The 136,215-nt window shown below is 40.9% G+C and overlaps 1 protein-coding gene across 1 annotated transcript; it reads left to right on the top strand.

The window, feature by feature from the left end:
• The first annotated feature begins 21,554 nt into the window (after positions 1 to 21,554).
• Positions 21,555 to 101,423, top strand: Foxo1 (forkhead box O1). The gene is made up of 3 exons (XM_027394946.2): positions 21,555 to 22,586; positions 96,385 to 97,736; positions 98,329 to 101,423. The coding sequence occupies exons 1-2, from the start codon at positions 21,972 to 21,974 to the stop codon at positions 97,720 to 97,722; spliced, it is 1,953 nt and encodes a 650-aa protein (XP_027250747.1). The 5' UTR covers positions 21,555 to 21,971; the 3' UTR covers positions 97,723 to 97,736; positions 98,329 to 101,423.
• Positions 101,424 to 136,215: the final 34,792 nt, after the last annotated feature.

Here is a 136,215-nt window from a genome sequence, read left to right as displayed (position 1 = left end):
CATGGCAGTGAGCAGGCAGACATGGTGCTGGAGAAGGAGCTGAGAGGTCTACATCTGGATCCACAGGCAGCAGGAAGACAGTGACACTACTGGGCTTCAGCATTTGAAACTCAAAGTGTCCCTACCCCAAGTGACACACTTGCTTCAACAAAGCAACACCCACTCTAACAAAGCCACGCCTCCTAACCCCTGTCAAGTTGCATCACTCCTTAATGATCAAGCATTCAGACATATGAACCTATGTTCATTTATATTTATATTCAAAGAACCACACCAACCAAGGCTACATAGAAAGAAGAAAAAGATATTTAAGCCAGGAATGGTAGAAGGTAAAAGCAGGAGAATTAGGAATACAAAATACCTCAGCTGCACAGTGAGTATGAGGCTAAGCTGATCTGTAAATGGAGAACTTGCCTTAGAAAAACAAAATAAATTGATGAGAAAACAAATCAATAATAGATGATAGGCAGACAAATTATGGACAGATGATGGATGGATAGATAAATCAATAGATTGATCAACAATAAATACATAATACGCAATCAGATAAATGATAGACAATAGATGATAGAAAGATGATCGGTAGATCGATAGATGATAGACAGAAGATAGATAGATTAGATAGATAGATAGATAGATAGATAGATAGATAGATAGATAGATAGATAGATCTGGGCCTCAATATAAAGAATAAAGAATAAAAAGAGAGCAACTGTCATGCAGAGAGGCTCATCAGATTCCCAGTCACCTCACTGAAGCTGGTCCTTTCCTGATTGTTCTGGTTGCTGTTCACCCACTCTGGTCTAGTCCTAGGCAAAGGCTACTGGATGTGTCTCTCAATACTGGATTTCAGTTCGACATTGTGCTGCCCTGGGGATATGTTCTCCTTGAGTTCTGTGTCACAGGTGTGGGCAGATTTTATGGCTTTCTAGAATATTGACAGTATCTGAGTCCAGTCTGTGGTCTTTTCTTTAGTTGCTTTGAGTGGGACTTGGATTTTATATGTGTTGCCCATTTATTTTTTCTTTTAGGGTGTGTGTGTGTGTGTGTGTGTGTGTGTGTGTGTGTGTGTGTGTGTGTATGTTTTCCCTTGGTGGGAGGTGAACCTAGAGCTTCCTACCTCCATACCTACTCGCCATGATTTGCACTTTAAGGACCTTGGTTCTGATAATATTTATAGTGGTGAGTTCCAGGTCAATCAGGTCTACATAGTAAGTTGCCCCCTCTCTCCCACACGCACATATACAAAAACATATAAATACACACTAAATACATAAGAAGTTTTAACAAATCAGAAATAAATGACTAAAGAATAAAACAGAGAAAAATCCAAAATTGAAGTTAGAACAACTACAGTTAAGATTTTGGCAGAACACATTGACACAATCCAGTTTTGGGCTTCTCAGGTATGTGCCTTGTTTAAACGTACACTTCTCACTTAGCGGATCTTTAAAGTAATAGGTATGAATGAGTGACAGAATGAAAGTTTACCATGAATGGATTTCAACTACCTCTCAATGGATCTGAAAAGTAAAATTAGGGTAAGGATGAGTGAAAGACTAACCCTCAAGCTGAAGCCAGCCTAGAAAATCCTTGAGTTGCTGAGAGGAGAGTGTCTGAGGCCATGTGCATGTCCCTGGCCGCTGTGCCGATCATGAGGACAGATACCATGAGCATCTGCACCATCTGGTCTCAGCCTTCAAATCTGACACAAGGTTCTGAGGGAAAAGATTTCACATGGCTCATTTCTTTCAAGGGTTTATTTTATTTCTAGTCATGTGTATGTGTACATTAGGTGCAGAGGTGTGTGGTATATTCACCTGTGAGGGCAGTTGCCCTTTAGAGTCCAGAAAGGGGGGAGGGGGAGCTGGAGAGATGGCTCAGTGGTTAAGAGCACTGGCTACACATTCAATTCTCAGCACCCACATGATGGCTCACAACCGTCTGTAATTCCAGTTCCAGAGGATCTGAAGCCCTGTTCTGGCCTCCTCTAGCACCTGGTATGCAAGTGGTGCATGGACATACATACACCCATACATATAAAACAAAAATAAGTATGTGTTTTAAGCTGGTGGTGGTGTTGCATGCCTTTAATTCCAGCACTCGAGAGGCAGAGGCAGGTGGATTTCTGGGAGCTCGAGGCCAGCCTGGTCTACAGAGCTACACAGAGAAACCTTGTCTTAAAAAATAAATAAATAAAATAAATAAATAAATAAATAAATAATAAAAAGGGTCCAGAAGAGGTTGTTGAACCCCCCTGGAACTGGAGTTACAGGTGGTTGTGAGCCACCTTACATGGCTACTGGGAACAGAACTAGGTGAGCATTCTCAACTACTGAATCTTGTTGCCATCTCTCACTTAGCACATTTTCTACATGAATCCATATATCTAGTTTCCTCTACTTTTTGTACCAAAACAGGCACACCTGATTCTGACTGAATTGGAGGTTACCAAACTACTGAGCCTCCTTGTGTCCCGTTCTGGGTCCTGTGACCTCTGACCTCTCTCTTCAAACGTGCTTCCCTTGGCTGCAGGATGTTGCTTCCAAGTTTGCTGACATTCTTTGCTTTAACTGGCTGAGACTGGACAAAGCACTTAAATCATATAGGTCCCTTTGTCGTGGTTAGCTCTGCATTTTGCCCCACCCCAAAAAAAAAAACAGAAAAAAATTATTGCCTTGTGAAAATTGTTGTTGCCATATTAATTTACCATTACAAGTGGGACTTACTTTATTAGCGACAAAGTGTGTCTCTCTGTCTCTCTTTCTCTGTCTGTCTTTTTTTTCTCTGTTTCTGTCTCTCTCTTTCTTTTTGGGGCTTTAATCTAGGGTATAGTTGGTGTAAGGATTCAGGCATTATGCTGGCCTGCTCCTGTCACCTGGCGGAATGCACTCAGGCAGTACCCTGGTCAGCCCAGGTGCAAAGGACCCGTTTAAAAGAAAGACTAATGCCCACTTGTGCCCTTTTTCTGGTCCTGGTTTTCCCTCTCTGTTTCCTGCTTTTCCCCTGGGGCAGAGGACTTTTCCTGTCTCCCTCTTCTCTTCTGCGCTGTCTCTGTCTCTGTGTCTCTACCTCTTTTTTCTTTCTTTCCCTCCCTCCCCTTTCTAATAAAACTTGTCACTTAAGCTCCATCTGCCTGGCATGTTTGTCCCTCTGCCTTGGTCAGCCTCGCCTGCCATGGAATCCGTCGAGGTCCCTCATGTTTATTCCTAACAGCTGGGGCAAGACAAGCATATAAGACTAAGTTATGTTCCCAGCCCTTTTATCTGAGTGTAAGCCCTTCTTGTGCCCTTGCCCATCAGTTGCCTTTTCCATCCGCTCCTGTTCTGCTCAGATGCCCTTCCATCCACCAGACTCGTGACTACATGGTTTATCATCTGTAAACGAGTTTGGAGCTGCATCATAATTCTTGTCCATCAATTGACTTCAGTGTTATTACGATGGTTCATGAAAATCCAAGGCAGGGCTTTTGTTTAAAGATTGATTCAACAGTCTCCACATGTGGGCAGTGCAGGCCGGAAAACCAGAAAGTCAAGGTCATCTGGGTCACTTGGAAGTCTGTCTCAAAAAAAAAAAAAAAAAAAAAAAAAAAAATCCAAGCAAACAAACTATAGGCATGCCTGGATGTATATGGTTAAATATCCCTTAATAATGAGTAACTGTAAAATGCCAAAGCATCTGTTGCTCTCCAGACAGTATGCAATGCAATTATTTTATTTTTTACTAATTAATTAATTAATTAATTAATTAAATTCATTTCTGTTTTTTGAGACAGGGTCTCGCTGTGCATCTCTGGCTGGCCCTATGTTCACCAGGCTGGTCTTCAGCTTACAGAGACTGCCTACTTCTGCTTCCCAAGTACTGGAGTTATAGGTATGCCCACTATTTCTGGTTTAAAGTGAAACAGACAGCCAGGCGGTAGTGGCACGTGCCTTTAATCCCAGTACTCCAGAGGCAGAAGCAGGTGGATCTCTGAGTTCTAGGCCAGTCTGGTCTGCAGAGTAAATTCTAGGACAGCCAGGGCTACACAAAGAAATCTTGTCTTGAAAAGAACAAAATAAATAAACAAAACAGACTTTTATTTTAATTTTAAAAAACATCCTATGAAACGTATTAACTATTCTTAAAAAAAAAAGGAATACTATCATAGTGCCAGTAGAGGGTGATAATACACTACTTTTTAACATTAAAGAAAAAAATCTAAAAAAACATTTTTAAAGCAAAAATTCTTTTTGCCAAAGAGATTGACTAGGGCATTGAGAGGGAAAACTAACAATAGGCTAGGGGGGAGTGGCACGTACCCTTAGCCCCAAGATTTGGTAGGTAGAGGCAGGTGGATGAATCTCTGAGTTTGGGGCCAGCCTGGTTTACATAGTGAGTTCCAGGCCATCACAAGCTACACAGTGAGTCTTTGCCTCAAATAAATAAATAAACAAATAAATAAATAAATAAATAAATAAACCAAATAACCCCCCCTCAAAAAAAATAACCTCAGAGCCAGGGGTGGTCTCACAGCTGCAGTCCTAGCTTTGGGATGGGGCTGCAGTGGGATGGCTGCAGTGGGATGGCTGCAGAGGGATGGCTGCAGTGAGATGGTTGCAGTTCCTGGCTCTGTTGATTTCTCAGCAAAATCATATCTCAAAAACAAAACAAGTTACTGTGAACTAAATTTGCAAAAGAATCATGTTTTCTTTTTTTTAGTTATTTATTTTTATTTTACATATATGGGTATTTTGCCTGTGTATATGTCTCTGTACCACATGTATGAAGTATCTATGGAAGCCAAAGGAGGCCATAATATACCCTGAAAGTGGAATTATAGACAGCTAGGATGTGGATCCTGGTACTCAAGCCTGGCTCTGACAGAGGAACCAGCAAAACCACTAAACCGTCTCTCTAGCCCCAAAATCATTTTCTTTATAAAAAACCAAGTGGGGCAGCAATGGTCAGAATGGGCGAGTGTCTCATGAACACTCACAAGCACCTTTGTACGGTAATACCTTTATGGCCATTTATACCTCAAAAGGTATTCCAACTTCAAACAAAAGACAAATCACACGTGTCTGGCTACACATTTAAAATTCATAAGAGATCTAGATTGAAATAGATTCCAGATAGGTTGGGGTTAGGTAAGATGCACTTAGTAGTCTTCTTGTAATGAGGTCAGAGGAGACAGTGATGGGTGATCAGGTGAGGCTGTGTTGTGTTTACTTGGACAGATTGAGATTGGAAGCCCTGCTTATCAGCTGGAGATCCGATAAACCCCAGGAGTCAATGCATGTCCGCTCCTTTAAAAATGAGTATTTGGTGGTGGCTCACAACCATCCATTATAAGACCTGGTGCCCTGTACTGGTGTGCAGATATACATGGAAGCAGAATGTTGTATACATAATAAATAAATAAAATCTTAAAAAAAATGAGTATTTGGAGCTTAAGTTGATGGCTTAGTAGATAACGTGCCTGCTACTTAAACATAAGGGTCTGAATTGGGGAAGGGTGTGGTGGCACAAATCTTTAATCCCAGCACTCAGGTGGCAGAGGCAGGCAGGTCTCAGTGAATTTGAGGCCAGTCTAGTCTACAAAGCGAGGTCCAGGACAGCCAGTTTGTTATACAGAGAAACTCCGTCTCAAAAAAAAAAGAAAGAAAGAAAGAAAGAAAGAAAGAAAGAAAGAAAGAAAGAAAGAAAGGAAAGGAAAGGAAAAGAAAAGAAAAGAAAAGAAAAGAAAAGAAAAGAAAAAGAAAAAAGGTCTGAATTGGAATCCCCAATACCCATGTAAAAACCAAGTGTGAGAGGCCAGTGTGAGGGGTTAGTTTACCAAAGCTGAGAATATCATGGGTATTCTAGAGCTTCATAGGTATCCTAGAGCTAGATAAATCACAGGGGCTCGCTGGCCCTGCAGTGTAGCCAATCTGTGAGATTCAAGTTCTGTTAAAAGACTCACTAAAAAAAATAAGGCAAGCCAGGCCGTAGTGTCAAATGCCTTTAATCCCAGTACTTGGGAGGCAGAGGCAGGCAAACATCTGTGAGTTCTAGGCCAGCCTGGTTTCTATGAATTCCAGGCCAGCCTGATCTACAAAGAGAGTTCCAGGACAGCCAGGACTGTTACACAGAGAAAACCTGTCTTGAAAAAAAAAAAAATGCTAGAAGAAGAAGCCCTATACTTGACATGGAGCTCTGTCATCCACACGTGCAAAGACTGGCAATACAGCCCCATAAACAGATGCACAAATACTGTCCACACACATAAACATAAAGAAAAATACTGTGGAATATAATGCAGGTGTGTCCTAGGGCTTGCCTGGCACGCCTGAGGTCCTGGTATCAATCCCTGCCTACCACAAAATGGTGACACAGCCTGTAGTCTGATGGAAAAGCACTTGCCTACTTAACATGCAGACAACTCTGGTCATCAACCCCAGTACCACAAAACCAAAAAAAAAAAAAAAAAAGTTAAAAACAACAAAAGTTTACAGTCTAAAGGTATGAGAAGCCCAAATAAGCTACAGAGGCCACTAGATGGCAGTCAAGCTCTTCTGACCCATCTGGTTTGGCATTAGCTTGCCTTACTGCAAATGTCATAGTGGGTGAGGTTTCGGGGCGGGGTGTTGCACTTTGGTGAACTGAGTGTGGGGAGCAGTCTGGAGGTATGGAGGCCCTGCAGTGACTTTGCTGTGGTGGTTTGAGTCTGTTCTGTACCCTTTCTGCCTTTCAGCTAGGTGTCCTCCCAGCTTTCCCTGTAGGGCAGCTCCCTTCCAGTGGGCAGGATGGTTTCCCAGGGGCAAAGAACCTGCAGGGATAGAGAGACCTGAGGTAGGGCTGCACCTTGGGGTACCGGGGCTTCAAGGCCAGCTCTAGGTGGGCTGAGGCCATCTGAGTCACCTCTTAGTAGCTCTTCTATCATTTAAAGGAATTTCAGATTTAAGACAAAAGGACCGGTAACCAGGCATGCTAATTAACCGGGGCTAATCCTATAGACAGGCACCTGTTAAGCCATTATCTGAGCTGACCCCTACAGCCAGTGGCTATTGTCATGGCAGTTATTCACTGAGAGAACTTCCTGGGGGATCAGGGTAGAGTTTAAATGTGAATTTAAGGCTCTTGGCTGCAGATCTAGGACATCCCCCTACCTTGATGAACTGCCAAGTGTCTAGCAGGTGTGTCTATAGAGTAAAGCCTAATAATTAAAGAGGTAGCCTGGAGCGTTAGCTGTCAACAAAGATGCCGTGGTTTTGAATCAGAGTTCTAAGTTGTTACATGGCTTTGTGAGAGAAAGTCAAACAGTTTATGTCTTAATGACTCTGAAAATAACATTCTTAGTCTCTCACCATTTGGTTAATCCGTCTAGTTAGCAAATCCCTGGGGACCTTCTGTGTCTGCCCTACGGGGGTTATAGGCACGTGCTGTGTTCTTAAATGGGTGCTGAGGATTTGAACTCGGGTCATCATGCTTGCATAGCAAGCTCTTTGCCCACAGAGCTATTTCCCCAGCCTCTGTCCGTCTGTCTATCTCCTTTAAAAAAAAAAAAAAAAAAATTGTCTTCCCTTGTGGCTCACACATTTAATACCAATAACCAAGAGACTTAGGCAATGAGTTTGAGGATAGCCTGAACTTCAAAATGAGACCTTGTCTCAAAATCAAACCAAACCAAACTCCTTAGGTTTATCTTATGTATTTTTAATTTATTTTAAGAAGCAGCACATACTAGATGAGGGCTCTACCACTCAACACCCTCAACTCCCCCCCCTTTTTTTTTTCTTCAGTAAAATAGCCCCTGCTCTTTTGACACATAAATAGCTTTATGAAGATAAAATGGGTTTTAACTGGAAAGTGTTCTGGTACCTTGTAAGAACTGGGTAAATACATTCTCCTACGACAAGGAACACAAAGATTTTGAAGCTGTAACAAATGAACATTGTATTTGCTGAGATGCCTTTTGGTTTTTGAACTGAATATGGAAAATCTAGCCAAACCTTCTAAAAAGCAGTTATTACTTGGTCATTATATTAGTGTTGCAAAGTCTACAAAACCAAAATGCCACAGATTGGGTGGTTTAAACAACCAAAATTTTTTCACAGCATTGAGCTCAAATCCAACATCAGGCTGCCTGAGGTTTGATTTTCTCCCAAGGCCTATGCCTCGTCTGGGCTTACAGATGGACCCTGTGTACTCTTCTGGCCTCTCTTTGCAAATACATCTCTGTGTTTACATTTCCTCTTGTGGAGATGGCGGTTGGGGTGCACTTGGGACCACCCTAATGAGTTCATTTTAACTTAGTCACCTCTTTGAAGGCCCTATTATTTCCAGTCACAGTGGTAGTTTTGGGGGCCCGGGCTTCCACATAGGTACAACTGATTTTTTGAACATTCAGGTTCTCCAAGCAAGCAAAGCAAAAGATGAGAACAAAATCAAAACAACTTAGATATGCTGATGTCAATTAAAGAGGGGAAGGGGCTTTCTGTTCTCCTTCCTGCACTCCTGGAGACTGAAGCACACAGGTTAGGGTATCCTCTACCAATAGCTATAGCCTCGACAAGAGAGCTATATCCTCCAGTGCTGATAGGTACCATGTCATGGAAGAAGCAATCTTGTCACTCCTGGTTATTAGTGAGGTGTCATGACATCAGAGAACCTGTGGAAACCACATTCCACCTAGGACTTTAACTTAAATAGGAGTCATGATTTTTTAAAAAAATTCCCTAACTTTCCTATGCCTTTCCCAAGCTGACTGTGAGGGAAAATGGCAGCATTAGAGGGAGGTGGCCCATTTCAGGAACATGGATGATCCAACCCTTCATCATGATCCAACTCAAGAAAGGTCTTGGATCTCCTGCAGGTCAAAAGGAACTTTCTGTGTTATTTGCATGATTTTTGTATCATGATGTCTGTGTGTGTGTGTGTGTGTGTGTGTGTGTGTGTGTGTGTGTGGTATTTCTTGTGTGCAATAGCACTCCTGCAACTTGTCATTTAACATAGTGGTACATGCCTTTAGTCCAAGCACTAAGGAGGCAGAGGCAGGAGGATCTCTGTAAATTTGAGGCCATCCTGGTCTACATAGTGAGTTCTAGGACAACCAGGGCTTTGTAGAGAGATGCGGACTCAAAAAAAAAAAAAAAAAAAAAAAAAAAAAAAAAAACAAATAAAAAGTAAAGAAATACTATTTTTGTAGGTCATGGGACGAGATCAGAGGACAGTTTTGTAGACTGAGTTCTGGGGACTGAACTTGGGGCTTCATGCTACCATGACAAATGGTTTACCAGCTGAGTATCTCACCAGCACCTCAACTGTTTTGAAACAGGAACTCTTACTGAATGGCTAGCGTGGCAGTTGGGGAGTGCCAGAGAGCCCCAGGGATCTAGTTGTCTTTGCCAACCCACTGGGGTTACAAATCTGTGCTGCTACACCCCAAATGGGGCCTGGAAATCCAAACTCAATCCTCATGCAAGCATAGCATGCTGACTAAACCATCTCTCCAGCTCCTGTGACTTTTCCAACATAGTTTTTCATAATTATCTATTTAAGAATTTATTGCCAAACACTAAGAAGGTTGCTGTTAACTAAACTCCAACAAAACTTTTATTTTACTGTATTTTTATTAACACTTGCAATACAAATTCCACCCTTGATTGTATAATTTAACATTTTTTTTTTCATTTCAGGTCTTGCTGGTTTTTGACTTATGTTGTTTCCAAAGTTCTGGTCATTTTTTTATTGGTTGCTAAATTTGTTGTATAACTTAATTGTGCTATGAAAATAAGGTGGCATTTATGGGATCTTTTAATAGAATATTACTATGTATACACATCTAAACCCAAATTGACAGGTGGTTTTATAGTACAGCTGCTGAGAATAACCTGTCTAGGAATAACTGTAAAATCCGATATTACAGGTAGTATAATTTGGTTACATGAAAAGACTCCTTTCTTGGGCTGGAGAGATGGCTCAGAGGTTAAGAGCACTGACTGCTCCTCCAGAGGTCCTGAGTTCAATTCTCAGAACCACATAATGGCTCACAACCTTCTGTTATGAGAAATGGTACCCTCTTCTGGTGTGCAGATATACATGGAAGTAGAATGTTGTATACATAATAAATAAAATCTTAAAAGAAAAGAAAAGACTCCTTTCTAATTTTAAAAATGAACAGTAAAATTAAGCTGTGGACTTCTCCCATGAGAAAAATTTAACTAATTTAAAAGTGAATTAAAGAAAAAAATACACAAGTATAAATGCAGGACCTGGAAATCAGTGTCTTCTACTTCCCTTTAAGTAACATAGTGTTGTTTTGTTGTAATTGTTGTTTCCTTTCCTAATCTTTTTCCTTAGAAATTTGATTTTGAAAGTTTTGTTGTTTTGTATTCTATTCATGAAACAGACACCCGTGCAACATTTGTTTCTTAGAGACAACAACATCTCTCTTAGGGAAATAAATAATGTGGAATATATATATATATATATATATATATATATATATATATATATATATATGGACTAAGTGTTACCAAGTGTTACTAAGGTAACGCTAACCAGTGTCCTGGTGTTATTTTGTGTCTGTCTGTTTGTATCTGTCTGGTTACTTCTCGGCTCCCCCCCCCCATTAGCCATATTCACCTTGGCGACACTTCTGGGACTGTCCATGACCTTGACCATAGTCCAAACATAATATGTAGTGTCTGGAAGATGCCGCAGAGCCTTGTGAAGAAAGTAAATGTTACTAGGTTACTCTAAATCCATCAGTAACCACCCCGCACCCCCTACCCCTGCCGCCCTCGCACTGATGTAATTTATGGTTTTGTCTTTTAAAATGATGTACCCAGAGACTGGGCATCAAGGGACTTTCCAGGCGCCTGTTCTTGGTCGGGCCATTAATGTGGGACTCAACATTTTTTTTCCCCTCAACATAATATTTTTATTGATTATTTGGGAGTTTCACATAATGCATCGGGGTTGAATTCATTTTCCCAGGTCCATCCCCCACTATTGTAACTCCTCACACTTCCCCCCCACCCAAAAAGAAGAAAAGATTAAGGAAAAAAAGTATACCAAGATTTTTCAGTGACTCAGTCAGCATGAGTTGATTCTATATTCTAGTTCTGGTTAAAGGGGACAAGTCCCACAGAAGCCCTTAATTAAGGGGGATAGACTACTTTTCTGGAAAGTTTTCTTCCGGATAAGAGGGGTATTAACCGCCTCTTTCTGGTTTGGGAAGACAATTTTAGACGGGGAAACTCTTCCCCCCAGACCTCCCACGAAGTTTGGGTGCTAATAGTGGGGGACCCTTTATCTTGTATCCTCAGGAGAGATACGGTTTTGGTTTGCTTGAATAAATGGCCGGGCAACCGTGTACATGATTAAATGTATAATGGACAAGTTTGGCCCAGGGAGTTGTTTGTTTGATTTCTTGATTTTGCCGCTGGTGTTTCTGGTCCTTGAAAAGGGAAGTTGACTCCGGTCGACTGATTTAAGTTCTGACGGTTTTTCCGGATTCTGCCAGTAGGTGGCTCCTTCTGCACGCCGTAGCTTGCTCCCCCCCCCCACACACCCCTCCCCACGACTCTCTGGTTATTAGCTCTGCAGTAAGAGGTCGTCCCAGCTCTGGCCCCTTCACGTGTCAAGATACCCGCACTCGATCAGACTGCGCTCGCTGTGGACCGCCCCCGCCTCCGCGGGGCCAGCGGTGTCGAGTCACAGTCACCACTGTGTGTGGGGGGGGGGAGAGAGGGCAAGCAATGATGTTTTACTTCAGGTCTGTACAACTGGAAGCTCCAGACCACCATCCCCCCCCCATTAACCCCCAAACCCTAACTGCCCTCTTGGAATCTGTGACTCGAAACCATTGCCCTAACGAGGGATGGTTATCAGCAATTCTTTCAAACACTGTTTACTTTAAGTGGAAAGGGAACTTCTTGGGGACAGAGACAAGGAAGTTTGTTTCCTCAGCCGCTGGTAGGGATGCAGAGAAGCCGTCTTTTACACGGCTTTCACAACTTAAGCATCCTTATTGAGACCCCAGTATGCATGCAGGTTCCCAGGCTCCAAACGCTTTTCTCCGGTACCTTATTACTGGAATTTGGGTTGCAGCACGAAAACCCATGAATTTGTCTAAGACTACTAAAGTCCTTCAGGGCTCAGAAGAGTCTCTGGAGCATTTCTCCAGTGATTACAAAAAAGAAAAAAGCTTTCAAAAGTCACACCCTTTTTGATCCACTGACCCCGGAAAATGCTAAGACATTCAATTTGACTTTTGTCATTCAATCAGCTCCGGACATGGGGGTGGGGGGGGGCCGCGGCGGCTCCAAAAGTTAGAGGGCTTGACCCGAGTGAATACCTCTCAGTGTATCAAAAGTTTACAATAATGGAGACTATAAAAGGCAGCAAGCTGCCTGGCTGCTGATGGGGCCACACAGGCAAGCTGAGAACATGCTGGCTGCTTTCCAGTCAGCTTATGCATGCGGATACTGCTCATGTCCAAAGGAGAGATCTTCAAAACCAAACAAAAGGGGTGGGGGGGGGGTGAGGATGGGGGCGCGTTACCAATAAAAAGGTGCCAGTACAGGGAGCCACAGGCACAATAACACCTCAAAGAAAGTTAACCTAGGCCACAAGCAGGCGACTCACTCCTTCATGGTCGTCCCAGACTGCTCTTCCCTGTTCTGAGCAGAGATCTCAGTCGTAAGGTAGACACCGCCATTACCTTTACTACTTTGCACCTGCCTTCGAAAAACAGTTTCCAGTTCTCCCAGACATGACAAGGGAAGGAAATCCAGACAAAGGGACCCGGCTAAAAGGACTTAAGGACAACAAGTTTCCTAGGTGTAGGCTGAGACAAATCCTCCAGGCTTGACAGCCACCACCCACCCACTGTGCTAAGTCTCTTGGCTATGGCCCTGCCGATTGAGGTCTGGCAATATACCATAAACCGACAGTGAAACTAAAAATTGCTCCCCATATCAAGATGTTGTTAGAGGCTAACATCTTCACCCCATGAGGATTGGCTTGGAATCTGTTTTTCCATATTTCAAATCCATACAGTTGCTCAGTCTCTTCCCACCAGACCACCAGGTCTACAAAGTCCTGGACCTTAAGGTTGCTTTCTTCCTTCTCCATTGTCCCAGGGCTAGCTCGTATTTGCCTTTAAATAGACTGATCCAATGTCCAATGAGACTAGACAGCTAACCTGGACAAGGTTGCCCCAAGAATTCAGAACTTCTCCTACACTCTTTGGGAAGGCATTACAAAGATATTTAACAGGATTCAGGATGTCACACCCTGACTGCACTCTGCTCCAGTATGTAGATGACCTTCTACTGGCAGCAGCTGACACTGCCACCGCTTGAAAGACACAGAGGCCTTGCCTCAGCTGCTCCCCACATTGGGAGATCATGTCTCCACGAGGAAGGCTCAGCTCTACCATATGGAGGTCTCGTGTCTGGGATACCAGCTTGCTTAAGGTTGGAGACTCTTAATGCTGCCCAAAAGGAAGCCATCCTCAAACCAAAACAGCAGGTGTGAGATTTCTGGGGTGAGGGGTTCTGGATGCCTGGCTTTGCAGAAATAGCCCAGTCCCTTTATTCTGCAACTGTGGGAGACCACCTTTTAAAATGGACTGAAACAGAGGAATGAGCTTTCCAGAAGCTAAAGTAAACTCCTCCCAGGTGTCACTAAACCATTCCACCTTTTGTGTGTGAGATGAGGCACTGCAAAGGCTTTGACTCAGATCCTGGGATCTTGGTGGAGACCTCTAGCATATCTAAGTGTCTGGACCCTGTGGCCTCCAGTTGGCAATCCTGTTTGCATTACCATAGTTGCAACCACCATACTAGGAAGAGAAGCTGACACATTCATCCTGGCCCAGGCCAGGACCCCCATGCTGTGGAAACCTCCCTAAGAGGGACAAATGCCTGGTAGATGTCAATTGCCCACATCACACAATATCAGCCTGTTGTTTGACCAGCCCTGTCTCACCTTGTTGCTATACAGAGCCTCAACCCTGAGATATTGGCGCCTGATGGCAACCTTGAGGTCCCCTCCATAACTGTCAGGACTTGCTGAACATTTCTCAGGGCAGTCTCTCAGAGCTCAGGACACTCCCTTGCCTGAGGCAGAGACCAATCTGTTTAGTGATGGAAACAGACAGATTGTTGATGGACACAGGAGAGCCTGAGCAACAGTGACTACCCAATGGGCTACCCTATGGGCACTTGTGGAACTCGGAAGGATGTCTTTCTATAAAAATGCAATAATAATCACTCTCTGGTGCCTATAGAACTCAGTTTGATTCAGATAAAGAAAGTCAGGGAAGAACTTTAGATAGGTCAACCATCCCTGAAGAGCTGGCCAAGTACTAATGGCTGGATAGTCCTTATTTTATTTCTGTATACAAATGCAAAAATCATCATTACTGTTATTAATTGTGTTGTGTCTAAGCTTCTTTTATTAACGTAAACAATTATTTTTCTTTTTAAAAAGATCTGTTTATTTTTATTTTATGTGTATGGGTGTTTGTGCTCACATGTATGTGTGGATCAAATGCATGTAGTGCTCGAAAAGACCAGAAGATGGCAGCCAATCACCTGGAACTGGAGTTGCAGGTAGTTGTAAGTTGCCAGTTGTCAGTTGTAATTCCCCCGCCCCTCCCTGGGGGGGAGGGGCAGGATGAGTGGGGGATAGGGTGGAGTAGGGGTAGGGTCGTGGTATGTTTAATGAAAACTAGGAGCATACATGTCTAATCCCATCCCATAAGTAAGTTTTCCTTTAAAAATACCTGTGGTATTTATGCTCACTGGGCAGTACAGGGGTGCACTCTCCCATACATAAGCAGTTGTAAGTTCTGGGAACTGAACCCAGGTCCTCTGGAAGAGCAGCAAGTGTTCTTAACCACTGAGCCATCTCTCCAGCTCCTGGAGCTAGTTTGCAAGCAGAGCTGACAGCTAATAATGATAAAAAGGAGAAAGGAGATCTCAAATGTTATCCAATATCACACCTAACCCCTTCCTCCCCTTTGTACTCCATTTTGGCCTGGGGTTGATGTACCCCAGACTGGCCCTGAATTTGCTGCAATCTGTTTTAGCCTCCCAGAGGTTGGGATTAAGGGCTTGAGACACTTTCTCAATTTTTCCAAGTGTAAATTTTCTAGGAAAATCATTTTGAACCATGAAATTAACATTGGATTAATTCCTAGCCCCAACATTGTATAGACACAGAAAGTATGGCATGAGACAGATGAGCTCTGAAATTGGAGAACAGTTGGTTGCATCAAATTTGACTATACTTAGACCAGCTTCTAAGATAAACCTGTAAGAAAATTTGTACCTGAGTTGTCATTTCTGTAAAGATAAAACATATTATCCCTGCTTTCAATCCCAGCACTCAGGAGGCAGAGGCAGGAGGATCTATGTGAGTTCGAGACCAGCCTGGTCTATAAGAGCTAGTTCCAGGACAGCCTCCAAAGCCACAGAGAAACCCTGTGTCAACCCCCCCCCAAAATGCCCCAACCATATTAGCCCTTACTTTTCTGGGTGATTTGCATGATTTATTTAAAAGATAGCTGTAAAACAGTAGTAGTGGCACATCTCTGTGAGTTCTAGGCCAGCCAAGGCTGCATCATAGTGAGACCCTGTCTCAAAAAAAAGAAAAAAAAAAAGCCCACAAAAGATAGCTGTAGAGAGCAAGGTCTGTTGTTACTGTTGAAAGTATAGTTTTTATTCAGACAGGTTAAAAATGTGTTTTAGATGTATGTAGATATTTCCTCTTTTGGTTAGAGTTCAAATAAGGGTCTCATGTATGTTAGTAAGTGCTATACCAATATTCTACATACCACAAGCTTCATATGAACATGATGGTTTATGATTTAAGATCTAGAGCTAGAACATTTAAACACAAGACATGCACAGGTATACATATATATTATTTACTTTAGTTTTGGGAGAAGTGCTATAGATTTGGATGGGGGCCTCAGCCCACTGAGCGACACCCTTAACCATATCATACGATAGATTTTCCTGTTTCAGATGATGCACAAATCGGAAAAACAGAAGGAAGACATCCAGTGGAGCTTAGTTTTAGATCGCAGAGTTTTCCCAAGTTGGAATCTTCTAGAGCTCAAATATGTAGCATAACTCAAAAATCCTGTTTTCAGTTTGTTGTTGAAACATAAGATTATTTAAAGTACATATGGCATCTTTTGAAACAAATTCATTTCTCTCCAGGCACTTCTCTCAGGCATCTGCTAATTAGAAATTCCATTTTAAATGTTAAACCTCAGGGCAGCATGAACCCTGTATTCCCTGAATTCTTAGGAGGTGGAGGTGGAAGGACCAGGAGTTCAAGGTCACCCTCAGCTACATCCTCTTTTAAGACCAGCCTGTACTACATGAGACCCTGCCTCAAAGCCAAAAATACATAAGTAAATGTTAAACTTTACAATACAGAATGTTCCCATGTGGTTTTATTGAAAAACAGAAACACAATCTCCTGAAAGATTATATATATATATATACTATATATATATATATATATATATATATATATAATATTTTAAGCTCTTTATTTTCAGGTACAGGGACTTTACATAAGAGTGGGCCCTTTGAGTCAGCTAAGTCCAATATTTAATAATCCCTTTCTCCCCGTCTCTTTAAAATATTTTTTTTTTGAGACAGGGTTTCTCTGTGGCTTTGGAGGCTGTCCTGGAACTAGCTCTTGTAGACCAGGCTGGTCTCGAACTCACAGAGATCCTTCTGCTTCTGCCTCCCAAGTGCTGGGATTAAAGGCATGCATCACCACAGCCCAACTAAAATAATTTTTAAAAAATGTATATGGGTGTTTTGCCTCTGAGGCATGTGCATGCCTAGAAACTGCAGAGGCCAGTAGAGGGCGTCAGATCCCCTGGAACTAGACTTAATAGTTAGCTGTGAGCCACCATGTGGTCCTCTGCTACAGCACTTGGTTCTGGTAACCTCTGAGCCATTCCTCCAGGCCCTGAAATTGGATAATCTCTTGTCTCCCATTTTTACACCCTCTTTGACACATGTAATCTCCATATTATAGAAAAACACATGCACTCTTATCTACACAGCCATTACCTCTTGTTACTATTTTTTTTTTAATCAACAATGACAAACAATATGGTTAGTTACTAGAAAATGCTAGCAGTAGGACCAGCAGCAACCTAACTAGTGAGTAAAGGTTCCTGCCACCAACCTTGAGGAAGTGAACTTGATCTCCTCAGGGTCTACAAGCTAGTGTGAGAGAATGAAATCAAGAAAGTTATCCTCTGACCTCCACTCATTTCCTGTTCTGTGAGCTTGTGAGTACACACACACTCCACACCAGAAGTATTAAAAGAAAATACTAGTAGTTTCTTCTTCAGTCATGTGTTTACTGCTATCCTGGACACCCTTAGTCATTTGTTTGCTATCACATTTGGCCCCCTTGCCAAGCTACAATGTTATAGGAATAGGATGTTTATATTAGAAAAGTAAAGAAAATGGACCGATATTGAAAACAGCAATTGGTTTCTTACTTTGTAACTTGAACATTCATGCACACTAGTTTTCCAAGTAAAATGCCTTGTTAAACCTCCTCTGTGCCAAAAGTGTACTTCCATCTGCCACGCTCTACATGGCAGCATTTTCTTATTTAATACACATGTCCCGCTTTGGGGAAGAGCACAGTAAGAGCTTTAATATGACAAGAAACAGAAATAAAATAGTGAAAACACATTGTGTTTCAAAATGAATGCAAAGTTCAGATTTGTGACACTATGAGAATTTGAAGTTTCATGTGCTATTAATTGTATGGCCATACTATGAGTTCTCAATGGCATGAAAATTTTTAAAAATTCTAATGTGCATGCAGTTTGGAGCTCTCAGAATTTGTTTATTTAAAAAAATGTATAAGGGCCTACTATTTAAAAGAGGTTAAATTTCATTACATGGTTTTAAAGCCCCCAGGTAGTAAAAGGGATGTCACAGTAACAAGACAGAAAGCGTATTTTTGGCCTGAAGAAGAGGAAATCTGAATTTTGTACTCAGCCCTAAACTGCACAAAACTTGGGCAAATCCTGGAACTCCTGAGTGTTCCTATTCCCTAATTTGAAACATGAAGGCTCTGTGTTAAACTGAGGGTTCAACACCTTCAGGTGACAACAGCACTTTCTGAACTGGTAAATGTTGCATCACCAGCATTGTGGGATATCATTCCAAATATTTTTATTTTATTGTAGTGTCAGTGCCAGTGTCTCATACACGAGTCACTAAGTACACATACCACTGAGCTATACTCACAGCCTAATAACTATATTTTATCTACCTATTATTTCCCCCCCACCCCCCACCCCCCATACTAGGGATGAAGCCTAGGGCCTCAGATGGCAATCTGTATCACTAGGCTGCATCCCCAGCCCCCTCTTTTAATTTTGAGACAGAGTCTTATTAAGTCTTATTCTAATTAGACTTTAGCTTATTCTGTAGCCTTAAAACTTGAGAATCTCCTTCTCTAGCTTTATGAATTTCTGGGCCTTTAGCACCATTAAAACATTTACTTGTTTTTGAGACACTGTCTCACTGTAGAGCCTTAGCTGGCTTGGAACTCAGAGATCTGACTGTCTCTCCCTCCCTGGGGGCTAGGCATGAAGGCCTATGCCACTATGCCTGGCAAGTTGACATTTTTTCACTAACCATCTTTTATTGTGGTATCTTTATTTTCCCACTCCACTTTCTTAATCATTCTTTTCTCTCCTTTTTTTCCGGGGGTGGGGGGTGGGGAGGGGGAGGTCTTATGTAGCCCAGGCTAGTTTGGAACTCACCTCGAAACCTTCCTGCTTCCACATCTGAAGTGCTGAGGTTACTGGTGTGTGCTACCTTTTGGAGTTTATGCTGGAATCCAGAGCAACCTTGCATACTCAGCAGGCACTCTCCCATTTAGCTAAGTCACAAGCCCACGTTTCTTAATCTTTTAAACCAAGACTTCACTCATCTTGGTGGAATTCATTTGACTAAAATTACGATGATACATGGCTAGTAGGAAGAATACACACAAACTGCAGTGTTTATGCATACACTGGTTTTATAGGATGCTTATACTTCTCTGCAGGTGCATGGATGGAATTGATGGGAAAGCAAGAGACTGAAGCTCTAGCCCTGGCACTTACTACCCTGTAAGTGTGCTGTCTTATTATTTATTAATTAAAGGAGATCAAAGATAATCTCCGAGCTTACTTTCAAGTGTAGCATTTTGCAGGGCTATCAGAAAAGTAAGTTTAACTAGAGATAACTTTTATCAAGGAGAGCTCACCTGTTCCTTTCGACATTCCTAAAGAACATGCCTGCTCTCCCAGTGACTCCTATTTTTGCACACTCCTCCATACTCATGAGGATGTGAAATGACAGCTACACAGGCTTTTCTTTACAGAATAGATTGTACCAGCCAAAGACAGAAAGCAACTGAGATCCTCAGCAATGCTCTATGCTTCAGTAAACTGACATTTAGACACAACCATAGAATAATCATCCATACCAACCTTTTAATACATACTTAAAATTTTTTGGCCTCTGTATTAGGACACTGACAGTACAGGATCTCTGACTCCCAATTTGGTCTTGGGTACTGAATTCAGTGCTTGGCACATGCTAAACCTATGCTCTACCATTAGCCCATACTATGACATTTAAAGGAACAATTGGGGACAGTGGCCTTAGAAAACTTGAAGATTTGGGAAAGCTTTAGGAAAACTCCTTTAACCAAATGCTCTTACCCTGGAGAAACAAGTCCTGGAGAAACCGGAATAGAAATGAGGTTAAGGCCAAATTCACAGCTGGATCCCATCGCCAAGACTGACCCACTAGTACTCCTCCTATTTACAGGGTGCGGCTGTTTGAATGTGGGCCCATCTCAGAAGACTGTGATTATAAAGGAAAGGAGTAGCAAAGAGTTGTTCTCTGTGGTCCTTTTAAGCTCACTGATTTACTCAAGTCTCCTAGTGGCTGCCAAGGAAGACCCCACCAGCCACAACTTATATCAAGGTGAAGAGACGACAACCAACCTCTATCCCTCCCCAGCACTTCTGGTTCAGGGTCTCTACCCATACCTCCTTTCAAATTAGAGGAAGCCATTGCAATAAAGGGATTATGAAGAAACGGGGGCCCGGAATAGAGAGATGTTTCAGGAAAAAACCCCTCTGCATAATTCTAACCTTTGTAAGAATATCATTTTCCTTAGATGCCCCCTTTTAAATAGAAGATTTCTGTGTAAGGAAGAAGAGTGAACAACAGCAACAGGAAATTAGGAACCATCTTTTTGAACACATTTAAAACCCTAATATTCATCTTCAATTCTAAGGCATCCTATTCATTAAAAGAAAATGCCATCCATATTTCTTTTTAAAAGAGAAAGCAAGTCAGAAAACCAAGCGAGGAAACATTTTCTTCTGCTCCGTAATACAAGAATCATTATCTTTCTACCTTCGACCTTGCTGAGCCTGTATTAGATAGCCAGATCTGGGAGCTCGCACTGGGAAAAGTGAGGTGTAGGTGGGAGCAGGCTGAAGGCACAGATGCAGGAAGCTTAAAGGACCCGTTGGGTGATTGAAGAAGGGGGTCTGTGCCTCAACACTTGGGTCTGATCATTTTGGATTTTACTCAAAACCTCATGGCTTCCATTTTAAATAAAAAGAAATAAGCAACTAGTTAAACTTAATTAGGGGTGATAAAGTGACAAGGTTGTCTCTAAACGCTCTCCTAACCCTTTGGCCACTACTATGGTTTTCAGGGGACAGTGAGATTCCCGTGGCAGGAAAGCGGTTCCCACAGAAGACTTCAGATCAGAGGCGCTACAGGATCTATGTGCTTGTGAAACACTAGTGTCTTCTCCCCAAGCCGCACCTCTTCTGGGTTCAGGATGACTGGAGGCTGGGGGATGGACAGAAACGCAGAGTCTCAGCTTGCAGGTGTGCAAGGGTAGGGTGGGAAGAGGGACCAGGAGCCACAGAGCCTTCGGTCTTCACAGTAGGATCTTTACGCCCGAGGCAGCCCGGACAGATGCCAGCTTACGAAAACATTCCTCCAAAACAAACCCCACCGACTTCCCCAGAGCTCCCCGAAGACGCGTGGGCGGAGCGGGCTTAGTGGAATCCACGAGGCGCCCCGCCGCCCACGTCGCGTCCGGGAGCGCGCAGTGGCCCCGCGCCACCCCTCGAGTCGTCGGGGTTTGGGCTCCGAGGAGTACTCGTTTGCACTCTGTAGTAAACAAAAGTATGGTCGCCGCCTCCACGCTGGTTTGCTTCCTAGCAATCCGGACTCTGAGAAGCGAGAGACTCAGAAACACTTGAGAATTACAGAAAATAATAACGGAGATTGAAAAAAAAAAAAAAAGTGTGTGAGAAAGAAAAACACCCCGCTAGCCCCCTCCCAACAACCTACTGCCGCCTCCCGAGGGAGAGCAGCTCCCGCCCAGGCTCGCGCTCATTGGCTAGCGAGGCGGAGACGTGGCGTGTCCATTGGTCGCGCTGGCTGTCAGTCAGGGGCGGGTCGGCGCGCGCGCCGCCGCGGGCGGGGAGCCTCTGCAGATCCCGTAAGTCGGGAGGCTGCGGAGTCGCTGCAGTCCCTGCCGCCGCCACATTCAACAGGCAGCAGCGCCGCTGTCGCGCGGCCGCGGGAGAGCGAGCGAGCGGCCCGCGCCGTCCCCCCCGTCTGCTCTTGCGTCCGCGGCCCTGTCAGCAGGAGCGTGGCGCTCGAGCTGCCGGGCTCCGCGGCCTGGTCCGTGTCCCGTCCAAGCCACGAACTCGGAGGATCCTGGACCCTGGTGGCCCGCGAAGTTAAGTTCTGGGCGCGTCCGTCCGCTGCGCCGCGCCTCGCTCCGGCGTGCGTCCGCTCACCGCGGCCCCCAGTCTCGGAGCAAGTCTCTGCTCGCCCGCTCCGCGACCCCGGTGGCCGCGACTCCCAGTACTCTATACTGGTGGGGGAGGGGCGGGGGTCACCATGGCCGAAGCGCCCCAGGTGGTGGAGACCGACCCGGACTTCGAGCCGCTGCCTCGGCAGCGCTCTTGCACCTGGCCGCTGCCCAGGCCAGAGTTTAACCAGTCCAACTCGACCACCTCGAGCCCGGCGCCGTCGGGCGGCGCGGCCACCAACCCCGACGCCACCGCGAACCTGGCCTCGGCGTCCGCTGTCAGCACCGACTTTATGAGCAACCTGAGCCTGCTGGAGGAGAGTGAGGACTTCGCGCGGGCACCCGGTTGCGTGGCTGTGGCGGCCGCCGCTGCGGCCAGCAGGGGCCTGTGCGGGGACTTCCAGGGCCCCGAGGCGGGCTGTGTGCACCCGGCACCGCCGCAGCAACCCCCGCCGACCGGGCCGCTGTCGCAGCCCCCGCCCGTGCCCCCCGCCGCGGCGGGACCGCTCGCGGGACAGCCGCGCAAGAGCAGTTCGTCGCGCCGCAACGCATGGGGCAACCTGTCGTATGCCGACCTCATCACCAAGGCCATCGAGAGCTCGGCTGAGAAGAGGCTCACCCTGTCGCAGATCTACGAGTGGATGGTGAAGAGCGTGCCCTACTTCAAGGATAAGGGCGACAGCAACAGCTCGGCCGGCTGGAAGGTGAATGGCCTCGGGGGACGTGGTGGGGGCGGGCTGGAGGGTCGAAAGTGTGGGTTTGCGGGTCCCGGAAATGGCAGAGCGTGCGGAGTGAGCGGGGCGAGCGGGTGAGACTTGGCAGGTGTGGCGGAGGCTTCTCTGAGACCTGGAGCTTTGGACCAGGTGCACGCGAGGGAGTTCTAATTGGGACCCGGAAAGGGTTTGTTTGGGCACTAAGTGCAACGCCAGAGCAGGCGTGAAAGTTAGCCAGTTGTCGGAGCGAGGGGATCACTTTGGAGGGCTCTCTACTTGACACCCCGGACCTGTGAGGCTTTGGGCGGCTGCTCTCCGCCTACTCGCGCACCGACTCTCCCAGCCTTTGGTGGCCAAGGTTTCCCAGGACCCGCCAACTGAGGCCTGAGGTGGAGCCCTGGCGACATCCCCCTAAACGCACACGCACCCTTGGGGCTCCGGCTGCGGGTGGGATGGCTAAAGACGCACAGCAGCTGGCTGAGCTAGGTGCGGGCCCGCAGCTGCTGAAGGTTCCCGAGGCCGGAGCAGGTGGTCGAGCGCGCCCACTCACTGTGTAGGGTGTCCGAAGCGTGCGAGTGGGCGGCCACGGCTTTTAGGCGCTGGGCAACCTAAAGTTCAAGTGTGACCCTTGGCCGGGGCGGGAGCCGGCGGGGAGGGAGGGACCGCGTGTACAGGAAGCTGGGGCCTTTAAAGGGCCAGTGCCTCCAGCCTGGGAGGCCACACTTTAATACCCAGGGAAGTGCTTCCACGGTTGGTCTTGCTTGGGGAGGGGTGCTTTTAATTGGAAGCCCAGAAGGTGCTACGCGTGACCAGATTATGCACAGGTGTTTGCGAGTGCTTTCTTTAAGCAGAAAGCATGGAGTTACTCACGAGGGGCAAGGCTGGAAGCCTTAGTCGGAGTATTTGGTGCCAGTCTTAAGTGGGGTACTTGCTTAGGGAATTGCCAGAGACCTTCTCCTTTGAAGGAGGATTGCAGATTTGTAGATGTAGGTGCTCATGGACTTTGTTTACCTTTCTGAAGATGGCTGGGAGAGCGAGGTGACTCCAGAGTTGGACTGCGCGACATCCCTACCCTGTGTGTGTGTGGGGGGGTAGTAAGAACCTGGGGTCTTTTGGAGGAGAGAATTGGAATATTACACAGGGGTCACTCCCTGGTGGTCACCCCGGCTGACAGTTTCTTAGCATCACAGGTGAACACAGATCTTAAGATTTTCCAGTTTAACGCAACTTTTTTTTTTTTTTTTTTTTTTTTTTTTTAGCTTTTCTCCCTCCTGGTCTTGTCTGTACAGTGTAGCAGTGATGAGTCTTTGCTTTGTGATTGTTAGAGCGAGGTGGTTTCACATATTCCATCTTCCCTGTGGTTAAAGTAGCTAAAAGGTCAGGTTACTCACATCATAGGAAAGTTCTTGGAGAAAGAGCCGGGCTTGTTTTGTTTTTGCCAGTGTGTTTTAAAGATATATACTATACCTGACATGCAATATTATCAAATGTTCCAAAAAGTAAAATACCCATTTCTCATATTCTAATTCACAAAAATAGAGGTTGTCTTTACTTAACTGACTTTGAGTACTTGCCTGCTTTACTCATCTATGGAATCTCAGCAGTTACATAAAGCTTCTGTCATTAAAAATAAAACAACAAGAAACCCTAAAACCCTTTAGGCACCCAAGTACAGTGTGTACTTACATCGTTCTTTAATGTTCTTGGAGAGGGATAGATACAACCTACTTCAGTTTGTTTAAGTGCCTTACTTTAAAGATAAAGGTAGTGTTTTGGGATATTTCTAGTTTTGCCTTTCAGATAGCTTTGAGAAGATACTCCAACTAGAACTGTAACTTAGTTTTAAAAATTAGGCTTGGGTCACATTTTTAAAGCTATTTTATTTCATCCTTATTTCTTAGCAATTTAAGTGTAATTATGTTATTTAATTTTTTTTTTCTCATTGGAGCCAAGAAACCTGTTAAGTGTAAAAATAAGGGCCCTTCAGAAGTGAAGGTCTCGCCACTGTTGCTTGAGCAGCTAGCAAGTTTTGGGGTGGGGAGCAGGTCACCAAGGTTTCAAAGGAGTAGATGTTTGACTGTAAGAACTCTGTCGGTGTAAGCTAAACTGTAGCAAATGTGTTTTCAGTCTGAGTAAAGGGGTATTTTAAGAGGAAACCTGAACCGTTGTAACTCATAACTAGTCTGGTTAAAGCTTTCATAAGACTGAGCTATGGTACTTGTCAAAACCAAGTTTCACTCCCAGATCTGAAAGAGCCACTGAAAATTCATAAAAGGAAGAAAGTATATTATGACTTAAAACTCATTCTAAAAGGCAAATCAACCAAAACTTAACTGTTGTAGTACTGTGAAGAAGTAGCTTTGGGCCAGAGTATTTCCTCTGATTAACTTTTGGAATAGATAGGCCGAATCATGAATTAAACTGTGCTTTGTGATACACTTCCTGGGACTTAGGCCTGAGAATTGAAAGTCTTTTACAAAGGACAAAATAACTGAAAAGCTGTTAGTGTCTAAAAATTTATTTTTAGAAAATGGGATGTAGTTCAGTTGGTAGAATGGTTTCCTAGCATGCAGGAGGTTCTGGGTTCACACCCTAGCACTGTATAAACAGGGTATGGTGGTACATGCCATCATTTCTAGTGCTTGTCTGTAGTCCCCAGGTAATCAGGGAAATGATACATATTTGTATACACAGGTCAAATATATATAGAGAGTAAATTATAAATTTAAAACTGGGCATAGTGATGAATATCTGATATTGTGGCTTTAGGGAATTGGAGGCTAGAGGAAACGTAAGTCAAACGTCATCCCTTCTCCCTAGTGCATCCTGGACCACCTGGGTCAAAGAAAATGAAAGAAAAAACACAACTTTTAATGTTTAGTCAAGCATGAAGCATATACTTTCCTTGTTTGTGGACATGGTGTGTTAGTAACATCTGTCTTACTTGTGTGTGCAAGAACACATTTGTCAACTGGTATGCATGGAATGGGATGTCTTCCTCAGTCTCTCTCCACCCTATTTTTCAAGATAGGTTCTTAATAGGGTCTGTTCTGTGGTATTTAGAGATATGGCCAGACTGGCTTGAAATGAGCTCCAGGGGGTCCGCCACCCAGTTACTGCGGGGCAGAGGCTTTTATGTTTATCAGAAACCAGTCTCTCAGCATGCACTTACTGAGCCATCTCCCAGTCCTCTTTATTTTGATATCCGCTAGAACTGTCATAAGTGACACACACGGGTGGAACCTAACATTTAGAAGAGCCTGGATCTTTTAAACAGCACAGTATTTGTAAATAATGAAACTTCATTTCCATGACCTGTTTCCTCACCTTTCTAAACCTGAGACTTTGTAAAGCTTGAGAAGTAGCATTGTGAGCAGTACTTTTTTTTTTTAAGTGGCAGTTTTGAGTTGACTCTTGTTTATTGTTTTGATGGAAAAATGCTTTAAAATTTAAAGTGCTTTAAATGATTTAAAAAATGCTTTAGGGTTTGGGGTGTAGCTCACATGGTAGTGTGAGCATGCAGGAGAGCCTTCATTTTATTCCTGTGTTCAGTATATGCTGGGGATCATAGCATGTGGCAAGTGGAGGCAGAAGGATACGAAGTTCAAGGTCATTCTTGGCCAAAAATTCCCTAGGGTATTTGAGACACTGCTTCAGCAACAACAAAATTATTTGACTGTAACATTTAAGATTTACAGATGGTTTTAGTGTTTTGTTTTTTTCTTTCATGAAATAGCTCACTACTTGTTAATTTTGAGTGAAATTTCTTTAATGTTATCAGTAAAATGATAGTGCATTTTCTTAATATCTTCACATTTATCTTTAGTCTGCAGTTTAGTCTTTTAATCTGTAGGTGAGTAGCTACAGACAGCTGATTGGGAGGATGGGTACTCTACTGTATTGTGTACACTCACCTGTGACTTAGTCTTTCTGAGATGGAGTAGAGGACTACCTCTAGTTTATTTCTGTCTCTGTGTGTGTGTGTGTGTGTGTGTGTGTGTGTGTGTGTGTGAGAGAGAGAGAGAGAGAGAGAGAGAGAGAGAGAGAGAGAGAGAGAGAGAGAGAGGCCCCCAAGGGTAGGCATCCATAGGGGGTCAGAAGAGGTGTTGGGATACCCTGGAACTGGAGTTACATGTGGTTGTCAAGAGTCATGATGTAAAGCCGAGCCATGGTGAAGCATGCCTTTAATCCCAGCACTCAGGAGACAGAGGCAGGTAGATCTCTGTGAGTTCGAGGCCAGCCTGGTCTATAGATCGAGTTCCAAGCCAGGCTCCAAAGCAATACAGAGAAACCCAAAACAAACAAACAAAAGAGCCATGATGTAGCTGCTGGTAACCAAACCTTGGCCCTCTACAGAAGCAGGGATTGCTCTTAGTCTCTGAGCCACTTCCCCAGCTCCTGTTTCTAGTATCTTGTACTTTTTCTTTTTGTGGTCACTGAAGTTACTTTAAAACCATTTGTATATTCAGACAAAACCCTCAGGCCTGCAATAGGCTGACTATATGGAAAGATGAATAGAATGAAGGAGGGAGTAAGGATACTGAAACTAAGTTGTGTCTTATTTGTTAAATGCTAAAACATTTTAGGGATGTGAGTTCTTTACCTACCCTCCTCACTTGGGATACCATAGCAAGAGGACTGTGAATTTGACACAAGCTTCATAGCAAGGTAACCGCCTCCCAAATCTCTACAACCGAAAATAGATGCCAAATCTGAAAAATATAAGAACATTGTTACACTTCACCTATGAATGCTTTCTCAGAAGGAAGGACCTTCCATATTTATTATTCAAAGCTTTTTCATACATGCATATGTTTTGATCTAATCCACTTTCCATTCCCTCTCTTCCAGTTCTTTCTCTATTTCCCCCAACACTTTTACCCTCCTAGCTTCATATGCTGTGGTGTTAAATGCGACTCACTGAATGTACTTAATGCTGTGTGTATGTGCATGGGTTTGGGACTGTCTATTAGAACATAGGTAGCTACTTGGGACCACATCCCTGAAGAACACTGACTCTCCTTCCCCTAGTAGGCATCAGCTGTCAATAGCTCCTGAGCTAAGAGTGGGACTTTATTAGCCACTCCCACAGTCATGCTGGGGTTTTGGTTGGTTTGACCTTTTGCAGATCTTAACACTTGCAGCCATAGCCACTGTGAGTTAATGTGTGCCCTGCCTCTGTCATACCCAACAAGTAATGTTTTGCTGTAGATGACTACTACCTGTGGTTCTTAAAATCTTTCTGCCCCTTCTAAGATGATTCTTGGGTCTTGGAGGTGTTGGTGGTGATAGGATTTAGATGCCCTATTTAGAGCTGAGCACTCCAGAGTCTTATTCTCTGCATGCACATTGACTAGTTGTGGGTCTTTGCAATCTACTTACTGCAAAAAGAGGCTACTGGGATGAGTGTGGAGAGATGAGCCAATCTATGGTTATTAAGATAATTTAGGGAACAGTTTATTAGTGTGTCCATTTAGCATAATGGTTTTAGATTCTCTCCTAGAGTTTATGACCGTGGAATTTGGTCCAGTAAATAGTACCATGTACATGTTTCATTTTGAGAAGTGGGTAATCAGTCAGAAAGGTGTTGGTTGCTCCCATGCTTTTCATGCCACTACTGCACCAGTCATGGTAAACATTGTTTTAGCTTTTAGGATCCACAGCTGGGTATGGATGTGGATGACTCTTCTCCCCTAATAGTGTGCGATAGACCCTTCCAGCACTAAGGCAAACCAGTAGGAATGAGGCATCCAACTTGATTTCTCCACATCCTAGAACTTAGATATGTAGTATCTTTAGCAATAGGGTCTTACTGTCAAGGTTTTGATGGTAATTAAGAGCAGTGGTAATAGCTATAGTCTCTTGTTTTAGTGGGAGGAGCATTTATGGTACCCTGCTGACCAGCAATTTGAAATGAGGTAGTCTATACCTGGCACAGGGTTTCTTACTTGATAGCCTATGGTATCTAGGAAAGGCATTATGCCACCCTCCTATTATAGGATGATAATATCATTTAAATGCCCTAAATGCCACACACACACATACATTTAGGAAACATCTATAGAAGTTTCTGTTTGACTTTTTCAGATGCCTGTAGTGTTTAGTTAGCCCTCCCCATGCTTCCTCCTCTACCTTGCCCTCCTAACCACACCTCATTTATTCCTCCCATTAGTTCACTTTCTGCCTTCTTGCATCGAAGTTCTGTTCCCTTCTCTTGAAATCCAAACCCTCCAAGGCCCCTTGCTAGTCTCCTTATTTCCTTAATTTCCAATTTAAACACATACATCTAAAGATCACAGCTAGCCATCACATATGAAAGAGAACAGTTAGTGTTTTGTCTTTCTTTGTCTGGGTTACTTCACTCAGGTCCATTCATTTACCTGTGAATTTCATAATTTATTTTTTTTTATGGCTGGACAATATTTCATTGTGTATTTGCATCATTTATTAGTGGTGGGTATTATGGCTGTTTTTGTTTCCTAGGCATTGGGAACAGAGCAGCAGTGAACATGGATGAGCAAATGTCTCTATTAAGATATAGACTGCTTGAGAATAAGCCCAAAACTGGGATAGCAAGATTAGATATGGTAGATCTATTTCTAGCTTTCTGAGGCAGCACCACACTCATTGCCATAGTTGATGTCCCAGTTTGTATTCTGTTTTTGTTAAGACAGTGTCTCACTATATATCCCTGGTTGGCCTGGAACTATGTAGACCAGGCTGGCTTCCAACTCATAAATATTCACGTGCCTCTGTCTCCCAAGTGCTGGGATTAAAGCTGTTCACCCTAACACTCAGCTGCAGCTCACACTGTCAGTATGCACGCTAACATTTATAATCAATATGCATGCTAATTTTTATAAATCGATATGTATGCTCACATTTGTATTTTTTCATTTTAGTCATTATGATTAGAGTAAGATAAAAACACAAATTAGTGTTAATTTGCTTTCCCTGATGGCTAATGGTGTTGGACATTTTGAGAACTATTCTCAGCCATCTGCATTTTTTCTTTTGAGAACCCTGTTTAGTTCCATGCCCCAGTTTTTGTGTTTTGTTTTGTTTTTATGCTTAGATGGGGAGGGCTGTTTGGCTGGGTTTTTGTTATTTGTTTTTTGAGTTCTTTGTGTATTCTAAACACTAACCCTATGTCAGTTTTATAGCTGTTATTATCATTATTTTTTCCATTTCCTGGGTTGCCTCTTCTGGAATAATGGTGTCCTTTGCTGCACAGAGTCTTAGTTTATGAGATTCTGTTTATCACTTGTTGATCTTAATGCCTACACTACTGGGGGTCTTTAGTGCAGTCTGGGCCGGTAAGTTGAAACATAGTAAGTCAGTCCCTACTTCCCTCTTTAAGAGGTTCAGGTATCCAGCCTTATTTTGAGTTCCTTGGTCATTGGGAGTTGAGTTTTGAGTGGGCTAAGAGATGAGGATCTGGTTTCATTCTTCTACATTTAGCTATCTAGTTTTCTCCAATGTGTACTTTTGACCTTTTTGTCAAAAATCAGTTGGCTGAGACTTTGTTGACTTCCCAAGGCAGCCCTTACCAGTTGGGAGAAGTGGGTCGGGGGTGGACTTAGGGGGAGATGAAGGAGGATGGAAGGAGGAGTGGGAGGGAGAATCTGTGGTTGGAATGTAAAATGAAATTTTAAAAAAATCAGTTGGCTGTAGAAGCATTCTATTCTATTGATGAATGTGTCTGTCTTTATGATAGTACCATGTTGTTTATTACTGTAGCTGTGTTATAACTGGAAATCAGAGAGTCTGTTTTTATTATTGAGGAATGTTTTTGCTATCTGGATCCTTTGTGTTTCCTTATGAATTTTGAGATTTTTTTTTGTGTGTGTGTGTGAATAGTTGTTTTGAAATTTTGAAATAGTAGCTTGCTTTGGGCAGAGTAGTGTTTTCCTGTTAACCCTACTAGTCTATGGCTATGGGAGTCTGTTTCTATGTGGGCCTGTTTAAGCTATTTACTTCATCTTGGATTAACTTTGGTCATATGCATCTAGAAATTTATCCATTTCTTAAATTCAGGTTATTGTAAGTTTTAGGTTTGGCCTTAGGATTTTCTGAGCTTCCTCAGTATCTCTTATAACATGCCCATTTTCACCTCTAATTGTATTAGCTTTGGTCTTTTTGAATTTTGACTAGTTGGGCTAAAGATTTCTTAATCTTTTCAAACACCCAGTTCATTCTTTGTACTGATCTTCTCCCTCCCCCTCCCCCCAAGGGTTTTCTGTGTAGCTCTGGCTGTCCTGGAACTCCATCCACCTGCCTCTGCCATCTGAACGCTGGGATTAAAGACATGAACCACCATTGTCTGGCTTTTCTTGTGTTTTATAAGAGTTGCTTCATGTCCTAATATGTGATTGATTTTGGGGGAGGCTCCTAATGGTTACTTTCACAATGGTTACTTTTCTGTTGCTGTAAAAATGTCACGACAAAAGGAGAAGGAAGAAAGCCTTTTGTGTTGTTTAGTTTTCTGTCAACATGATACAAACTAGGGTCCCCCTCAAAGAAGGAGCCTCAACTGAGAAAGGCTTCAATGGATTGACTTTAAGCAACTCAGTGGGGGCATTTTCTTATTAATATTTGATGTGGGAGGGCCCAGCCCACTGTGGGGGCAGCATCTCTTCATTGTCTCCCCTTCAGTTCCTTCCTCCAGGATCTTGAGTTCCTGCCTTGTCTTCTCTCAGTGGATTTCATTTGGTTTTTCACGGTGATAGGTGATAAAAAACTCAGATAGGGGGCTGGAGAGAGGACTCAGTGGTTAAGAACATTGCCTGTTCTTTCAGAGGACAGGGATTCAATTCCCAGGACCCACACAGCAGTTAACAACAGTCTATTATAACTCCGATTCCAAAGAATCTGACACCCTCATACAGACATACATGCAGGCAAAACACCAATCAATGTTCATAAAGTAAAAATAAATTATTTTTTAAAAAAGAAAACTGAGATAGGTTTGCTTTGGCCTACAATGTCAGGAGGATAAAGTTGATCATGTAGGGAAGGAAGGAGAGCAGTTAGGGATAACCTAGTGTTTCAGGAGCAGGCAGGAAGCTGGCTGACATCTTTTCATTTACAAACAGGAAGAGAAAGAACAGGAGGTGGAGTAAAGCATAAACCTTGAAAGCACACCCCTGGTGACATACCTCCTCCAGAAAGGCGCTTACCTCCCAAAGGTTCCATAACCTCCCCGAACCACCAGCTGCGGACTTCCTTAGTCACTGTTCTATTTCTGTGAAGAGACACTATGACAAGGAGAGACAGACTACTGGGCCTGAGATGGCCTTCTGAAACCTCCAGTGACAGAGTTCTTCCAACAAGGCCATACTAATCCTAACTTTCCAAAACAGTTTTACTCCCTGGTGAAATACATGAGCCTGTGGAGACCATTTAAGCCACCATAGGAACCAAGTGTTTAAACACAGTAACATTTCTCATTCAGAAACTACATTATTCATGAATTTTTTTGGTGGAATGTTCTGTAGATGTCAGTTAGGTCCATTTGCTATATGGTGTTATTAATTTAATGTTTCTTGATTTGTTTTTGTCTAAATGACCTTTTTATTAGTGTGAATGGGATATTTAAGTCACCCACAGCTGAAGTTAATCTGTGGTTTTAGATAAATCTTATGTCTTTTTATGGATTATGCAGGTGTTGGTCCATACATGTAATATCTTTTGGTAGATTGTTCCTTCAGTGACTATGAATGACCTTTTTGATTAGTTTTCATAAAATAATTATGCTTTTTTTGTTCTGTTTGCTTGGAATACCCTTTTCATCCTTGAATCTTAAGTTGTTTTTGAGGTGTGTTTCTTGGAGGCAGCTATATATATCATATGTGTATTACATATGATATACATATATATATATCCCATTTCTAATTTCATCTAGTCTGTGTCTTTTATTGGGAAATTGAGATAATTAGTATGAAGAGTTACTATTGAGAGGTGTGTATTAATTCCTGTCATTTTGATGTTTTTATGGTGTTTTCTCAGATGTCTTAAGTGCCCTGGCATTGTCTATTTTTTATGAATTCTTGGATGCTTGTCCTCTTCAGACCCAAGTATAGTGTTTACAAATAACTAGTTTTTGCTGAGTATAGACAGTTACGATCATTCGGAGCTTGGAATATGTTTTCCCAGGCCTTGCTGGCTTTAGAAGTTCTTAGGTAACCGGGTGTTGGCCTGATAGGCCTGTCTTTATAAGTCACTTGACGTTTCTCTCCTGAAGCTTATTCTGTGCTTTTTAATTGTTTTAATTATATCTGGGAGTTTCTTTTCTGGTCCTGTCCATTTGGTGTTCAGTATGCCTCTTGTGCCTGAATGAGTATCTTTTAGAGTTGGCAAATTTTCTTCTGTGATTTATTGGAACTGTTTTCTAGTCTTGTAATTTGAAGGCTGTTTTCATGGTATCCCAAAGCTTTCCCATGCTCTGTGTATCTTTTTAAAATTTATTTTGAACATTTCTCATTGACTTTTATTGAGTGATCTAATTGCTCTTTGTTTTCTAGCTCCAGCTCTGTTTTCCACATGATCCATTTTGTTGGTGAGTCTTTCCACTAACAAATTTCCACTGAAATTTTCTTCATGTAGCTTTGGAGCCTGTCATGGCACTTCCTCTGTAGACCAGGCTGGCCTCAGACTCTCAGAGATGCCTCCCGAGTGCTGGGATTAAAGGTGTGTGCCACCAATGCCCGGCTCCACTGAAATTTTTTATTTAACTGTTCTTTCATTTTTAGCATAAATTCAGTGTGGATTTTCCTCAGCAGTTCTAGCTATATTTTCAGTTGTCTTCCTTATTTCACTCCTCTCCCCTCCGCCACCCATCTCCTGTGGGTATATTCTTTGACTTGTTTGAACAAAATTATAGACTTTTAAAAATTATTTGGAAGTTCTTTTAGGGGGCTTTTTATTATGAGCCATTATTGTAGCTTTTTGGTTTTGTTGGTTTTTTGAGACCAAGTTTCTCTGTAGCCCTAGCTGTTGTGGAACTTGCTCTGTAGACCAGACTGGGAGACCCTACTGAGTGCTGGGATTAAAGGTGTGTGCCACCACTGCCCCACTATGCTTACGCTTCTTTATTGTTGTATGCATTTGTCTGAACAGTATATGTATGAAGTTCGGGTTGTGCATACTATAGCCCGTTGGAGTCAGAGAATGTTCAAGAAGGCACAGTGGTTCTGGGGACAAAATGTATTATTAATAGCAGTTGTGAAGAATTTACAATCTTGCATGAGTTAATAAAATGCTCTATAATTTAAATGTGAACTGTAATAATTGCATTAGCAAAATGCTTGACGTCTTTGATAACTTTCTTTTTTTATATTTTATTATACACTAGCCGAAGTACAGGAATGAGATGTTTCAGTTGACACTAAAGCTGTTAAGATATGGTTAGGCAAACCTCAAAACAACTCCAGTTGACCCAAAATGATTCCAGCTGACTAGATTAAATATGTTCGGAACACCAGAGTAAGCATGAACCAAATAGTTTGTGCAGTACTATTTTTCCTCAATTATGAATTGAACCTAGGACTTTGCTTATGCTGGGCAAGCACTCTGCCACTGAGCTATAGCCTAGTCCTCTTCGCATTTACTCCCCCTCCCCCTCTCCCCTTTCTTTTTGTGTCTCTCCTTGATTTAATTTGCAATGGGAAAAGTATAGGGTATTACCTGCCTCTGGGAGGAGAGGTAGAAACCAGCTTGTAGATCTAGGGGGAGGGGTACCTTTTCTACCAAGATCCCTATCACTTCTGATGTTTCTAGGTGAATTCTTTAATTGTTAGGTTGAAAAGACACCTACATTTGTAGAGAGTGGTACCTCTGGTGTCCTGTCTAGTTGGTCTACAACAGGACACTCCTGAGAATTGCTGCTGTGTGCAGGAAGCCCTGCTTGGCCACCCATAGAAACCTTGAGGTTGCCCTCTTTCTCACTGTGATTTAGTTTCAATGACTTTCAGTCTCCGGGAATCAAGACTCTACCTTGATGTGTGATATTTGTCTTAATTACAGTGTACCATTTGTGGCATAAGTTAAGAACTGATCCTGATGACATATCTAGGACCTTAACAGTCATGGAGAAGCTGCCCAACTTCATCAGATTAAGTGAAGCTATGGTTAGGAGAGGAGTGAGGAGAGGGGAAGAGTCTGCTTCTAGTGTCTCCTGTTCTACAGAGATTTCTCCCATTGCTGTTCCTCACAAATCTGGAAAATGGGTCATAGTTTTGTGAGTCTTTCCTTGTATTAGACCAGACACTTTGTAAGTATCCAATTTGAGAAAAAAATACTCTGTTTACAGCCATGTTTCTCCCCATCTTTAAGTTGTTAATAGTACTAACTTGGCTTTATGAGTGAAGTACCTTCATTATTGAGTTTCCCAGCTAAAACTTTGAGAATTAAGTGAGCCTGACATCTGATCTCATAGTGGCTACCTGATGTAGCTCCTATAGAAAAGCAGGTCACATTTGGATCTTAAGCGAGGGAGGAGCCTAAGGAAGGAAGATGAGGGAGGGAGAGAGGGATAGGACACTAGTTTAAATTATGTGGGAAGATAGGGTTATCTTTTCAGTGGCCCAAGTTCAGAAGAGGTAGCTGAGTCCTGGAGGCACTGAGTTTTTCTTAGCTTCCCTTCATTTTTATGTGTTTATTTTTAAAAACTTTAACCCCCCCCCCTTCTTTAATTTGATGTGTGTGACTACCTGTATGTGTGCAGTGCCTACAGAGGCCAGAGGGAGATCCTTGGATCCCCTGAGATTGGAGCTACAGGTGGTTGTGTGCCACCATGTTGTGTGCTGGGAATTGAACTTAGGTCTTCTGCAAGAGCAGCTGGTGCTCCAACTGCTGAGCCATCTCTCCTTCCCTCTGTTTTCATTTTTTAAATCTAGAAAGCAATTGTTTTCTCCAAGAGTGTTTTACACTACAATACAAGCCCATTGTGCAAATGGCCAAGGGAAAAATCCTTGTCTGAGTGAGAAATTTTCACACACAGAGGTCTTTATCTTTGCAGGGCAACAAGGATAAAAATGTGATGACACTACATCCATATCTAATGAGCAGTACATTGAAATTTCAAGTCTAAGTTGGGGTGAGAAATTATAGAAACACTTAATTATAAGGCACTTATAAATATTGTGTCCTTCAAAGCTTGAAAAGGAAACCCTGCAAACATTTGTACAAGTGTCAAATACTTGAGACAGTTTGGTTTTTTGGAGTCAAGATCAAAGAAAATGATTTGCACATGGCTTAATGAGAGACTATTTTGGCAAGATTCTTGAGTTAGTGTGTTTTTGTCTTGATTTGAGAAGAATTTTACTTACTATCCAACACCCTTAAATGTAGGATTGTATTAAGAATGTCGAGAGATGTATGTGTTCAGTAGTTGTAATTTTTTATCACATCATGTAGCCTATGACTCTTGCTACAAGGCTTAACCTGTAGAATCATGACTGTCAAAGAAGTAAGTTCAGTGTCAGGCTTTAGTCTTCCTCACATGTGCATTTAACACAAAGCCCAACAACTTTAAGGCAACAGTTACACTTCCCCCCTTTGTGCCTCTGGGAGCATTCTCCACAGGGCTAATTCCTGAAATGGTGGAGGGGGAGGAAGGAGAAGGGATGCCAAGGAGAGGGACTTGAGCAGAACTTGTAACTATCTATTGAGGTTGTTTGTGTACTAGTCACTAACTGGTTGCATCTCTAAATTTAATGGAAAAAATTTACTCTCTGAGTAGGTAGATATAGAAGCCATCACAAAATTTACATGCAACGAATGTAAAAAAAAAAACAAAAAAACTCTAGTATACCATTTTACAGCCCTCCCCTTTAATCTGTGTGATCAAATGAGTCCCTTTTAGTCAACATATTAGAATTTAACTTTCTTCTTGGTGGCCCATTATGGGTTTTGCATATATCAAATGTGAAAGGTAGGTAGGTGTAGGTGTGTGTGTGTGTGTGTGTGTGTGTGTGTGTGTGTGTGTGTGTGTGTGTAGATTCTTGGGATGAAATGGTGAAATAGAATGAATTCTATAGATCTCAGGTTTGTTTTGCTTCAAAAGCTTTCAGATTATTGTAGAATACTTTTGTTTAGAGACAAGGTCTCAGGGCAGTGTAACCCCATTTAACCTTGCGCCTGTATTATAGACCAGGCTGGCTTATCTTGCAGCAGTCCTCTGGCCTCTGCCTCCTAAATGTTGAATTATAGGCATATGTTATCACACCTGTTTAGAATTATTAAGTTAAAAATACTTAACATTAATTTATTGCTTTTGGGGATTCTCTACTGAAGTATTTGATCAAATTAAAATTTCTGTAATTGGGCACATCTTGATTCCATTAGCGACTTCTTGCCTTTTGTCTTGTTTTTGACAACATTTCTCATAGTAACCCTTCCGTAATGTTCTATTTCAGTAATCCAGTAATGGAGCTGTAAGGTGCTTTTATGTTTCTATTTTGAGACAGGGTCTCACTCTGCAGTTTGGGTTGGCCTGGTACATGTTATGTATAGCCCAGACTAGCTGGGAACTCAAGATGCTCCTGTTTGGGTCTCTCAAGTAGGGGATTACAGATATGTACCACCACTCCTGGCTGTGACTGTTAATAACTGAGTACACCCCTGATATTTGAAATAAAGTCACCTCTACTTTCCTTGTTACCTGTCCTGTTGTGTTGTGCTTACTTGTTTTGGCTTGTTGAGATTATTTCAGGATTCACTAGAAAACTGATTTGGGTTGGAATGTAGCTTGTTAGTAGAGACATACCTGAGGCTCCTGGTTGCATTCCCCAGTGTTTTATCTTTGAGGAACCTTTTGCAGAAAAGCTTACTTTGGTAGGGAACAGATACCTGGCTCACGTTGATTGCTTTTGCTGTGACCTTGAGAAAGCTGCAGCTATCTTTCTGCAGAAGCTTTTGGAGTCTTTGCCATAAAAAACCAACTGGAGCTCAAAGAGTGACTTTGTTAGATGACATTTATTGATCGAATGAACTTGAGTATTCCTGGGACAGCATACTGAAATAGGCTTAAAAGCCTAATTAATCAAGCCGGGCGTTGGTGGCATACACCTTTAATCCCAGCACTAGGAGGCAGAGACAGGTGGGATCTCTGTGAGTTTGAGGCCAGCCTGGTCTACAGAGTGAGTGCCAGGATATGCTCCAAAGCTACACAGAGAAATCCTGTCTTGAAAAACCAACCAACCAACTAAACAAAAACCTAATTAATCTTGAAGTTTTTCATAAGCTTAAAGCTTTTGGATTTACAGTTTCACGTTCTGTTTATAAATACATTAGTACACAGAGAAACCTTGTGTTAGAAAAGAAAACAAAAAATTTGGTAATGTGTTGGCCAAATATAGGCTATAACTTTTGGTATCCTGCCTGGGAGTTTGACATCCTTCAATTTAAGTGGAATTTCCTTGTTTTGTTTCCTATGATAGCATGGGGAAATATACACTTTGACTTTTCAACCATAGGTGAAATGGTGGGGGATGGAGTGGGTGGGGAAATCTGGAATGCATAAGGAAGGTATTAATGACATTGCTGGGTGTGGTGAATTGGCATATATTATAGAAGTTTAAGAAAAGGAAAATACTAGGTTAAGTGTAGAACAAGAAAATTCTGTCATTATATTTGGTTTATTTCCTTTGATTTGGAGTGATTTTGAAGTCGTTGAACTTTTTGCATTCATGTACTTGTGGCAGTAAGAACTGAAATTTGCCTGCTGATAGTTCTACTTGGCTATTGGCTGCCATCAACAGCAGTGAGAGTTGAGGAGAGGCTACTACACCACAGAACCATCCAGGCTTCCTAAATTAATCAGAAGTACCATAAATAATTACTTGTTATAAATTGTCTTAGAATTCATATATCCAGAAATGGAGACAAAATGTTAAGCCAGAGTTTTATAAATGATACGGTTCTTCAGCATTCATCACACAGGGCATCAGTAGGCTTGGGTTTTTTTGTTTTGTTTTGTTTTTTTGTTTTTGTTTTTTAAACCATAGATTTTATTTAGTTTCCTTTTATGTGCATTGGTGTTTTGTCAACATTCATGCCTGTGTGAGGCATTCTTTCTGTTGGAGGCAGCCAGAGTTTTCACTCATTGTCATTCTGCTTGAGAGCTTTGATTGTTGGAGTGTGTGTTTCTGACTCTTGCCTTTTCCTACCCACAATTTTCAACAGTGATAATTGGCCAGCCACTGTCAGTGTCTCCAAAGCATGCTTGCAGATCTTTAGACCAAAGATGCTGGGGTGTTTCAAAACCTGTGTTAGGGTCACTTCAGAACTATCAGAATTTCTTCTAGCATTCGGTTTTTATGATATCCTCAAGAGCCTAACTCAGGCTGTAAGTTTGTAGTAAATATTAAGAGGTAAGCTTAGTTTCTGTTTCTGGATTGTTAAGCATATAATTCTCATTTTGACAGCCACTTCACAACTGTACTAGTATCCTCACCTGTAAAGTGGGGGTACTACTACTATTGAGAAATACTCTTAAGAAAGGGTCTGTAGTTATGTCATACCAGGAATTTAGCATTAGTCAAAATGCTTGGGCTTAGAATTCAAAGGAATTGAGAGTCTACACAGATATATCTTCATAATTCTGTAACAAGTAAGTTAAGGGTAGGTACTGTGTGCTCTTGAGGGGTTTTGTTTTTGTTTTTTTGTTTTTGTTGTTGTTGTTGTTGTTGTTGTGTTTGTTTGTTTGTTTTTAGACAGGGTCTTACTATATAAACCTGACTGGTTTGGAACTCAACTGTGTAGTCCAGTCTGATATACCCATCTCTGCTTCCTGAGTGATGGATGTGCCTAAGCTTGTGCCACCTAGTGCTTGTACCACCACACCCTGCTTGGGAGGAACTTCTGTTAGACTGGGGGAACACCTAGGAGCATGAAAAAGGAAGATTATCTATGTGCTTGTGGTCCTGCCTCCTTGAGGCTGAGGCAGGAGACCTCATCTCAACAAGTGGGTAGGGAGGTTAGGATATAGTTCAATAGTGGAGATCTTTTCTAGCATTTGGAAGGCCTAGGTTCAATCTCCAGAATTGAGTAAACAAAACAAAATGTGTAAACTAGTTCAAGTTGTATGAAGTACTGTGACCACTTTGTTGCTATAGTAGAAAGGGAAATTATATGGAATCTTAGAGAAAAGGCTAGGACTTAATTTAAAAGAGAGAAAATTAAGATTAAAAAGTAAGATAAGATTAAGGGATTAATAATCAGTTAATTAAGAGAGTTCTAGCAATACACTAAATAAAAGCCATGTGTAGTCCAGTATAGTGCTTTGAATAAAAATGTCCCCCATAGGTTGATAGGGAGTAGTACTATTAGGAGGTGTAGCCTTGTTGGAGTGGATGTGGCCCTGTTGGAGGAAGTGTGTCAGGGGGAGGGCTTTTGAAGTCTTAGATGCTCAGGCTGGGTGGTCACTGTGCCTTCCTGCCGACTGTACATTTAGATGTAGAAATCTCAGTTACCTCTCCAGTACCATGTCTGCCTGCACTGCAATGTTTCCTGTCTTGATGATAATGGACTAAACCTGAAACTGTAAGCTAGGTCCAGTTAAATGTATTCTTTTATAAGAGTTGCCACAATTATGGTGTCTCTTTGAAGCAGTAGAACCCTAACTGAACACCCAGGTTGGCCTTGGATTTATGATTGTTCTATCTTAGACTTCCAAACAGCTGGGATCACAGACATGACCAGTCCTATGATAGAAGTTTACTGGCTTCTCCATCTAGTTAACTGGAGTTTGTTGTTTGTTTGTTTTCCTTCCTCTCCCATTTTTGTTTTTGTTGCTAAGGATTGAATATAGGGCCTGGTTGAATATAGGGTAAGCAGATAACTAACTGTAGCTTGAGCTGTACTCTTGAGCCATCAAGTAGATACTAAAAGATGAAAATGTACTTTGATAGAGTAGGCTTTGCATTATTGAATTTTCTTTGCTTTGAGGAGAAATATTCATGTGCATTTGTGGAGATGAAAAAGTCATGGTTCACAGTGTGGTGAAGATGTCACTGGTGGTTTTTATACCAGATGGATAAAGGAGCTCAATAAACTGCTCAACAGTAGAGCACAAGTGTTTACCTTCACTGACTGGGGCTTACTCCTCTGGTGCTATAGGATTGGCAGGCAGAATTAACAAACAGTGGCCTGTATAGAAGAAAGTACTGTGTTCTTAGAGTGAACTTGACTTCAGGAAGGCCACCTCTTTTAAGGGACAAAAACAGGATACAGTTTTTGTACATGTGGATACAGTGGTCATCCACCTGTAGCATTTTACTGGTGTTGGTTTTTTTCTTACCATTTAAGTACTACCACCTTCTGTATGTCTCAGTGGAGTAGGTAGGAGATCAGGGTTAAGAAATCCTAAGTGACTGCTGCAACTACCTCCTCTTTATTAGAATAAGGTGTGGTCTGTATATTGGATAGGCGTCTCCCTAACTGAGAATGTTTCTTGGTTTGCTTTGAAAGATATGAGGGGATCGTGTGGTTTGGGGGCAGTGACAGTCTGGACATCATTGGTTCGTCTGGGTTGGTGTAGGACTCTGCTTCAAGCTCTGTTCAGACTTCCTCTCTTCCCTGTATAGACTTTAAAGACTCATGACTCACAGTAATTCATTCTTTTGAGTCATTTTACATAATATTGCTTCTATGAAGTGATGGCATGTTACCATTTTGTTTTGTTTGGTTTTGTGTAGCACTAGTTCTACTCGGCTAAGAGTAAAATCCAGAGTCAGATATGAGGTAAATGCTCTAAGGTCAGGGAAGTAAAGGAGTCAGATGTGTATGTATCACTATATGCCCTGCTACCTTTTCTTGAGCAAATGATTAATAGAAGCACTCAATTTGTACCTTTGGACACATTTTAAATTTTAAAATAGTAGAATTTTGTTTACTTAAGTACAAGAGCTCTTTTTACAGAAGTCCTGTGATGTTAGAACCTTAAGTAATGTCAAAATCCAGCCAGAATTGTCGAGTTTAAGCTTGAACCTGTTAACATTTAACTCTTGGTCTTGTCTAAAGCAAGGATACTCCTTGGCATTGCAGAAGGTTAAGACATGGGATTTCCATGTAGAACAAAGGCTGCTGCCTCTTGTCCTTATTATTTTAATTGTAGGTTTTTCAGAGAGAAGGGAAATTCTAAGTATGTCTGCATTCTACAAAAGAGTAGGCGAATAGTTCTCAGGTCCCCCCCTCCCCCACTCCATCTGGTACAATTGGCAATCCAGGAAACTGCTTTTGGTTGTTATACTTCTTGGTATTGGCATCTAGAGATGCTGCCCAGGACCAGCCTCCTACAACAAGGAATTGTCTGGCCCACAAAGTTAGAACTGTTGAAGTTAGGGAAATCTGTTCTTTGGGGCAGGAGAGAGAGGACAGGTGAGGTGGCTTACCTGGTAAAGGTGTTTGCCACCAAGCCTAATGACGAGGTTTGATTGCAGAATGGTACATGGTAGAAGGAAAGAACCAACTCTTGCAAATTTGTTCTCTGACCTTCATTACCTAAAATTAGAGGACTTAGTAGGACTCTACCTAGTTTGTCAACTTTAGACAGCCACAAAGGTTGGACCATCACAGAGTGTCGGATAGAGCCGTGGTCTCTGCCAATTGATCTCTGCTAATAGACAATGAGGGGCCTTCCCCACTTTCTGAACCTTCCTTTGACCAAGTTTTTCTCTTAGTTGTCCAAGGTACTGTTTTGGGTTTGTGATAGCTGTCCAACTTCTTTCCCAGCCTTCAAGCCCCAAATAAGAAACAGCAGAATGGAAATGTTTAAATAAATTTCTTATTTTTGAGCTCTTTTTTTTTTTTAAACATACTCTTGTTATAGTTACCCTGTTTTCAAAGGTCTCTCCTTTTGTTTAAAATTTAAACCAGCAGAAAAAGGGGAGACCCTGTGTACCTGGACACATGGAGCTGGGTGGACAGTGTGTGCTGCAGATGGGTCTGAATAGCTTCTTCCTTCCTTGCTATGTTGTCACAGACGACAACAGTGTTGGGTTCCTGTTGATCACATTCCTTTAGATGAGTTTGCACTAGTAAATCTATTTATGGTAAGATTGTATATGCAGTTATGAAGCATCATGATCTTGCTCAAGTTCTCTGTCACTTTCTCTTAGGCTTTGTTTCCCCTTCTGTCACCACCTTGGGTGATTCCCATTTCCTCTCTTGGGTGGAGCTGGTAGACTTTGAAGCTCCGCAGACCTCCTCCTTCTCCCTCTCAGCTATAGTTAGCCACTCCCTGCATATCCTTTCCACTTCTTTGGAAGTTTCTTGTGCCCTCAGTATTCCCAGCTTATGAATGCAGTTTGCTTCACATTTCATCACTGTTAAGAGGGAGCACATGTGTAAGACTACTGCTCCCTTTGGGAACCGTAGGTGGGGTGGGGCACATATTGGCAAACAAGTCATCCTCACCCTTACCATCCTGCCTCTCTGTGTTGCTTACTTCCTGTCTCTGCCCAGGCAAAAGGCAACCTACTTCCCTCACAAAACTTGTATTGAGCACGCAGTACTTGGACTTTTCCTCACCCTGAGTCTCTGCAGTAGTTGTGATCTTTCAGGGAACTCCTCATGGGTAAGTCCTCCCTTTGTCTCTCTCTGATAAACCCTGTCTTTTTCCTAGTCCTTGGAAGCACGGAGTGTATATATAGTTTCCTGCGTATAATGGCAGCTAACAGCTGTCTGTAACTCCAGTTCCTGGGGATTTGAAGCCCTCTTCTAAACTCCTCAGGCTTCAGTCACACATACATACATGTAGACAATGCTCATGTTCATAAAATGAAAATAAGGTGGAAACTGTCAACTATGCTGATAGAAAAATAAATTTTAATGGTTTTCCCACTTAGTGTTTTATTAGGCAGTCTCACCATCATTTGCCTTCCCCTGGCGTGGGATTCCCCATCCTCTTGCCTCAGCCTTCTTAGCAGTGAGATTACACCTGTGCAGTTAATTGGGCCTGAGTTTTTAATAATTTTCTCAAAACCCAAATTAAAGTGTGCAGACAATTCTTGGTAGGTAGTCAATACCTAGTGGACTTAAGTATGGGGCTTTTAAAATTTCAGTCTCACTTGGAATGTCCAGTTTACACATAAACAAATGTTTTGGGTTTGATTATTTTAACTATACGTTTCAAAGTTCTCCCCATAAAGATGAGGAAGTCAACTTGGGTTTTTGCAAGTCAGCAGCTTTATATGGGTTGTGTAGCACTTAGCAGTTTTGTTACTCAGGCAGTCAGCTTGACTGTATTGCTTTTTCTCATTTAAAAATGTAAACAACTGGTAGTTTTTTGTTAGAATTGAATAAAATATGAAATGTTTTCTATAGTGTTTGGTGTGTAGGAAGTGTTTTATAACTGGAAGCTGTTATTACCACCATTTTAGCATGGAGCAATATGTGTGTGTGTCTCTATATATATATGTACACACATATATATATACACACAACACACATACACACACATGTACATATATATTATATAAATGTGTGTGTGTGTTGCACACTGAATCTTTTGAGTTGATTAATGTTTGATAGGAAGGCTTAGGTTGAGGGTGAAATCCCAGTAAGGGACTGTTGTAGAATTGCAAAGTAGGACCACTAAGAGCTGTTGTCTTTGTGTTTGAGTCTTGCATACAGATACCCTCTACTTGTGATTGAAATTCTCAGTCTTATTGTGTGTGTTTGTATGTCTGTTCATACCTATGTGCATGTGTATTCCATAGTACTTGTGTAGAGTGAGAGGAGGGGTTGGTTCGCTCCTTCTGTCTTCTTTGTGGAGGTTGAACTAAGGCTTGATGGTGAGGGCCTTTATCTGCCAAGTCAACTTGCTGGCCCAAGTTTTCTGTTCTTTATGCTTTGGTTTTCTCATAAATAATGATGGAGGCTTGTGTGAGCTCACATACAGCACTTAAAGAACAGTGTCTAAAGCATTTTCAGTGTCTCCAAAGCATCACTTGGCTGGGGCTCTTGTTAGATGCTCTTTCATTCTCACAGCAAACTTGTACCCACTCATTGCCAGGTTAGGAAAGGAGCTCCGAAATAACCAAGGTCTTGCCCAAGATTGGGTAGCTTTGCTTGGTAGAGGTTAGCTGGACCCCACTGCTTCTCCTGTGGGCCTGGGACACACATCCTTTGAATACCCCGAAAGGGGGTAGCAGTGACTGATGCAGTACTGATCAGCCTCAGTGAGGGATTTCCTCTGGAGCATCTCTCCTGTCACAGGCTGTGCTGATGAGCTCCCTAGAGTGACTGACTGGCCCAGTTGTAGAAGGCAGTGATTAGAAGTGAGATGTTTAGATTGAAGGATTTCGTAGACCATAACATTATTCAGATTTTCCTTTGTAAAAATGCTGTGCCAGAATTTATGTGAAGGTTTTTCATTGTTACAGCAGACAGAGTATCTGTCAAAAAAAGTTTCAGTAGTGCTAGACAGTCAGAGTTTGAGCTGAGTTCTGGGATTGCAAGCTTGAGTCATCCTGTTTGTTGTTTGAAAGATTGCCTGAACAGTGTATATATGATACAGCTTCTCCCCCCACCCCATGGATTGTACTGTTTAACTACAAATTAAGTCTCCCTCTTTTAAAAGGCTATTTATCAGAAACTTGTAATTGTTTTTTTCCTAACTATCAAATGAAGCTGTCATAGTCATGGTTCTGTAAACTACAGAGAGAGAGAGAGAGAGAGAGAGAGAGTTGTTTTTTGGGACAGGGTTTCTCTGTGGCTTCGGAGGCTGTCCTGGAACTAGCTCTTGTAAACCAGGCTGGTCTCAAACTCACAGAGATCCGCCTGCTTCTGCCTCCTCTGAGTGCTGGGATTAAAGGCGTGCGCCACCACTGCCCGGCAAAACTGCCGATACTTAGTAGTCTACAGAAAAATTTATCTTTAGTTAACTTGTCATTTTTCATAGGAAGAACTGAGGAGTCAGAATGGGAAACAGTGTTTTTCTTTCCAATTTTTTTGCTTGGTTAGTGTCATTTTTATTTTTGTTGCTGTGATAAAATAGGATGTTGATACTCTAATACTGCCATATGGCAGATGTGGTGGCACTTAGTTTTAATCCCAGTACTCGGGAGGCAGAGGCAGGTGGATCTCAGTTCTAGGCCAGCCAGGATTATATAGTGAGACTCTGTTTAACAACAACCAAACCTTGACAAAAGCAACTTGAGGTTTATTTGGCTCAAGTTGTATCCCTGCAGCGAAATCCCAGCAGGAGCTGAAGTATCTGGAAACATTTTGCCCACAGTTAAGCAGAGAGTGAGGGAGGATGCTATACTGCTGCTCAGTTTCCTCCCTGCACTTACATCATGCAGAGTCTAAGCTAGGGAATGGTACTTCTTATGGTCAAATTGGCAGTTAGCACTAATAACCATAGTGAGCGTGGAATGACGCCTATGACAGCCTCAGAAGCCTACTGGATACCCCTGGCTCTAGAGGTGGTTGTTAGCTGGCTTACAGGTGCTGGGAACAAAACTGAACTTCAGTCCTCTGGAAGAACAGCAAGAGCTCTTCTCTGCTGACTCCACCACTTCAGTCCCTTCTGTATGCATTTCTCTGGTGTTAGAATAATGCCAGATGCCCAACAAGAAATAATGTGCTATGTGTTTAATTGGTTAAAAATCTCAAATGGTACAAGTTGGGTATAGAGGCTTAGATTTAGTTGTTGAATTGATGTTGAATCTATAGAGGGTGTGGGTGTGTGTGTGTGTGTGTGTGTGTGTGTGTTGGATTATTGGGACCAAAACCACCTTTTTTTATATATATGTTTAGAATACCATCATTTTTCTTCAGTTTCTTAAGTTTATATTTAGCTTATTGAATATAGTACTGTTAATTTTTTTATTAGAAAATTATTTTACATGTCAATACTAGGCCCCTCTTCTCCCCACCCACACTAACTCCCTACCTATCCCATACCTTTTCTGCTCCCCAAGGAGGGAGAGGCCTTCCATAAAGGGTCTTCAAAGTCTGTCATATTCTTTGGGATAGGGCCTAGGCCAACCCCCTTGTGTCTAGCCTCAAGGAGTATACCTCCGTGTGGGATGGGCTCCTAAAGTCCATTCCTATGGTAGCGATAAGTACTGATCCACTACAAGAGGCCCCATAGATTTCCAGAGTCTCCTCACTGACACCCACATTTAGGGGGTCTGGATCAGTCCCATGCTGGTTTCCTGCTATCAGTCTGGGGACCAAGAGTTTTCCCTTGAAGGTCAGATGTTTCTGTGGGTTTCATCAGCCTGGTGTGGACCCCTTTGCTCATCACTCCTTCTTTGCATCTGGATTTCAGTTCAGTTCAAGGGTTAGCTGTGGGTGTCTGCTTCTAAAAGTACTCATATCCTGATCACTTTTTCAAGGCCTCATTTCTTTTTTTTTTTTTTCTGTTCATTTGTTAATATCTGTGTGAGATTTGTCATTAGTTATATAACAAGTCATTATTACTTGTCTGCTACATAATTCTGTAGACAGAAACCAGTTAAATTGCTGAGCCCTGTGTTGCAGATGCCCTGACTTAAATAAATCTTTGTGGTGTTACCAGACAAGTTCTGAAGTGAAAGGACTTTATCTTGGGCACCTTGACTAGAAAAACGGAATCTTCCTTAAATTTTGCTGTAAATTCAGACAGCTATAGAGCCACAGTTTCCAGTATTGTCATAGACCTGTAATGTAGACTGACAGCTTAATGGTTGTTAAATCTTAGATTCTACATAGACCATAAGAGCAAAGCACGTTGGGCAATGTTAGCACATGTCTTTTGTCCTAGCACTTGGGAGGCATAGGCAGGAGGATCTCCCTGAGTTTGAGGCCAGCCTGGTCTACAGAGTGAGTTCCAGTACAGCCAAGGCTACACAGAGAAACTGTGTCTCGGGGAAAAAAGGGGTGGCTGGAGGGGGGAGGGGTGAAAGCAGAACTCCTTACTTAGAACTAAGTCTCTAGCACCTCCGTTGTAAGTGCTTGTAATATTACTACTTATGTGTTTAGTTTGGATTGTTTGAGATAGTCTGGCTCTTGAGCTCAGGCTGGCCCAGAACCTGAGATGTTCTGCCTCAGCTCCCAAGTGTCGGGATTGTGTTGTTCAATAGCATCAATACTTTTCATGCCATTTTATAACTATCATTACCATCCATTTTCAGAACTCTTTTTCATTCCAAGTTTTGAACTCATTAAAATCCCGTCTTCTTCGTCCTCCTTGGCAGCTACCATTGTGCTTTCTTGTCAGTGAATGGGATTGTTCCAAATATTTTCACTGAATGGGTATGCTAATGTGCATGTAGTAGGTTGAGGACTCCAGAACGCTGCAGGGGTTCTACCAATGGTTCTACTGTTTGTAAGGCTTTGCCCATGTCCCTGCCTGGTTTTCATCAGTAATGGGAAGATTTCTGTCTACACTTGGCCATACTTGGCATTAAATTGCCCTTAAAAATATTTTAAATTAGTATTGCCTTATGTAAAATTACCACAAAATCATAGCACTACTTTCCTTTTCTTTTGTGGAAATTAGACTTTTTGGCTGTATTTCAACCAATGGAAATTTGAGTATTATAAAAAGCTGTTTGATGTCTGAATTTTCTCCAGAGTCACATGCAAATGTCCTCCTTTGTTGTCCCCCACTGAGTGATATGAAATTGTGGACATTCACTGAACAATATTTAGAGTTAGTAGGTAAAATAATATTAGCATTGGCAATTACAAGCAGTGTGAATTGTTGATAACATTTTAATTTCTCTTGGTTTGATTAGAGATATCTTGGATTAACAACAGTTTTTACATGATACACATTTAGTACTTGGTCACTAATAATATTTTGCATATCTTGACATTTTATGTCAAGAATTAATAACCATTTTCTTTAAAATATACAACAGATATACAACAAATATACAATATACAACAAAGAGATAACTGATTTGGTCCTAAGGATGTGATTTGACTAGAAACTTCCTGTGTTCTGAAAATGGTGTCACAACACCATTTTCTGTTTCCATTGTTTTTTCCTACTCCTTGCATTTTATTATTTAAAAAAAATCTTGTATGGGTGTAAAGTAAAGGTGAATATATGCTAATTAGGAGTGTGTGTGTGTGTGTGTGTGTGTGTGTGTGTGTGTGTGTGTGTGTGTGTGTGTTTAATGTTGGAACTGGCTCAAGGCCTTGTATTCCTAAACTGCTTTGCCCCCAACCTCAGGAGACTTATTTTGATTTAGTAGTAATCTTTGGTGAGAAGTATTTCGGCTAATAATTAATCTGCATAGATTCGATACCATAGCCAATATAATAAGGTGGTTGGTATGGGCTTAAGTCTGAGTCACACCCCTGATTTGGAGACTGTGCCTACAGTAATTGTTCCTTACATAATAAACAGCATCTTTCAGGTAGATGGAGTAGTTAAATCAAAAAGTACAAGTTAAAATCAAGTCAAGGTCTGGTCTCCCAAGTATCACAGCTCTGCTCTCCGGTAAAATGACAGTCTTCTCCCCATGTTCATCATTATTCAGCCTTGCCTGATTGGCCTCTGAATTAATTCTGTTTTGCACTGTGGGTTGCACCTTTAGGAGCTTGGAGAAGGGGAGCCTGAATACAGGAATTTGAATGGTGTATGCCTTACTGTAACTGCAGTCCTTCCTCTTTTAAGCCTGGAACTACTTTGGGAGGGTTACCTGCAACATCAATTGATGCCATTTTGGCAGGCATATTTATTGATTTCTATTTTGCCACCAAAGAAGTGAGGTGTAAAGTGTGAGAGCTACTCTTTGTCCTTTATAATCTTTACTGTGAGTTCTAGAACCTTCCCTCCAAAGAATGTTACATGTATTAGATCTCACTTTGTGTGCTTCCGAATTATAGAAGAAATCCTCAAGTTAAAAGAGAAATAACTGGGTTTCTACTTCATCCCTTCCCCCGATTAAATAATCTCCATTGCTGTTTCTGTTACATCTTAATCGAACCCAGATCCTCATACACACACTGCTGGTAAACAAACCGTGCCCTGCCCAACGAAGGTTCAAGCTGAGAAGAAACGGAAAACACCAGGAACTTAGTTGCCCACAGCCCTTCCTAGGAGCCTCCCATCAGGGTCTTCATGGGCCCTCAAACTCTGACTCGGGTAGCCTCCTGGTTCCAACACAAAGCCTGCAGAATGGCTCTGTTGGTGGAAAAGAGTAGTTCTAACAGGCATCGTGGGCACTGCCCTTCTAATTGATTGTTCCTGTTCAGTGTTGTGACTTGAGCCCTCCTCCATTTTCAAATCCTTCCCTCCCTAACAAATAGAAGTTAGGAGAAGAGGGGTACCAGCATCGTGAGGCTTGTGTGCCATGGATCTGTGATGTGGGTCTAGATAACTTTTCTAGCTACTACAAACTCCTCACCAGTCCTTCATTAAAAAGTTTGAGCTCTGAGACATCCTTAGTAACTGTTTACCTTTTCTAGTCATTAGGGGTGGATTGTTTTCCTAAACACCGTAAACGAGTATATTTGATTTGGAAAACATCTAAGAATAGCTGCTCAGTTACTTGTAAAGCAGGGTGGGTATGAGGATAGACCAACTGTGTTTGTACATTGAGAGGGATGGAATAAAGCAGAAGGGAATTCGCCAAAATAAAAACACTTAACTTCTTGGGTGTATTTGTTTTCTGTGAGAACGACCTAAACACACTGTCCCAAAGTTATACACTGTATGGCCTGGCTGTCTGCTCCCGTATTCATCCATTCCCTTCCTTCTGGCTCCCAGTGTAGACCACCTTGTAGTGTTGATTCTTTTTATTGCTTGGCTCTACTTTCAAGTCTTTTATATTGTGCCTTCTTCCTGCCACACCTCCTTACAGCCAGCTCTTTGTGGTAGGCTCAGGCGCACAACTTCACCTATACCTTCCTCTTCCTGTGTGAGTGTGCAGTATTGGCTCAACTAAACATACTCCTTTGAGGGAGTTACAAGCAAATATTCCAAATAACTAAAAGCTCTACTAATCTTTTCAAAGAAAAACTAACCATATGCCACTTGCCAGGAAGTTCTATGACCTTACCTTAAAAATACAATTTTAAGTTGCCCAACAGTGGGATGGGTTATGAGAAATGTGTGACGGGGATTTCACCATTGGAGAACCAACTGAGACTGCTATGATATCACAAGGCTTCTGCAGCTTTATGGAGCACTTTCATATGTGTACTCTCTTTCACCAAAAACAGTGTTAACACAACACCTGACTGCATATACACATCCCTTGAATTCTCATCTCATTCATGGCTGCCCTGCTCCACACCACTGTAATTGCCACTAGTGGTCTCTGTGCCTCCTGGCTGGCCCCTGCCTCTGCTATTCTGCAGTCTGCACTCAGCTGCACCAGAGGGTCACTCTGCTTCATCCCTTCCCCAGGGCCTGACTCCAGTGGTTTTCCTGACTTCATTTTCTCTCCTGCCTATCCTTATAGTCACATGGTGTCTTGTCAGACCTCACTTCCCCTATGTCTCAGGGTCCCCTGTCCGTGCCCCCCTCCCTTTGCCTCTGTCTGGAACACGGGTGTTTGGCTCCCCTTCTACCTCATCTACATGTCACCTTTTCAGTGTAGTCTACCCCCCACAATGTTTGCTCTCCATGTTACTGTACATTTTGGGGAGGATTTGTTTTGTTTTTATTTTTTGTAGGGGTCATAGCAGAGCACAGATTCTACAAGGACAAGGATTTTGTCTGCTTTGTTCATGCCTTTACTTAGGGTGTAGTAGGTACTAGACAGACACTGTCCCAGAAACTCAGTTTCACACACTGTTGAGCTTCTACTTCACTGGGGTAACTGGTAATGGGAACATGGGCTTTTTTAGTTGCCCCTTACATACAGTGTTTTCTGGAATTGATGACACCTCTTCTCACTGCCCAGATGGGCCTTTCAGCTACTTTAGTTAACCTTTCTTCTCAAGCTGGGGTGGGGCTTTGGAAAAGAGGCTGTAAAATAACTGGCTCTCATTTCCTGCACAGCTCTATGGAAGCAAGCTTTGGGGGAGGGTTGGAGGTCACTGCTGTGTGGTTCATTGGACTCTGGTTTGTGTGTGATGACAGTCTGAGTGCTCTATGAATGGCTGAGATTGTTGGGAGGCTGGCTGACAGATGTGAGCACTACTGCTGTGCTGTGCTTTCCTTGCAGGCTCTGAGCTGTCCTCTCATTGACTGCAGCACTAAGGAGTTTCTAACCACTGTCATAACAAAGCATGAAGATGCAATGCCCCCTTTTTACTGTGTCTATTTACAGAGTGAGATGGGCACTCATGCCATTTTCATCGCTTTTACAACTTGAGTGACCTTGAGTTGTGTAGGCTACTTCTCAGGGTAGGTAACACTAATAAGTGTTGAATGTCCTGCCATCCTATTGCAGGATCATGTTTTGAAATTATGTGATTCTCTGCATTGTTCCTGATTTTTCAAAATTGACTGAATTCATGGTCAGCACATACCCTGGTGGGGAAATGGGTTTAACCTTAAAATTCAGTCCACTTGAAGAGATGAGAAAAGTGGGGACCAATCACATAGAAAATAGTTTGGCATCTCAGGTCTCTTGGCTGGGTAGGTTTGCATAGAACGGCTGGCCCCAAGTTAGTCCCATGGGACTTCCCCAATAGTCCTTTTTGTATTGAATTTTACTCTTTCTTCTGAAATAGAAGCCACTGAAATCAGGAACTAAAATTTCTGGAAAATACCTTTGGAAACTTAGGTTGCAAAATAGAGAAAAGGTAACTACCAATAGTTAAAAAGCTACAATGTGGTACCCCCCCCCTTTTTTTTTCTTTTCTCTTTAGAGGGATCGCTTTACCTTCTCTTCTGGCTCTTAAAAACATTTCATGGACTCTTAGAAAAGTGCCAGGGTCCATTTTTAAATCTTAGGAGAGCCACTCTGGGTCCTGATGGAAGATCATGCAACTGAAAAGGGCAGGCAGCACAAGAGATGTTCTGTGTCAACTTAACCATGTTCACTCAAGTAACCTGACTGTGTCTTCTCCTGGAGTACCTGTCTTTAAAGAGATCCTAATGCCCCATAATCATGCTAATCTCTACAAATGAGAGTCAGGAATTGTCTATAACTAGGCTGTATACCACCCTCTTAATCAGAGGGTCTGGAGAATGCTATAGACAGAGATTCCACAAACATTGAGGTTGCATGTGGAAGCTGAGTTGCTGTTGCTGTGGGAACTGCCTCTCTGATCTTTCAGGCTTTGATGTGATTAAAGTCTGTGTGGTAACTCTCCTTCCTTTATTTCTTTTTCTTTCATCGTCAAATAATAAACATTCATTTAGATGGGGGATGGAGGAGCTATCTTTTTGGTTTTGTTCCTTAAGGTTGAAAACCTGCTGCCATCCTGATGATTTCGTGAAGAACTTGGTACAGTTTTCATTCATAGGTTGCACATTGCATTCCTTTAATATTGTTGTTCTGTGTTATATGCCTGTTGTTTATAGGACCCCAGATTTCTGTCAGGAGCCCTCGGTTTTCAAAGAATCAAACACAGCCATGGAGCTGTGTGGTGTGACAGCTAACAAATGGAAGTAGGGTAGTACTGAAAACATTGTTACTGCCTTTTCTAACAGACCTTAAAGAACCCAATGCTGCCCTTGGTTAAACCTGCAAAAACTACAGACCAGCTCCTAGTTCTTAAGGTTTTTTTCACCATTGGTAGCATACACAAGATTCATTGGTAAGTGTAGTTTTTGCTTCATAAAACACTCACCAGCCACAACACATCTGCTGTTTGCCTTGTTATGTTTCTTTCCTGTTAGCCTCTTCATGCTAGAGGCACAGAAAGAGGGGAAGCTAAGTGGGTGGGAAGTCCTCTAGCAGGCTTTCTCTTAGTGCTGTTTGAAGAAAGGTGAGACAATCTTGGCTCCATTCTTCATTGTAATAATTCAGCAGACAGTATAGATGTTTATACACCTTGTACACTGAGAGCCTTATTTATAAATGGAAGTTTATTAAACTGTTATGTTGTATATCTAAGGTTGGATGCAGTGATGTCTTAGATTTTTAAATTAAATAGGTACTAAACATTATAGTAGCACTCTACATGATTTGAATATGTTGTTTCCATTATGAAATAGTGTCATAAATGGCTTCTAGAACCCACACACATTTTCTTGAGATATGTTACTGCTCAATTACTCTAGTTCTTCTAGTCTACGTAAGTCTTACACTACATTTGCAGTAAAGGTGCCATTAAAATAAGCTTTTGGGGGCCATAGGGTTCAGGGTCTCACCCAGGCCATGACTCTAAAACTTAATGCCTCTGATTCCCTAGTGTTGGCACTGCAGTGTGTACCACCAAGCCCTGTAAACATTTGTGTTGTTTGTTTTCTTAACTTTAGTTTATATGCATTGCTATGAAGATATCAGATCTCTTGGAACTGAAGTTACAGACAGTTGTGAGCTGCCATGTGGGTGCTGAGAATTGAGTCCATGTCCTCTGGAAGAGCAGCCAGTGCTCTTAACCACTGAGCCATTTCTCCAGCTCCCGCATTTTTGTTTTTTGACAAAGAACTTTTCTCTCATATTAAGTCCAGAGGTACAGTAATGAAGATGTTGGTCTCTATAATTTCTGTACTGTGTAAAAAATAAGTACAGTTTAAATAGAACCCAGTAGCCTTAATGAATGGTGAAAGATTTGCCTGCCTTTTAAGCCAGGGTTATCAGTTGGATGGCCATTAAAATAAGCAGCACTTTATGTTGATGAAGTGAATTTGATTGGTTATCTTGGCATTGCAGGCTGTTTATTGGTCATAAACTTAGTTTTTTGGTGTTGATGCCTTTTTCATTCGAGGTGCTATTGAGCTATTGTCTTACAGCCTATGTTGAAAACATGCTCTTTCTTCCTTAATGGATTGTAGTTATAGAGCCTTGTTAATAAAATTTAAAACTGTGAGGAAGAATAACAGTTATTTTTATGTTTTCCTGTGAAAACAGCCTCACTTAAGTGAGCCACAATGAACAATGATGCATTTCCTTCATCGTGATGGAAAATAAGCCATTATTATTGCAGCTCTGACTCACAGTGAACTTGCTGACACTGGGATGTTTTAAAATCATAATCATAAAGAACAGGTTAGGGCAGAAGCTTGGATGATAGGTGCCCAGGGTTACCTGCTTATTATAGTGCTTTACAACTTGGATGGTTTAGGCTTTCCGGTGTTAGTGTCCTGAGCCTTACACACTAAATACCCCTTGTACGATCATTGCTTGCCAGTTTTAGATGGTACCAAATAGGCAGATGCCTCATCTTACCATTTTTTAAATTTCCCTGTTACAGACCACACACACACACACACACACACACACACACACACACACACACACACCCTCTTCTCCCTCTTCTTTCTTTCCCCAGTACACTCATCTTCTTTTCAGATGTCCTTAGTTACTAAGAATAGACACCTTAGAGTGGGGATGCGGGAGGTAAATGTGATATGTCTTCAATGTTATAAAATACAGAATATAAAAAACCACATAGGTTTGCAAAGAAAAACACGAGATGGAGTATACTTCATGGCAGATGTGTTTCTTTATTGATACATTATGTGATCAGATTCAGTGGTGGAGAGGTGATGAGTAAACACTACTTTGAACTCTTTGGGCGGGAGTAAGGTGCTAGGAATTAAATTCAGGGCCTGGTGCATGGGAGGTAAATGTTCTGTTCAAAAACTACATTCCTAGTTAATATGTTGAATTTAGAAATTTTCTGTTACATTTTCGGTTTGTGTGTATGCGTGTATACATGTTTGTACATGAGTGCCACAGCATGTATGGAGATCAGAAGGCAGCTTGCCAGACTAGATTCTCACCTTCCAATATGTGAGTTCCAAAATGAAACTTGGGTCACCCGGTTTGGCATTAAATATATTTAACCACCCATGAATCATCTTGCCAGCCCAGCTAATGTTTTGTACTTTGACAGCAGCTATCACATGAAAATATCAATTTTTTGTTTAAAATTAGACTTATTTTTACTTCATGTGTATGGTTGTTTTTGCTTGCATGTCTGCTGTGCACCACATATATGCCTGATGCCAGTAGAACGTAATTGGAGTTACAAATGGTTGTGAACCTCCCTGGGGTCACTGGGGATTGAACCTGTGTCCTCTGCAAGAACAAGTGCTTGCCCTTTACTGCTGTGCCATCTCTCAGGAATAATAGTTACTGTATCTGTCACATTCAGTTGAATTGGTCTTGTGGTTCAAAACCACAAAGATTCTGTTTTCTTGGCCAAATTCTAGTTATCTGTGGCTCAAGAGGGAGAAAAATGAGACTTAATTTTCTTAAGAAAATTACCAACAAATAAAACATCAAAAGGTAGATAGATGCCAGTGCTAGAGAAATGGCTCCAGCTTTTCTCTTACCCACATCAGGCAGCTCATAACCACCTCTAATTGTTTCTATGGGATCCAGCACATGCTCTCTTCTGGCTTCCCTGGGTGCACATGCTCAGGCCCACACACAAACCCAAAAAACTTTAAAAAAAAAAAGGAAGCTTTTAAAAATGTAGTCCAGATCAGGTGTGACATGCAGCTGAAATCCCAGTTCCTGGCAAGGAGGAGGATACTGTGTTCCAGGGCCAGCTTGACCTCAAATGTCCTCAACCCTAAAGCTTCCTATGCACTTCCTGAAGGAGGTAGACCCTTCAAATCTGATTTAATTCTGTGGTGCAGTGTGACACCTATTGCTCTATCCCCTTACCTACAAATTAATTGCATAATGTGTTTGTCATCCAAAGGTAATTTTTATTTCAAATCTACCAAGCTTCAAAACTTAATGATTTTGATAGATAATTAAATATGAGTGGTTTGAATAGCATTGAGCTATGTACTGTAGTAAGAAAATGTCAAAACTCAAAGACTTTTGTGTTTACATTAGCTGTCATTGTTTAATGTTACACCACTGTGGAAGTCCTTCGAAATAGCAAAAGTATGTTTGAACATTTATTCCACCTGATGGTTTTAAAACAGCCTTTAAAAAATATTACTACCCACAGTGAAAGACACATGCACTCCCTTCCCACCACTCTGTAGGATCCATCACACCAGCTGAATATTATTATCATCTTTCAACAATTGGTTGTGACAAATCTTAATACTTGCAGAGAGGAGGAATTCGGTGAGGTGATTCTGAAAGGATAATTTTTGTCCCACAGCCTTATATAATACCTACTTTATGAATCAGAAAATTACTTGGAGACAATGCAGTAAGATGGCACCATGTTGTCTCATAACCAAAAGCTCGTATCAATCACTAACATTCTTACCACATGTGGTAGGATAGGATAGACTTATATTGGCCCTGATACTTCCTCTCTGACACAAGCTCTCTTACTGCTTTGGTTATGTCATTTTCTCTGCCCCAGTACATGCCAGTTCAGTTTTACATATGCATGTGGACTTTGTTTACAAGATACAGGGTATATTACAATCAATCAGGTGAGGATTAAAGAGATTGAGGCAGATCTCTGTTCTGGTGGTGTGGGGAGGGAGGTGGGAGGTGAGCCAGGCAGTTCACATAGCTTCCCTCTGCTTTGGGCCTCATCTTCTGAGAGGTGAAGGTGTGGCTAGTCTGAGTCTGCTCAGCTCTTTGGTTTCCTCACCAGCAAGAATTGAAATGAACCCCTAATCTTTAAAGGCAGATTTTAGACACTGGTGCTTCCCAGTCCTGCTTCTTGTTGCCATGATGAAGGGTATGCAAAAGCTCAATAAAGGCCAAAGTCGACAGAAATGACTTAAGCAGACGCATGTGGTAAGTAAGGTAGCTAACCAGAATAAAACCATTGGATGTATGGGCATCTATTACCTATGTGTACTGTTTAAATAGTGTAGAATGTTGATTTTAAGGGAGTGGAGATTTGAGACAGGATCTCACTCTGTTGAGCTGCTTAGGCCTCAAGCTCACTATGTGGTCTAGGCTGGTCTTATAAATTGACAATCTTCTAGCCTCAGCTTCCCAGGTGCTAGAATTTAAGACTTTTGCCACCATTTACAGCTTGGAATATTATCTGTGGACTGCCAATTTGGGGTGTAGAAGTGGCAGCAGGCTCTAAGCTCTGAAAGCCTTATTCATTTATAGTACCTATTGTAGTCTGACTGATAGTTATAACACATGGAGAAGAAATGAATGAAAATGAAATATTCAAGTGAGGACTTAGGGGAGAAGTTCTCTGGTGTCTCCAAGAAGAGTATTAGTTTTTTGCTGTCTGTAATTAACAATTAGGATGGCCAGCCGTCTGCTTCAGGGGGTATAGAATGTTCTGGTAGTCCAAGGATTGAAATCCTGGTTAAGACCTTTGACTCTGTCTGTTGTGTTGTATCACCAGCAGTATTTTGCTGACATCCAAGATACACATTTTTATCTGGAAGGCAGATGTGAAAATAGTTATGCCAGAGCTCTGAAGAAGACAGAGCCCTGCCAGAGAGAAGAAAGATCATTGGATGAAACTTGAGTGTGATCTTGTTTTGATTGAAGAGTGGGGAGAAGTAGGCCAGACATGTGTTTATGGAGAACCTTCTGGGATGCCATGAGGCTAACGGGGGAGGTAGAGTTAAATTGGCATGTTCTGTAAGTTTCGTCTGTGTCTCAAGAATGTGATCAGTTGTCTGCAGGACCATCCTTACCGGTAGGGAGTTGGGCTGTGCCGATATCTGCAGATAGCCTCAACATGAGCATCACTCAACAGCCTTTTGGCTCTGCCTCTTCCCTTACCCTTCCATAAAAGAAAGTATGTTGTCTGTCATAATAACTCCCCTTTCATAAGCTAACAAGCGGTTACACTACTTCTGAAATGTGGGTTCCTGTAATCCTCTGTTTCAGGATCAATAGCCCCAGGCAGAAGGACAGGTGTGGTAGTGTGTCAGGATTGAAGAATTATAGAACCTTGGTAAGGGAAATTAATTGTCAGCTTGGTTACTAAAGTAATGGATGGTTGGGGATCTTAATTTTTTCCATTTACTTTGATTTAGCTAATACTATCTTGAAATTTGCTTTGTTTTGTTTATCTTTTACTGTAGTTGGGCTAAGAGAAACATGCCTTTAGTGAATCTCACTGTATCACTGTATTAGGACATCTTTTATTTTGTGCCACATTTGCTAATATATTTTTATTGCTTGGTCTTAGTACATTTTCTAGATCATAAGGTTGATCTTAACTACCTTTAAGTAGTTGTCAACTGATAATAAGATTCATTTAAACTTTTTATATTTTATGTGTATCTATATCTGAGTGTGTGTGTGTGTGTGTGTGTGTGTGTGTCGTGCACACATCTGGTGAATGTGGTGTTTGCATGTGTGTTTGTAGGTGTACACTTGTGTGATTGTGTATGGAAGCTAGTGGAGGACACCAGATTCCCTGTTCATCAGTCTCTTGAGGCTATCCTCACTGACCCTGTAAGCCTCAGAGATTCCTGAATCCACTCTCGACAGGACTTGATTTGGGATGATCACACCACAGCATTTACATGGGTGTTGGGGGTTTAGACTAATGATTGTGCAAGCACTCTTAGCCATGGTGACATTTCCCCAGCAGATAGGCATTTCTTAGTGGTTAGTGGCAGCACACCATGGAAGTAGCAGGACAAAAAGCAAGGCCCGTGTGTGTGTGTGTGTGTGTGTGTGTGTGTGTGTGTGTGTGTGTGTGTGTGTGTGTATGTGTGTATGTGTGTATGTGTGTATGTGTGTATGTGTGTATGTGTGTATGTGTATGTATATATGCAGTTGCAACAGGCTGAGGCTGCACCTCTCTGCCTGGAATGAGAGGAGATGCAATATAGTAGCAGCAGCCTCAGGGCAAGAATGGAGGAAAGCACTGGGCGGGGTTGGGCTATTGGAGATGAGACTGACATCCAGAACCATGTCTCCATGATTGGCATTTGGAAATGGAGACCTGCGGAGAAACGATGTTTCCTGTGTTTAGTGATGACAGTGATAACTGTTTAAAAAGTTTAAGGTACAAACTATGAAGTGCTGGACCATTTAGCATTGTGACAGGACATCTATCTGCAAAGCAAACTGGAATAAATAGCTTCAGAACACCATGGGAAGGAATATCGCTTATTCCTGGGCTGAGTATGATCCAGCAGTGGGTTTTTAAGGAGTTTAGTGTTTGTTTCATTACTTATTCCTGTCCATATATACTAGTGACATTTAAATTTTGTTTTGGTAATTTGGTTTGCTGACTTAAAAGTAGACTGGTTGATGGCTGAGGGCTTGTATCTGTATGTCCATGTATACATGCATAGATTTTGGTTTTATTCTGGGCATCTAACCCAGGACTGTGTGTGCCGTGAAAGCAAGTGATCTGTTACTTTGGTTTTTCAGACAGATTGCCTGTAGCCCAGACTGACCTTGAACTGGGAGCAGTCCTCATTCCTTACCCTCTTGAGTGCTGGGATTATAGGAATGAGCTGTCATCTTGAATCATCCCACATTTTTTGTTTGTTTTGTTTTTAATTTTTTAAATTCCAACCCTAAACCTTAAATCCCCAGCATTTTAAAGACTTTAAATTCTTATTTTTGTCTAGCTAAAAAGGTTTTCTTCTAACTGAGCTCAGTTACTTTTTCTGAGAATGTGTGCCTTTTTACTGAAACTGTAAATTGTATTTCACATCGTTCTGAAATAGGTGTCATTTTCAGCCCTGGCCTCAATGCTGGCATCACAGCGCAGTGCCTCACCCAACCAGACCTTGCCCTTATATAGTTTCAAAATTTACTTATATATGTATGAGGATTTTTGATTGCAGTTATGTGTGTGTTCTGCATGTGTAGTGCCCTTAGAAGCCCAAAGAGGGTGTCAGATTCCTTGGAACTGGACTTACAAGTTGTGAGCCACCATGTGGGTACTGGGAATTTAACCCCTGCTTCTCTTCGGGAGCAGCTAGTGCTTACACCATAGCCCAGGTCGGGTTGAGCTCATTGCAGTCTTCCTTCTTTGGCCTTTCATGTTCCCAGCCACTACCTTCACCTTTAAGTCAGACGATTGCAAATTAAATAAGGAAAACTTCACTTACTATTTCTGTTTGATTCATGAAATACGTACTAGTTTCTAAATTCTACAGATTTCTCTGGAATTTTACATGTGATTATTTACAGCTTATTCAAAACCAACATTCCAAAGGCAGTTTAAGAATCAGAAGAAAAAAGTCAAATGAGAGAAGCAGCTGAATTTTAGGAAGAGGAAGTTGATGGGCTCTCTGTAACGTTAAATAAAAACACTTAGTTTCTGTCTGGAAGAAAACTGCATCTCAGCCTGCTGGCTTGCTCCTGTATATACAAATATAGGGATATCAATATTTGCAAATTAAAGAATAAAAGGAGAACTCTGTTTTCCTATTGCATTTTTTTTTTTTTTGAGACTGGCTTCCTCTGTGTAGTTTTATAGACTAGGCTGACCTTGAACTCAACAGAGATCGGCCTGCCTCTGCCTTCCGGGTGCTGGGATTAAGGGCATGGGCCACCACTGCCCACCCTGTTGCAGCATTTTCAAAGAATGCTTCCAGCAGAGACATGTATCTATCTGCCTTTCTGTCCATGCTAGTCACATGGTATTTTGCCAGATACCAATATCCTTGGCTTGAGGCATCTTAATCTTGATATAAATGGAAAAATAAACATGCTTATGTAATTACTTATAGTACGTACTGTATATTCCAAATATAAATGAAATTTTAAGCTTATCTGACGTCAAGCCATGAGATAATTAGGAGTTAACATTTGCTCATATGTATACATTCATTAACATATACATACACTGTCATTTTTAGTTTGTCAAAGAGGGATTTGTAGGAACAAATAAAATTGGGCACTCTCCACTTTTTATTGTTCTGTTTTGTTTTGGAGACAGCATCTCACTTTGTAGACTAGGCTGGTTCCAGCTTACTGAGATCCACCTGTTCTGCCTCTGAGTTCTGGCTAAAGGTGCACACCACTCATTCACATAGAATTAATACTAGTGCTTCTGTCTCAGGGTTTCTATTGCTGTAATGAAACACCATGATCAAAAACAACTTGGGGTGGGGGTGTTACACTTACATGTTACATGTTACACTTCCTCACAGTTCCAGCATCAAAGGAAGTCTGGGCAGGGACTCAAACAGGTCAGGAACTTGGATGCAGGAGCTTCATCAGAGTTCTCCCTTTATTCTTTATACTATTAGGACTATTAATTGCTGGGCTTGGGGAGATGGCTCAGCAGTTAAGAGTACTGACTGCTCCTCTAGATGAACCAGGTTTGGTTCCCAACACCCACATGGTAGCTCACAACCATCTATCTGTAGTTCCAGTTCAGGAAATCTGACCCCACTTTCTCATCTCCATGTGCACTAGCCATGAAAGTAGTGTAGGCAGGCAAAACATACGCATACATAGTTGTTTTTAATTTTAAAAAGTTAAAGATTTCAAGTTTAAAAAGAATACTAACTGCTGAAAGTCTTATCTACTTTGACAGTCATTCCATTTCTCCTCATGGCCTAATGATGAAGTAGATTTATACTAAGCATGTGCTAAAAAGTCTAGAATACACATAAAGGCAATAGTCATAGTGAAAAGTTGGAAAGACCTTGAGGGACTGTTGGCAGTACCATAAATCAAAACTAATGAAATGTTTCTGCCAGGTTGAAATCACCTTAAAATGGCTTAATTGTGTTATTGAGGCAGTGAATGGTCTTTATGTCCATCTTATATAAAGCCGACTCTAGAGTGGATCCTGGTGCTCCATCCTATAATGGCATCAGTTGTAGAACTTCGTTTGTTCTGCAGATGTGCTAAGTGTCAGAGGCCTCTGCCACAATCTTAGAAAAGTTTTGAATGGTCTTCAGTGACTAAATATGGTGTATTAGAGGCTTTGTATATTGGGCCTGTTAGAACAGAATGCATCATAATGGAATGAATTTGAAACAACTTTTTTGTTTAATGTAAATGATCTTGCATAGAAAAACATGGTCATCATAAAAGCTATAGTTGCTGTAGAGAGGTGTCTTCTTATTCTGGTTAGAAACAGCATTTGAGGGGCTGGAGAGATGGCTCAGAGGTTAAGAGCACTGACTGTTCTTCCAGAGGTCCTGAGTTCAATTCCCAACAACCACATGGTGGCTCACAACCATCCATTATGAGATCTGGTGCCCTCTTCTCGTGTGCAGATATACGTGAAAGCAGAATGTTGTATACATAGTAAATAAATTAAAAAAAGAAACAACATTTGAACTTGAACAAATGTTGAATATGTATCTTCCACATGTAATGCCTTAGACATTAAGTTGGATGTTTTTCTTGTCCTCAAACGTGAGGCTGAAGAGAAATAAAAAAGGTAAGCTTTTAAAAGTTTCTTTTACAAGCTTTTATTTCTTATGTATGCATTCATTTTGAAAAATTCTCTTAAGCTAGCATAGTAGACTTGTTGGTGTGTGTGTGGGGGTGTGTGTACACATGTGTTGGGGATGTTAATTTAAAAGCCAGAGACCATATTCAAATTTCCTGCCCCTTAGTTGTTTATGTCCTAGGTCCTGTGCTTAGACTTGCCATTAGAATGTAAGGGAAAGGACATGTAATTTCCTTAGAATTGGGGACTCAGTTTTAGAAAAGGTTAATTGGTTCCTGTCATTAATAGAACTTGTGTGACAGAACTAGCTTATATGAATTTTATTGTGTATGTTTTCACCCAGTGCATCTTGGTGCTGAAAGCTATTTATATATAATTTGGTTACAGTATGGAATGTATTCATATTCATATCCTCCTCCCTCTTTCATCATCCAGGCAAGCCTCCAGCTTGCTTTGTGGCAGCTCAGGCTGCTACACTTGATTTTCCTGCCTCAACTTCTCGGGTGCTGGGGCTACAAGTTGGTGCCATGATGCTTGGCTGAAGAGCTTGATACATAATTTTTTTCCTCCTTAAATCCCCATAACCTGAGTATGTTGAGTCCTCCACCACAGAACTATTCCTGCATATATAAAAAATCTTTGTATAACTGTTACATATTTTTACATGTTAATAGTAAATAGTAGATAGTAGTAAGGCAAAGATATCAGCTTGGGCATGCATGCTGGAAAAAGTGCCAACCTAATAAAAGCCGTTTAACTACACATAGCATAATTTTTAAAAATTTGATAACAATGTCAGGGGTTAATGTATTAAGTTCAAAGGATTGATCAGATTCATTTTGCTTGAGGGCTTAAACAAATTTCACTTTAAATTGAGTATTTTAAATGTGTGGTTCAAAACCTAAAACAGAAAAAAGCAACATTTTAAACTGAAGCTACTGTTTTAGGAGCATTTTCCTTTTCTATACATTATTATTTAAAATTTGATTTTGATGAACAGAGAAAAGTTCTACCAGTGAATATGTAAAATACCTTGGCAAGTGACTTAGTTTTTTAATTAGATTTTATTTTATGTATGAGTGGTTTTTGTGTGTGTGTGTGTGCGTGCGCGCGCGCACACACACACACACACACACACACACACACACACACATATTGCATGTGAACCTGGTGCCTGCAGAGTTCAGAAGAAGCTGTTGGATCCCCTTGAACCGGAGATAGATAGTTGTGAGCCTCTGTGTGGGTGCTAGGACTCAAACCCTGATCCTCTGCAAGAGCAAGTGCTCTTAACTGCTAAGCCATCTCTCCAGCCTCACCATTATTTTAGTCTTTAAAAAACATCTGTATCGTGTGTGTGTGTGTGTGTGTGTGTGTGTGTGTGTGTGTGCGCGCGCGCGCGCGCGCGTGCCCACGTCTGGAGGTCAGGGAGGTTAAGAACAACTTTGTTGAGTCCATTCTCTCCTTTTATGTTTTAAGTGAATTCCAGGCATCAGATGCTGGCTGCCAGGCCTGAGCAGCAAGTACTTTTCCCTGTTACACCATCTTGCCAGCCCCTCAAGCAGATTGAGATTTGTTGTAGAGGACTGGGGATGTAGTTCATTGCTAGAATATTGCCTGGCATCCATGAAAGCCTGCCTGGTTTCAATCTCTAACACACCATGAACTGCCATGGTGACACCTGCCTGTAATCCCAGTGCTTGAAAGGTGTAGGCTAGAGGATCATAAATTCAAGTTCATCTAGGTTACATAGGAATGAATGTCAAGGCAAACCTAATTGCAGCAGAAATTGTCTTCCCTGCCCCACACAGAAAGGGGGCCTTAGAGCTAAATTCTCCTTTCATTATTTTTTATTTTACCAATTCAGATGAAAGAAACATACCTCCTCTTGAATTCTCATTTAATGTCTTTCAGATAGTGCCTTAATGAGCAAGTTTGTTTCTATTTGCTCATCCAGAGAAGTTTATACAGTCTGGAGAAGAGGGAGATACGTGCAAAAAAGGAAAAAAGATATTAGTTATACTTAGGGCCCTGGGATGCTTTCATTTATAGACCAAAAACAGTAGTCTTGGTTCCCCAGCTGGATTCATTTATTTACTTACTGGCTTGTTTTTGAGACATGGGTCTCAATGTAGCCCAGGCTGGACTGGAACTTGTAGCCCTTGACCCTCAGCCTCCTGCATGCTGGGATCACAAGCATGAATCAACAGCTTGGCCGCTTTTTGTCTTTTATTTGTAGATTTCTTAGAGCACTGTTCATTGGTTAAAATCATCTTAAGATGCATGAGGAAGAAATCTAAATGAAAAATTTGTTATATGCAATTGAACCAGAAATTTGAATGCCCAATTTAGTGGAGTGTCTTTAAATCTCACTGGTAATATGCAAATTAAGTTAGAGCTATCATCAAAAATTACACTAGGACTGAATTAGAGTTTGGAAGCCCCATTAACTCTTTGAGTGTACTGGGATACTATTTCATTTTCCCAAACAGTAATTTAGCAAGTTTAGCATACTGAAACAGTAATTTGCAAGTAATACCCTGAAGAAGCTGGAAGACTTAAGAAGATTCCGAGACCTTGTGCTCTTTGGGAGACTGACTCAGCCGTCACAGAATGGGCCTGGAGAACAGGTGTCTTCAAACTGAGCGCCTCTGCAGAGCTGTTGCCTCAAACTGAAGATAGTCTGATTTTTATCCTTATCCTACTTGTGTCCCTTATCCTGTTACATACTCTTATTTTATGTTTCCTGGTGGTTCTTTGTTTTCATAGCATTCAGTCCATCACTTTGACAATTACATTTGGTCTTTGGAGGCCTATGAAGATCTTGTCTAGACCTCTAGTGTCAGGATCTCCCTATCTTTTCCTGAGCTGTGGTCTGACTTCTGAGTTCAGCAGAGACTAAGTGGCTAGCTTCTTGTTGTTTAAACCTGTCATTTCCCCAGTCTCTCACATGTAATTTTCCCTCCAGTGGATTTTGAGTAGTATTCACTACTTTTGACCTCCTCCTTCAAAAGAATGGTTTTCAATGTAAGAGCCTGGGAAACACTGCCAATTTATCTCATCCTATGGCTTCATTTCACACCTGTATCACAACTCCAGTCTTTCTGTCCTTAGCTGCCTTGAGTGGTCTCTGATGTAGGTAGCAGTTACTTCACACAAGACTTTGCCTTCAATCTATCACTCATCTCTTCAAACATCTTTAGGCTATAGTCCTACCTGGAGAATAAAATCTAAAGCCCTTGTCTAGAGTTCAGAACCATTTAACCCTCTGAAAGGTCAGCTTTTCCAAAGTGTTCCTTCCTACATCCTATTGCCAACCATTCCCCACTCGCTTACCTTGTGGATTCCCCTCCCTACTTGATATTTTGTTTACCCTCTCTTCCCTTATGCAGTCATATTTATCTTTTAGAACCACTCAGCAAAAGAAGCCAGGCTTCAGAAGGCACGTGATACATACTTAGATTTGTGAAAAACTAGAATGTAAAAAAAAACCAAACTAGAATGTATGCTAGCATTGTGAAGAAGAGGGGCTCCTGTCTGAGGAGCAATGGTAAAATAATGGGGTTTTAAGAATGAGCTGGGTAGCTGCAGAAGGCTGATGTTAAGCTTCTTCCACCTATGTGCAACACACTTGCATTCTTGAGTGTTGTGTAAATTACACTTCAGTAGAAAATGATTTTATGCCCATAGTTTAAAATTCTATGGTATGGTTTAAATGTGATGATGCATATATAGTGTTGAACACAGTGACTGGGTTGTGGTGGGGGAATACCCCATTCCTTGTTAGACAGAAATAGTGTTTGTCAGTTGGAAATGCATAGTTGATTTACTGCCTCACCAGACTGACTTTGCATACAGTTAGGCACTGGAGTTTTGCAGTGTTGGGGACAAAATTCAAAGCAAGCACTTTATAGCTGAGCTACATCCCCAGCCAAAAAGGTTTTGTTTTTTTCATTGTGTTATTCACTTGAGGTTTATTCCTCAGTTAGTGTGCTTTGCTTAATGGATTCTTTGCTTTTATTTTTTATTATGGTGTGTTTATAGTGATGTTTGAACTTAAGTATGACTTAATAGATGAAGCGGTTACCTCTTTGCCTGTTTGCATACATCCCACAAAGAACTTTGAGTTTAGTTTTTAAAGTATTTAAAGGCCAGAGAGATGGTCACAAGGTAAAAGCACTTGCCTTGGTGACTTGAGTTAGGTCCCCAGAAACAATGTAAATGTGGAAAAAGAACCAATTCCACAAAGCTGTCTTCTCATGTGTGATGGCATGCACATCCAACAACACACACACACAGTAATTATAATAAAAAATAAGTATGGAAGGCAAGCTTAAGATTTATTTTCCAGAGTGTCTTAGTTAGGGTTTCCATTGCTGTGAAGAAACACCATGACCACAGCAGGTATTATAAAGGAAAATATTTAATTGGGGTGAGTCTGACAGTTCAGAGGTTTAGGCCATCATCATCATGGTAGCCCAGCAGCATGCAGACATGTTGCTAGAGAGGTAGCTGAGAGTTCTACATGGTAGGCAACAGGAAGGCCATTTTCTTTCAAACCACCACAAAGTGTTTTCTAGTTAATAAAGTAGGACTATTTATTTATTTATTTATTTATTTGTTGTTATTTTGATGTAGTTGTCACTTTGTACCTTAGGTTGGCAAGATGTTCTCTTGGATCACCTTCCAGGTACTGGGATTGCAGGCACAAACCACAATGTCCAGCTGTAGGAAGCATCCTTATATATGAGCATAATACAACTTAATGCAAGAACTTTTTAAGGCATGTAATATGTGTTACAATAATGTACATAGCAGCATTACTTTTTATGTAGTGTTATTAGTATTGAAAAATCATTTTAACAGAATTCTTAAAATCAACTGTTTAAATAAAATACCTTTTGAGATGACTCATAGCAATATCTAGACTAGTGTGGATGCATGCATCAAGATTCACGGTAGTAGTCTCAAAATAGGTTAATGTAACTTTATTTGGGGAGAATGCGCTTACACAAGCCGGTGACTGCAGCAAGTTGTAACTCCAAGGATTCACCCAGGCTGCCTTCTGTGACCCGACCAGAAGCAAGAGAGACCCACCTGTCTGGACCCCAGACTTAAAACCCACTCTCAGTCATGTCAGCTCCTGTGACCACGCCCGTTTGGTCCGTGCTACAGGTGCAGGGTGGAGCAGTGAATATCTTGATACAGACTAGCTCCAAGGTCCTACCACAGCTGCTAGTCCTGGTAGCCATACTTGAAGCAGCCCAGAGTTAGGTAGGAGAGAAAAGTTTAGAGATAGGACATATAAAGAGCAAAACAAGAACTTAGTTTATAAGAACCACCCCACGACTTTGGGTAGGTAATGTCAACGTGAATCACAATTATGTAAATAGTCCATTTAGGAAAGTATCAGCACTTAAGTTTGGGTGTTCTGTGCTGATTTTCTTTTTTCCTCCTGTACCAGCAGATAGGACTAGTTGATTTTGTTTGTTTGTTTGAGACAGGGTCTTACTACAAAATGCTGGCTGGTTTGGAACTTGATGTGTAGACCAGGCCAGCCTTAAACTCACAGAGATCCACCCATTTCAGCCTCCAGAGTGCTGGGATTAAAGATGTGAACCACCTTTGCCCGGTAATGTTGTGTTAATAGTGACAGGGTGCCTTAAAATGCACCCCTAAATGTAAATTATCTCAGAAGAGATAAAGCCCTAATTGTTTTTAATACAATTTAGTAGATTTTACTGGAACCCTAAGGATTCTTTAGATAACTAATTAGTGTTTGGGACAAATAACAAAGAGGAAAAGCTCCACTTTACTCTCATTTGTGTGGAATGTGCAGAACAAGTTTATAGGTTTAGGTGAACTCGAAATATTTTCAGAGCACAGTGTAGCAGGAATAAGTTTGTGGTGCTAGTTTTCTAGTATCTAGGTAGAAAACATCAGTATTTTAAAAAAATTGTCGACCTGGTACTTGAGATTCTTGGAGCAAACTGTTTTTCAGTTCTGTTTTGTTATTGGTAACTCACAATCAGGTACTCAACCTCTTGAGCCATAGATTGTTTGTTTGAGACAGGGTCTCACTGTGTAGCCCTGACTGTCCTAGACCTTTGTATATAGACCAGGCTGGTTTCAAACTCACAGAGATCCACCTGCCTCTACCTTAGGGATCAAAGATGTGCTGTATCACTCCCAACTTGTATAATTGGTAATTAAATTTTTGTTTAAAATGTATTACATTTTATTGTTTGTATGTTCATGTGTGCATGCTACAGCACATACATAGAAGTCAGAGGACAACTTGAAAGAGCCAGTCCTCTCTGTTCATTGTATGGGCTCAGGGATCAAATTCAGGTCATCAGGTTCAGTGGCCAAATGTCCTAACCATCTGAGCTATCTCACGGACTTAAACTTTAAAAATGAATTATTATAATTAGTTGAGAGACAGGGTGTCCTTGTGAGTGTAGAGTTCAAGAGGACTTTACATGAGTTGATTGACTGTCTTCCACCTTGTTTTGGAGCCAGCCTTTCATTCGATGCTGCCTACTCTAGGTTACTTGACCTGGGAATTTCTGGCTACTTCTCTTGTTTCTGTTTTCTCTCCTATCGCCTTATTAGGGATGCTGGCATTACAAATGATAACTACTGTCTGGCTCTGGATTTTTAGTAGGGTTCCAGGAATCAAACTTAAGAGTACTAGGACTGTGCCTAAAGCACTCTTACTCAGACAGACTTCTCCCTCTTCCCCATATTTCATAGCTCACCTGTGAAATAATTGTATATAGAGTTTAATAATACAAGACTTACCCTGAGGCCATGTTGATGTCTGAGATCTGTGCTGCCACCAGGGGCCATGTTGATGTCCATGGTCCATGCTGCCTTGAGAGACCATGTTGATGTCTGTGGTCCATGATCTGTGCTGCCCCCCAAAAAACCGTGTGGAAGGAAGTTAATCCATGCTGCTGCTGTCACCACCACCACCACCACCACCACCTCTACCTCCACCTCCACCACCGATGACCTTTAGGAGCAAGGAAGCTTATTTTGCAGTATGTATCAATGATGCATACTCATAATTGAGAATAAGACTTTGAAGGCTTCTGTGATAGCCCTTCTCCCCTCCCCCCCAAAAATAAACAGTCCAGTTCAGACAGGAAGCTATTAGAATCCTTAAACATTGTGACAAAAAATGCTGAAGTTAGCTCTTCACAGTTGATGATTTCTGGGGGTGGGGGAGGGGCATGGACACGGCTCAGTTATCTTTAAGGGGCTGGCCATTAGGAAGTTTGACCATGCTCCAATGAGTGTATGGGCCACACAAATTGAACTAGTGGTTTTCCTCTCTCTCTCTCTCTCTCTCTCTCTCTCTCTCTCTCTCTCTCTCTGGATGTAGGGCGCAATGGGTGGGAAGGGAAGAGTGGGGAGTGAGTATGATCAGGGTGCATTGTATGAAATTCCAAATAATCAATAAGGCTATTATTATATTGGGGGAAATAAGAAAGAAAAAGAAAATGATGAGACAACCTTCATATACTCACTAGAAGTTTCATAATGAAACAGTCAGGGCCTGCCATTACCATAAAGTGTTTAGAATGTGAAAAATTGGTATTAGTGAAATTAGAATAAAAAGGCAACAACTTGGTCTTTTTAGTTGCTGAAAGTCTGCTTATGTTAAGCACAGCAGAAAGACAAATGACATAGACCAAAGGTTTTCATCTCTTACAGTTTCCATTCAAGGCAGAGTTCCTCCAAGAGGTGGCCCAAATTGGAGTTATTAGAAAATGTCCTGAGGAGTTCAGGAATCAAATGGCTTTCTAGTCTTCTCTTACAGTTCCCACTGTTCTGGAAAAGGAAGCTCTTTGTATTGGGTCTTTGAATAAAGATCAGTCTGTGCTTAATAAAACTTTATAATTCTACTTGTTTATTATCTGTGTGTGTGTGAAGGTCAGTGGACAACTTTTTACCAGTTGGTTCTCTTCTCTTTCACTGTGGATTCTAGGGATGAACTCAGGTTGTCAAGCTTGTGGCAAGTGTTTTTACATGACATGTGGGCTCCTTGCCCCTTTGCTTACGCTGTCTTACAGTAACCCCCAGACAAAGTTCACAAAACATTATATACTGAGAAGAAGAAACTATGTCCTGGGTGTCAGTTTTAAAGGTAGGGGACGACGTAGTTTCTAAAATTAGTTTGTTTAGAATTGAGTAATCCAAATTGCTGTTTAAAGTTGTGAGTATTTGGACTAAGAGAGGACTGCATGTTAAGCTGTACCCAATTAGGATTATAATACTTAGGTAGCCTTGGTGGATGTGAAAGATGGTGTCGTAGACTAGAGATTTCATTTTATCTCTTTGCAAAGCTCTAATTTACTGAGCTTGTGAAGTGAAAAGTTTCCAGTGTTCTGTCATGGTTTTAAGTACGATGCTTGGGAGATCATATACTACTAGCAGCTTTATGGGAAGATATAAGAACAGAGAATTGGAAGTTTGAGTAACACCAATCCATGGCACCATTTTGTGTCTCGCCTTTTTCTGTGTGCTTGAAAAGTTTAGTTTCTTTGATAGATTTTTGAATTATAAATTGAGATACCACAGAAATATCTATAATAATTTTGACTGAAGGAAAAAAAATAGTGATTGGAATCTCTTAACCTCGAGAATTTTACACACCACCAAATAAAAAGACCTTCATTTTCAGATAGTTACATCCTGAGATGTACTCAAGGGACGATGTTACCTGTTTATGTAGAAAACATGTATCTCTTTTGGAGCTCTTTAGTAGATCAAAAACTGCAGTCTAGGATGAGAGATGCCTTACATTGAATATCACATGTGGTCCCCATAGCGTCAGCCATATCAATACAGACTTTTTCCCCTTTGTCTTTATCCAGGCAATATATACCAAATGCCCCATATGTGCCAGGCTGCAAACTGATGCAGGGTTCCCAGTCTCTGAAACAGTGACAAAAAACGTATAATGTTTTGTGTCACATGTTTTATTGAACAAGATAAGTTGCTTGCTGACTTCTGGAGGTGGTCTCATTGAGGTGACATTTGTAAAAGTTTGATCTTGCTTTGAATGTTGTACCATGTGCATATATTTCCTAATGAAGATATCAAGGGAGAAACCCACAGTACAGTTCTTCTAATGCACTGTCACATCCCGTAGGGCTTTGAGCCTGAGGACAAGAAGGTGCTGACTGAATGGAACTGGTGGTTGTGTTGAAGACTTTGAGGAGATGGCATAGAATCTCCTGCTGAATGACAAAGCGCTTCAGAATTTAGTGGCTGTTCAAGCACAGTTTCTGTGGGTCAGGAATGCTGCTCCCTGTTTGGCTGTGTGTTTGGAGTGGGAGGGATGACCCAGAGCCTGAATATGAAGAGAGTGTATGTTACAGGCTGCCTGCTGGTGAGATCTCAACAACTGGGTCTCTAAAAGCAAGAACATTTCTTCCTGCCCCTTCAAAAAAAGCTCTCATGTCATGGTTTTTGCATAAACTTATTCAACCATATACATATCTGCTACAGGGAAATGGGTGTTACCTATAACACCAACAAAAAAAGTGACATTACATATTGACTGGCCTTTGTGGCCTTAAGTGTTGTCAGTTTGTAGAGCCACTGACTATTTCTTGAGCTGCTTGCTTTCCAGATCTGGTTGGCCATTGGGTAGGAATGCTCTAGAGTCCTGTTCTAGGCCTCAGCCTAGGTTGTTACTGGTCTCAGAGTTCCCCCTCTACTACTGGGGTCTTCTATCTTCAGTTGATCAGTGCTCAGCTTCCTTCCTTAGCTTCTGGGAGAAGGTCATAGTACCATGTATTCACGAGGGATCCATCCAGCTGGGGCATTCCACATGGCTGTCCTTCAGCAGTTTACCAACTGGCCCTCAGTTGATGAGCAGAGCAGTACTGTCAGGTCCTCTCTAAAGGTTTTCTAGAACCTGAGTGTTGTGCTTTTCCCATACGTAGATTAAAACCAGAAAAGAGGAGGCTCAGAAAGTGGTTAGACTCTGAATACAAGAAACATTTAAAAGTGGGATTTTGCTTTAACAGTCTGAATGAAAGTGTACCATTAAATGTTAATGAAGTAATGTGAAATAGCAATGTGGAGTCAGATCTAGATATAAGGGTATTATTTAGGAGGAGTAATAAAGTTACTCAGAACAGCCTAGCCAGCCGGCAGGGAGCAAGGTAAGTAGAAGAAGGGGCCCCATATTCGTGTCCCTCACTCTTAAACCTTCCTCACGTCACCCTGACCATGCCCAAGGGGTAGCCAGGCACACCTGTCTCCAGCCCCAACTGGGAGTGTCTAAGGTATCCCCTACAATGAAGTATCCTGCTACTCTAGCATTTGTTTACTTACCTATTTTTTGATTTCAAGAAAAGTTGCAGACAGGGCATTACTTGTGGTTTATTTAAAGTGGAACAGCTCTTATATGTGTCCACTTCTGTCCTTACTGGACTTCCATAGATAGTAAACTTGGGTGGACAGACTGAGTTGGAGCCTTCAGACTGCTTCTGTTTGCTGTGCTGCAGAGAAAAGCCCAGCTAGATGTGCTGTGTTTTTGGCTTTGTGATGATGTAGGTTCATCTTTGGGATCTCAAGGCTCTGGTTGTGAGCTGGCATGTTTTCCCTCTGTGGCTGCCACTTTGTGGGACAGCTAGAATCTGTTCTGCAGAATATATACCACATTCTTCATCCCTCTTTCCTCACTTTTGATGAGTTACTAAGAAAGAGCCTCTCCTGGTTTCTTAATCCAGATGTTTGTAGAATTTAAAGGGTCTTGTGTTTCTTAGTTGAATAGGACACTGAGTAGCATAAAGGCTCCACCAGGTCACTGGCTGAAAAATGTCACCTGGTTCTTAGCTGCTGGTTGAGCTTCCTGTCTTAACACCTGATGTCTATTTCAGGGTGTGGCAAGTAAAAAGCAAATTTAAGGCACTCTCTCCCTCCCTTCCCTCCCTTGCACCCTTGACAGGTGACAGCCTCTGACACTCTTGATTTTAGATCTGGGAGAAGGTGCATTTTGAGAAATAATCATTTTGGAAAGAAAATGGTTTGGGGGACAGTGGCCCCTGTAAGAAGTAGCCAAAAATCTCAGCAGCGGGTAATACTATTTACTTAGCCACAGTGTAGGTTCCTCTCATAGTCTTGTCTGCTTTGTTTGGTTTAGATACAAGATGGTACTAGCCTAATCAAGTTTGTTATGTAAGAATAGGTTTAATTGATCATCTGAGAAGGGTTCTCTGTCTCTGTTGTCAGTTATTGTTGTACAGAAGTGACATTTTAGAAACAATTTTATTACATGCTAATACTTAATGTATTCCCATGTCCATGGCACAGAACACAGTCTGTTCTCCTTCCACCACGTGGGCTCTGGGGGTTGAAATCTGGTCTGGCTTGACAGCAAGTACACTTACCTACTAATCCATCTTGCTATTGCAGAAGTGACGACTTCTTAAGTAGTATATTTTAAGAGTTTTCTTGGGAGGAGTGGGGTAAAGAGAAGAAAAGCTCTCAGTCTGGTAAGTAGACTTTGAGTAAAACTTTGTTTTTAATTACACTTTGTGACAAAAGAGCAAGGTTGTTGTAAGTTTTTACTACACTGTTTTCTTCCTCACATCTTTGTTCCTGAGCAGCCCTAAACATTTTGGTTTTGGCCTTGTCTGGTCATGCTCTAGTGACCAACCCCAGAGATCTGTGAGCTCTTCCTTCCTGTGCTGGGTGCCCACCCAGAGCAGTGGAGCTCCTGAAAGCTGCCCTGCTGCTGACACGTCAGAGCACATTTCCTGTTTCTTAGCCTTCAAACAAGGCTGTCTCTTGGAGGTTGGCTCTGAAAGGTTTCATGAATCTATTCTGCTTTACTTAATGGGAGCCATATTTATTATTTGACTTATGTTACTGGTTAATTACCCAAACTAGAACATGCTTCCTCTTTACAAATTGAATGTTGAGAATAACAAAGACCAAATATTTTACAACACAGATCTTTGAGTTTTTACTCTGAAATAGATTTTTACTTTTCAGTACTTCTGGTTTTAGTGACACTTTTAATACTGTGTGTTGTCTATTAGCAAGTTTTGAATTTTAAGTAAATCCAAAAAAATCTAACTAATTAATATAGACTGTACTTTTTTGTTTTGTTTTGTTTTGTTTGTTTTTGTTTTGTTTTGTTTTGTTTTTTGTTTTCCATGTCCTAATTGGAAAAGAAGGTCTTGTTTGGGATAGAAATGCAAATTTTGTGCCAGTCTCTTCTTTCAAGTTGGCAAACATTGCATTGAAGTTGTTTTGTGTTGTTTATGGTAATGGATAGAAGTGTTTAGGATTTCTTTTAATACATACTCTTACTATAATTTTTTAAGTTTTTAGTTGACATAAAAATTGTTATCATTTAAGGAGTACCAGTTTATATTTCCATATATTTGTTTGTATTGTGTAATGTTTGTTCAAATCTGGTTAAACCTCTGGCCCCTAAAAATATTGATTCTTTTTTATGGAAACATTCAAGTCCTTAAGAGGCTTTTATTAAAATATGTGGACTAGTATCTTCATGTTTTGTCAGCCTGCCATACACTAGACCCAGAATATTTGTCTTGTCCAACTGTAATTTTATACCTTTTGACTAAGCTTCCCACCTGACCTCCAACATTACTCTTTCAGCTTCTATTGAGACCAACATTTTTATATTGCAACATTTATATTGCATGTATAGGAGAAACTGTGTCTGTCCTGACTTACTTAGTATGCTGTCTCTTTTCTATCCAGGCTTAAATGGCAGGACTTTGTTCTTTTCATAGTTGAATATTCCCTGATGTGTATGCATCATTTTCTTTATACATTCGTGGATAACCACCTGTCTTACGGATAATAGATATCAGTGGTACTTTCATGTTGTTTATGTTTGCTCTCTGTTACTGACTTTGTGACAAACCTGTCTTTTGTTTTACTAAAGGCTTCGTATTTGCACATTTGATTTTATTGAAGATTTGGTTAAGGCTTTTTCTGATAAAACCTGTTTGGGGGGTTTAGTAGACAAATAAATAGAGGAGAAATTTTATTGCATTGGCCAACTACTCCTGGACACTTAGCCTTCCCTGGATTGTGGAGAAAACTGATATTTTCCCTTTGTTAGCAGATATAAATTGCAAATCTATTCTTGGTTAGGGGTGGGACCTAGTCTGGCTTGAACTTGTGCATACTGCCACAGTGCCTGTGAGTTCATATGTATATCAGTCCTGTTACATCTGCAAGGTACTGTTTTCTTGGCATCATCCATCATCCCTGACTCTTAAATTCCTCCACCTCCTTTTCCCTGTAGTTCCTTGTGCCTTGAGAGGAGTTTGATGAAGACATCCATTGAGTACTGAGTGCTCCAGCTAGGTGGCAAACACCTTTGATCCCAGCACAACACTCAGGAGGTAGAGATGGGCAGATCTCTGAGTTTGAAGCCAGGTTAGTCAACATAGCACACTGCAGGACAGCTAGGGCTACATAGAGAGACTCTGACTCAAAACAAAACAGAAAAAGATGGTGCCCCAAAGTCTCTCAGTCTTTGTACATTGTTCACTTGTGGTCTCTGTTTTAATCTACCTTCTACAAGAAGAAACTTCTCAGATGAAAGATGAGGGAGGGCACTGCTCTATGTGCATAGCAGTATGTTCTTAGGAGTCATTTTATTGCTGTGGTCCTTTAGCAAAGTAATAGTAGATTTTCTCCCTAGGCCCATTACTTGTCCAGTCTGAGGTTCCTGGCCATTTTATCATCGGTGTGGTTTCATTTTAAGGTCACCTGTTACATTAAAGTAAGTTCCCTCAAATACAAAGTTGTGAAGGTGGATCACAGAGATTAAGAATTTTCCCCCCATGGTCTTGATTCTGTTAGATGCTTTGGTTTAGTGATTATGAAGGAGGTTAGCCATTTTTCTTTTCTTTCCACTTAATGGATAAGAAAGAGAACTATGGAGTTGTGCGTTGTTTCTCTTGACACCCTTGGCAGTGTTCAGGTTCAGGTAAAGAAGTAAGGCTTGCAGGAGAAAGTAGACAGGTCTGTTTTGCAGACACACCTGCTCTTGGTGAGCATATAGTTGAGAGTATTTTGTTTGGCCAGTATGTGGCCTATCCTGTCATTTGGACAGGATGGGAAATGAGCTCCATGTTTTTCTACATGTAGCTTTTACTGATAAATGGATGCATGCTTAAGTGGAAAATTGTATTTGAATCTGAGCCTTTTGTTAATTGTTCAGTGCTTAATATCTCCAGATCTCCAAGATATGTACTTTGCATGCTATAGTGTGAATGTAATTTCTATCTAGAAAAGGTCCTTTTTTGGTTTTCTTTCTGATGGAAGACCTCTATGGCTTGCCCTGGGTAGTCAGCCTGAAGTCTCACAGAGGAGGAAAGTATGTTGTGACTGATGGAGACAGCATTTTAATTGGATAGGCTTTGTAATGTGTCTTTTGTAAGTGAAGATTTTTGTTCCATTTGCCTTTCCAGAACATTTAGTAGAAATTGCAAGGGAATGGAGAGGAGGAAGAGCTTTACCTCTCAGTTGGCAAAAGTAAGAAGCAATGAAGAAATGTTACAAGATAAACAACTGATTCCTTTATTGAAAGGTGGCTCTTTCTTCAAGTCTTGGAAAGAGGCATCACTAATGTGGGCCATTCTCATGATCTTTACGGCTAATAGAAGCTCTTCTGTCTAGTCTGGATTTTATTTTTAATTTTTTGGGCAAACAATACTTTTTAATTGACTCTTCAACCAAGGATAATCCAGCTCTGGAGAGAGACAAACACAATTTGGGATTAATCTATTTGTTTGTTTTTGCATTTGAAAGTAGAAGATTAAACTGTTGTAGCCAGTTTGGCTAATCAGTACTTTTGGTTGTCATTTTGTGTCTTCCTGTGGATAATCAAAGCTCCCAGTACCTTTTAATGCCTTCCTTTAACTGTGGTTTCCACTGTTGTCTTTGTTCGGATATCTTCCCAGGCAGAGGTTGGACAGGCACACATGCTTTCTAAAGAAGAAGGGGTAGAAGAAAAGTATGGAATAATAAGCCCTTCTGCCTGGTTTCATCCTTTTAACATTGGAGCAGTGGGTGGAGTTATTCTTAGAGCCCCAGTTTGAAGACGGTTGTGCAGAAACCCATCTGTACTGCTGGTTGCCAACATTTCTGGTACAAATATTGTCATTTGCTCTTAAGGCAATCTGCTATTTCAGTCCTAGATTCAGTTTTATAATATGCTGAGCAAAATAGCAGAGAGAAAAAAATCTTAAGTGGTAGTATAATCTGCAGTTTAAAAACACACTGCAGTGTTTCCAGTAGAGGATTATTTGGTGTATCTCTTTAACTCAGCTGTAGGGTAATTGAAATTCATGTTTTACGCCTGCTTGAGGCCAGGCTCCCTTGTCCTGACTGCACATCAGTAAATTCTATACCTACTGAGAGGAATGGTAGTGTTTGTTTGTACAGATAAAAGGTTTACATGATATTTCTTTTAAGATGTACTATGTGTGTGACATGCCATGCTCATTTTGCTGAAAACATGAATACACTCAGAAGTTACTTGGTATATAAGTCATTTTACATTACAATAATAATATAGACAAAGCAAGCCGCTTTATAAAGAAAAATAGGTTTGTACAGCTTTGGAGGCTGAAAGTAAACCGCATGTTAAAGATCTGGTGAGGGGCACTCCTCTTTCTCAATCATGGTGAAGCATGAATATGTGTCCATGTGCTCCTTCTTTGAGCCATCAGAAGTCAATCATGGGTTTTCTGTGCCAATGACCTAGTCTACATACTCAGCCTCTTAACACCCACTAAAGAAGGTGTGAGGGGTTAAGCTCTTGCATGAGTTTGAGGTACAAACCGTATTTGTCGCCATAGCACTTGGTTACAGAAATGTCAAATGTGGTGTCCTTCACTGTCCCAGGCCTTGAAAGTTACAGCTTTCATTGAGGGTGCCAAACATTTTGGCAGAGATTTGCATAGAGCAGGGCATAGAAACTGTGGGCATAAAGTTTTGTTGCCATTTTATTGGACCTTTGTCATGAAGCCTTTTAGAGGGAGAAAACATATCCTGTAGGAAGTAGTATGTTTCCTTCTGTTTCTGGCTTTTTCATTTTGTTCCCAGCCTGATGCATAGTGAGAAATTGTCTTATGGTATGACTCAGTGTACATGTGCACAAATGATACCAGAGCCTTACAAAATAGTATTATACTTACCAGTAGTGTGAAATATACTTGCTGTGTTTTAATTCATGTAAAAAATTGCTGGACCTGACTCTTGAAGTTGATTTTTACTACTTTATGGATTGTGATCTAGAGTTTTAGCCTCTGGCAGCTCACATTTTTCCAAGACCTTCAACTCTTGGCAACATCCCTGAAGTCAGTGGAGAGGTAAATGTATCTCCATATATGGAAGATTTGTCCGCAATAGAAATGGGAACAGAGCACGGTCTACTCAAAGACACATTGATGGATTTAGTTCAATCAGTAGTCCCTTTTAAAACAGTATTAAAGTTAAACAGTGAACCAAACAGCTCAGAAAGACAATTTTAAGTCTCAAGTGACAGACTACATCATGGTAAGAGTTTGACATTTAAATATATGAGCTGTTGAAGGTGGTTGGTTAGGTAGGCCACTTTCCCTGTTCCTCACAGAATCAGGCTCATGGAACCCCATAACCAGCTGTCTGCAGAAGCTTTAATCTCATGAAAGTTAATTCCACTTTTCATTTCCACAAATATAAATTCCACCCTTAGCCTGAAGTTGGCTGGGTTGTAAAAAACATAAATAATTTTTGATGTTGATATTAATATTTGATTTAGAAGAAAAAATATTTTACTCCTTAACCTTTTTTCTGCATTGTAGAAGTGTGGATTGATATGATTGGTTGGGGTAGAATGACTGAACAGTTTTCTCCCACACGGAAAGGGGGAAGGAGGTTAACTTTTGCTGGTTGGTATAAGGAACTGTAATCTTTTCAAACTCTATTGTGAAGTTCACTCAGTGTGTTCAAAGGAAATACTGAATATTAAAAGGGAAAGCGGGGGAAGAAAATTCCAGGAAATTGAAAGGTGAGGCTGACATTCCACATTCATTAATGCTGCTTCTAGTTTTCTTTGGTGATTACTTCAGAACTAACTGGCTTCTGTCCATAGCCTCATGTTTATCTTGAATATCCTTTTTTTAAAAAAATCTAGTAAATTGCCTTTTATTATTTGATATGTTTCTTAGAGTTGATGGCCATGTGATTATTCCTTAAGAATATTCTGGAATTTCACTCTCTTCTTGTTGAAGCATGGTCATATGGAATAATAGCATGGTTGAGCTGAAAAGAATCTTGGACATGATGAAGCTGGTCTCAACATTCACAGACCCGATGGATGTTAAGAACAAATTCTGGGGCTCCCTCTACACCAACTGAATCCTAGTATCAGAATGTTTCCAGAGCTTTCCAGCCACTCCTTAGACTGGCAACCACTCATTTTCAAGTTGAGGAAAAGGAAGTTGGAATTGTTTTGTTGCATTATTGGGCTTACAAGTATTGGGAAAAGAAACTCTCTTCTGCTAGGGAAATGGGGTAAGCATCAGTGTTGGCTAGCCCTGGATGAGGCCTGGTCAAAGGGCATTTATGTTTTAGGTACTGACTATGTAGGTAAGCCCAAGCAGTTTGAAGATGATAAGCAGAGCCCTCTCTGGCCTACAGGTTTGTAGTTAATCAGACCTTTGCAAAAGTGAGGTTTTGTTTTTGTTGTTGTTGCTTTGGGTTTTTTTTGAGTTTTTTTTTTTGGGGGGGGGGCTCGAGACAGGGTTTCTCTGTGTAGCTTTGGAGTCTGTCCTGGCACTCGCTCTGTAGACCATGCTAGCCTTGACCTCACAGAGATCCGCCTGCCTCTGCCTATCAAGTGCTGGGATTAAAGGCGTGTGCCACCAATGCCCAGCAAAAGTGAGTTTTACGGTATTACAATCCTTGGTGAATGTGCTTCAAGCCTATATAGTACTGCTCCACAGGCTTTTCCTGTGTCAGCTTCACAAAGTATAGGAGCAGCTAGAGTTCTTGCCTTTCAGCTTTATGGAAGGCTCACAGGCTTAGTATCCACATTTTGCCTCCAAGTTTTGACGAATACTACTGGTCTTCTATAAATAGCATTCTTACCTCTCCACAGGCAGCCACTACATCCAGAGCTGGTATCTTGAGAGTGCCTGGGGATGCTTTCTGAAGTCCATGAAATGGCTAACCTGACAAATGTGGGCCCATAAGTCCTGTGTAAGACTGCCCACCCTTTTTAACTAACAAAGATGTTATTTCATACAAATCTCAGTCAACAATTCAATTTTCTTAAAAAAAAAAAAAAAAGTATTGTGGTCTTATTTGTCCATGGACATGACCTGGTCCCATATTCAAGACTAAAATCAGAAAATCAAATCCTGATTAAATTGCAGTGGAAAAGAAGGGCCACAGAAGGGGGAAAGATGCAGAAGTAAGCAGGAGAGTTTTCGTTGCACTTTTTAGTATAGAACATTGACATTTATGGGGAAATGATTAATTGAATAGTCCACTATACGTAAGAAATTGTAGTTCATAAAAAATAGTTTCTATTTACAGTGGGTATAGTTGCTGCACTTTAGCCCAAACAGGTGAAAGTTAAGATATGTGCCATCAAACAGGAAGCAGATGGGGGCTAATTAAAGTTCTGTTGATGGTAAAAGGATGACCGATCAAGGAGCAGCTGGTTTCCCAGTTTGAACAGAAATTCATTCTATTGTATAAGGGTAGCCCCCTGTAAGCTCTCTTGTCTCTTAGAGGTCAAGGCATGTGTCTCAACAGTAAGTGGGAAGGCTGTGTGGCTACTGTGCTCACCCTGTGACTTAGACGCATTCTCTTCAGGGCTCATGGGGAGGGAGGGGGCGGATCACAGCCCATGATTTCTAGTGATGCTTTGGCATGATTTCTGGCATGACCCAGAAAAGATAATGGTCTTTTCTGTGCCCTCCAAGAAAGGGTCCACGGACTTAGTTTTGTATTTTTATTTGTTCCAATATTCTCCTCTAGAGGTTTTAAAAAGGTTGAACAGGACCTAACCTAAGTCCTGTTCTCCCTAGCCAAGCATGATGAAAATGTGTGAGGTGTGTGGTGCACTGAGTGGTGCTCTGGGAACTTCTTTGGAGCTTCTGTGAAAGGTCAGCAGGCTCCTGCTCTCACTCTGCTTAGTTGCACTTTTGTCCCTACCACTAATACTGGCTGCACTAAGGACCCTATGTGTGTTCTGCCTGGACTGTGCACAAGGAGGTAACATAAAACTCTCAGGTTTGAGATTTTTGCACCAGTACTGTCTAATATTTGTAAGTGATTTGTAGTATCATTTCACTTTGCAAGGGAGATTGAAGCTTGGAGAAAAGCAGTACTCAGCTGGGTCTAAGTTTATCTGATAGATGTAGAAAAAAAGCTGTTTATCCACATAAATGTGTAAAACCTTCCTCCTCATCCAACTTAAGTTCTGGTCTTTCTTAGGAAAGTAAAAATCTTAGGATACAGTTTGCAAAGTGCAGCTTTTTGTTTGATATGATACATGCATATATTCATATTTGCTTTTATGCATGTTCAAATCTGTAAGTGTGTTTCACTAGGTGGTTCTATTTGAGAGAAATTCTGTTCCTGTGAATGAATGATTGAGGAAAAGGCATAGGTTTTTTGTTGTATCTTTCACAGTGTAGTTTATTCTATGAAAGTTACTCTTGCTTTCACAACCGCAGAACAAACAACATACACGGAGGTAAACTAGTTAGTGAAAATTCTCAGTTCATTCACCATCCAGAGGCAGTGTCACTTGTAAAGTGGGATAAGGATGTGCTGAGAAAGATGGTGGCAGTGGGAAGGGTAAACATGATCAAGATACATTGTATAAATTATGTAGATGGCAAAGAATAAGTTAAAATGTGTTTTTAAATGATTTGAGCCTGGGAGATGGCTCAGTGAGTTAAAGGCATCTGCCATCTTGTCTGACCTGAGTTGGATTGCCAAGATCCACATATTTGTAGGAGAAACCTGACTCCCACAACTTGCTCTTTGACCTCCCAATGCTTATCATAGCAAGCGTGTGCCAGAGACATACCCATACGAATGTTTTTTTTAATTTAAAAGTAATTTTAAGTAATAGTAAATAATTAACCATAAATAATTGACTTAGCAAAACATGAATAATTTGTAATGACTTTATTTTACTTACAAATAAATGGAGTACAGCAGAGATGTCAAGGATGTCATGGTTGATACCCACTGTCTAAAGTATAGAAACTTTACTGTACTAGAAGTTATTTTTGCCCAGTTGGGTTCTACTCATCATTGATAAGGAAAACCTGTATGTGGGTTCCTTTTTTTCTGGACTCAATTCCAATCAGCCCAGGACCCATCACTTAGCTCTTGACAACATTTCTTTGTCTGAGTATTGCTGTAGCTGTGGCTATTTTGTTATTTGTGCTAGTTGTCTTAAGATTCTCTCTCATCCTGTCTTTTCAGCTAATCACCTACTGTCTTCTCCTCCTGTTACTTCTCATATCTGACTTACCTTCTTTCATCTCACTTAAACACTTTTAACTTAAGCATTTAAAGAGGTAGAAGAAGTTTCATCCATTTTCCTCTTACACTGTTGGTAACTTGGTTTCTGGTGTTTGGGAAAGGAAAGTTGATTATATATGAGTTGCTTCACACTGAGTAGTCGGACATGGCTTGCATCGACTGGTTCTTTATCTTTCAAAGACCAGTAGGCAACACTCTTCCCATGTCTACCACCAGGGCCCACAAAGAACACAGGCTGCTTAGGTACCTAGGTCAGGTGCATTCTTTGCTAAGATACGTGGGCAGTTTTGAGGCTTTCAGCTCCAGCTCCCTTTCCGCCCTAGGCATACTTACATCTCACAAATGCCTTTGAAGCAGTTGCATCTATTATAACTAATACTACTGTGAGGCATTTAGGACTGGTGTTTCGTATTATAGCAAGAAAGCAAAAACATTAGATTAAATTGTCCAAAGTCACGACTACAAAGAAGATAAAGTCAGGGTTAGATCGTGTAAAACACTTTGATTAACATATATTAGTTATACATAAAATGAGTTCTATTATAACATTTTCAGAGATGTACATAATATATCTTGATCACAATTTCCCATAGGCATAGAACTTCAACCATCTTTCTGTTTAGATAAGTTTTTTCCAAAATGTGTGCTGTTTTATATTGGTCAAGAAGAGCAGAGAAGCATGCCATACTGTGTTTGTACTTGCACACAAAAGCGGTTTACTAACCTGTCTGTCCTCTGAGCCTACATAGTAAAAATCCTTAAATTAATAGTGGAGTTTAATTTCCTTTGCTTTGTGTATAAATCAGCATAAAATAATTTATTAAAAATTTATTTTTTAAAAATAAACTTATGCCTCAAATGAATTCTTTTCATCACAAAAGGAACCATTATTTCTGAAGCACACAATGAAGAATGCCTTGTGAGACCATGGTGTGCTGTTATGTTGGAAGTAACCTGGAAGTGCTAGAGGAGAAAGAGATCTCTCCTCACAGTTAAAAGAAAAAGTGTTATCTGGGAAACTGGGTAATCCAGAGGAAGTGTTTACATAGTCACTAGTTGGAGATGTTTTTCGTCAATGAAAACAAATCTGGAGGGAGGGTGTTTGTTATGACAGTTGCAGCCTTTGCCTCTGATATGTACCAAAGAGGATTTTAAATAGAGTTTAAATAGAGCACAAAAGTTATCAGTCTGCAGAATCAGCATTCTAGGACCATTTATCAGGTATGTGAGGTAAAGATGCACAGACTGTAGCCCAATCCTTGGCAAGCTTTGGTACTGTACTTATTGGCTATCTGGGCTCAGAACAAGGTGGCTCTTGTACACTTGGTGCAGTGTTTGATGAAGCACATTAACCACATACCATCATCACTGCTGCCACCTAAATATTTAGTATTTAACTTTACTTGGAATTATTGCCTCATCATTTAATGGGGAGCTTTGGGGAAGATGGTAAAGAAGTATGTGCTTTGGCATATGTGGAGGTCAGAGGACAGCTATCGGCTGTCAGTTCTTTCCATCTCCCTTTACATCTTGAAGTCAAGCTTACTTAATCCAAGCAGAAATGTTACGTTGCTTTGCATTGAAGTCTAAAGCCAAGGTAGCAAATCTAGCATCTTAGATTGATCATCAGTCCCCCTCCATGTTCTCAGGACTGGTGTGCTCTTCAGCCAGTTGAAGTTGTTTGGATTTGTGTGGTTTACAACTTCACAGATGCTTTTAAATCCAGGAGTTAGAAACTTGCCAATTTCAATGTATTGTTTTATGAGATAGGGTCATATGCCAGACTGGCATCAAATTCCCAGAAATTGTCAGCCAAGGCCACACCAGTATCAATTAGCATTGCATATGCAGGCACCACATCCAACTAAAAACTGAACTGACAGGTGGATTGAGTGCTCCTTCCCTCAGCACACACTCAACTGTCTTCATGAGTTGACCTACATCTGTAAAATACTCGAACTATTTGTTGATGTCTTTTGGTTTGATGGTAGCTGTGACTTTTAGGTGTGGCTGAAAGTTTGTAGTGCTCAGCTGCCTTGTGGAAGCATGGAAGGAATGAAGTCAGAGGACAGGCTCTCCCATGGTGGAAGAAGGAAGGTGGATGGGTGTGCTAAGAGTACCATTCATAGCACTATCACCTGCTTTTACAATTGAGTTCTGATGGGAATAGTCATTAGCCATTAAAAATTGTTTTAAATTGTGTCTGGGGTGGGACAGGGGGTGCATGTGGTTTGGTGGTGGCTGCAGCATTTCACAAGAGTGCACTAGGGAATTAAGGAAATCAGAGTCCTTGGTTGAGACTCACACTTGGTCCAGGTCAGCCATGGGTCATTTTTGCTCTTGGATTCTTTTCATGAACATACCAGAATATTGACAAAGGTGTGAGTAATTTGGTGTCACTTTGTCTGTGTTCATGATAAATAAGTCATTGTTGTATTGTAAGACATTATTTCCCTTGATTTCCTTTAAGCTGTTGAAAAACACCTGAAAGATTTGGTCAATCTTAGATAATGACTTCGAGATACAAAGATAAACCACCAGAATATAAGAATTGAGTTTGTGTACCAGGTGTTGAGAATGATAGATAAAATGTTTGAAAACAGTAGACCTCATGGAAGGAGGCTTTTAAATTTGTTTTCAACAATAGTCCCCCCCTCCCATTTCACCATCTTAGATGTAGGTAGTTAAAGGAGAACAGAGCCAAGTCTTATAAATCATAAGACAGAAAGTAAAGGCTAAATGAACATAAAACCACACCATTTCATTTCAGAGGTCCCAAGAGTGACACCCATGTCTGTAGCCTATATTCTCCACACAGGCTGCATCAGCATTCTTAAAACCAAGGACACCGCTTTTCAAGCTAGGGAAAAACTATTTTCTTTCTTTGATTTTTTTTAAATCATTTATTTTTATTTTATGTGCATTTGGTGTTTTGCCTGCATGTAGGTCTCTGTGTGAGGATGTCATATCTTGGAGTTACAGACAGTTGTGAGCTGCCATGTGGGAATTGAACCCTGGTCCTTTGGAAGAGCTCCAGTGCTCTTAACCATTGAGCCATCTCTCCAGTCCCCATAAAACTACTCACATTGCGATTTCATAACTGTAACCTTGCTACTGTTATGAGTTGTAATATAAATATTTGGGAGAATAGAGGTTTATCAAAGGGGTTGTGGCCCATGGGTTGAGAACCATTAATTTAGAGAAAAGTACTCTTTGAAAAGGAATTGAAATGATCAATTAACTGTTAGACTGACCTTGCAGCTTGTTTTAAGTGTCTGGTAGAATAGTCAACAATTCTAGAAAACCTTGATGTTAGCAGTTGAGCAGTTCTTAGGAATCAGGCTATGTATCAAAACAATTTTCCTCAGACTCTTGAAGACAACAAACAACATTTTAGGATAAACTTCTAGACAGGACATTCTGTAAATGAAGTATTGTTTTAATCTGTCAGAGCTCGTGTTCTTACTCTGAATTTATGGCCATTGGGTTCTTATTAGTTCTGTAAATAGTTTGAGGCACACACCTCTGACACAGGTGAGTAGCATAAATGAGATAGCACCAAAACACTGACAAAGTTTACTTTAGTCTTTTAAACTTTTAAACCTTAAAATTGATCTGAACATCTACTCTGCACTTACTTTTATGCCCAATTAAAGTTCTTTATCAGTCCTAATGTGCTACTTGGTTTATATTTTTGTTTTTTAATTCTTGTAGCCAATAGATAAAAGTACTTAATTACATTTTAAAGCTGTGTGTTTTAAAATGTTTTTAAACATTTTAAAACACTTTAGATTGGGGGGGAATGGTATGGGGTGTAAAACAGACAAAGATTTTCATTAGGAAACAGCAGAATCACTTTATCGGCAAATGAGATTCCTCTTAATACTTTCCTGTAGTGGAGGCTTGTGTGTTTAAAACAGCTATTTGCCAAGAGCAGCAAAGAGGGTTTGTGTTGTGAGCAGTCTAGAGAGATTGCTCAGCAGTTAGGGGTACTTGCTGCTCTGACAGGCGACCTGGGTTTTATTCCCAGCACCGACATGGCATGTCAACCTCCACCAGTTCCAGGATCCAACACCTTCTTATGGCCTCTGGGTACCAGGCACAGACATACTACACAGATGTACATACAGAGAAAACACCCATATAAACAAAGATTTTGGTAGAAGTTTTGCAAAGGTTGACTCCTTATGTTACCAGCATAGGGGAATTATGGTTGACTGCTATGGATTTGGCAATATTTGGACTCTGTGCCTCTCTAACTGAGGATTAAGGGCTTTGGCTTTGAGGGACACCCTGCATGGTGAAAGGAAATGGAATTAATCCCAGAAAAGCAAGCTTCCTTTTGAAATACTCGCAGATCTCTTTAAAATAGTAACAGTAGTAGTTTAGGGGAGACCAAGGTTTTAGCTATATCTACTAACGGAGACCTTAATAACTTTGGTGACACTTTATACAGTTGGCCTTGTTGGATTTTGTGGCATTTAGGCCAGAACCTATAGTGTCAAGTAGTTTGTTGTCCAGTCTCTGGTTGACAGAGATGAGCAGTGATCAAGATAAAATACCTGTGGTTGGACTAGACTGGAGGATGCATCTAAAAGATGCTTATTTCAGCCTCACCTGGATTTTCAGACTTGTCTTTTGGGGGTATTTCATTTCTTTTTCTCTCAAATCTCTGAGTGTGTTGTCTACTTATCAAGGCATGCTCATGGCTTCAAGTTTGGATGCTGGCCCTTGCCTTCTCCTTGTTTGAGATAGGATTTCTCCCTTTGTGTTCTGCTGCACATGACTAGAGTAGTGAGGCCCACAAGCCTCTGGGGGATTCTCTTGTCTCTGTTTCCCATCTTCCCATAGGAGCACTGGGTTTGCAGGTGTGTGCACTATTGTGTCTAGAATGTGGATTCTGGGGATTCAAACTCAGGTCGTCATTCTGTACATTAAGCTCTTAAATACTAAAGGAGATTTTAGTATGAAATAAATAGGTCTGTTGACTAAAGAACTGGTAAGCATGAACTTCACTATTTCCTACCTCAGAGCTTTGTTCTCCCGTCTTTTTAAGGTTGTGGTACCTACACTTTCCATCTTTGTTTCTTAATAGTACATTTCGTCATTTGTACAAATAGTCATTTTTAATTTGTCTGCTCCCCAAACATGTCTGTCTTGCAGTTCTTTGTATGTTCTTGAACTTTCCATCCCTTCATGCTTTAGGGGCTCAAGGCCTGTTCTCCATGGAGTTTAATGGCCATGGTATTAGAATAGATGATCTTTGCTATGTCCTTCAAGCTTCGGTCCCAGAACCCTGGCTGGGGTGGACAGGGAATGAAGAGAGGACGCACGTGGGCACGCATACACACAGAAGCAATGAAGCTGGGATCAGGTGGGGTTCTCTAATTCTACCACTACCAGGCAACCTAAAACTTGAGCATGTTGTTTAGGTATAGCACAAGGGAAGGGGTTAACTAGTCTGGGTAGGAGGAAGTCTCTGTAGAAGAGCAGTCTCAGACTATAACAGACCCCCCACTCCCCAGGAACAGGAAGCCACAGTTGCTCACTTTGCCTATCCCATATGGGTAATGGCTGTGCCCAGAATTTCACTAATTTGCTCAGAATTTCACTAATTCAGGACTTCCTCTGCTTCCTATAATCCCCCACCCACTCCCTTCACACTTAGTTGAGGGCAGGTTCACCCCAGTGCTCCACATTAGGCTATAAAGATGGTAAGGAAGAGCATAACAGCCACTTCGTACCAACAAAAGACTGTTTTACAGGTTAAAATGATTAAAGTCCCAAAGCTCATCAAGGATTGTTTTTATAATATTAACAAGAGAAATAATCTGACCATAAGCCTTTGTATTTTTAGAAAGTGGCAATATAATTAGACCATATCCTTGGTATCACTATTGAGTCTATTCAACCAGGAGATGGACCCAAGTCAATTTATAGTTATATCTGTTTTTATATGAAGGATCTTTTGTCATGCATATGTATTGCTAATCCATGTGATCACCAATTTAAATGATACTTAAATTTCAGGGCTGTATAATTAAATAATTGAATGGAACCCATTGGGACTCCAGGTGATTAGAACAGTACCCCTCAAAGCAAAGGGAGTCATTAAATAGGTATGGAAGAATGTGGCCAGGCTGCTGGATTGAAAAGCTGTGCTCTGAGACTGTAAGTCCAGTAAGCTTTTTTTCCATGACCAGATTTATCTCTATGTATATGATTACCAGACATCTCAGAAATAGAACTGCTGAGTTGTTTCCCAGTTCCAGGTCTCTTCATAAGTGAAACCAGGCTCTTCACTGGACAAAAGTGGCTCTTCCACACCTTCAGAGAATATGAAAGCATACCCTTTCTTCCACATTAGCATGGGATGGGTCAAGTCGTTTTCTTAGGTCTCACTCCCCTATTCTCTGGTGACCACTGCTGCTGTTTGGCAGTGATGCCATCTTCTGTACAATTTAAGTTTTTTAATGTAAATGAGGCCTTGTTTAGAGAATTGGTAGGAATAGAGAATCCTTTCAGAGAAAAGCTTTACCATTCCTCTCGAGCATGGCCTATATGGATAATGACTTTGTCAATTTCCTATGGGCCAGTTGGTTTTGGAGTCCTCAGCAGACCGTTCCCATGTCAAAATACACATTCAGCCAGGATTTCACTCATGGAGGATTTGCTCCACTCTGTACGGACCTTTGCAGTACAGTTTTAAGAAGTCAAAATTGCATCCACAGTTTGTGATGCCCATGAGTAATCCTAATGATCAGTATTTGAGAAAAGGCATAATCCTCATAGTTGCTATCTCAGATATTATCTTTATTTCTCAACTAGCATGTCTTCCCCTTCCTGGAGCAATCTTGTTGACATTCTGACATAGGCTTCCAAAGACACCAAAAAATAAGCTAAACACTCTGAGAATTAAATCTACAATCTTTGTAAGGGGGAGAGAAACACAAGGATTGCTGTTCAGCTGTGAGGGCATGGAAACAAACATGAGGAAGCCTGTTAAACAGGAAGCTTGTGATGAATGACTTAATCAAGTTGGAACCATTCATGATGGCTTAAAAATTCCTGTTTATATATTCCTTTACTTCCTATTACAAAATAGCAAGTTTATTTCCCTCACTTTATGCAAAATGATATCCCAAACCCTTAATGCGTGGTGATAGGTAGTCCTCTGATATCCATGGATATTGACACATGTTAAGAGCCAGTCTTCACTAGACAACTGACTGATGCTGGGTTGACCAGTTCAGACTAATTCCAGGGCCAGCACCTTTGGTTCTACCTCATCAGGCATCTCCCAAATGCAGGAGGCTTCCCAGGATACCCATGAGTCCCCTCACCTACATGACAGCAGAATCTCCCACATCCTTTGCTCAGTGAAAGACTACTTGAAAGTAGTTTCCCTTACTCTGGAATGATTTGAGTAAGAAAACAATTTAGAAGAAAACGTAAATCCATATCAGTTTAGCAATCTATAGTTATATGTTGGATGGCCTGGAAGAGGGTCATTGTCTCAGAATATAGACCAAATGAGTTGCTTTTTAACTTGTGTTAGCACCTTTAGGATGATGAGTCTGACAGCTTTGGGATCACCAGAGAAATGCCAAGACTTTAGACAGATAATGGTTAACAGGGTGCTCAGGTGAAGAGAAGGCTTTGGAAAATGAAATCATCTTTATGGAAAGGCATGGATTAACTGTCCATAGCAAATCTTCTGTTACAACATGTTTTTGAGCCAAATTATGTGCACCCTGTTGAAGATTTATATCTTTTGACATGCACACGCAAACTGTTGAGTAAATGTCACATGATTTCTTTCTCATTTACAAGCTATTTTAAGTCATCAGTAGCTCAAGTTGGGAACTCTATTGAATAGTGATTTTTGCTGCTTTCAGTCTTTAGTTTGTTTTTATTTGGGGAAATATAGGAAGAGAAATTAAATTCAATCCTTGGAAAAATCTAGTTTGTCTAGCATTTTTTGAAAGAATTTACAGAATTTCTACAAGTGGGAACTTTTGGGACATATGTTCTTGTCTCAGAACATTGAGGTTCTTTGTGTTGGTTGCCCATGCAATCAGGTGGCAGTTCTCAACAGCTGAGGGTCTCTGGGGACCATTGTTTTCCTTGTGAGTCCCCAAAGCCTCTTTACATAGGCTTTCCATAGGACAATGCACACCTGAAACTCATACTACAGCTGCTGTGGTTTTCTGTCATAAAGAAGAGCCCACTGGGAAGCAAGTTGTGTTGTGTAAACCTATCAGCCATTAAGGCAGATCATGGGTTTTATAAGTAGTAGATGGAATTATTTGTACTCCCTCAAGGTAAATTCATATAACTTCAGTACTTTGTTTTAATTCTTAATGCAAGTGACTACAAAGAGGTAATTTTTGTCAACCTGCAGTAGTGTTGTAAGTAGAGTCATAAGTCACAAAGCCTTGCTTTGAGTTCTATCTAATGGAGGGGGAGAGGGGTCTGCCTTGGTTTCTCCGTTTCTAAAGTGGAGTGGGTAGAATCTGTCTATATGTAGTCCTCCCTATAGGGTTGTTTCAAGAGTGGAATGAAATGTAGCCATAGTAGTAAATCATGAATTAAGAGCCTGTGTATAAGGTACAAAGGCCAGGATTTTGTGAACAAGATACATTCAGCATAAATTGCTGCCTGATGGTTGGTTGTTCTTGGTTGAAAAGAAAGACCAAATGTGTGCTTACAATAGGAAAGTTGAAAGAAAGAAATATAAGAAGACCCTGACTAGCAGGTAGTGGCTTTCACACAGGCTGTGGCTTAAGTCAGACTCCAGGATCCTGGGAGCCAGGACCTGCATGAAGAGAGATGCCTACGAAGCACCAGATCCACCAGTAGTGAGGGGAGCTGAAACTAGTAAGCGGAGGGTGGGGCAAGTTTTCAACACAGACCTGAGGGATGAGTCACAGAGAAGAGTGACTTACAGCCAGTTCCTCTCCTGATTTTTGTTGGCGATTCAGTATTCCTAGAAATCTACAATGGATGAGTGGCTTCAGTGTTGTTTTGTTTAAATCACATGCCCGTTTTGATGGGGCATCAAGTTATTTATGCAGTTTACATTCATTGTGTGCATTCTGCAGCATATTGTTAGACACAGATTTTAAAATGAGATTTAAAACCTCGAAGTAAATACAAGTTTTAAATATTCTGCACTTCAGTGACTGCCTTAGACTGGGAGGATAAAAGCATCTTGGATGGGGAGGGCAAGGTACAAAATGAACCTGTCCTGTGTGCCCCGGGTTCTCCCCCTTCCACACAATGCCTAGATTTTCCGCCCTAGGACAGAACAGTGGATCTCAGTCAAAATAGTCCCAGTGGAGATGCCTTGTATTAGTTGGGGACAGTGGAAAGTCATTGTGTGTGTGTGTGTGTGTGTGTGTGTGTGTGTGTGTGTGATATAAACAAGTGCAAAACATATTTATTCCAAAGGTGCTGTTATCCTAGTAGTGTTAACTTCATATTGATGGATGTAAGCATTTTTACATGTACTACCTCATTTGTGTTGGACTGTCTTGAGATAGGGCTGAATGGGAAAGTCCTACCATGAGCTGTTACAATTTAGAATATGAATGGATAGCTATGTAGAGTAAGACATCACATCTACCCTGTAATGTTTTCAGGGTGTCTGGCAACAAAGGTTTATTGAATTCATCTTTTGTGCAGAACATCTATTAGAGACTTGGAGATTAGAAGCAAGTTTATTTTCTTGTGTTTAAGGAACTTAGAGGATGTGTTTAAGTCTATAGAGGATGTAGGGTAGAATACTCAAGAGCAGAGAAGGTTGAGCATCAAAGGTCCACCAGGGTCTCCGTCTACCTTACTTGCAGAGCTTGTTGTGTCTGGATGCCTTGGAATGTCTTGTACTGCTTGCAGTATTCAGCCATGCAGGTAGCATCAGGAATGTGGCTGAGACTTGACTGGGCCTAGAAAGCTAGATGACTGTAAGGCAGTGTGGCTAGTACAGAGAGCTTACCCTGCCATAGCCATCTAATGATGTCATACAAAATAGGGTTTGGGTAGGTATGCAATCCTTGGTTCTCACTGTCGCTTTCCTTACATAGTGCTGGTTGAGAGCACACTATCAGAGCTCTAACAGTTGCAGGCAGCTCAGCAGAGAATTGTGGACACACTGCCCCACACCCTGCTCCTTCTTTAATGTCTCACTGGCTGCATGAAAAACAGGAATTTATGAAACAAGCTCTGCACAGCAAACTTCTTTCCTGTGTGTGTATGGGGGGGTAATTGTTGGCAAAGTTAGTATACAACTGTTGCTCAGAGTGACCTGAAATGTCCTCACAAAATATGTAGTGTGATATTTTGATAAGTAAAGAATTGCTATGGCCAAAACAAAACAAAAAGTCCAAGCAGTTAATAGATACTAACCCTGAAGTTGGTGAGCTGTTTTTAAATTCTTTGAAGATTTCATTATTATTATGTCTTCTTCAGTCCTATTGAAAATGCCCCTCCCCCATGTGTGCTTGCCATGGTCTGGCAGAATCTTCCTGGGCATTATAGAGCTGTTTCCCTGCCCCCCCATCCCAAACCTCCATCCCCACCCCTACCCCCACCCCCATTAGTTGCAGGCAATCAGGAAGCTGATCTCTGGGAAGTCTCCTCCCCCATACTCCCCTTTGTTATTAACTAAATGTGACAGGACACAAGTCAAGCTTCCTTTCCTCTAGAAGTTTCATCAGAGCTTATCTGTGTCTCTATTGTATTCAGAGAACAAAATTGTCATGATGGAATATTGTACAAATGCCCAGACTTCAAGCATTGTGGGATGCAGGTTTGCAGAACTTGAAGGAAGTTGCTTTGAAGGAAGAATTGGGAATTTTGGTCACTGGTGTTGATGGACATGGCAGCCAAAGCCATAGCTCAGGGTTATAGGGTGGGGGACAGGATAATAGGGAGATGGGGACAGTGAGGTTTTTTAAATATATGGGATTGAGATACAACATGAAAGAAATTATTTCTTAATCTCTTTGGGAGATGTTTGGAGTTTAAGACCTGGCCCCTCTTAATGGTCCTAGAGTTGGGGTAGATCATAAGTAGGAGTATAGAATGAAGTCATAGAGGAAAGAGAGAGAGAGAGAGAGAGAGAGAGAGAGAGAGAGAGAGAGAGAGAACGAGAACAAACCACTGCCACAAACCCACATACCTGCCTGGCCATCCAACCAGAAAGCTCCTGTTAGGCCATCTCTGATCCACCCTTGCCATGCATGCTGGCAAAAGGACTTGACACAGAGCTGTTGTGTTGCAATCCTTGGGCAGAATATAGTGCAGAATGCATTTTGAAATGTGGGTTTCCAAGCTCTCTTGGGCCTCTCTGACTTTTGTCTTTTAAAAGTGAGATTACCACTACACTGTTACCACTACACTCCTTTTGTTTTCCATCTCTTGTTGAGAAAAGACATGAAACATGAATGTGTTGGGGTCATATGGAAGTCTGACCCTGTAATGTTCTGCTCTGGTACAATGGTTGGCACATGAGCACCTTCATTCCCTGTCAACAGCATGAGGATGTGGGCATTGTGGCTGCCTCCTAGGGTGACCACAAATCTAGCTAGAGTCTTTTTGTGGTCCAAGAGGGGCCACAGAATATTTGAGCAGCTAAGACTTGTACTCAGTTGGCATAGAAGGCCTAAGAGTTGAGCAGCCATGTGCATAGCTCTGCTGTGAAGATTGTGAACTACCCAGAATTCTGTTCCTGGATTTGGGATTGGGTCTTGCAGAACCCAATTCAGCTGCCAAATGAATAGGTAGCAACTGTGTTGGGCAGAAAGCTTAAGAAAAGGTACCTCCTTGGGTAAGTGTTTTCACTTCCCTAGATGTGGGCCACAGGCTCCCCCAAATTCAAAAGTCAAACTGGACTTTCCTTGTTTTCATCTAAGGACTAAGTTTTACTGTCCTGTCCACACCCCCACTGAATTAGGAATAGAGGAGCATCACTTAAGGTTGCTTTCTTTACCCTGCTTCCTTTCATGTTGTTCCTCTGGATAAAGTGCACCCTCTTTTACAGGGTCCTGAAGTTGGTAGGTTTTCTGCTCTTTGTTAGAAAAGTTCTTGAATTTAAATGTTTCTCAAAAGAATAACTTATTTTTTTATTTGCCTGATACAAAGACTCTCAAAGTATAGATGAACTTAGGTATTAATTTCGTAGATTTTTTTGTTTGTTTGTTTTGTTTTGTTTTTCCTTTTTTTGGAATGGGTCTTGCTAGGTAGCTCACACTGGCTTCCGACCTTTTCCTCCAAAGTGCTGAGACTACAAGTGGATGCGAATGTCTGTCTGCAGTTTTGGTTCCTGAATAGGGATAGATCCTGCTTTATTTCTCCATTCTGTGATCTCATGGGCCCAGTGATAGAGAATATATCACTTTGTGATGTTTATTTTACCTGAAAATAATCGGAAAGGGCTTTGTTTTTGATACAGGTTCAAAACTGTATAAAAGAAACATGGCTGTGTGGGATAATATATCTACATAAAAGAAAATACAGTTTGCTTATTTAATTAGAGACATAAGTGATATTTTTTAAAAGAAAAATTGTTTTCTTTCTTATACCAATTTGAGATGTTTTATAGTGGGTTTATTACTACTGTTCAGAGCTAGTGGGCTCAGTTGGTAAGGGCACTTGTTGCACAGTCCTAGCCTAGTAACCTGAGTGATCTTTAGAACCCATGTAAAGGTAAGTGAGAAGAAACTCTGAAAAGTTATTTTATGACCTCCACATAAGTACTCTGGCATAAGTACCATGGTACATTTGCCCTCCTCAGAAATAAAGAACTGTTGGGCTATACAGATTGAAAATTGTATATATGATCCTTATTGAACATAAGTTTTTTCAAGCAGCATGTACTGTACTCCTGACATACTGTTTTGCTTTACAGAATTCAATTCGCCATAACCTGTCCCTTCACAGTAAGTTTATTCGAGTACAGAATGAAGGGACCGGAAAAAGTTCTTGGTGGATGCTCAACCCAGAGGGAGGCAAGAGTGGAAAATCCCCTCGGAGAAGAGCTGCATCCATGGACAACAACAGTAAATTTGCTAAGAGCCGGGGACGAGCTGCCAAGAAAAAAGCATCCCTCCAGCCCGGGCAGGAGGGACCTGGGGACAGCCCTGGGTCTCAGTTTTCTAAATGGCCTGCAAGTCCTGGGTCCCACAGCAATGATGACTTTGATAACTGGAGTACATTTCGTCCTCGAACCAGCTCAAATGCTAGTACGATCAGTGGGAGACTTTCTCCCATCATGACAGAGCAGGATGACCTGGGAGATGGGGATGTGCATTCTCTGGTATATCCACCTTCTGCTGCAAAGATGGGTTCTACTTTGCCCAGTCTGTCTGAAATCAGCAATCCCGAAAACATGGAAAACCTTTTGGATAATCTCAATCTTCTCTCATCCCCAACATCTTTAACTGTATCAACCCAGTCTTCACCTGGCAACATGATGCAGCAGACACCTTGTTACTCGTTTGCACCGCCAAACACCAGTCTGAATTCACCCAGCCCAAACTACTCAAAGTACACCTATGGCCAATCCAGCATGAGCCCCTTGCCCCAGATGCCTATGCAGACCCTTCAGGACAGCAAACCCAGTTATGGAGGATTGAACCAGTATAACTGTGCACCAGGACTTTTAAAAGAGTTGCTGACTTCTGACTCTCCTCCCCACAATGACATTATGTCACCAGTTGATCCTGGAGTGGCCCAACCCAACATTCGGGTCCTGGGCCAGAATGTAATGATGGGCCCTAATTCAGTCATGCCAGCCTATGGAAACCAGGCATCTCATAACAAAATGATGAACCCCAATTCCCACACCCACCCTGGACATTCACAACAAACATCTTCAGTCAATGGACGTGCCCTGCCCCATGTGGTAAACACCATGCCTAATACATCTGCCATGAACCGCTTGACTCCCATGAAGACACCTTTACAAGTGCCTCTGCCCCACCCCATGCAGATGAATACCCTGGGCAGCTACTCTTCTGTGAGCAGTTGCAATGGCTATGGTAGGATGGGTGTCCTCCACCAGGAGAAACTCCCAAGTGACTTGGATGGAGTGCTTATTGAGCACTTGGACTGTGACATGGAATCTATCATTCGGAATGACCTCATGGATGGAGATACCTTGGATTTTAACTTTGATAATGTGTTGCCCAACCAAAGCTTCCCACACAGTGTCAAGACTACGACACACAGCTGGGTGTCAGGCTAAGAGTTAGTGAGCAGGTAAGTTCATTCACTAAGGCCTTTTTAGAAGGGGACACAGGACCATGTTCTTCTATGGCTAGACCTTAAAAAATAATTAAAGACAGAGTTTTCTATAACCTGAGATCCCCACCACACCTGGGTTGTGTGGTGTCAGGGAGCTAACCCAGGGCAGCACTCTGGCAGAGCTACACCCTGGGATTATGCTAGGCTTTTTTCTAATATTACCTAATTGTGCATTGCAGAGAAGCTTCTGTACCATTTATCACCACCAGTTTACCAAATTTCCTTTTGAGGCTAAAATAGAATGCAGATTCCTTTAACATTCTTTTCACTGTTAGATGGCTTCATCCTTTCTACCAGCCCTTGAATAAATGAACACATTTGTTATAAATCAGATGCCAAAGGTCCCCACCCACCTTTATTTATTTATTTATTTATTTATTTATTTATTTATTTTAAATAATGAGGAATTTCCCCTGTTTAATGATTCTGGAGCTGTTTGAGAAAGTTGTCGCTTCCCCCATTCCCAAGTGTACCTGACACTCTAGTTGGTTAAATACAATTGAATTGAATTTGACTGTATTTTCATTGTGTGTGTTTTCCCCCTTAGGCTACATTTAAAAGAACTGCAGAATGTCTGACAGCAGGAACTGAGAGAAGCAGTCCAAAGATGCCCTTCACCCCTCCTTTTAGTTTTCTTGATTAAAAAAAAAAATCCCTATTTTCCTTTCATCAGACTTGGCAACAGAAACACTTTCCTGTACAGGATGTTTGCCCAGCGTTTGCAGGTTATGTGCTCCTGTAGATAAGGACTGTGCCATTGGGAATCGTTACAATGAAGTGCCAAACTCACTACACCATATAATTGCAGAAAAGACTTTCAGATACTGGCGTGCTTTCAAGTTTTGTATATATGCAGTAGACACAGAATTGTATTTGTGTGCGTGTTTTTTAATATCTACTTGGTCCAAGGAAAGTTTATACTCTTTTGTAATACTGTGATGGTCTTGTGTCTTGATAAACTTTGCTTTGTACTACCTGTGTTCCGCTAAGGTGATGAATCACGAACTAAGATCTCCATTCTGCACCTCTGCTGAGTGACTTTGAACCTGTTCATCTTCCACAGGATTCGTATGAGAACCAAGTAGCCTGTGATCAATCTGCTGAATAAATAAATGGACTTGTCAAACTTTGGGGCAGAATAAGATTAAGTGCCAGCTTTGTACAGGTCTTTTCTATTTTTGTTGTTTATTTGTTATTTGCAAATTTGTACAAACACCTTAAAATGGTTCTAATTTCAGGATAAATGACTTTTGATGTTATTGTTAGGACATGATCATTTTTGGAATAGATATTGAACTGTAATGTTTTCTTAAAACTAGAGTCTACTTTGTTACATTGTCTGCTTGTAAATTTGTGGAATCAGGTATTTGGGGGCAGCATTCATAATTTTCATTTTGTATTTCTAACTGGATTAGTACTAATTTTATACGTGCTTAACTGGTTTGTACACTTTGGGATGCTACCTGCTGATGTTTCTGACTAATCTTAAATCATTGTAATTAGTACTTGCATACGCAACATTTCTGGCCCTGTTTGGGCAGGAAAGTGATGTATATTTACAGAAACTTTGTGTTTTGTATGTAGAAGATTTTAATATGTTTTTATGTGTGTATTTTAAAGAAATTCCACCTGCTTTTATTACCCTGTGAATTGTGTGCATCGCATAGCATCAAGTCCTGAGATGGATGCCCCATGTCACGTTCTTATAGCTCCTTCGGGAGGTCTCCTGTCTGTAGGTCAGGAAAGGAGACCTTCATCTGGAATGACGTTCCCTTGTCTAACTGGGGTTTCCTCCTCCTCTGAACTCTTCATTTTTTGGTCCAGGTTGGAGGTGGTTTTATGGTTGTGTCCTGAGGAATCATGTCACTTCTCAGTTTCCATCCCTCTTTGGCTCTGAACAGTGTACATCTAAGAAGGAAGTTTGAAAACGGGACTTCAGTGCTTTGTACTCTTAACTACAGGTAGTGGCTACCACATGGAATAGAACTAGTTAAAAACTTGAGACAATAAACTTGAAAACAAACCAGCTATAAGTGTACATTTATTTTGAAATCCTTAGCTTAAGAATTTGAGTTATTTTCAGCCTTGAGCAGCCTAATTTCTATCTCAAACATTAAATGTAATACTTTCTAGTTACCTGTAGCTGACAGACCAGGATAATCAGGTTTGCCTCCTATCCTATCTGTCAACATTATTACCAAGTCCTGTTGAATGCCCAAAGCCGCCACAATGTGAGGAATATGAGTACAGCAGCATCTCTTTGCCTTCTTGAGAAGGCCTGGTTTCTCTGTACACAAACCAAATCAAATTTGCTGTTTTTAGTATGTTACCTCTCCTTAGTTTTTGCTTTTGCTTAGTATATTCTCTGTGCACGTTAACAAGAATACAAATGTTCCTGATTTTCACAGTTGACCAGCTATGTCATAAGCTTCCCACTGTGACTTTTTTTTTTTTTTTTTTTTTTTTTTTTTTTTTTTTTTGGCAACCAATCATTGTCGTTGTTTGGGCACTCCAAAACAGGGTTCATTTTAGAAACTTTAGTTCCTCCAAGCAGAGCCTCCTACAAATGGACTAGAACTTACTGATGTCAAAGAACTTGGGTCTCACTTTCCTCTTTCTTGCACCATTTCTTCACCATTGCAGAAAGGGCCTCTGCATTTAATCATTCGACACAGAGGCAGCTACAGCTGTAATCAGTGGTAGACTTGAAGAATGTCACTGAGTGACTTGGGTGTTTCTTCCTCCTGAAGCTGTGTAAATCTCATCCCCCAGTTTCCTTAGATCATAACATGAGTCATGGGTAGTTGTCTTGGGTACAGTGAAGTCCAGGAAGGGCTTCTTGTCTCTTTGAAAAGCAAACTTCATGTGGCCTCTGGGAGTCCTTCTCTGTAAGAATGTTCCATTTCTAGAGCAGCTGGTCTATTATTGTACATGATTGCTTTGTGAAATGATTTCACTTATGCAGCCTTGGTTGATTTATTCCCTTTGGTTTGTACTGTTACTCAAAGCATATTGTATTATAAAGCTACTTGGATATTTTAAATATAAAGATGTATTGTTTCCATAATATAGATGTATGGGATATATTTAGGTGATAGATACATGACATGGAAAATTCTGTTTGGACATGAGTCTAAGTTAATTAGCAAATATTATATCCTGATGAACAGTAAATCCTGGACTATAACAATAAGGGATAGACACTGAAAATGGAACAGTTCCCCAAAGGTGTACAATTTGAACTTATTCAACTGCTGAATATATGACTCCTCCTCCCCCCCCAAAAAAAAAAAACCCTACAAGTTCTTAGTTACAGCTCTTATAAGTTAACTGATTTTAAGAGAAATTTTTCTCTGTGGTTTCAAGTGGGGAATGATCATGCAGTATACTGTGCATTGTGGTTTATGCAAACAAAATGCCTGGCACTGTGGCCAGTGATAGCCTTGTAAGTCCCATCAGGATAGAGTCACACCCTCCCACACACTTTACCACCTGAATTGAGTAACAGTGCAGACTCCATGTTCCTGTTCTGATACTAGCTGAGAAGTGCCTGATGATGATGTTGATGTACTTACAGATACAAGAACAATCTTTACTATAATTGTATAAAGCCATAAATGTACATAAATTATCTTTAAGTGGCTTGGTGTGTTTCTTTCCTTAGTGTTTGAAAGAAGCTCTTGATCAAAAATGTTTTTATGCCGGGTGTCGGTGATGCACACCTTTAATACCAGCACTCAGGAGGCAGAGGCAGGAGGATCTCTCTGAGCTCGAGGCCAACCTGGTCTACAGAACAATTGCCAGCATAGTTAGGCTCCAAAGCTACACAGAGAAACCCTGTCTCGAAACCACCCTCCCCCGCAAAAAAAATGTTTTTATTTAGCTACCAAAGCACTTTCGTTAGACCTTGTCAACCCCATTAGTAATGGTTATTCAAATCATGCATTTCCTTTGGAAGAAAGAGGGAACCATCCCCATAGGACCATATCATGGTCCCTGATATGAAAAAGTGCAATATAAAATTAACATCTAAGCCTGACATTGGTGGTGCACACCTTTAATCCCAGCACTTGGGAGGCAGAGGCATGCAGATCTCTGAGTTCCAGGCCATTCTGGTCTACAGAGCGAGTGCCAGGATAGACTCCAAAGCTACACAGAGAAACCCTGTCTCGAAAAACAAAAATTAACATCTAGAGCAATGGTTCTTACCCTGTGGATGGATACACCTTCCGGGATCAAATGGCCCTTTCATAGGGGTTGCCTATCAGACATATTATGATTCATACAAATAAAATTAGTTGTGAAGTAGCAACAAAAATAATTTTATGGTTGGAAGTCACTACAACATGAAATATTAAAGGAATGCAACATTAGGAAGGCTGGGAACAACTCACTGTTCTAGAGTCTGGCATAGAGGCATAAACCTTTAATCCCAGCACTTGGGAGACAGAGGTAGGTGGATCTCTGTGAGTTAGAGGCTAATCTGATCTACATGGCATGTTCCAGGATAGCCAGGACTACATAGAACGAGTCTCAAAAAAGTGTGTGTGTGTGTGTGTGTATATATATATATATATATATATATATATATATATATATATATCTTTAAAAGTCTTGGAATGCCTAAAACCTCATTCAAGTCAGTAATTATAAACTTATAAACCTTTAATAGTGGACTGAAAATGAGTTAGTAGGGCATGGCAAGAGCAGGGTCCTGGTTAGAGTAAACACAAGGTGACTTGGCAGACTTGATGGCTTTCCAAGGCCAGGTGATCCCCCTGAATTTACATCTTACCCAAAGAGGAGGATCTCAATAGTTGCAAAGCAGAGGTTTCTGTGTATTTGCTCTTTCAAAAATTGCCTGAGAAACAGTTGCTTTCAATTAACATAGTTAAGACAATATTTTAAAACAAGGCTTTGCTTGTTTCCTTGTCTGTACCAGACAAGCAAATAGATGAGTGAGTTAAAGTAATAAAGTAACAAAGAAAGGGGAATTCTTGTGTTTCATGTTTAGACAGCAAAAGGTCAGCTTGGGACTTCCCCCAGCTCTCAACAGCAGATCTTTGTAAAATGTGGTAGCCAAAAGCCCAGTATGTAGAACCGAAAAACAAACAGTAACAAACTGTATAAACTGAGGCTCCTGGGCATAGAGTTTTGAAAACTTTTGATCCGGACCAAATGTAGGCCTGCTTGATTGTATAGACTTAACAGAACCTAATATAGGCCTCCTTGATTGAACTAACAGAACTCAGAAACCTGCAAGCTCCTTGTAACATTTCAGGCATCTCTCGATAAATGGCAGGAGACAGGATTTTTAACAGCACTTAGGTCCTGCTGTGGGCTAGAGATAACTGTAGCATCTGTATGTGTGTGCCCAGGGGTTGCCTCTTGACCTGGGGACCAGCAACCGTACAGAACTCTGCCCTGGCTGCAGTTTCTCCCATAGCTGAAATGACCTGTCAATGGTATAACTAATCTCTCAGCTGTTATGGTTGGTTTAGAAAGAGACTAAGTACAAATCTCCAAAGTCCGTATCATCACACACTAAACCATATTGTAGAACAGTGCTCAATAGAGGCCTGTGGGCCTATAGCTAGGCTCTGATGTTGTAGTAGGTTTGCATACACTTAAGTCATAATGCGAGTGTGAAAAATACTGCAACCTCTAGTCAAAAGGTTTCCATCTCCCCCCACCCCTCCCCAAAGGGGCTTTGGTGATAACCTGTATATACGGGCTTAAGGGAGAAGATAGTACATAGGAAACCAGGCATTAAAGGGAGCCAACTTAACTTAACCCACAGTGTTGGGTGTCTAGAAGTTAGTGAGATGGAGTCTTTGTAGACCATGTAGCACTTGAGCTTGAGCGACCTGACCTGCCTACTGCTGAAATGACAGGTGTGTGCCCTTACGCCTGTGGGCTTTCAATAAGTCAGCTGGGAGGGTGTCTGCTGGTGCCTGGGAAGTTCAGGCTGAGAAAGTGTTCAAACTACCTTCAACTATTCCTCATGGACTCATTCCAATGACAATTTTGGGCCTTTAACATGTCTATAGTGTTCACAAGCCTCAGAAATGAAGCCTCCTGGGCTTTGGGGTTGTAGACAAGCTCTACTGTACCAGCACTTATCCTTTATATATCATTTCCATAAGCTGTCTCCAGACAGCAGCTTTCAGAATTCTCTCAAAAGTACATAATGTTACTGGAAATTTTGCTGCTGAAATAAACTTGACAAGATTTTAGCTTAGCAGTTTCAAGAGAATTCCCTTCATCCTGGCAAGGGAAGTGTGGTGGGTAAGAAGTAAAAGAGGAATGTCTGATGCTGCTGACCTTCCCTTCCCCTTTTATATATGCTGGATCCCCAGTTCATGAGATGGTACTTCCCGTTGAGAGCAATCCTCTTCCTGTTACTCCACAGACAGACAGAGTGGCAAGTTTCACTGATGATAGTTGGTAGGACAGAACGCCAGCCAGGCCTTGTGCAAGCCAGGCAAGAAGAGCTCTACCGATGACTTATACTCAGAGCCAATCCTGAGTGATTTGAATTTCAGCCACATTGATGGAGATTAACAGTTGCTATGTGAATAGATGCCATGTTGGGCTCTTAGAGTTTGCTAGAGTTTCTGTATTCTTGGCATTATTAGTTTACTGAAATTTCTTCCTGAATTGAGTTGACCCTTAGATGAGTCAGCTGTTCAGAGTACATTTTTTACTAGATCATTTTAAAGTAGAGTTCTCTAACTGATGAATTGAGACAGGTCTGTTTGCACTTCAGTGCTTCCCTTCAGATATTCCAGAGATGTCTGTTACTCTGTAAACACTTGGGGCATCTGCAAAAAAAGTGTGATGCTTGGGTAGTGACTTTCTGCAGATGGATAGGTGACCTGCCTCAGGTTTGATGTGAGGATTAACAAAGCTGAGGTAATGTCTTCCAGAGACTTCCTGTGTGAGGGAGAAAGACTGTTGAATACTTACTGGCTTTACCTTAGGTCATGGTAGACTTTGGGGATGTTTCCTTAGTTGGCCCCCGGGATGGTCTACACCTCCCCATGTTAGAAATGGGAAAGTTGACTGGTTCATTTCCAGTGTTTTCTCTGTTCTCATTTGCTGCCTCAATCTTGAACAAGGGATTGTGTAAAGAGTTTACCAGACCCATACTCCAGGGCTATTTAATAGGCTTATGATGTCTTGGAGACTCTAGAAGTAACAGTTATGAACTATAAACCTATTACATCCCAATTATGAAGTAGTGGTATTTGTTACCCAAAAAGTTCCTCACCATGGGCCTGTACTAGATATCTGGGGCCTCTTTGGCTTCCTTAACCTTGTCCTCACTCTAGTCTAGAGTAGACTAAGGATCTCCATCCCTATATGACCTCTCCCAGTAGTTCTTCCATATAGTAGGGGACCAGGAAAAAAGGTCTGATGTTATGGTCATTATGGACTATGGAAGTCTATGCACCTTCCCAAGAATAGATGGTTAAACTTGGGAATTTCGCATGCTGATGTGCTTACTATTAAATCACCTGTGACATCAGCTAAGAAAGGACTGAGGAGAATTTGGGGCCAGCCTGGGTTACAATGTGACCCTGCCTCCGACAACAGCAAAAACCAATGTCGTTTTGCAGAACTCAGTTGGCTTGATGGAATTATCATTGAAGAGTATTGGTTATAAGTTATTTCATGTCTTTATAAGCACATAATGTGGACATGCCTAGTTCTGTAGAGCAGCACACCCCTGACTGGGAGTATTTAGATATTGGGAGACTAGTGGTTTCAATGGCACAGATTTGGGAGAATGGAAATGAGGAGCTGAGAACAGAGGGAGGGTGTAGAGCATAGTTGAGTTCTGTTGAGATTGATTGTAATAGGATTACATCACTGCTTGCTGGTGTTAATGTGCTAATTAATAAATAATTGGGTTATTAACCCCCACCCCTATCACAGCACCTTATACTTAGCAAGGCCTCCAAAATTAGAATTGGCCAAATATTCTGGCTTGCTCCCAAACAGGCTGTTGTCTATATTTTCATCATACAAACAAACAAAAACATTTGTATTACTGCTTTCCAGAGCCCCTACAAACAATGGGTATGCAAAGAGATTCTATGGGATGCATGAAAATACCTAGGAGTCCTACCAAGACATTGTGGTGGATCAGAGGGTTATTTTGAAGGAATATTAGTTTTTGTTTTTTGTTTTTCAAGACAGGGTTTCTTTGTGTAGCTTTGGAGCCTGTCCTGGAACTAGCTCTTATAGACCAGGCTAGAAGGAATGTTAGCCTGGTATCTCAACCTATGCTATGGCTTAAATGTTTGTGTGCCCTTTCTAAAGTCACAAGTTTGAATCCCTACCCTCACTTTCACCACACTAGGAGGTACAAGCTTTAAGAGGTGTTTAGATCATGGTGATACGGTGATCTAATAGGATCTAAATAGGATTTAATTTGATTTTATGAGATCAGATTTGTTTTTGTTTGTTGTTTTCAGAAAGGATTTCTCCATGTAGCCCTGGCTGTCATGGAACTCACTCTGTAGACCAGGCTAGCCTCAAAATCAGAGGTCTGCATATCTCCACCTCGGAAAGTGCTGGAATTAAAGGTGTGTGCCTCCACAGACCAGTGCAAATGAGTATCTTTTTCAGTCACATTTTGTATGTGTATCCATGCATTGGTTCTCTCCTTCTTAACCCTCTGGGTCTTCTTTATAAGCCACCCAGCTTGTAGCTTTATAGCTGCCCAAGTAGACCAGACATTATACCAAGGCTCTCCCAATTTCCCTCTGCATTTGCTTCGACCATATGCATGCTTCACAGCCATTCCCTCTTCCCCTTCCATCCTTCCCTTGTGCCACAAGGTCTCTTTATCTGGAATGCTTCCACCTCCTTCCTCTAGTAGTCAAGGTCTTGTCCTTAAAAGGTACCAAGCCCCCCATAGTAGCTAAACAGGTGAGCTGAATGAGTGCAGGACCCCTTTTCCAAATGAAAACCTAAAGCTGTGTTTAAACCTTAGATATATAGCAGAGAACCTCCAGAGGTAACCCCAGGACATCCCACCAAGGCCTGAGGGCCAAGCCTAATGGACTGGGCCACACCCTGGCTCCCAATGAATCTATAGCAACTGCCAGTGTTCTTGACCCTGGACACAGCCAAAGACATTCCTCTTTGGTGAGCCAGTCTGCGTGTGCCAACATTACAACAAATTAAAGACAGAACAAGAAACCAGGACTATTTTGACAAGTCTGGAGCTGCAAGTCACTTCATTCCACCAAGGAAAGGGCAGATGGAAAGGAGGGGTACAACAAGAGATGCCATGGCTAGAAGGCAAGATGGGCTTTGCCCATCTTCCAGCTAGCAACTTCGTTTGCCATATAGCTTGGCTTTAGCATCAAGGACAACTGGCTTTTTTTTTCTTGTTTGTTTGTTTGTTTTGTTTTTGTTTTTGTTTTTTGTTTTTTTTTTTTTTGGTTTTTTGAGATAGGGTTTCTCTGTGTAGCTTTGGAGCCTATCCTGGCACTTGCTCTGGAGACCAGGCTGGCCTCGAATTCACAGAGATCCACCTGCCTCTGCCTCCCAAGTGCTGGGATTAAAGGCGTGTGCCACCAATGCCTGGCTACAACTGGCCTTTTGTTTGGCTCTCATCTCTAAAATTGCTATTAGCCATGTCTGGGCAGTGAGTGCCAGTTCATATGCTGCCTCCCAGGGCTCATTTCTCCAGGAGCAACTAAGTTGTACTATCCCTGACCCAGTCACATTCTCAGAGTTAAAAAGAGGCAGGTGGCTACCCTTAATTAATTGACTGGTTCCTACATTCCACCTAAGACATAAACACTACCAACTTGTAACTTTAATCTTTTACATTTCTTTCATGTGAAAATGTGTGTATGTGTAGGTGTGTGAGTGGGTACCATGAGTGCATCATCTTCATCTGCCAAGCCACCTCACTGGCCCCATTTGTAATGTTTGCCCAGTGTTGTAGTTCCTGTACCTCTCTCCAACCAATTGAGAGTAGAAAAATAGGGAGATTTAATATTCTGATATTTTTAAAATATCCTGAAACATTTGGAAGTTCAAATATCATTTTAGTATTTTGAAATAAAGTATTTGGGGTAAAGGAATTGACTCTCCTTCACAAGGTTTTGCCTTCTTTAAAATCTTTGGAGAGATAGCTCAGTGGTTAAGAGCACTGATAGCTCTTCCAGAGGACCTGGGTTCAATCCCCAGCACACTCATGGCAGCTAACAACAGTCTGTAACTTCAAGATCTGAATATATATATATATATATATTATATATATATATATATATCCTCACCACTCACTCCCACACAGGCACAGACACGCACAATTCAACAATTACAAAGTTGTGATGATACAGACGCCGGATAGAAAATTTCATTTATTCATATAAACATACCCAAGACCTCAAAAGGCCTGAGAAATGTATGGGTTATATTTTAAACCAATATTATCTTTAAGTTTCTAGTGCCTTCTGACTCATTCATGAAGGGATGTTTCTTTAATAACATATTCTATTAAAAGCATAGATATGATTTTCAGAACCCTGGATGGAGCCAGTTAGAAGCACCCCAGCTGTCCAGACTCTCATATGGCCACAAAGTGCTTTCAGGGGAAACAACAACCTGAGCAATTGTCCTTGGCTTTTGCAAGGCAATCCCATGATTAAAAACTAGACAGCTAGCGTTAATTCTGTTAGCTCTCAGCTACTGGCAGGGATGGGGTGAGAGAAGACAATACTGCTTCCTTGGAGCCCTCAGCCACACCACTCTCAAGCCTTCCTGGAGCAAATGACTCCCTTTGTCATTTGTGAGTAGCTATAAAAAAACCGGCATGTTTCCAGGCTGTACAGTCTGTTGTGTAATACTTTCAAAGTCTGTGTCATTTTATTTGGTTCCACAATTTCTCCAAATCTATCCGTCTTCCAGATACTGGATCTGAGTGCTGGGTAACTAGTGTGAATTTCATGAATAAAAATTCAGTGTCCTAGGGATGGTAATGTCCCATTGAGGAGTAGAATTTTTAATGCTCTTTGACAGCAAAAAAGTTGGAACCAGCCTGGGGTCCCGAAGGTGCTGTTCTGGCTTCCACTGGTTAGCACTCCGAGATAAAGCTCTTGATTCTGCCTCGGGTGTTGAAATGGGGAGAGAGCTGCAGCTTGCTTAGGGAGGTCTGTTTCCTTTGTAGATTTCAGAGAAGGGATTCCACAAAATTGAAGTATTTGCAAGCAAGTCTGGCCATTGGCCAGCAAAAAAAAAAAAAAAAGTAAACATTGGAATTGGATGTTTCTCTGCAATATATGCTGATGTTTTTATTTCACCAGTGCAGTTCCAAGACTTGAGGAAAAACTGTAATTTTAAGAAGAGAATGGGGGCTGGCAAGATGGCTCAGGGGGTGAGGTGTTTGCATTAAAAGACTAATAACTTGAGTTTGATCCCTAGAACCTACATAAAGGTAGAGAGAGCCAATTCCACAAAGTTGTTCTCCATGTGCACAAGTACCTACACACATATATTATATACATACACAATAACAATTTTAAGTGAATAGATTACTAGGAAAGGTTTTTTTCTTCAAAAGGCTTTCTGATTTTAATGGCACATTCCATTTTTAATATCTCCTGTTAAAGGGAACCAGGTTCTTGTACACGTTCCCCTCATCTTCCCTCTGTATTGAAAAGATCAGTTCAGACCCAATTACTCTGAACCACAGGCAGTGAAAGCCAGTCCCTGGGGCCATGAAGGTCACTTACTGGGGACCCTGAAGAAACTGGAAATGATACAAGATGACTCACAAGACAAAGGAGGATTCATAAAACTTTGAACTCAAGGGTACTGTCCCTAGACCTGTGGAATCACACTTTTGGACAGGAGCATGATGGAACAGATATCTCTGTTGTATACCAGATGATTTTTATGAACACTGAAGTTTCTGATCCAGGCAGAAATTCTGTAACTGTCATGTTTTCTATCATCTCATTCATTTATTCACCCCTCCTTCCATTCATTCAGCAATTAGACTTACCCAGTGCCTCCTGTTTACCAGGTCTGCAGCCGCAGGTCGATGCTCTATGCACTGAGCCAGGTAGATGCTTTCTGTATTCTTGTAGAGCTGGTGGCCATCCACTTCTCTTTGGATATGTGCTCCAGTTTAGCAGGAAAATGTTATGAAGTAGTCAGTTAAAATAGACTACTTGAGTGTCAGGCAGTGGTGGCGCACACCTTTAACCCCAGCACTCGGAAGGCAGAGACGGTGGATTTCTAAAGAAACCCTGTCTTGGAAAAAAAAAAAAAAAAAAATGACTACTTGAACCAGGTGTGGTGGGAGCACATACTTCTTATCCCTGCACTCAGGAGGGAGACCAAAGCAGGAAGATGGAGTTTATAACCAGCCTAGATTACATAGATCCCTTGTCTTTAAAATAGGAAGAAGAAAAGAAAAAAAGAAAAAGCCAGTTGAATTGAGTAAATACTGGGTTCTTACCTGGGTGGTAAGCTTACCTGGGTGGACAGCTTGGCCTCCAGCTTGTTAGGGGTTTCCCTAGGCAGGCCTGACAAAGTGCCAGCTCTGGAAAGACATCAGTGACACAGATGACACTGTGGAGTAGCAGGAAAGCAATGTGAGCTGAGAGCTGTCCTATCTGAGCCAGGTGGCTACTTGGCTGAGCTAAACACATCCAAATCTGAGGACAGTAACAGGCCAGAACATGAAGGTTTTGTTTCCCATCAGAAATGAAGCCCTTCCCTCCCTTCCCCTCTCTTCCTCCTTGCATAAACAAGGCAGGGAATGTAGCTGGGAGGAACTTTGTTTATGTCTGGTTGAGACCCCTACCTATCCCAGCCCGGTAGGAGCTATCCTAGAAACACCAGATAATAACAGTGACAGTTCATCTGGGTGGCATGGCAAACTGAATATCACAGTAGGGAGCATTCTCACTGGAAATTGCCTAGTATTGTTTTTTAAATTTTGTTTGTAAAATGTGTCCCAAAATAGGATATAAATGAATCTTTCTTGTAAAGTCAGAACCATATCCAATACAACCCGACCTTTGCTCATGACTCGGGGCATCATTAGAAACACAGCTGATTGAGCACTTTGTGTCCACCATGCCCTGGGAGCTGTTGAGGGGAAGATCTTTTTTGTTTGTTTGTTTGGTTGGTTTTTTTGATTTGTTTTGTTTTTCAAGACAGGGTTTCTCTGTATTGTTTTGGAAGTTGTCCTGGCACTCACTCTGAAGACCAGGCTGGCCTCGAACTCACATAGATCTGCCTGCCTCTGCCTCCCGAGTGCTGGGATTAAAGGCGTGAGCCATCAACGCTGGACTGAGGGGAAGATCTTGTAGGACTCTGTTCTCCTCTCCCTTTCTCCCTTCCTTACTCTGTCCTTTCTTCCTTCCCTTCTGCTACCCCCTTCTACTCCTTTTTTCCTCTTCTTTCTGCTTCCTCATTCCTTCCTCTGTCATCCATTGTTATGGAATGTGCATTTTATTCTAATGGTTAATATATATTAACTATACATTATGATTTCACTGTGAGGTTTATTATGGAAATTTTCAAACATAAAGAAAAATAAGGAGAATAAAAAGTACAATGAGAGGTTGGGGTGCAGCTCAGTGGTAGAGCGTTTGCTTATATTCTAGAGGCCTGAGATCAACCTCAAGGTCTCTCACACACAGTATAATGTAGACTCATCACAGAGGTTGAGTAGTGATTAGCTTGTAGCTAAACTTGTTCTATGTTTGTTCACATTTAGCATGAGATTATTCTGAAGAAAATATCATGTAATTTCCCCTATAAGTACATACTCAAATGCATGAAGCATTCTATAATATACAATGATTAAAGTGCTTCAAAGTGTTAGAGTATGTTTACACATAAATTGCATACAATCAAATCTCCAAAACTTAAATATAACATTGAGTCACTTGAACAACTGCAAATCAAGTGACATGATATTTTCCTTGGCCATTCTCTATGTCACTTTGCTGTATCCTAAAACAGCCTTTGGGACTTGACCTGACTGTGGGCATCAAGGGAATGAAGAAGACACAGATACATGTGGACACATTGCATGTGGACAGAAAAGCTGGAGTAAGGTGAACTGGGCTTTCTAATGGAGAAGTCTCAGCACCATGGAAGCTCAGCGTGTTTTATCTTATATTAGTATATGTTAATATAATGTTAACATGTTAATATATGTTGATATTATTATTATTTGTTTACCTATATGAACATATTGTATATATATATATGAACAAGGAAGCAGGTTTATTACATATAGATAAAGAGGCATGTTTAGCTAATCTCCGTAGGAGCAGTCTCTGCATGGAGCAGTCTCAAGCCATAATACGGGATGTGGGGGAGAAAGCTAGGATGGACATTTTCTGCACACACTATCAGTATCTGCACACAGACCAAAGGAAGGCTTTGCCATCTCTCTGAGCCTCATTCCCTGGGGTGGGGAGCTTTGCCATTTCCGTGGGTGTGAAGCTTTGAATTCCTTGCTTATGTCAATAATCCACATTCACTCAGCGATTCCTCTGCTCTCCACTACCACTCAGTCAGTTACAGTTACTGAGAATCAAACACTGATTTGATTTTAGCTGATTTCCCACTTGTATATCCTGTTTTGCAAAGTGGCTTTTCAATATTTTGCCTATTTTAGAGATTGAGTTGTCTTTTTATTTTAATTAAATTCTTTGAGACAGATCTCTTCTGTGTAGCCCTGGCTGGAAGTCTCTCTGTAGACCAGGCTGGCCTTGAACTCACAGAGAGCTGCCTGCCTCTGACTCCTAAGTGCTGGGATTAAAGGTGTGTGCCACCACCGATGGGATTTTAATAGCTTGAGAAATTTTTTTTTGAAGTCCCTACTCTGCTTTGTTTCTGTTGTTTCTCTCAGTTTTCCCTGGGTTTGGGCTGTGGTATAGACACTACCTACCATGTTTTTGCCAGGTGTTAACCCAAACCTCACTAATCCACTCAGCAGATCCTCAGAGGTGACGTTTGTACTTATAGGTCCTCATGGCTTTTGCCCCAAGGTAATTGGTCTATCTCTGTTTGATCTTTTGTGTGGGTTCCAGGAGGAGTCCCCTTCTCCTTAAACTTCTTACATTTGAAATAATTTTTTTCTATCATCAAATGCCTTTCTCTCTGCGAAATAATAGGAAGCCACGATAAACACTCAAATAATAGGATGTTGATAATTCACATTAAAGTTGAAAGAGAAGGTCCATAGTTGGAGCATGAGTAATACCACGTCTCTTTGCTTACTGAGTCAAGCCCAGAGCTTAAACAGATCATTTGCCCCTCACAAAGGCTTGATTTCCTCCTCAGTAGAACAGGAGAGAAATAACACAGGGTCATGACTTTGAGCCAAAAAAGTGTTTTCCTCTATAGACTAGCTGAAGACAGCTCTGGTAGCTATGGGAATCATAACTGCCTCCAAATGACTATGGGAGAGCAGCACCCTAGAGAACACACCCTGCCTACTGAATTCCCATTTTACCTCCTTCATGGCTTTTAAGAGGAAGTGATCTAAGTGACTACATATTTGAAGGAAATTATTAGGCAGAATACTTAAAACTGTCTTTGATTTAGAAGAAAGTGTTGAGGACTTGAAGAATTAATGAGTACATGCTACACAACAACCCCTTTGCAGGGACATGTGTGCAAGGGTGTGTGCCATCAGCTGGTTCCAAGACAGGTTTTGTTCTCTTTTTGATGGCGTGGGAAGTGTGTCTGTGTGTTATATTCTGCTTGTGTCTCTTGATTCTCTTCCATAAGAGTGTCTCTTAACCATCCAGCCAATTCTAAGTTTTGCATATCCATTTAGCTACAAGTTCATTTCCGCTTCAAACTTGACTGAGCATTACTGTGTGCTTCCCTGAAGATAGCACTATTTTCAGGAAGCATTGCCCACCTCAGTTGTTTCAGCTGGAGATTTTGTTTAACCTGGAGTGGTTCTGTATCCCCATTTACTTGGACAGCCCCACTTGAGCTTTTGCCTCATTGCAATAGTGAATAAGTACTTTATTTTTAAAGTCATGTGTTTATTATCAATGGGCACATACACACACCACAGCATACTTGTGTAGGTCAGAGAACAGTCTTGTAGAATTGCTTCTCTCTTACCTCTATGTAGATTCTGGGGATGAAACTCAAGTTTCTGGGCTTACAGGGCAAACACCTTTATCTACCCACTTGTCCAGTCCAATTACCATCTTTTCCTTTCATAGTTTAAATCACTGGCACATTGTAGAAAGAGCAGCTAATAAGTGTCTATAAAACAAGTAGGGTAGACTCACACCTTTGAGTCACAGCAAAAGCCATGACTTTGGCTTAAAAGACATGAACTTTTTTTTTTTTTTGTCCAGAGGGATGGATATATAGATTGGACAGAAATGTTTTTAGCATGATGGGAAGCATTTTTAAATCTACATTTAAAAGACAACCAGAGGAAATTTGGAATCTTGAGCTTGTGGCTGATAACAGTAGTCAGTGCTTTACTAGCTTATCAGAACAACATTGACCAATGTTAAAAATGTGAACTTTTGAAATCTTAATATAACAATAGCATAGCAAGAAGAAAATAAATTTGAAATAGTTTTGTATCTTTATAACTTGTATACTTAGATTTTCATATATCTTGTTTTTTTTTCAGACCTTTATAACTTATTTTAGCTTTTATATCTTGCTGGGCGGTGGTGGCGCACGTCTTTGATCCCAGAACTCGGGAGGCAGAGGCAGGCGGATCTCTGTGAGTTCGAGACCAGCCTGGTCTACAAGAGCTAGCTCCAGGACAGTCTCCAAAACCACAGAGAAACCCTGTCTCAAAAAACCCAAAAAATAAAATAAAATAAAAAGGCTTTATATCTTTAGATCATTTTTTCCAATCATTTGTCTTGAGACATAAATGGTTGATTACTGAGAGCAGTTATATAAAGTAACTTCCTTTAACTAAAGGAATAATAAAGTTATTTTGAACCCTGCTTTGTGAGTTTATTTCTCTCATGAGGAGACCTCATAGCTCTAGAAAAAACAAGGCCTGGTTTTTATATATGAAATTCATTGATCTGGAAGCTATTGCCAAACTCATAAAGTTACACTTAGCTGTCAACACTATCAGAGATCTGAGAAAGATAAATCAGAGCAGGCATTATAATCCAATTGGCCTGTGTATCAATTGAAATGATAGAGACTTACCTATTACCTAGACAGTTTCCATAGGCTCCCCTAGTCTCAATGGCTTTGTTGGGAGGCAGAGGTCATAGGTCTTTGGCTATGTATTACCAGCCAGTATTACATCTTCAGGCATCACACAGAACAGTATTGGCCTTTGGCTGCCAGACCCAAAAGGTCTAAGAGATTGTCCTACAATGGAGGAACCTGGGAAAACTCACCTGCTATGATGAGGCAGAGCAGGGCACTTAACCCTTCAATGTCCACAGTATGGGCAGAGCCCTGGCAGCAGGCATGGGGCAGTTTGCCCAGTGGTTAGCATTCCCAAAATCCAGGTGGAGTCATTTGTGCCTGTCTGTCTTCTTTGGAGATATTAGGGTTTCTGATAGGGGTGGGCGTTTCTTTCTATCATGTGCAACATTTTTTATTAAAAAATTTAAATGCCATATTCAGAAATGTTGTGACAACCATCTATTAAGTATACCTGATTTTCAATAAACTTTGCTTGTTTTAAGTTACTTGTTTTAGGCTTAACCTTGAAAACATATACAGGAGGCTAAATAAAACTTATTTGTACAAATAAATTATATTGGTACTTAGCATGACTACAAATATAGTTTTGTGCACTAAAGAATTTGATCATTTATAAGGTGACTATTAACTTGCATGTCTTAAACATCTTTAACAATTGTATAACAGGTTGGTAGCTTTTATAAGATTAGAATTTTACAGTTTTATACCAGTTAAGTTTATTCTTAAAAATATAGTTCTTGAATTGGAGCTCTTTGAATATTAAAATAAATCCTGAAATCATAAATACAGTCCATAGACAGACTGGCAACATGACTCTCCTTGTCCTTTCACAGTGCACCATCACAGAATACCACAGCTTCTTGTGTGATTCAGTTTATCCAAATAGCTAATGCTTAACAAAGCCAGCAAAGACAGCAAGGCTAGACACACATTCTCAAGTCCGCGTCTGTTGACCTGAGAGACCTTAGGTAAGGAGAGACATTCTATAGTCTTTATCAGATTGCTTAGGTCATTGTCTTGCTGCATCATGAGATTGGAATATGCCAGTTTCTGGTATTTAGTATTGGTGTTTAAATAGTTGTGGCCTTAACTATTTAAACAACCAGTGATTCTACTGGGTGTTTGGGATTCCAGTGTAGCCTTGAGCCTTTCTCAGGGTGAACCTTTAAGTATAAAAACCATTTTTTGGATTGACATATTTCCGTTAGCTAGATGTGGAACTACAGGGATTAAAAAAGCAAGGTTAATACATTTGGAGACTTTCCCAGAATTATGGACTTTGATGGATTAGGTCTTTGTTTTTATTTTGGCTGGTGGTTCTGCCTACGTGCTGGATTTTATAGGCTGAATGGCAAGATTACCTATGGATAAATTCCTAATTATGCAGCTCTGTAAGTTTTAAGTCAACTTTTGTTACAGATTCTACAGACTTTTAGCCATACCCAATAAACTTACTAATCTTGAGGTATCGAAAGGTCATATAATAGTCATATAAATCTCTAGATAAGGTTCCGTATCCGGTGGCTCTTCTGACATGAGACATATTTTTTTTTAATTTTTCTTTAACAAGCATGCTTGGGTTTAGAGAAGGAGAAAGCCAAACTCCAACTCCAAAGCTAGCTTTAATCTTTTATTCAGCTGGGACTATAAGAGAAACATTTGCATTATGTCTGTAGAGAAAAGCAGAAATAAACATTTGGGAAGATTTATGAAATTTTATCCTGTTGGAAATATGATACACCAATAGATCAGTTTACTCCTTTCCTTGGGACAATTTTTCTGGATTATTTGTCTTTTTTCTTCAGATGTCACATTTGTCCAGTGGTCCCCAGATTCCTCAGATGGATATCTTTATTCTCCTGAAAAGACAAAAATAAAACCCTTCCCCAGCCCTAAATTTTGGGGGAGGTTCTCCTTTGGCAAGTTATATATGATCAAATGAAAAGGATGTTAGTTTTATAGGTTAGTTTAAATTAAACTCCTATCCTGTTTGAGAAGCTATTATCTCTTTTAATTAAGAGGTGTCTTGTTCAATTGAATCTTTATCAATATTGATGGTATCTATATCTTTTCTTCACCTGTGCAAACAAATGATGTGGGATGATGCTCTTGTACACTGTAAAGATTTGTCACTCCTATTGGTTTAATATAACACTGATTGGCAACTAGACAGTCAGGAAGTATAGACGGGGCTGCCAGACTAGGAGAATTCTGGGAAGAGGAAAGGCAGAGTCGAAGTTGCCAGTCAGAAGGAGAGGAAGCAAGATGAAAATGCATTACTGAGAAAAGGTACCAAGTCACATGGCTAAACATAGATAAGAATTATGGGTTAATTTAAGTTGTAAGAGCCTGTTAGTACTAAGCCTGAACAATAGGTCACATAGTTTATAGTTAATATAAGCCTCTGTGTGTTTATTTGGGACTGGACAGCTGTAGAATGGGGAGGGACAGAAACATCCATCTACAAAACATAAGCATAACAAGTTGGTCTTAACAAAGACATGGTTGCAAGGCGATCATAACAACTTTTTGAAACAAAGGCATGGTTGTAATTTCCTGGATTAGGCAGTATAGAACCATTTGTAGTTTAGGTTATAGGTAGGGCATATCCCACTCATTGAGAAACATTTAATCATAAACAGGAAAGAACCTAGTTTGTTTTTATTATAAGATGACTTTCAAGTCCAAGATGGGGGCAGGCTTGATTTATCCCAACAAATGATACTGGCAATTGTATTTAGCATCATTTATGTGATTTAATATACTATATATATATATATATATACATATATATATATATACTTTGTGTATAATGTATACATGATCAATGTAATTTAATATAACTATATATTCTGTTATGAAGTATATATATGTTGTTTTAATTTTTGTTTTGTTGTTTTGAGGGAATGTCTCAAGTAGCCCAGGCTGGCCTCAGACTCTTCTGTGTAGTCAAGGATAACCTTGAATTCTTGATCTCCCACCTCTACTTGCCAAATCCCTGGCTAGTGTAAAACTTACTATGTAGGCCAGAATGGTTTCAAACTCATGGCAATTCTCCTGCCTTAGCCTGCTGAGTGCTAGGATTACAGATGTGTCCTACCATGCCTGGGTATTTTTAAAATAATGCCATTGGATTTACACTGAGAGGTATAAATGACTTAAATACATAGATGGGGACAACTCTTTTTTTTTTTTTTACAGAAAACTTCTATTAAAAAGATAAATATCTGGACATAGAGGTGCATGCCTAAAAATCGTAGCACTTGGGAGGCAGAGGCAGGCAGATCTCTGAGTTTGAGGCCAGCCTGGTCTGCAAAGAGAGCTACAGGACAGCCAGGGCTACATAGAGAAATATATGTGGCCAGCTTTAGAATATCCTAACAATTCTGTAGGAAGAACCACTGCTGACCAAGGTAATTCCAAGCCCAAACTTCAGAAAGAAACAGTGTGTTTGTGTACCTTGAAAGCATCTTCCCTGGAATGCTTTCTATAAGCAAAGAGGAAGATAATGAGATAACTGAGGAGCATCTTGGCAGATAACATTTTGGCTCTGTGGTCAATATCACCACACTGGCAATAAGATGCATGGGCATCAGGTGCCCTAGATGTGATGGGCAGGGAAAAGCAAGCCTCTGTGAATGCCTTGCCTAAACCTGGTGGTAAGAAAACATTACACACCTACATTAAGAAACATTCTACAAAATGCCCAGCTGATAGACTTCTAAAATGTCAGTATACTAAGTGAAGGACAAGGAAGCCTCCCAACTGGAGAAACTAAGGACGTGTGGGTGACTAAGGCAAGGAGGGATCCTGGACTGGATCTTCTTATTTAAAAAAAAAATGTCTTATAGCACTTATATGTTTACTCTGTGTGTCTGTCTGTGTATGTGTTTATGTTTGTGTGTGTGTGTGTGTGTGTGTGTGTGTGTGTGTGTGTGTGTAGGCATTTTGTTTTTGTTGTTGTAGTGTGTGTGTGTGTGTTGTGTGTGTGTGTGTGTGTGTGTGTGTGTGTGAGCAGTTGTGTGTATACTGTAGCCCATGTATAGAGAGACCAGAGAGCTTTCAGGAGTTGGCTTTCACCTTCCTTCTTGTTATTTCTGCCACATTGTGTACTGTCAGTTAGCTGACCTATGAGTTTCAAGGCAATTCTTTCTCTGCTTCCCTTATTTATTGCCTTAGGAGTGTCAACATTATAGATTCGTGCTACTGCATCCAGCTTTGTCACATGGGTTCTGGAGATCAATCTCAGGTCATCATTTTCATGTAGAGTCATTGACTTTTGAAACAGAAACAAACAAAAAGGCGGGGGGGTTTTTGTAGAAATATGCTATAATTTTCTGATTTTGATTATTATACTATGGTTGTGTAAGCCTTTGGCATTACAGGAAGCTAAAGGACTGTTATGTTAAAATTCTACTACTTGTGTAACCCTTTTGAATATTTTCTTAGCTCAAAATGATAATAGAAGGCTACACACACACACATAACATATATATATATGTGTGTGTGTGTGTGTATATATATATATTATATATATATATATATATATATATATGCAACCTGATAACTCAAAGTGAAAAATAAATGCTACAACAGGTCTGAAAGTAAAGTGAATTCTACATTCATAGTTCCTCCTGACTTAGGTGGTATGTGGGATAAAGTACCCCCAGAATGAGGTATGGGCCTAAAGTAAGGCACAGGGAATCAGGTATAACTCCTTGGTCATTGGATCATTTGATGACATCTTAAAAACTGGAGGATTTTGATCCCAGGACAGGAGTAGGGAAGTGCAGCATTTGGGATAGATGGCATCTGAAAGATTGGAACCAAACACCAAAAGAAGAATGAACAGGCAAGTTTGGCTGGAGGTCCAAGGCCTGAATGGAGCAGGGGAGGCTAGGCCTCAGGAGTAGGGGTAAGTAGAAGACCAGGCAAACTTAACGAGGACCCCTTGGTTGGGCATTACAGGGCAGGCTCATACACTGAAGTAATCAGAGGTGCTGAGTTTGAACCTGTTCCTACTAGCTCAAAAGCTACCCAACGTATGTAAATCAAATAGAGTATTCAAAGGTCTTCCAGAGCCTGCTGTGGTAGCATATACTTATAATACCAGCACTCTGAAGTGAGGTAGGAGATTTGCTGTAAGTTCCAGGCATGCCTGTGCTACCTAGTAAGTTTCAGGCCAAGGCTAGATAGGCAAAAAAAAAAAAAAAAAAAAAAAAAAAAAAAAACAGAATAGACTAGGCTTTTGTAAGAGTTGAGTGGAGGAGGCAGAGGCAGACAGAAGACTCCCACTCCACAGAGCTCCTTCCTTCTTGGACATGGGTGTCCCTGGGGAACTAAACTTGGCCTCCGTTCTCTGCTGGCCTCAGCTTTCTGCCCCACACCTCTCTTGCTGTAGGATGACTTCTTTCTCAACCAAGAAACTGTATCTCCTCAGTGAAAATACTCCAGCTCAGACTCTCAGTGCCCTGGGAAAGGGTTCATTGACTCCCCTGGGTCTGCAGATGCTGGGTTGCTTGAACAAGCCAGGTGACCTTGAGTGTTGAGCGTGCCCTTGGGAACATGTGATTTTTAGCCAGATTCCTGTCTCTCCAAATGGAAATGCTGGCTTGAGAGCTTCTGCAGGTGTTGGAAAGCAAGTCAGATTAGGGGGTGAATAGTCCTCTAAATCAATGTGCTTGGCTCTTATGTCATGGCTAGACAGCCCCACTGAGTCTGTTTGCTGTCCCTTCCCTTCTGCTTCTGAGTTGTGTCAGGACATTTGGGGAACTTCTGACTCATAGCAAGTGACTGTGGTCTTTTCTGCAGAAAGTGATGACCCTAAGGATGAGGCAACTGTGACCTAGGTAAGTGTAGTTACATGGCTTGAAAGGATGACAAGGTCAACTTCGACTTTATGCACGATGGAAACCATAACACAAGGTTCTTGGGAGCTGTTCCATGCTGGAGGGAGGACACTTGGCTCTTCTTGGGTTTAATCAGCCTGAAAACAACCATACAACTTAGCAGCCATGGGGTGTATCAGACACCTGTGGATTTTTAGACTTAGGTTAACTCTGGGTATCTTGAGTCTAGAACTCCACTCTATGGAATTCAAGCAATGGGACATGTAGCTTGTAAAAGACTTTTTACAAAAGAGTTTTACGCTTTCTGAATTTGGGAATCTGGTGGCTTGACACAGAGCAGACCTTCCATTCATTAATTTTCCGAAACAGACTTTAGGTGAATGGCCATATTGTTCTAGAAAGTGACCAATAGAGGCCAAAGGAATCCCCCAGTCACATTTTGAGAACCTAAGGCTTCCCCCAAGATCCTAATGAGTACTCCAGGGCTAACTCCATGGCATGTGGCAGCTAAAGTGGGGAGGAAGCTGAATTCAGGGCTCGGCTACACCTTCCTCTGGGACTATATGGTCAGGATTAATGAAGTCATAAGGATTGGATGAGACCTAAATGGTCCTGTCCTGTCCTGCATGTGGTCTCTGGGCCAGTCTATGTCCCAAGTTGGTGCTAGGTGTTTACAAGAGTTGAATCTGGACCCTGTGTTAAAGCTTGGCTTAGTCACTCAACGCTTATGTAACCTTGGGCAACTGCCTCCACCAGTCGGAACTTTTCTTTCCTTGTTGACAAAGTGGGATAAGAATACCTTGTTTTCCAGATTGCCCTGGGGATGAAGCAGCCCAGTGTCTGGAAACCCTGGCTGTCAGAGTCCAGTGTCAGGGAGTTCCCAACACAAGCAGGCAGCTGTTGGGTTCCTTCCTCCACAGAGCTACCCTGCTCGGCAGCTTTGTTTCTAGGAGAGGAGGTAGAGGGTGTGGATGGTCAATGGCGGCCTGGACAAAGACTTGATTTCAGTCTGACTGCCTCTTCCTTCCATGACGCCGCCTCAGCTCTGAAGAGTGACAGGTCCAGGAGTATAGACTTTCAGAGTTTGCCACAGTCTTGTGGAGTTCTTTTAAACACCGTTGCCATTTCAGGATCATCATTGGAAAATTCTGTTTGTTAGACATGTGTGCTGCCAGGTCATCCACAGCACCTTGTTTTGTTTTGATTTTTTTGCTAGTGAAACAAGCCACAAGGCTCATGTCTAACTCATTCTCCTGAGAGCCTTGGGTTTAGAAACAACCAGTTAACACCCTCTGTGCAGGGCATGGTATGAACAGTGTTATCTTGGAGATGGAAAGGTGGCTGAGCTGTACTCTTACAGACAACTGCTAGTTCCAGCACCCAGGAAGCGATTTACAACCATCTGTAACTTCAGTTCCAAGAGATTCAACACTCCCTTCTGACCTCTCTGGGCACCAGACACCACATGTGGTGCACATAAATACATACAGACAAAACACTCATACCTGTCAAATTAAAATAGAGTGGGTTTTTAAAAGTGTGTTTCTTATTTTATCCCTGCATCTACCTTGCAACGAAGAGTTTTATTTTTAGATGTATTTATTTCTGCTGGACATAGTAGAGCTCACCTCTAATCCCAGTAATCTGGAGGCAGAGGTAAGTGGGTCACTGTGAGTTTGAGGCCAGCCTGGCTACAGCCTAGCAAGATCTAGGCTCACCAGAACCACATAGTGAGACCCCATCTCTAATTTTCAAATATAATGTGTATAATATGTTGGTGCCTACATGTACATGTGCACTTGGCCCTAAACCCTCAGTCTCTTCGCTTTGGACTCTGTAGTAGCTAGGACAACAGACATGTGCAACCATCCCACTGGGAGTTTTAGTGGACGAAACGTTTTTCAAGTGTTTTTAAAAATTTATTTATTTCACTCATATTAATTATTTAAAAAATTAATTATATTAAAATCTTAATTGCCAAGTATTTTTTCTTCCATGTATGTACGGGTACCGTATACATGCCCAGTGCCTGAGGAGGCATCCGATCCCCTAGAACCAGAGTTAGAGGCTGTTATGAGCTGTCATGTAGGTGCTGGGAATCAAACCTGGATCCTCTGTAAGAGCAGCCAGTGCTCTTAACCACTGAGACATTTCACCAACCCTAAAAAAGTAGTTAATATAAAATACATGATCAGTAGTTCATATTCTTAAATTCAAGACAATTGGATTTAATTGGTTTTACATTTCTATTTCCTTCCTCTACTTTAAATCTTCTGTTCCTTTTTTTTAATAAAATAATTTTATTTATTTATTTATTTATTGTGTGTGTTTGGAGTCAGTTGTGCTAAGAGTCAATTCTCTCCTTCCAACACGTGGGTCCTAGGGATTGAACATAGGTTCTTTATTTATCGGGCTTGGTGACAAGTACCTTTACTAGCCGAGCCATCATGCCAGCCTGAATCTTCTTATTTTCAGTCACACCAACATGACCACTTCTTCACTTTTTCAGTGTCCATGGGAGTCTTAGATTAGTTGTATACCAGGACTACCACAAACCATGTGCTTACCAGAGGCAGGTTAAGGTGGCCAAAGATTCACTACAGAATATCAATACTCCAAATTCTTCTTCATTCATCTATATGTGTACCCTAGTTATCACACTCTGCTGGTTATTAGAACTTTATGGTAATTCCCAAGGTTGCTGTTTTGAAAAGCTGCTTGGTGTAAAAACAGTGCAGACGAAGGCTACAGAAGGAAGCAGTGCTATACTCTCCCTGAGCAGGAGTGCTCCATACTCATAGTTTCCACGGGATAAATGAAGGTGTTAGGAGCTTGTGTCCACACACAGAAAGAGTAGAATCTACCCGGAAAATGTCCTTATATAGAGGGGTATTCTTAGCACTTGTGTGAAATTGTCTTGATTATTTACAAGTAAAATTAATGTGAAAGTTTCTGTTTTCATAGGGAATAAAATCTGTGTAATTTCTACAGTGCATCTCTTCAATCAACTGTAAATGTGAGAAGTGTTTGCATTTAAATTCATGGTTTAGAATTCTTTGCATACATTGTCATAATCACTTTGCCCATGTTTTGTTGAGAGTTTTGTGTCTATGTTTTTGAGAGGTATTGAATATAGTTTTTGTTTCCTGTTTTGTTTTGTGACAAGACCTCACTATGTAGCCCTGACCTGGATCTTACTATGTAGACCAGGCTGGCCTCAAACTCACAGAGATACTCCTGCTTCTGCCTCTTCCTCTGCCTCTATCTCTCTCTGCCCCCCCCCCCTTGTTTTGGTGTTTTGAGACAGGGTTTCTCTGTGTAGCCTTGGTTGTTCTGTAACTCACTCTGTAGACTAGGCTGAACATGAACTCAGAGATCCCCCTGCTTCTGCCTCCTAAGTATGGGGATTAAAGGGTGTTTGTTTATTTGCTTGTTTGGTTTTTCAAAACAAGGCCTCACTATGTAGCCCTGGCTGTACTGTAGGTGGAGCGGGCCTTGAACTCACAGAGAATTTGCTGCCTCTGCCTCCTGAGTGCTAGGATTAAAGGTGTGTGTCACTGCCGCCCAGCTGAATTGTAGTAGTTTGTGTCTTAAAGCATTGATTATTTTCATCTAAGTTATCATATTTGTGGTCATAGAATTGTTTATAATATACTTTCATAATTCCTTTAATGACTATGGGGCTAATAATGATAACTCTTGACTTTATTTTTATGTGAAACAGAGTCATAGTCTGTACTCCATACTTGCCTTGACTGGTGGCCATACCCCTTCCTCAACTCTCCTGAGTGCTAGGATTCAGGCAGGAGCCACCATGCTCACAATTTTAAATATACTTCTAAGTATTATAAGTAGTTATAAAGAATATAATTTCCTGCAAGTTATATAATCCATTACTTTCGTTGAAAATTGAATGATTATATGTATCTACTGGAATCTAAATACTACATTAATTACTACATAATCATCTATTTAAAATTCTGTAAACAAAGTTGTCTATATATTATTTCATTTTCTTTATTTTTTAACTGACAAGAGCATGTATTTATTTTGTTAACTGTGGTGCTTTGAAACAGCTGCATCTCAGACAGTTCAATTGAGTTAATTAGCATATGTATACCTCACATGTGCATCAGCAGAAGTGCTGAGAACACCTGACATTCCATTTTCTCCTTTAACTTTCACTCATCCTCCAGAACTTTATCTTAGCAATGAATTACTTTATACTTAAAAACATTAACATTTTCTTTTTTTCCATTCATTTATTTAGCTCATAAATAAAGTCATGCACAATTATGATGCACAATACAGTATGTTCACAATGGCATGGTTAAATTAAACCAATTAACATGTTATATCACACATGTTCATCATTTTTGTTTTGAGAACACTTAAAGTATACTATCTCACAACTTTTAAAATATAGCATATTGTTATCAACCATATTTATCATGCTCTCAGTACACCTCAAGACTTCACAGAGTCCATGACTCTTGTCCAACTGCAGTTTTATATCCTTAAACCAATCGTTTCCCCATTGTTAAAATACCCACATTGAAGCCTAATAGCCACAATTCTGCTCTTTGTTCCCATAAGTTCATCATTTCTAGGTTACACATAAAAATTGAAATTGTGTAACATGTGTCTTCCAGTGTGTCACTTATTTTTTTTTTTTTTGGCAAGCATATAACTTTACTACTTACTAAAGATGAAATCAAATTTGCATGCACAGGTGAGCACTCACTGAAACACCTTGGATTCATCACATATTTGAGTTTCAATTAGCATATATATATATATATATATATATATATATATATAGAGAGAGAGAGAGAGAGAGAGAGAGAGAGAGAGCAATAATGGCAATATGTTATGCATCAATAGCAGCAACAGCTTTTCCAGGTTCTGCAGTCATTTGAACAAAATTGTAGAGACATCCAGCACACTCCATTTAAAAAAAAAACAAAAAAACAAAAACAAACAAACAAACAAACAACAAAAAAAAGTAAAAAATAAAATCCCAGAAAACAGACAGTTCTGTTACTCTTGTGGTACTTGGCACCAATTTTTTTTTTTAAATTAGCTTCTCATTCATCATCTTTGAGGAAACCATTCTGAGCAACATCTTTAAAAACAGCTCTGATAAAGCATGGTCATTACTATGTATCAAAAAGCAGGTCCACATATGAGTGAGTACATATCATGTTTGTCTTTTTGTGATTGGGTTACCTCGCTCAGAATGGTTTCTTTGAGTTCCATCCATTTTCCTGCACATTTCAAGATTCCATTGTTTTTTTTCTGCTGAGTAGTACTCCACTGTGTAAATGTACCACAATTTCTCTATCCATTCTGGCAATAACAAATAATGCTGCTATGAACATGGTTGAACATATGTCCTTGTTATATGAATGTGCTTCTTTTGGGTATATGCCTAGGAGTGGAATTGCTGAATCTTGTGGTAGACTCATTCCCATTTTCTTGAGGAGTCACCATACTGATTTCCACAGTGGCTGTACAAGTTGGCACTCCCACCAGCAGTGGAGGAGTGTTCCTCTTTCTCCGCATCCTCTCCAGCATAAACTGTCATTGGTATTTTTGATTTTAGCCATTCTGACAGGAGTAAGATGGTATCTCAGAGTTGTTTTGATTTGCATTTCCCTGATGACTAAGGATGTTGAACACTTTCTCATGTGTCTTTCAGCCATTTTAGATTCCTCTATTGAGAATTGTCTATTTAGTTCTGTACCCCACTTTTTAATTGGGTTGTTTGGTGTTTGGGGGACTAGCTTCTTGAGTTCTTTGTATATTTTAGAGATCAGCCCTCTGTCAGATGTGGGGTTGGTTTTGTTCTGCTTTTTCCTAGACTGTGGGCTGCCATTTTGTTCTGCTGACCGTCTCCTTTGCCTTACAGAAGCTTCTCAGTTTCAGGAGGCCCCATTCATCAATTGTTGACCTCAGTGTCTGTGCTACTGGTGTAATGTTCAGGAATTGTTCTCCTGTTCCGATTAATTCAAGGGTATTTCCCACTTTGTCTTCTAATAGGTTCAGTGTAGCTGGATTTATGTTGAGATCTTTGATCCATTTTGACTTAAGTTTTGTGCAAGGCCTAAATAGATTTGGGTCTAACTGCAGTCTTCTACATGTCTGTAACCAGTTATGCCAGCACCATTTGTTGAAGACGTTCTCTTTGTTCCATCATATAAATTTGGATTGTTTGTCAAATATTAGGTGTTCATAGGTGTGTGGGGTAATATCAGGGTTTTCAATTCTATTCCATTGGTCTACCAGTCTATTTTTGTGACAATACCACAATGTTTTCAGGACTATAGCTCTGTAATAGAGCTTGAAGTCAGGGATGGTGATGCCTCCAGAAGTTCCTTTATTGGATAGGGATGTTTTGGCTATCCTGGGTCTTTTGTTTCTCCATATAAAGTTAAAACATTAACATTTTCTTATAACACAAAAAAGCAAAACTCTTACTGGAAATGCCTCTTCTTCTGACACAGACTCAGTGTCCCTTTTAAGGTCACAGTTAGTTCCAGCATCCAGGGTTCCAGGGTTGATCATGACTTATTGCTTGAACGATGTGTCTCTGTTACTATTTTGGTTTTTGTAGCTGTGGGTGCTAAGACACCTGTATAACTAAGCAGAGTAGACTAGGATGATTCTATTAGAACCATGTCTGTCAATTCTGACTCTCTCCAGAATTAAACACCAGAAATCACTTGATTCTTTTTTTTTTTTTTTGGCAAAAATAATTTTAGGTATTGGTAGCAAATACCTAACTCTGTTAAAGACTTACCACTTTATTGAAAGCAGGGTTATAAATTGCTTAAAGTTCAGGAAGACATTTTATTAGTCATTAGAATTATTATACTTGCTCAGAGTCAGCGTTAAGATTTCATATGAACATTTCCTGGCACCCTGGAAATTTCGTATGGAGAGTACATTTTTATAAGGGTGAGAATTCCGTTGTAAAGGGGGAAAGGACCTATTCCATAGGTAATTTGTGACATGGGAACTTGTAACATTGTTTCCCCTTGTTGTATTCAGATTAGAAAAGAATGAACGTGGATCTTGAGGTTCTGAAAATTGTGCCTTTATAAGAGCCTAGCTGTGCCCTGGAAAGGTTTTGTGCCGAGAGCTGGTACACTATTTTGAAGATCCTTCTTAATTAATTTACAAAGAGAAAAGGATTATCTGAGCTCATAGTTGCAACCCCAAATCAGGTGGCCCTGTTGCTCTGGGCCTCAGGTGGGCATGCTGGATACAATGACAGGGAGTTCCTTCAGGGATTCTAGAACCTCCCAAAACAGTGCCACACAGGGTCCCAAGCTTTTAACAGACAGGCATTTGGGGACCCTTATCCAAACCATAACAGCACCCATAATATAAAATTCTATTTGAGACTTGAATTTGAATAAAGGTTGAAACTATCTAGCTAACCAAGGAGAAGGAACTACAAGACAAAGGTTTGAGGTACAGCGGGCATGGAATGTTACAGAAAAGCAAAGAGGCCTATGTTGGTGACTAAGGGACATCATGGAAGGAGATCAGAGAGGCCATTAGCAGTGTGTTGGAAGCAAGATAGGAATTTAGGATTGTCTTACCGCAGGTGAGACAGGAAGAGTGACTTTGGATTGTTTGGCATTGGGGGCATCACTACCCAGCTTTTAGTTTAAAAGGCTTGTTCTGGCTGCAGCATTAATTATCCTCTGGAAATGGTGTTGTTGTGAGTTATCATTTCTGGGTAGCTTCACTAATGCTGTCTTTGGGCTCACAGCTGTGGGTGGCAGCTTTAACTGAGTAAGATTATGGAAATAATCTGACCCCTGAGAACATTTTAGTTACACGTTTACTTGGGTGTGGTTCTCTTGGTTTTATAGGTTTCAGAACTCTTGTATTTGAAAGGAAGGTGCCTCCTTTTTTTCGACTGCTAGCCCATTGGATTTTAACCCTCAGTGTTGGGGTTTGAGGATCAGATAAATACAGTGAGGCCCCAGGTTTGACCATCATGTTAGTTCCCAGGACACAGACCCTAGAACTCAGGCTTGTGAGCCAGAAGTGTGAGGGGGCAATAGTGACTGTCACAAGGCCTGATGCCTGAGCCTTCCCACCTTCCACATGGACCAGTCAGAGGTTATGAGTGACCCATGGAAAGGGGTATGAATTTGGGTCAATAACTGTTCTCATGGGATGGTTTAGCTGTGCTTCTCAGCTACAGAGACTCCAGGCAACATGTAGGAGAAGTGCTTCAGTGTTGAAAAGGTATTTGAGTGGCATGCGCAGTATGTATCACAGAGATGATTGGCAGAAGAGCCCTTAGATCATTACCAGCACATCAACACTGACATCACCACTTTGAAGCTAAAGAAAGCAAGGCCTAGAGGGCTGACAAGATGGGTCAGAGGGTGTTTGCTGCCAAACCTGATGATGTGAGTTCAATCCCTAGGACTGACATAGCGGAAAGAGAGAACTGTCCCCAACAAGTTGTCATCCGATTGCCACCTGTGTGCTGTGGCACACACACACACACACACACACACACACACAAAGTGAATAATACATACATAAACAGTTTTTAAAATTAATAAAAAGAAAATGAGGCCCACAGAGGGTGAAAATATGTGTTTATGTGTTAATAACCTTTTTGCATATTAATTATAAAACACAGAATGACTTAAACTCATCCCTCATATTATAAAGGATGCTATGGAACTTATTCTATATTTATAAAAGTATATTGTTTATGCTTTGGATATATTTTTAAATCTCATTTTCTGCTTTCCACATTTATTTATTTATTTAAGTTTTTTTTGTTTGTTTTTGAGATGGAGTCGCTCTTTGTAATGCTGGCTGTCCTAGAACTTGCTATGTAGACCAGGCTGGCCTTGAACTACCAGAGATCTGCCTACCTCTGCTTCCTGAGTGTTTGGATTAAAGATATGAGCTACCATGACAGCAGTATGCTGTGGATATATTTTTATCTTTCTCTACTCAAATATTAAAGGAATCAACAAGTTTATTTCTCACCCACTCCATTCATTCAGTTTCCTTCATTGGGCCACACATTGTTCATTGCAAAGAAAATCCAGTCTGTGCCTCCAGCAACATCAGGAATCAATGCATCACCATGAAATAATTTCAAGTAACATGAGGTACAGGGCTGTGAAAATGTAGTTTGCTTTGCTTGAATGGTCATGTCTTCCTAAGTCCATTGTGCAAGAAATATCTTTTATGACCTAGAAATAATATTCCCTTATTTATAATTTTTTCCAGGAAATAAATTCCCTAGGACTAAACAAACCCATAGATTTTGTAATGTGTGCACTAGAGTCAAACCAAAAATAAGATCCATTGCCAAGTTATAATTATATGGGCAAAAGAAAGTCCTATGGCTATTACAGAGCTTCTTAAATATGGTCACAACATGAAGCCATGTAACAATGTGGGTGATAGTAAATGTGTTCTTAGTGCACAGCAACACAAATTTAATTCAAAGTCAAATGCAAAATGACTTGGAGGTATTTCTGGCAGAGTATGCCCGGGTTGTGTCATGTGACTTCACTGCAGCCTTGGTTCTGAACATACAACACACATGTCTGCACTGCATATTCCCTCTCTCCACATTAGAATCTAAGTTTAGATTTCAGACTATCATATGTTATGAATTGCAGTGTTTCTAAAAATACAATGATTTGTAGAAATGTAATGATTTAATTGTGGAAAACAAAGACTTTTAATATTTTCCTATTATCATTTTCAGTATTATCAGATTAGTATATGTTTGGTTTGTATTGTGTTAGACAAATAAGTACATCCATTTCATTAGTATGTGAAATTGCTTCAATTTCTAATAAACGATAAAATTCTATGTCTATCAAAGGATTATTCTCAAATTTTTTCATGCTTTACTACCAGTAAAAGTTTGGTTTGAGTACCTACTTTATACACCTATAGACATACGTGTGATGTTTAATTCCAGTTGTCAACCTGATGAGTTATAGTTCACCTGGGAGAAGAACTTCTGGGCATGACTGTGAGAATTGTCTTCATTAGGTTAATTAACCCATGGGTGCTATGGGTGAGGTTCTGGACTGTATAACAGGGAGGAAATGAGCTGAACCCTGGGATTCATCTCTCTTTGCTTCCTGACTGCTCCCATGACTTCCTTCCGTGATAACTGTGAGTTAAAACTCTTCATCCTTTATTTATTACTATTAATGTGTAATTATTGTTATTATTATTATTTTGGGTTTTTCTAGATAGGGTTTCTCTGTGTAGCCCGAGAAGTCCTGGAACTCTCTCTCTCCAGACCAGGCTGACTTTGAATTCACAGAGATCTGCCTACCTCTACACCCCAAATCCTGGGAATACAGGTGTGCACCACCACCCAGCTTATAGGTAGAAAATCTTTAAACAGCTCTGTTTTTCAAAAATATGAGAAAAAGCTGGGTAGTGGTAGCACTTTTAATCCCACCACTCTGGAAGCAGAGGCAGGTGGATCTCTGAAAGTTCAAGGTCACCCTGGTCTACAGAACAAGTTCCAGGGCAACCAGGGTTGTTACACAGAAAAAACATATCTCAAAAAAACAAAAACAAACAAATAAATAAAAAACAAGAAGAAAGGAAAAAGAAAAGGATTTTGAATAATTCCTCAAATAATTGAAAAGCTAATGTACTTAACCTGATTTAATATTGCACAATGTGTACATACATGGAACTATCACATGGCAACCACTAAATGAACAATTTATATCAATTCCATGAATTAAAAACATAAAAGAAAAAATATGGAGAAAAAATAATGCATTAAGGAATAACAGAGAATTACTACTTCTCTTTGGAATAATAATTAACTTGTGGATGTCATTTTCATATATAAAGACTAATACTAAAATGTCACAAAGTGAAATAAAATCATTGAAAACATTCCAGAAAATAAGGAGAATAGATAAAATAAGAATGTCAAAATGCTGGTAGAAGTTGAGCAGAGCTAAATTATTCTTTTTACCACTTTCTTGACTTGTCTGTATTTAAAATTTTCCACAATAAAAAGGTTTTTTTTAATCATTTTTTTCATGTCTGGTTTTGAAATCTTTATTCTATTGGATACAATCTTAAAAGAGAAAGAAAGAAAGAAAGAAAGAAAGAAAGAAAGAAAGAAAGAAAGAAAGAGAGAGAGAAAGAAAAAAGAAAGTGGGTTGCCTAGTTCAGTATTATACTTCTGGCAGGATAACTGTCCCAGTTTAGGGATGAAGCATAGCCCAGCCTGTGGAAATGCCTGGCTGGTCCCATCTGATGGATCAGCCTCTGGGGTCCACTGTGAATGGTCACAGGCATGGCAGCGGGAGGCAAGGCCTGGCCCAGCAAGCAGTCTTGACTTCAAACTCTAAGCTTTGTGACCCTTCACCAGCTCAAGGTCTCTCTATCTCATTTATAAACAGGGACTTGCTCGGGGATTAGAAATAATGCCTAGGATGTGGCTAAGGCATCACTGAGCCTAACAACAGCCACTGCTAATAAAAAGCCATCTTGGGAAATGGTCTTGCTTTTCCCCCTCATTATGGAAGTTTCTCCTGGAAGATAGTCCTAGACTTTATTCATAGAGTCCTTGTCACTCTGAACTTCTATACCTTTTAACACATTTATACAAGTTTGTCAGTCTTTCTTTAGAATTCAGGTTAAGAATCTGAAATGTTTACTTTAAACATAATGATTTGGGAGTGAGCTTAAATCTCCTCTAGCAAACATTCTTACAAATGTTGTTCCTATGTGGCCCTGTGGTCACATAGTTGGCCAAATAGAAATCACCCAAGGATGCTGGTCCTTTGGTTGAGGTCATGTCTTATAAAATGGGAATTTGTGCCTCTTTTCAGACTTGAGCTGAATGATAGTAATATCACCACACATTGCTATTTTCCAATGGTATTTGTATGAATTTTTTTTTTGCTTCTAAAAGTAACACAACATGAAATCTCTCCAGTTCTTTTAGATAACATTCTAGTTTCATTTTTGTTGCTGTGAAAACATACCTTGACAAAAATCAAAGTAAAAGAGAGAGGGTTTATTTTACAATTCCAGGTTACGGTCCATTGTATAAGGAAAATCAAGGGGGAACTAGAAATCAAGGAACTGAAAACAGCTAGTCACATCACATGCATAGTCAAGAGCAGAGAAAAATGAATGTATACATGCATGATTGCTTGCTCTCAGTTCATTTCTCCATTCTTATACAGTTCAGGGTTCATATTCCAATGTAGGGAGTGGTGCTGCCCAGGGTGGGCTATGCTTTCCCACATCAATTAACTGAATTAGCAACCCCCCCCCAACACACACACACATACATGCCCACAAGTCAACCCAAGGTAGACAGACTTCTGGAGACTTCACAGGTGATTTTAGGTTGTATCAAGTTGACAATCAAAGCTAACCATAGAAGATTATATTTCATTATATAGGCTACCCACTAATACTGAAGATTTCACCTCGTTTCATTGATTCTAACCATATCTTCATGAACTAGAAAGATGAAAAAGAATGTCACTTGGAGACAAAGAAGGCCAAGGTAAGTCAAGACACATTCCACTTCCAAACACAAGATCTTACTTCCACTCAGGATACTATCCATTAATTAAATCCAGGCTTTTCTGTGGGCTGATTACAATCTACTCACTGGTTTTGAAGTTAATTTCCCAGCTGACAACTGCTGCCTGCACCCTTCCCCATAAGAGTTTCCCAGGGGGCCTTGGCCAATACTAAGCCAGCTTAGACCTCACCCAGCTTTCCACTTGCTTTCCTAAAGCAACTGCTTTTGCCTCACCCACCTCCGTAACACTTGGAAGAAATCCAAAGTAACAACTTCTTGGGAGAAGGCTAGCGTCTCTCACCATAGATACCACAGCTCCCTGCACAGTTCTTGTTCATTTACACTCACAGATACTACGAGGATCATAAGTGAGGGAGGACTGGGGTGAAGGAACTCTTGTCCCAACACTCTGTGGGTGTGATGGACTCTCTGAATGCCTTACCTCTTTGCAACACTTGCTCCTTGCTGTGGAAGCTACTCATCTTCATAACTGGTTCTGAGGTCGCCAATCTCTGCAGGAAACCCTTATCTTGGCTCTTACTGGTCCTTACTGGTTTGATCTGGATGTTATGAAGACCTCCCATTTATTGAATAAGCAGCCTGTCAGGAATTATATACAGTCCCTGGGATTGTGAAGAAAGCTCCCTGAGATTTATAACTGACTGTAGTGACAGTCACTAAATTTAAGTGACTGAATCATGGCAAGGAGCAAAGTGCTGTGGGAATGAAGCCAGGTTGCTTTTGGCATTACTGCATTTAATGTCCATAATACATCTGGAAGCCAGGTAGGTGGTTTATGCCTGTGATTTCAGCACTTGGGAAGCTGCAGGAAGAGAATTTCCATGAATTCAAGGACAAGCTGACTGTGTAGTGAGTTCCAGGGCACCTTGGGCTATATAGAGTAAGACCTTATTTTTAAAAGCCTAAAAGAAAAACCAAGAGTTGGTAACTGTGTGATTCTGGCCTTCCATTTTCAGACAGCACAACTGAGGCTGTGGGAACTGATGTAAGGAAATGCTGAGGTTTTTACCTAAGAGCCACTGAAGTCAATAACTTGCTGGGCTCCTATTCTGTTGTTTGTGCTCATACCACAAACAAAGGCACTCACTGTTGGTGGAATGGAACCATGGTTTTAGGCACTCTTAGATTTGGGCATAGCATTGCTAATGTAGGGGAGCAAGAGGTCTTCTGCCTACAGAGGCTTCAGGGTGCTGAGACACTTCTGAAACTACATGAAAATTTTAGTTTTTATTATTTAGCTTTTCTGAAGAGAAAGTCCCTAGCCTTGATGTGTTCTTAGCCTGTACAGCTACAGTGAACTAGCCAGTGGGTGTTTGGGGGAGGGGAGTGGGCATGGTGAGTGTTCATTGCTTTTCTCATTTCTGTAAGAAGTATGTGGAGATGGTTGCGGGTTCCCTGTGGGTTCTTGCAGGTAGACAGGAGTCACAGGATTAGAGGTAGATAGAAGTTACATGATTGGAGGTAGACCGGAGTCACATGATTAGGCTTGAAGAAGAAATGCGATTCCTTGTGAAGGGAGAAGACTAGAGGCTCTCTTTATCTCTGCAGAACCTTTCACTGGTGAAAAGAGGGTGGAGAAACTATTGTGTGTCCAGCAGTTGATCTGGAATCTTCCAGGCTCTTTCTCTCTTTGGAACCAACCATGGCCAGCCTCTGCTTCTGGTGTTAAAAGATGAACATGTGGCTGATGTAAAGGTCTGTATAGTGGTTCTCCAAACTGTAACCATTAGCAGTCACTCCTCAGGTCCCCCATACTCTACCTATAGGGAATCCCTAACATCTGGTCTATCCCTAATGGGGTTTCCTATCTTGCTCTTTATACTATGGAATCATACAAGCCTTGGCCTTTTGTAACCGGTGTCTTTTGGTCTGAAACTGTATTCTTGCCATAGCATGTATAAAGTCCTTCTCATGGTTGAATATAATTTCATTTTATGGACATAACACCTTTATCTGTTTAGCAGTTGACAAACATTTAGTTGTTTTTAATTCTGTTATTAGTAATACTGCTACAAAGTATGAACAAGTTTTTGTGTGTGCATGTTTTACTTCTCTTGAGTATATATGTAAGGTTTGGATTGCCAGGTCATGTAATATCTTTGCTTAACCTTTTGAAGAATGATCAGGTTTTTTTCTAAGCAAGTACTTGCTCTGACTTATAGCCTCACTATTAATGTGAAGGAAAATTACAACCCTCTCATCCTCACCAACACTGAAGTGATAACATGTCTTCTCATTTTCACTACCCCATGGCTAATAACACTGAGAGTCTTCCCACACATTATTGACCATTTATAAATATTCTTAGGAGAAATGTGTATCCACATCTATGCCCTACTTTTAATTAGGCTATTTATATTTATCATCAAACTGTAAATGTTTTTTGTGTATTGCAGTTTCAAGTCCCTTTTCTGACATATGACTTGACAATATTTTTCAAAAAATAACATATTTATCTACTTAGTGTGTGAGTATGTGTCCTGTACCTGTGTGGCTTGACATGTCTGTGGAAATTGGAGGACAAATTACACATAAGGTCGAGGCCAGCCTGTACTACACAGTGAGATTCTGTCTCCAGGAGGACAAAAGAAAAGAGTGTAAAATGACAACAAAGAAGCTGTTGTTGGCTCCTATGGAAATCACACTAGCAGCTAACTCTGTGTCTGTAACTATTGCTAGCATACTGCTAACTCCTACCTGTATAAAGCCAGACACAGAGTTGGAACACTAGCCCAATCAGTAAGTAGTAGAGCCAGGA

This window comes from Cricetulus griseus (genome assembly GCF_003668045.3).
Source record: "Cricetulus griseus strain 17A/GY chromosome 1 unlocalized genomic scaffold, alternate assembly CriGri-PICRH-1.0 chr1_0, whole genome shotgun sequence".
NCBI classification, from domain to species: domain Eukaryota; kingdom Metazoa; phylum Chordata; class Mammalia; order Rodentia; family Cricetidae; genus Cricetulus; species Cricetulus griseus.
This window is presented reverse-complemented; position numbering and strand designations above follow the sequence as displayed.

Bases quoted from the DNA above. Each gene is read 5' to 3' on its own strand.
- Foxo1 (XM_027394946.2), top strand. From the start codon at position 21,972: ATGGCCGAAGCGCCCCAGGTGGTGGAGACCGACCCGGACTTCGAGCCG. The intron at 22,587-96,384 runs GTGAATGGCCTC...TTTGCTTTACAG, and splicing joins ACAGCTCGGCCGGCTGGAAG to AATTCAATTCGCCATAACCT.